Genomic DNA, 142,767 nt, shown 5'->3' on the forward strand with positions numbered 1-142,767 from the left:
GTGGTGGACAAAGCGGTAGATGATTGATGGACTGTGGGAGGAAGCCAGAGAACCCGGAGAAAAGCCCCACACACAAGCGGAGAACATGAAAAACGTCAGAAAGATCCTTGTTCCAAGTGGGTCTTGAACCCAAGTTCTCTTGCTGCAAAGTCAGGAGCACTAACCACTACGCCAACCATCTTGGCCATGATGAGGGACAGACGTTGTTAAATATTCCACCAGTCTGACGTTTTTTTTGAAGTCATGAGTTCTATTATTGAAAGACTTCCAAATTGGATGAAAAAGCAAACAAGGACAACTAGCTCACATGGTTCAGACAAGGACTGTCGTTCCTATGGTCAGGGGTTCGAATCTTACCTGAAGTGAACGTTTACCTCATTACTGTATTGCATGTTTTGAATGGACTGGCCAACAGTCCAGGGTGAACCCCGCCTACGACAGCTGAGCTTGGCACAGCAGCCCCCACGACCCTCCAGTGGTGGACAAAGCGGTAGATGATTGATGGACTGTGGGAGGAAGCCAGAGAACCCGGAGAAAAGCCCCACACACAAGCGGAGAACATGAAAAACGTCAGAAAGATCCTTGTTCCAAGTGGGTCTTGAACCCAAGTTCTCTTGCTGCAAAGTCAGGAGCACTAACCACTACGCCAACCATCTTGGCCATGATGAGGGACAGACGTTGTTAAATATTCCACCAGTCTGTCGTTTTTTTTGAAGTCATGAGTTCTATTATTGAAAGACTTCCAAATTGGATGAAAAAGCATACAAGGACAACTAGCTCACTTGGTTCAGACAAGGACTGTCGTTCCTATGGTCAGGGGTTCGAATCTTACCTGAAGTGAACGTTTACCTCATTACTGTATTGCATGTTTTGAATGGACTGGCCAACAGTCCAGGGTGAACCCCGCCTACGACAGCTGAGCTTGGCACAGCAGCCCCCACGACCCTCCAGTGGTGGACAAAGCGGTAGATGATTGATGGACTGTGGCAGGAAGCCGGAGAAAAGCCCCACACACAAGCGGAGAACATGAAAAACGTCAGAAAGATCCTTGTTCCAAGTGGGTCTTGAACCCAAGTTCTCTAGCTGCAAAGTCAGGAGCACTAACCACTACACCAACCATCTTGGCCATGATGAGGGACAGACGTTGTTAAATATTCCACCAGTCTGACGTTTTTTTTGAAGTCATGAGTTCTATTATTGAAAGACTTCCAAATTGGATGAAAAAGCAAACAAGGACAACTAGCTCACATGGTTCAGACAAGGACTGTCGTTCCTATGGTCAGGGGTTCGAATCTTACCTGAAGTGAACGTTTACCTCATTACTGTATTGCATGTTTTGAATGGACTGGCCAACAGTCCAGGGTGAACCCCGCCTACGACAGCTGAGCTTGGCACAGCAGCCCCCACGACCCTCCAGTGGTGGACAAAGCGGTAGATGATTGATGGACTGTGGGAGGAACCCGGAGAAAAGCCCCACACACAAGCGGAGAACATGAAAAACGTCAGAAAGATCCTTGTTCCAAGTGGGTCTTGAACCCAAGTTCTCTTGCTGCAAAGTCAGGAGCACTAACCACTACGCCAACCATCTTGTCCATGACGAGGGACAGACGTTGTTAAATATTTCACCAGTCTGACGTTTTTCTGAAGTCATGAGTTCTATTATTGAAAGACTTCCAAATTGGATGAAAAAGGAAACAAGGACAACTAGCTCACATGGTTCAGACAAGGACTGTCGTTCCTATGGTCAGGGGTTCGAATCTTAGATGAAGCAACTTTTTAAGCCCAATATTGTACTCAAAGAGTGAATAGATGTGAGAAAACCTGAGGAAGAGCGTGGACAGTTAGCTCAGCTGGTTAGAGAGCAGCCTTTCAGTCCTGATGTTGACGGTTCAATTCCTTTATAGGTCAAGGTTTAAGGTTCGACAGCCAAAGTGAAGACTCAAAAACGCCCGGAGCTCCTTCCCAAATCGCAGAAGGGTTCGTGGCGTGGTGAATTGGTTCGCAACCGCAAGGTTGTGCCAGTCCGGCTGTGGCTGGTTCAAATCCAGCATGCTGCGAACACTTGGCCCCGGCGCCGGGGCCAAACTGCGCACTCTCACTGCGAAAGTGGTGGGGGGCTGGGGCTGGGCTGTGCTCCCCCGGCCCCCCGCACAGATGACAGCAGGGGGTTATAGCATTTTATTTCCCATTTTTTGACAAAAAAAAAAGCCATAAAAAGACAAAAAAAATGATAGGGGTTCACCCCCTGGACTGTTGACCACACAGTTGGGTCCAGGTGTCCAGTAACTGCTGCTTAAAAATGATGAGCACATGAATGAGACTTCTGTGTGATTAACGTGTTCACTTCATTTTTACATTGTTAACAAGTGAAAACTGTGGACGAGTCAAAGTGGCAACATTCAATCAATAAATACACCATTAAATAATGACTCACATTCATTCATTCACATTGGAATTAAATACATAAATGTCTCATTATTAACTGCGTCATTCATTCATTCCTTCAAGTACCAAATTCATTTGATGTAAAAACAACATATAGAATGACTTGACTATATAATGAATGATGTCATGGTTGTGTGTTGCATGATGAATTGATTTTTTGTGTCAAAATCAGCATCAAATCAATTGATGATGCAACACAGGACCATGACATTATTCATTCAATAGTCAAGTCATTCTATATGTTGTTGTTTTCACATTAAATGAATTGAGTATTTGAATGAATGAATGAATGACACATTTAACAATGAGACATTTCTGTATTTAATTCCAATGTGAACGAATGAATGAATGTGAGACACATGTGAGACATGTTGTATTTATTGATTGAATGTTGCCACTTTGACTCGTCCACAGTTTTCACTTGTTAACAATGTAAAAATGATGTGAACACATTAAACAGAGGCTCTGTTGACAGGTGCTGTTAACGTCCGTGTGAGGGGATGAAATCACAGGTGAAAGAGTGATGGTTTGCTCCAGAAAATGTGCTTAACACACGTGTAAATGATGCGTCTCCAGTGTCTGACGTGAAACTGCGTCCGTACAATAGTGCGACTTTTCCAGCTAATGTTGTTGTGGTTGCTATGGTTACACACAGGATGTGACGCTGTTTGAGAGAATTATTAGTAGAAAAACTAATACAGTGAAATATGGCGTATTCTTTTTTTTAGTGTATATTTTTTTTAACTGACGTTACAAATAAGCGTAATTAACTAAATAAATGAACATTTCAGTCCACTAGATGGTGCCAAGTGCTCACTTTCACGAGCGCTGTTGCCTCAGTATATCGCAAATATCACCATAAATCGCATCATGGTGTCTCTGATGATTATTTAAAAAAAACATAAAACAAGTACAGATGCAACGATTACTGCATAATTAAACCATTACTAAATTAATTGTCAAATACTTGAATAATCGATGAATTGTTTTTTGTTTTATTACAAATGTTGAACATTTTCCGGTTTCTTTGTTCCTTTTAATAAAGAAAGAGAAATGAAAGGTGCGTGTGTTTACACACACACATGCTAATGTTTGCATTAGCATTAGCAGGTGTAATCTGAACACCTGTGATCAGATCCCTCAGGTCGGACGTTAACAGCAGGTGTGAACAGAGCGTCAACAGAACATCTAAGAAATGTGCGGATCATTTTTAAGCAGCAGTTACCACACACCTGTCCCCGCTGCTCCTGGTCCTGGTCCTGGCTCCTGGCTCCTGGCTCCTGGCTTCTGGTCCTGGTCCTGCTCCAAACAAAGTTGTAGATCAGTTACAAAGACTTTAAAAATCCTGAAAACATTTGTAAAATCTCAATATTTAACAGAGGATTCTGATGTATTTAGTGACGACTGAATGGAATCACTTGAAAACACATGAACCGTGCCTTTAACGGCAGCTGTTTGCAGGTCTGCAGTCAGAGGACATGATGAGACAAAGCAGTGTCCACTTTAAAGTGTTCAAATGTGCTCACTGCAGTAAATGAGTGAAGAAATGTGAGGACAACACAGGAAAACCTTTTCATTGTCAACTATATATTGATCCATATCAACACGGACACTTTTATTTTGAAATTCTACTAAACCACTGCTCCTCAACAGATTTTTTTACTTAATCTGCCCCCTACTGGCCAGACTAGATACTCATTCTAAACAGTTTTAATGGTATAGTGACACTTTTTGTTGATGTACTATATTTGGACATTTTTGACAATTTACTAATAATAAAGATATTTTTTTAGGACATACTATACTAGGACACTTTTAGACAGTTCATAGTTTAACTTTTTACGCCACTACAAATACTTGAGTAACTTTTGGGATCTTTTTGTAATTTTTTTTTTTTTGAGTAGTTTTATTGCAACGTACTTTTACTTTTTCTTGAGTATATATTTGAAGAAAGAACGTTACTTTTACGCCGTTCCATTTGGCGAAGTGACGGTCGTTACTTCATTTTTTAAAAATCTTTTTTTAATACACGCGCAATCTATTTCTCTTCCTATTTTAAAGGCCGTATTTATTGTTTTATTTGGAATATTATTATTTAACATTTGAACATTGTTGTTTTATATTATGTTGTGTCTATTTTGTACAATTTGTGTTGCTCTGAATATTTCCAAAATAAACCGGAGAAACTCAGTACTTGAGTGCTTGAGTCGTCTTTTCACACTTTTTTACTCTTAGAGTACTTTTATTTTCTTACAGTAACAGTACTTTTACTTGAGTCATTTTTTTGGCTTCTCTGCCCACCTCTGCATATTATACGAGGACATTTTGGACCGTTGTTGACAGTATGACGTCATACTACATAATGACATATTTGACACTAAGTCACTTTTTTGAAAACACGTAAGTGTGTTTACATGTGGAGCAGTGACGTCACATTAGCAGCAGCTAACCTGCTACTGGCCAGACTAGATACTCATTCTGAACAGTTTTAATGGTCTATTGACAGTTTGTGTTGAGGCCTTTCTTTGACATATGTGGACAATTTATATTTAAACGTTTTTGGGGACATACTACACTCGGAAAGTTCATATTTGGACAGTTTTGACGACATACTATCACATTGACAACACACGTGTGTTTGCTGCGGAGCAGTGACGTCACGTTAGCATTAGCAGGTGTAACGTGAACACCTGTGGTCGGATGTGAACAGCAGGTGTGAACAGAGCGTCAACAGAGAATCTAAGAAATGTGTCGATCATTTTAAACTGCAGTTACCACGTTTGTTCACATGTTTGTCCACAGGTTTCTTCCCGCTGCTCCTTGTCCTCTCGCTGTTTCTGTCTCTGCGCAGAAGAAGCTCCGCCTCCAACAAACGAAGTGGAACATTCCAAATAGATCGACAAAGAGGGGAGGAATGGAATGTACTAAGTCACGGAAACTACATAAAGGCTTTTAAATCAGTGTGTGTTTGTGCAGGAGCAGCTCCACCTGTAATTAATCAACGTTCATGTCCTCGCTGGACAAATTAAAGAAAAATGGCAGCTGAAATTGTGAGAAGGGTCCAGCTGCACACCCGCAGACCGCTCCACGACACACCCCCGACTACAGGTCACAAAAGGTAGTGCGACGTAAACGTGATGACGTTTACGTCGGAGGGAAGGGTAAGAATGGATAAAAAAACAACAACAAATGTTGATATTGAACACTGTATGAATAGTCATTATTTGTATACATTAAATCAATGAAGTGTGGTTTATTAACCAGTAATGTCTGCACGCTGTAATGATAGCGTTATTTATATGCACAGGTTATACCATTGAGACAGGGCGTCTCATTTTCAACCAAGAAACGTGTAAGATAAACTATATGCTCTTTATATATTAGTATTTATCTGTTTGTTTAATCTTTAAATGACTTTGAGAAGTTGCACACAGCTTTGCTAATTTGAAAACTCAGTTCTACCATTGTTAATATAAAAGATTTGATGATGAATAATATTTTTTCATGTTTAGAAATCACGGTCAACAGTGTTATTTGATTTGATTCATTTCAGTTAGCCTGCATATATTTTAGGACAGGGAAATGCAATCCAGGTCACTACTACTTGATTCTGGATTAAATATTTTTCCATATTAAAAATACGAAATACAATTTCAATTGTATGCTCCTATAGAGCAACACTACTGTTACAGATGGAGCCCTGAGCTGAGGAGATGCAACATTTGCCAAACAAAGGGGAGCTACGCAAAGCTTGTGTCTCATGTGCACGGACAGAGGACGGTGGTAAGTCCGTCTATATTATCTAATATTTGTTCATTTCAATGCTGAAAGGCCTTCATTTCCCCATGAGCCTTACATGTTATGAAACATGGTGTTATTTCTGTCCTGACCATGGATAAGTGTGACCATCACACTGTTCAATTGCCACCTTGACTGTGTGCAAAGCCATTATCACTGTGGCTTTGTGAAAAAAGGTTTGTCCCTCACTTTAAACCCCTGCTGCAAGACAGCAACCACATATATTACTGCATTACTCCACGGTGACTCCAGCGTCCTCTCAAGTGTCCACGGTGACTCCAGCGTCCACAGCAGACCATCAGAAACAAACATGTATGTTTACTATAGTACTGTGTCATTCTGAGTTCAACATGGATCTCTTTTGGAAGTTGTTGACATTTGCATTTGAGACATGCTGGAACAATTGTGATTGTGATGATGGTCTACAGGTGCAAGAGGACACTGAAGACCATCCCTACAGCAAAGACTTGGTGAGTCTCAGCATTTCTTTCACACATCATCAAGCACACAGATCCGTCCTCTCTCAGTCAGGCTTATGTGTGTGTCCATTTAGAGCAGTGATGTTACTGTGGTCAAACAAGAGGACACAGGAAGTGCTTCCTTCAAAGACAGGAAGTGCAAATGATCAGGGAAAGAAAATGTCATATTCAAAGTACTTCATCACAAACAGCGACCATGTAAGTCCAGTTGTCTGTTAGTTCATGTCATTACTCAGGATGAAGGTATGTTGTAAAACCTTAAGGTGAGTGACCATGGCATTGTGTGTGTGGTCTTTGTCTATTTATATAGGAATAACCAAAATCATCAGAGTGATTAGAGAGACACATTGTGTCTCCCTGGACCAAGAAGGACGACAGGGTCTTCATTCTTTTTGAAGTGGACCAGGTGATGTCTCCTTTTAACACACGCTCACTGTCCAACACAATCTGAAATCTATGTCCCTGCAGCTGTACTCTCATCTCCCTGGACAAAGACAAAGACATGGACACATGTGGAACTGAGGTGAACTGATCATTTAGGAAACTGTTCATCCACTTTTCACAACAGTTTACATCCCATAATATATGTGAGTGTCATTAATGACTTCATTATTTTGTCTCATGTCTCATGTCCAAGGAAGCGAGGCTCAAACTGGAAAGCCTTAGAGAGGGAGGACTTTTAGAAACATGTAAATAGTTAATTGTCTGCTATGCATACAAATAAAAACCATATATCATTCATTACTCGTATTCATGACATGGATTTGAAAGTTCTGCAACTTCCTGTGCAGTATCAGGGGTTTCAGTGCTTTTGTTGATGTCCAACTGGCTGAGTTTGATTCGGATACCAATGTTTCATATATCTTCCTGGAAAGAGGTCACATCTGCTTAATGACGCACTCAGCAGATCTCGTCTACTTAACATCTGTCTGTCATTCAGTGCCATGACAGCACTGAATTTTAGGTTAAAAACATGATCAAGTAGAACTTTATTATTAGTTCTAATCATTGTTCTGTCCAGTTGAATAACATGTCAAATAGATGTCATGTTCAATAAATGTAGGCCTATATTAAACACAACTTTTTATAACATATAAAAAGTTGTGTTTAAACATGCAATGTGGGGATTAGGTAAATTGGGCACTCTAAATTGACGCCTATCGCCCGATGTAGCTGAGATTGGCACAGCACCCCCCGTGACCCTCTGGTGGAGGATAAAGCGGTAGATGATGACTGACTGACTGACTGACTATACTATGATATTTTTGGCCAATCTTGGACGACATATTATACTATGACTTTTTTTGGTGATTTTGGACGACATACTAAACTATGACGTTTTTGTAAATTTTTGGACGACATATTAAACTATGACTTTTTTCCAATTTGTTAATTTTGTCTCTCTTTTGTTGTTGTTTGCACTTCAGGGCCACCATATCTTTCCTCAATGAATCCACACAGCAGCTTGTTAATACATCAATAATAATTTTGAAAATAAAAGCTAAATGAGCAACAAATAAATAACTAAAACCTGCTTTGTCATAATATCTGCCTTAATTTATTCACATTAAAGCTTTCATATCAGTAGCGCCATTCCCGAGAAGCCACATGACCACGGTTTGGTGTGCTCGTACACACCTGTGACGTCACTCTGGGAAATAAGATTTGTCTGGGCTTTTTATGACCTTTGGGAAGGTTTTACGAATATAAAACTTCATAAATTAAAAATATCAAGATATACAGTAGGAAAGTATATCTGATTTTCCTCCAAGTGCCACCAGACGAAGCTTGTATACCACAGTTTGAGAACCATGGCCCTAGGGGTACTGTCCAAGTGAGGCAATATGAGGACACATCAGGAAAAACCCCAAATTATTATTCCCAGCTCACAAGTGGGCCGTTCTTCTACTGTTGAAAAACCCATTGGACCCTGACAATCTTTTGCTGCATTTGTCGGGTGCTAACGTCAATCTCCAGGAAATATCCTGACCCAGTTTTCCAGAGAATTACTGAAAATAGCTTATGAACAACAAGACAATGGGACAAAAATCTTCCATCTATGAAACCTTTCAGTTCAGAGTTACCATGTCCCACCTACAGCAATGTGAGAAGTAAATGCAGTGCATTACTGGACGTTTAGGAGCAGCTGGATGATATTTCAACATCTATAGAGCATCATAAATCATAGTGGATGCTTTTTGTAGCATTTGGGGGTAAACAATGAACAAATACTGATACCATCCTACGGCACCTAATAATAAATGAAGTCAGCCATTGATCATTTAAAAAATAATTTATATACCATATTAGCCAACAGAAATGACATGTAACAAAGGGAAAGTATTGCAATAGCCACAATTGGTATTCAAATAGCTGCGACACACACACACATAAACAAAAAAACAAAGGGCTCTATCTAACATCAAGCATAAACTAGCGCAAAAGAACTACCGTTTTTGCTAGTTTCAAACAGATACAGCTGTCACTTTCATGCCCAGTGTAATTTCTTTTTTGCAAATTCAGATTTTGGCACATTCAGGAGAGCAGAAAACGATTGTGCTTTGACCTACAAAAACATCTGGTCTGAAGACTGTTGTGTAATATTATACTGTGATTTTAAAAAAGGTACAATATGCACAACAGTAGGCATTTCTCCATTTTCACAAACAAAAGTTCTCTTTCTCGTCTCCTTCTGGACTCATAAGTGAAGTGACGCATACATCATTTGTACACAGTCTGGCATGTTGCACGTTTACGAGACCGAAACTTGAAAGATTTGCACTCACTTTCTGCCGGTACACATTTGCCCACAGTTCCATTCATGCTAAAATGAAAGTCTGTGTTAGTCAGGATTGGCACACGTGTGTACCCGATACCACGTTCTATTCCACTCCAACATATGTGTCCTACTTGCATACTCAGACACATCTTAGTTAATGCTATCACACTTTTTGGGCTGCATGTGAACATACATGTAGGGTCCGCACACACACGAGTCGTATGTTGACGTTTAAGAACCTCAGCAGACTCAAACACGGCAAAACTATGAATCAGCTTTAGGTACAAACCTTTTGAATTACACAGTTTGACAAAGACAACCTTCTTTCTTTTATTTCCCCATGGGGAAACTAGCAAAGGCTGATTTGGACAAGATCAAAATGAGCCATGCACTTTAGTCCTTTAGATGGTTTAAAAAGTGCCCACAATTGAAGACAAAAACAAATTGGACATAAAAGCTGTAGTCAAAATAAAGTTAAAGCACAGGAACAGAAATACGACAACATTGAAAGCTGTCGCTCCTATTCTCATCCTTGCGAGTGTGGGTGGTGTAGTTTAGTCTGTTTCTTCCACGGAGTGAAAAAGTCAAGAAGACAGTCGATGAGCCTCTGACGATGAGTCTTCCATCCTCCATTATCATGCCAGATGCACTCAGTGGTGAAGAGATCAATAGCATTTGAAGTATTTATTACAGTGACCTTAGTAACTCCATCCTTTAGTAACAGACTGGTGGTGTGCGGCACTGATGAACCTTTGACAGGAAGCGCTGACCAGTGAAATTACAGAGAAGAGAAAGCAGTCTTTGCCTGCTGGTGGAGGGAATAATCTGAACATATAACTGTAGCTGCTGTAAATCAGCACAATGGGAGAGAGAGAGAGAGTGTGTGTGTGTGTGTGTGGCTTTAAAAAACCTGCTGAACTCAAACAGCCTTCTGTGGCTACAAAAAAAGTCACTGTTATACCATGGTGTTGCTCTCGCCCGCTTTGTCCACATACTGAAAGGAAAGGAAAGACAGAGCTGTTAAGTGGTTGTTTCTCCAGCCTTTCGCAATCATTGAGCACAATGTGACACAGGCTCACAGAGCTTTCAATGGCATGCAAAGTGTGAGTTTGCTTTCATAATTAAGCTGCAGTGTTAGTACTGACTGCAACATTTTTAATGGGAAGCATGCGTGACTTCAAGAGACACACCACAGGTAACACCACAGTAACAGAGTTACTTCCTCTACGTTCGGTCATGTTGTGATCGTTGAGAAATGTAATGACTTGCTACCAGTGTCGTCGGAGGAAAACAAGTAACATGGAAAATATGTGGCATCTTTGAGTCTGAAAAGATCTTGTATGCAAAGGTGAACAAGAAGACAAACAGAGCCACAGTATAGTGACAGATATCAGCTCTGATTCATACGCTGGCAATAATAAAATAATAAAAGCTCGCCTGTAACCATTTTTGTGGTATTCAATCTTTAACTTGGACACCATAGTTTAGAAAGGGCTGAAGAATTTAGGGAAAATATCTAATTGTAATTTTTCAGACAGATATTGCGATGTGTATTGTAAGGAACATTCAGTTAAACGTCCACAGTGTAAAAGATTTTAAACGTAACGGAGCATTAATTCATACAAAATGTACTAATGTACAAAATATGTCATCCTTGCAATGGAATATCAACATATGAATCAGCATTCCTGAAAACTTTGACAGAAAAGTATAAACCTAGGGTGAGACATGCTGCATAACATGTATCCTCAAGAGCAGCATTTGCAAACTGCAGTGATTCAAATTACCATTGTGATTATCAAACGATTAAATGTAGTAAACTCTGAATCAACAGAATCAAAACTATTTTCCATTTCCATACTCCATATTATCTGTGGTGTGTGCCTTTTAAAATCAAATTAATTAATGATGACTTTGAAACAAAAACAATACAATGATTTAGTTCACTAAACAAGACACTTGTCCTCTAAACATTAAGCAGCAAGCATGTTAAATATGTTAGCAAGCAAGGGAAAATCGGCAGTGACTGACCACGACTGCTGATTGTCCTCACAGCCTTACGAAGGCTTTAATAAAAAAAACAAAAAACAAAAAACACACACACATACACTCAGACAGAGACACATTAACCAAGTCTCTCACACAACAACATGGCAGGAGCATGTTCATCACCACTTAACTAACTACACATCACCTATCAAGTGCCTCTGAATAACAGCCGACATTTCACATATTTCTAAGTTTTTTTCACGTCGTCATGACACAAACATGTGTGTTCACTGGTTTCACCGGTTCACTGTGTTTCCGGGCAGCGTTAACCCTGCAGAGAAGCTCTGATGCGCAGCTCGTGCCGAGTTAATTCAGTTGTAGTGTTTGAACGTGGTGATTAATGAACAAGAAAAGGAGCCATGCTGCGTGATAACATAGCCAGAGCTGTAGCATTAGGTGATACTCACTGCTCTGATGAACGGCAGGTTTAAGATCGAGCCGAGGACAGGTATTCTTCTGATGAAGCCTATGACAACTGGGAAGAAACCCCTGGATGTGAATGAGAAAGAGAGAGAGAGAAGAGGAGAGGAGAGAGGAGACAGGGGCATCAGTTAAAAAGACATAATACTGAATCCACTGAACACAGTCTGTTAACTTTGACTAAAGCCACTTCAATGTGTGTTTAGTAGCTCTATATTCTGACAGTTGATCTAGAGTGTTTTGCTCTGTGGCATGAGCCTCTCAGGGCTTGTTTAGACCTGGTATTAACATCAGCAAGTACAACTGTTTACACCTACACACATACACACCTACACACACACCTACACCCACACACCCACACACACACACACAGATGTCATGTTTGCAGGAACAAAATTGTGTTTTAAACCACTCTGACTGTACAGATGTGTCAGATGTCAACATCTTTGTGTGCGTGTGAGAGAAAAAGAGAAAAAAGAGAAAAACAAAAGCATAACATTTAACCCCCTAGAAAAGAATTGCATACCAATCAGTGTTTTTACTTTGTCTACAAATAAATGAATGTGTGGGTGCTGATTAGTGTAAAATAAAAACTGCTGGGTGAGAGGAGATCAGCTGAGGAGGCGGTCTCTAATCTGTCCTGGGGATGGATTATATTCATGCATGATCCTATGACTCAAGATGGATGTTAATTCCAGGTCTGAATGGGTCTCAGTCCCAGGCTTTGACAGTAAATCTCGGGAAACACCTTCACAGAGTGCTACAAAACCTTATCCAATCAGGAGCCAGAAGTCCACAAACGGGTCTCTGCCCATTAAGTTGTTGGTGAATAAATACACCACATCAGCAAATGTTAATGTGAGCTTTAACAACACCTGGAAATGATGTTGTTGTGAAATGTCTTCTTTTGTCCAACAAGCCAAAATGATTCAGTTGTAAAGATTTCTTAGTTATATGGAGCAAAAAATCCAGAAAATATTCCCTTTCACTTTTCAGAAGCTAAAAAATCTTTAAATAAAACACTCAAAGCGAGTAACCGATTATCAAGTTGACGATTCATTTCGTAATTGATTAATAATCAATTATTCGAGTAATTGTTTCAGCCCTATATTCATCTCACCTGAACAACAGAAAAAAGCCATAAACCTCCAGGACTACTCCAATAATAGGCCAGCCGATCAGTACCACGAACACGCCTCCCAGGAAGAAACCGGTGGCCTTCATCTTGTGCTTCTGGAAGAAGAAACGGAAGGTCCTCTCCAGCCCGATGACAAATGCAAGTCCAGCAACAAACAGGATCTATAACAAGAACAAGGTTGGTAGAACATTAGAGTGAAGTAAAATTGTTAACCTTTGCAGCTGCAGGAAGACTGATGGTTGATCAATGTTTTCTTCTAACTACTCCACCTGTACAACTTCCAGATTGACTGCAAAACCCCACTTGTTTGTGCTAATATCATATAAGACAGGGGATGAAATTTGATGTAACTGCTTAATTGCAGTGTAAATAGATTCTGGAATACTCTACCTACCCAGACATAACAAATGCAAATAAGGCACTAACAAAGTCTGGTGCATATAGATTTAACTGTGTAATTTCCCTATAAAAATAAACAATAGCACCAGCAACCGGTACCAGGTAATACAGAGGATGCAGTGTAAACATTACATTTCACCAGTGGTTCTCAAACTACAATATTTTCTCAATACCACCTGAGAAAATATTGACCTCTCAAAATAACACCACTATCACCAATGTTAGAATACAGTGGTGAAAATAGGCCATGCAAAGTCACCAAATTCACAATAGATAATTTGCTCTCTCATCATCCTCAGCTTCCTCACATATACGTAGTTCAGACACTGGTATAGTGAAATTAGATTAAGATGGAGCGAGAGATAAGATAAGTCCAATTATTATTATTGTTCAATTTATTAATTTTTTTTTGCTGTGCGTTTCATTTTCTACACACTCAAAATTCCTCAGCTCCACTCCGATCGCATACACCAGTAGAACAGGATTTATCATTTTCCTTCAAGTACCACAGTTTGAGAACCATTGTATTACACAACATTGCACACATTACTTGTGTTCACTCACATTTCCAATAGCCAGCAGTGCTTTGTCAAAAAACAGGATCATCCCGAAGAAGAGGAAAAACACGCCGAAGCCTGTTAATCCCATTCCAATCTCTGCAAGATTCACACACAAAGGAATGTTAATCAACTCAATCTGAAACTGTCACGGAGATCCTATGATAAAAAAATGTACAGCTGGGTTCCCTTGGATAAAATTGGTCTGATCAACATATAGTACAGCCCTAATTTTACCTTTACTGTCAATCACATGCGCATGTCTACATAAATATGACCTGGTCAACCTATATTAGTTGACAGACAGAGCTGCTGAACACGAGGGATTTGATGTCAAGTCTCGGGCAACACGTGCTCTTCATGTATTTATTTAAATATTAAAAACACTCTTCTGATCAGATAAGGAGATGAAAAAAAAAACTTTTGGGCCAAATCAGGTAAAAAGTCTTACTTATATAAAAGCTAACCAGTGGTTAGCATGTAGTAGTAATACGTAGTCGTAGTAGTAGTTAAGTGCTTTCTATTTGGGCCACAGTGAATAGCAAAAATGATGAAAATGAAAGCTAACTTTCCTAGCATGGCAGGCTAATGGCCAATTAGCCAACAGCTGCTGTTCAAATGAAGCCGGTTGGCGATAGCAGCAACTGAGGTGCCCAAATAACACGGCTCTTACTTTGGGAGTCCGTTAGCGAAATCATCTTGTCGCCGAGTAAACGGGTGAAGACACAGCAGAAGTAGAGAAAGTGCTACAGCAGTAACTCGAGTGCTCCTCTTAGAACAATTTGGATGACAGCTGCCTGCCACTGCAGCAACAGCCACGTCTTCCGGAAACACACCTTCTCGCGATGTCATCTTCCGGAACAGGGCTTTGATGCGTTCACTGAACCAACGCCGTTTTTCTTTTAGTTCACTATTCTGTTTTTAACCGACTGTAAATCGTGTATACATGCACATTGCAGAAAATAATCCAAGCCACTCGATGTGTGGTTAATTAGATTCAAATGTTAATAATGTGTTCGCATAGCTGCACAATGCACAAATTGATCACCAAAATATAAATACATGTATTTATATTCACACACTCACACACAGCAATACACACTACAAACACGTTCAATTGACGCTTATAAAAGCGAAGATAATAGGACTCCAAGTCCAAGGATTATTGTTGTATAACAATAAAATATTGTATGTGTTGTAAATGTAAATAAGATAAGATAGACAAAAGAATGTCTATCTTATCTTATCCACTTGTCACTATTGAACGCATCAAGAATATTACAAAGGTGTCCTGAGTCTAGTCTTTCAGGAAAAACCAACAGTCCTTTCTTCAAGTTCTGTATAAATATCAGTTTGAATCATTTATATATCTATTAAAATGTTCAAATTGAATCACGGTTGATAAAGATGCATCATCTGTGGAACACGATGTTGAGCTTGCGGGCAGCCTGTCAGACTAGCCACAGGGCACATTATTTCCCACTTCACCCATTTGTCACAGTAATTCGTCTCCCAACGCGGTTTGTCCGTCTCTCTAGCAACCGAGAAATAAGTTCAGCAACAAGGAAGGAGCCAGCCCAGAGTGACCGAATGGTGAGTGAGTTATGTGTAAGTCTTTTACAGAGTTTTATCCTGTGCGTTCATCTGAACTTCTTTTCTGTGGAGCACGGAGCATCTAGTTAGCTTTAGGAGAAAACTGTAACGTGAGGCAAAAATTTGATTTCATCTCGACGTTTCAGTATCAATGTGAGTATGAAGTATTCTTTAACATGCTAACAGCTAACAGTAACCTGCTGCTCCCTTCCTCCATGAGTGAGGATGGAGCAGGTGGACACTGCTGAGCTACGTTAGCTTGCAATATGATGCGTTCAATGTCTCAACAAACAACTAAAACTTGCCAGAGAAACAATTGACAAATCTGCAGTTCAGATAATGTCTCATATATCAATGTGTTTTACACGGTGCATAAACGTTATATCAATCTTGTTGATCGATTTGTTGCAACAGTAGTTTCAAAACTAAACTTGTTGAACTTGTGTTTCTGTCTCACAGCGATGCAAGCAAAAACATCAACATCTCTGACAGTGTGAAGTGAGAAAATCTGTCTGAGAAAGATGGAGGGTAAGTCTGTTCTTTCACTGAGGAAGCTAAAACCAAAGTAGTCTGCAAACCATTTACTCTTGCAGATCTGTCACTATAATGCTACATCACGCAGATCATTGCTCTGATTGGATATAGGTCACTTCGACAAGCCTTGTAAATGCCCTTTAGATATCGAAAGTGAACCGAGCCATTAACTATTGGCTGTAGTAACATGAGGCTAAAACCAGACCTTTGAGATATTAGGTCACAGTTTTGCCTTTATTTTAATTTCTAAACCTGATAAACCTTCACATGGTCCTGCTCCTTTTTCGATCTATCAGAAGGTTGACAAACAGCAGTTATTCCACAGCCCCAAAGGAAACATACAAACAGAAAGACGTCATTAGCTGTGGAGGTGTGAGTCTCCGAGGATTAGCACCTGTGAATGTGCGAGACCTGACATTTTCTTCCATATTCACACAGTCATTGTGTGAACAGTGAGGAAAAAACCTGCTGTTCTACACTAAAATCACTATGTCCTAATTAAATAAATCATACTAGTAGTAGATATTGATTTTAATTCAGTTTTAATAATTACATATTAATACCTGTGTACCACCTGCCACCATATAAATGTTGCACTGACTGACGTTATTCTTAATTGTAGCTTCCAACGATTTGTACACCACCAAATGGCCTGTATTTATATAGCGCTTTTCTATGCACTACAGTTTTGTCATTCACCCATTCACTCACACTTTTATACAGCACAATTATGTGTGTCATCTTTCATATCCACTCAGTGTTCAAAGGATAGCACTGACATTTAAATAGTTTGACCTATTTACCGTTCAAAAATAAATAAATAGTCATTATCTCAGTGTTGACCAGCATTGTTGTTGTGGTTATGTTATGCTATAACTTAGAAGCCCTATGTTTTGTTACAAATAAGGCTGGGCAATATTGTCTAAAAATAATGAATTAATTTCATTTATATTTATAATAATATTTTAAATAATAAAAAAAATGTTTCAACCTATTCATTTATAATTTTGCATTGATTTTTTTTCTCCCCCCTCTAAAAAACACTTTATACGATTGACTGAAGTAATACTGTAAACACATTTACAGTTATTATACCCATAACAATTTAAACATGAAATTGACCTTGTTTCAAGTTCAACATATCACAAACTTGTCTGCTGCTTTTAGTTGTAGTGAGCGGTGGTTTGCTCGATTTCAAACTGTTCACTGTTGATTTGAGTAATTAATTAAATCAATTAATTGCCCATCCCTTGTCTGAAGCACACCTCCAATAGCCCCAAAGCTCACCACTTGGTGGCAGTCAAGCCTGGCTTAAATTATTGAAACACTTAAACCAGAGGTCTCAAACTTGCGGCCCCCCAATCAATTTTATGCGGCCTGCCACTTAATACCAAGTTTTAATGAGTTATTTCTGTATGGTTTTTACATTATTAATACATCTATCATCATAAATATCATTATTTATATGTCTTTTTCTCAAAAAGTAGGACTTTTTTCACAAACTAGACACTCTGTTTGGCCCCTAGGTCATATGAGTTTGAGACGCCTGACTTAAGCTTTTAAAGGTTGGACTTCACCTTGTAGTGGCTGTTTGTTGTAACGAACATAACTTAGCCTGCTGACCGTATTCCTGGTGTGACTGTTCCTCATCAGATGTGCAGGAGGAACTGGACTCAGTGGAGGCTGAGCTGGAGGTGGTGGAGCTGCAGATCGCAGAACTGCTGCAGAAGCAGACCGAGTTGACTTCTCGTAAGAATGCACTGCTGCAACAACTGGGAGAGGCCTGTGACACTGCGCCGTCTTCATCGTCGTCATCTTTGTCCTCTGCTTCTACCAAATCATCTGGAGCTAATTCAGTAATGAGCAAAAAGGAGATGCAGCTCTATGATGGCACAGGTAGTAAAAACACTGCTACACCATTTGGTTTAGTAGGTTTGTGTGTTAGCCTGCTAAAGCATGTGCATATTTTGTTACACTACTTATTATATTAGTGTTTTTGCATTATTTTCCCTCACTATTCAGACTTGATGTGACCTCTGTGAGAACATCACAAGATAGTTTGCTGTCTGTGTTAAATCATGTCAAGTACAGTCTAGCTTCCAAATAAACATAAGAATATTAGACATATGTAGTATTTACACACCGGAGTCAAAAGTGTATATATATAATCACTGCACACTTCAAACACTTCTTTGACCAGAAATGTGATTATTTAGTTGCAGTAAACATTTTAGTTTGACAAAGACAAACCGTCAGGATTATCAAAGACATAAAGTTAAATGTGTGAGCAGGTTGTGACTAAAATAGATGTGTATATAACTTGGACAATGCAATTAAAATCTTGTGTACCTGTACCAGATTTCCCATGGTCCAAAGCAGTGGAGCAGCACCTGAAGGACTCGTTCCGTCTGTCCACTTTTAGACCACTCCAGCTCAGAGCCATCAATCTGACCCTGTCAGGAAAAGATCTCTTTCTGGTTATGCCCACAGGAAGAGGCAAGAGCCTCTGCTACCAGCTACCTGCAGTCTGCTCCAATGGTACACTGAGACATACAGACAGAGACACACACACACACACAAAATGCTGTTTGTTCTGTGCATTCATTATTTTCTAATGTGTGTGCATGTGTCAGGTTTTACACTGGTCATCACTCCCTTGATTTCTCTAATGGAGGACCAGATCATGTACCTGAAGTCAATCGATGTGCCAGCGGTCATGCTGAACGCATCCAGTAGCAAGGTAACATCTAACTCACTTCCACTCGCCTGTCAGTGTGTCGAGTCAAACAAACTGCATCAGCTTCACCATCCACACAACAGACTGTCTCAGTAGAAATATGCCGTAATCAAACAAATCAGGGTTCCAACGTGTACTTAAAATCCTTGAAAGTTTGTGAATTTGAAAAAAAAAATACGAAGCCCTTGAAGGTTTTTGAAAATTGCCTTAAAAAGACATGGGTAATTGAAAGTGCTTGAGTTTTGTGCAAGAAAGAAGTTGGGTTAATATTTAGTTTCCCGCCACTGATGTGCCCTGTTTGTTTACAACGCCACCTACTGTTTCATGTGCCCTGCACTGCTTAATATATGTAGACTAGGTCTACACAGAACAAACGTCGAGTTGTAATTACTAGTGGGGTTGTGGGCACTGTACACAACATGTGTTGACGTGGGATTCCATGCAGAACAATTGACGATCAATTGATTGATATTCTAAGATATCTCTGGCTCACCAAAGAAAATGACAAAGACTGCTTTGTCAGATGCAGAGTGTGCTGCATGGGCGTCCACATTGTTGCCCTCCCATCTTAAGCTGAGTCGGCACATTTGGTCCTTGAACTTGAGGAAACTGGTCCTGGAAAGTCCCTGAAAAGTCCTTAAATGGTGGTGGAACCCTGACAAATACAAAAGTCTAAATTGTACAGATTACTGTGACATATTTTGTTGTTAAAGTATGGTGGTAAAAGCACATAGTATGTATTTTAAAATAACTATATATTAAATATAACATAAAATGTTTGAATGTACCTGCTAAATGGCCATTCTTTCATTTTAGGAGCATGCTAAGACGGTCTTGGCTGGAATGATGGATCCGAAGGCTCCTTTTAAGCTCCTGTACGTGACTCCAGAGAAGATCGCCAAAAGCAAGATGCTCATGTCTCGACTGGAGAAAGCCTACAATGCAGACCTGCTGAGTCGCATCACTGTGGACGAGGTGCACTGCTGCAGCCAGTGGGGACATGACTTCAGACCAGGTCACACACTTATCATTTTTGACATAAACCAGTAGTTTGATAAGTTGGGAGAACACCTCTCAATTGTGTTTAAGATTGGTGTGTGTATCTGTGTAGAATCTGCACTGTAGCACTCGCTAATCTTCACCCTTGAATCCACACTGTAGATTATAAACTGCTGGGCATCCTGAAGAGACAGTTCCCCAAAGTGCCGCTGATCGGCCTCACAGCCACGGCAACCAGCAGCGTCCTCAAGGACTGCGAGAAGATCCTGTGTGTGTCACAGCCAATCACGCTCACCGCCTCCTTCAACAGAACCAATCTTTACTATGAGGTGGTAACCACAGCAACTACACTCACTAACACACACATATTTGTCCGCTAACTCACCTGTCCTTTCCTAGTGTGCAGCAGGTGATTGCTGTGGATGTGATTCAATAGTTTTAAAATATAAAAGCCTTTTTAACTCGAGGCTTTTCCAGATTTCCAGCTGTGAACTCCTCTTAAATCAGAACATCTTTTGATACTCGGCCACTAGTGTCAAACATTGCAAATGTAACAAGTGTCTCACCTTTTATTCTCAGGTTCGTGTTAAAGAGTCTGACATCAGTGCATCAATAAACGACATCGCCTCTTTGATCACGGACAGATACAAGGACCAGTCAGGTACTGCAGCAAAAAAAACACAGGGTTATATATAATAGCATTTCTGAATAGTTTGTTTGCTTTTTGTTTTTTTGTTGTTTTTTTTTTGGGGTGGTGTGAGAAGCTCGAGACTAGCCAAACATCACAAGCAGAGAGGACTGCCTCTTTGTGCAGTTCTGGCTCCTGAGTGGATAAAGTGTTGCTGGATACTGAGGAAGTAACAACACCACTTTCTCCTATGTCAGAGCCTGAGACGAAGAGACTCTTGTCACTGAGCAAACACTGTAGATCAGTTTAATTAAAGAATTTCTCTGACATCAACTTTAAGGTTGACTCATAATGAATAAGTCCCCTCTTAACAATTTAATCTTAACTAAAAAACTGCAGATGCTTTGGAAAAAAGTTACCATGGCAACGGTTGATGAATGTGTGTCAGTCCTAATAAAAAGCAGCTATAAAAGGCTTTCTTTTCCCATGTGATTTTAGTACTGTAGTGAATTTACCGAGCTGTGTGTTGCCTGACACCGTGTGTGTCTGCCACAGGCATTGTGTATGTGTTCTCGCAGAAGGATGCCGAGACTGTGTCCTCTGAACTCCAGAAGAGGAACATCGTGGCTTCTCCCTACCACGCCAACATGGAGCCCAACGACAAGTCCCACGTTCACCGCAAATGGACCTCCAACAAAATTAAGGTAATGATAATAGTTATTGAAAATGTATGCGCTCCACAAATATATAATGTCCTACTGTTTTGTTTTTATGTAAAACATACAGTTAGAAGTATATACCCCTCTTATGACCATCATGATAATCAGGCTGCCTGGATTTATTTCGATTTTATCTCTGTAGAATGAGTGCTTCTGCCCCTTTGTCCAAGATAACTTTCACTTTCAATATCTGGCAGTTATTCAACCGTTTAGGAATTACGGTATGTCATAAACGTGTGACACGCTGGTGAATCTGGTCTGTGATTGGACAGTCTTTCCATGGAAGTCCTGAGGGCTACTGTAATGACAAGGATGTGGGCGCAAAGCTCTATTTCTCTGCTTTCCGGTATCTATCCATCCAGCCTTTTTAAAAGGATGACTCTAGCTCCATATTGCAAAATGCATCAAAATTGTCGCTACAGAAACAGAAACAGAACACTGATAAGCTACTGACTAACTTTCACAATTACTTGAATGTTACAGACATTTAGATCTTACACACTACAGCTTTAAGTTTCATAGGCAATGTAATTATTACAGCCATATTGGAACATGTCTCCATACTGTACGTGTTCATCCGTGTTGTCCTGCAGGTGATCGTAGCCACTGTGGCGTTTGGCATGGGCATCGACAAGCCTGACGTCAGGTTCGTCATCCACCACACCATCAGCAAGTCGGTTGAGAACTACTACCAAGAGAGTGGACGCGCAGGTAGACACAGTACCATGTACGTCTGAGTGTGTTCTGCTGTGGCATTTTTACAGACACATATGTGTGTGTGTGCGTGTGCAGGAAGAGATGGCCTCCCCGCAGACTGCATCGTCTACTTTGGCTTCTCTGATATATTCCGGATCAGCACCATGGTGGTGATGGAGAATGTTGGTCAAAAGAAGCTGCTCAAGATGGTTGAATACTGTCAGGCGGTTGACAGGTAGTTATTTGGTGGGGTTGAATGATATAATGATTCATTTCTATGAACTGTAGTAGGAAACTTGCATGTATTAACAGAAAAACAAAACCTAGGCCACATACTAGTTCCTCTCGAGGTGATCCCGAGTGTAAGGTGTGTCTCCTGATGCTGTGTGAAGGTGTCGTCGCTCCCTCATGGCCGTCCATTTTGATGAGGTGTGGGACGATGAAGGCTGCAATCAGACGTGCGATACTTGCCGCTACGCAAATGGTGTGTGATATGACAGAGTAACAAATATCTATCATGTTTACCATCATTTGTGACTCGTCTTATCTGTACTCTGCTAGACTGCACCTCCGTGGACATTTCCACACATGCCAGGCAGGTGGTGCAGATCATGGAGCTGGCAGAGTCCATGAATGAGAAGCTGACTCCTCTGAAGCTGATGGAGGCGTGGCTGGGGAAAGGCCCCGCCAAGTACAGGAAGAATCTTCAGACCTCCACGCTGTCTCGGCTGCAGTGTGAAGCTGTCATCGTGCGGCTGTTGCTGCAGGGATACCTCAGGTGAGGGGACACCATCTTCCATCGTCTCTTTTTTCTGTTAAGACATTGATCTTTGTTTTAATTTTACCACGAACATGACCGTCTTATAATTGGTTAGTTAATTAGGAAGAGGTGGAATGCAACTAATGAACCAATTTTTGTGGTTAAAATTTTGATTCGAATGTAATTTCAAGTTGTAAACAAACGTCTCACTGATGTTTGAGTGAGAAACAATTAGTGTCCTTTTCCTGTTCAAATCTAACAGGACATTAGTTGGTCCTTTTCCAGGTCATAATCAGATTAAAAATGTACAAAATTGACGTCATGTTCTGTTGAAGACTATCTGAAACTATTATTTGAGACCATTAACTGTTTAGGTTTGGCTGTCTATCAAAGTTCAAGGTCACATTGGCTTCACCAAAGGTGTTTTTCTCCTCTTGAACATCAAATTCTGATGACTTTATGTTCTTTTGAAGAAGTCCTGAGACTAGTAATTGAGATCATTAACTCTTCAGCAAAAAGTTTGCTTGCTTCCAAGGCTTTACTATTCAAACAGCTTTCATTTTTATATACAGTCTATGCTCCCAATCAAATACGGAAGATACATGTTCCTGTTGCTGTTTACTTAGTAAGCAGCTCACTACCACGATAGATGCATCATTAAAACAACCTTTGAATCTAGACCTCTTGGTTTCAGGGATGTGATACTAACTGTTCCAAACTAAAGCTGTCATTATTGTACATGTGCGTTGCTAGGGAATAGAAAGTCTGTAAAAACGTCCATACAGTATTAACTCCTCTCTTGTCTGCACTGCTGGTTCAGAGAGGACTTCAGCTTCACTCCATACACCACCTACTTCTACATGAAGCTGGGCCAAAAAGCTGCTCTGCTGAAGAACCATACTCACACACTCAGTATGAAGATGAGGACGACACAGAAGGAATCTGCCATGGTGAGTTAATGATGGCCACAGTGATGAATCTCAAAACACGCCTTGGCCAGTAGCCTCTTATCGTGTCAGCATCATATTTATTTGATTAAAATCAAAACAAGTTTATATTCTAATATAATCAAAGTTGTGTTAGAATATTATTGTTGCTTTTCCTCCAAAAACATGGTAGATGTCATTCTCTTCAGTGATCGACTAAACTTGTTGTTTCTACTCTTACTGTGTTTGTGCTTTGTGATTTTTTTTCCTCTTTGTGAAAGTTGTTTGTTTTAATCCGTTTCTTCTTCCAGTCTTTCCTCCTTTTTATGACTTTAAAACATTTTCTAACTGTCTCTAAGGTCCAGAGGTAAGTCAGCTGAATTTAACTGAAGTGTTGTCACCGTGTCTCTGTGAATCCTGGTCCTCACAGTTTGGTGTTTTTATTTGAAATCCTGTGAACCATCACACCACTGTTACACCGTAACTGATAAAGCTCATTATTAGTCTTCTAACTTTATTAATCGCAGATGAACCATCGTAGATCATAGATGATCACAGCTCCCTTTGAATTACTCTCCACATGTTCCTGAGCTTTGTGGCATCGGACGCTCCACCTTCATCAGCAGATGAGAATGAGTTATTTCACTTCTCATGTGTGTTTTGTGATGTGCACACAGTCGGCGGCTCCTCCTGGTTCAAAAATCCTACAACTCTGAAAGTCATGTCTTGTGAACTTTGCTAAGCTGTGCTCAGGAAGCTAAAGTTAGCTCACATAGTGAAAACGGTCCATCAAGATCTAGACCGATGGAATAAAAAAAACAATGGTAACAGGAATGTTTTCTCCTTGTTCTCAGTGGACCATCTGTGTCCAGACTTGAGTGTCCCATGTCCTCCCCTCTAGTTTTCCCTGGCTCTGCTCCATCGTGTAGTTGTGAACCCTCTGAGGTAAAGGCTGTTGTTAATGACCTGCAGGTAAAAGCTGCGAGTGTCCAGGGCAAAGCCAAAGAGGGGAAGAGATCAGTTGAAAGTGCTGGAGATGCCCCCGTGTCCAAGAAATCCAAGAAATCCAAGACAGGCCTCCCCTAGTCCCTGACAAAGTACAGTTCCTCATTCTTTACTCTGTTCACTGCTGCTTCTCTTGACATGCCACTGTCCACACTTCATTCTTCACATATGGGTCAGACTGACTGGGTGATGGAGGACTAATGATGATCCCTGAAAATCACTGTTTAAATGCTGCCTGATTTAAAATGGAGAACAAAAAAAGAAGTAAAACATAATAAGCATGATGGCATCTGATCTTGAGTTCAGGCTAAACGTTAAGTGAATTTTCACCTCATACCAGAACCAGCCAATGGAGCTGGTTGTTCTCCTGTCCTTTTCATATTTCTTTATAAAGGTCGAAAGTTACATCCACATTTCTATGTTTTTGTTTAAAAATAGGGTTGCATTTTAATCTGGACAGGCAAAAATGAAGACCCTTGAAAACAATTAAGCTAAGTTACCTGCATTTGCTTGAAAAGTACGGCTAACACTTATTTTCAATTTCAGTGTCACCTTGTCATTGGTCCAATAAAAAGTTTGCTCTTAATTTTCACCTTTTGTTTTCCGAAACTGAGTACGCAGAGTAGAGAATCAGCAGACACGCGTGTTTGCAGACCCATTACGTCTGATTTACGTCTGAATTGTCGTTTTCAAACAAAAAAACAGTAGTGTGGATGTGGCCTAGGTTTTGTCCTTCAGTCAGAGAAACACCAGCATCTACAGACAGCTCTTCACATATGCATTAAATTTGCACTCAGATGAAGTATGAAGAAAAATTCACTGCACGTTTTTTCTGAACACACTGTGATCACTCCTATTCAGCAGGCTTGGGCAAAGTCAGGTTACACAACCACACGATAACTGTCCCTTTATAAGTTTGAGTTTATATTGTTTTTTTCCACAACATTTATTCTGTAAACTGTGAAGGTGTCGGCCGCCAGTATAATCTATTGATAACAAGTCAGGTTCTCAACTGGCCTGTCATTTTAATGTATTTATTTATTTTCCTTATCATCTACAGTACTGTGCAAAAGTCTTAGTCCACCAATAGCTTAAATCATATTATTTAAACAACTTTCATATTTATTTATTTACTTTTGGTCATCTCCTTAAGATACAACCAGAAAATCCAACATATGGACACTAGAATATAAATAAATGAAAATGAATACAAAATTGATCTCAACAAAATGGCTTCTAAAGATACAAGTTGATATATAGTGTGACCTGTCTTCCTGAATTTGTCTTCAGCAATCTGAAGAGAATCTTTCCTAATACTCCGAACATATTCCCTGTATTTTATGGTTGTATTCTCATAAAGAGATTATGAAATAATAACATATGTAGTCATTGTAACGATGCTAAATTAGCAAATCCAATGGTGGCATAAGTGTTTTTGCACAGCAACATTGAAAATTGAAAGTATTGCCCAAGCCTGTTCATTGTGAGGAGCATGCTGCCGCTAACTGTACTAACATTTCATCATACTTATACTCACTGCACTTGAGATGTACATATTAAAAAAAGAAGTTGTTGAATTGTTTGTGGAAGCACATGCTGTGGAATATTCCACAGTGGTTGTGTTTTAATGCCTCACTCATCTACTGTCGTTCACTGACGCCTGTTTTCCTGGTTACAGGACACATCCGCTGTTAAAGCTGATGAGACAGAGGTTGATTTAACCTTTGAACCCGATGTCGTGGACAACAGGTGCCCCCCACAAATCAAACAGAAACAGTTTAAAGAACAGAGGAACTTGTCCAGGAAACGAGACCTGAAACCAGTGAGCCAGACTGAGAACACCGAACAACAGCTGCCACACGGACATGGAGAGGAAGAGGAGAAGACGAGATCCGTTGCAACCCAACACGTAGAGGTTGATGTTGAAATAAACATAATTGATAATGTAAGTGTCAGTGAGAGTCAGAAAACGCCATCACATCCAGCCAAAACCTGCTCCAAAAGGAAATCCACCACACCTCAGAGAGCGAGGAGGAGTCGGCGAGCAAACGCAGCCATGGCTGACGCCAGCGCAGCCGCGTCCTGCTCGCCGACCAGGGCCTCACTCATCTCCGAGACTGCGGCAGAGGAACTCTGCGAGCTGAGGAACTACTACAGCAAGCAGCTGCGGAGGATCAACTACATTTCCCATGAGCGCCTAGCGCAGCCTGCCGAGCCGGGTGTGCTGGCGTGTATCAGGGAGCCTCTGAGGAGCCTCCGCCTGCCCCGCAGTGTGACCATCGCTCAGACAGCCCGTAGCCTGTGGACACGAGTCAGCGGGAGGCGCAAACTGCTGCAACGCTGACATCACTCTTCACCGCTGTCATTAACACTGTGTTTTTTTAACTACAACAAAATGTTTTCTTCAATAAAAAAAATGAAGATAGGGCTGGGTGAAAGGGCCAGAAAGGAGTTTTGAGTTCAGTCTATTAAAATAATTCTCATGATAAAATGTGACAATTGAATGTTGATTTTTTTTTTGTATTATTATCATTATTGTTGTTATTTTTTGTGGAGACCTGTTAAACTGAAGAAGTTTTCAGACGTGTGACATTGTACTGAAGCATTTCTGTAGGTGTGATGTAGATGCAAATGTAAATAACTCCTGTCTACTAGCAAATGATGTATTCTTTAGTTTTCTTGCTGTTGTGCACGTGTCAAACAATCTCCCACTGCATTTGTTATGCGAACAGCAAACTCCATCACCAGTTTTTTTTAGACATTTTTGGGTCTTGTTTGTAAAGAAAGCATTTTACAAATTTGAGTTATAAATTCAGAGGAAAGCGTTATATTTTTAAATGTGTTAACACAATGCATAAACACACGGAATTGTTATATTGCTATCGAATAACATTGTATTGCACTAATTGTTGAAATGAATGCCCTAAGCCCAGCCCTATGGTTAAGTTTATAATTTCACAATAAAAAAAATCTATTTCACTGGTTCAGTAAAATGTGTTTCATCCTCGACCCTCTTTTTCAGACAAATACAAGTGGTTACACAGGATATTTCACAATCAGTTTTCACCTACATGAATGTGGTTATTTAAGAGTAGCAATAGAACAATCACAACCAGTGGCTAATGTGCTGGACTTTCATGGCACAGGGGTTCAACTTGGACCACTGGGTTCAATGCAAACTCTTGATCAGGACAATAATTACAGTGGTGACCAGTTTGTTTCTGACTATAAACTGATTTTAGAACTTTGTCATATTATTATACATAAGTGTGAATACACAGGGTATTTATTTCAAGTTGAATCAAAAATGAGTGGTACTGACTAGTACAGCTTTGATGTTCTGGTTAAAAATCCAAGAAGTGACATTTTCTTCAGTGTTCTCAGTCAGGATGGCCGAGCGGTCTAAGGCGCTGCGTTCAGGTCGCAGTCTCCCCTGGAGGCGTGGGTTCGAATCCCACTTCTGACAGACATAGTTTTGAGGGCTCTTTGTACACATCACATAAAGTCAAGGTCTTTCTCATGGCCAGGTGCCTCACATTGGTAACTGATGGCAAATGGAAAAAAACGGCCTCACATTGTCCCAATATTGGTATACACCAACTTTGCAAATTCTATAGCACTCACTAACAAATTCAGGAGTTAGCTGTAGACAACTGGGCTTAACTGAAGACAATTTACCACTCATCCACAAGGCTTCTTCACTTCTGACTTGTGGATAAGTACATAAGAAGTCCAGGTATTTTGCCTCTGTAGGTTGGATTCATGTTGAGAGAGTCATTATGTCGAACAATGCAGGTCGTTCACACTCTGACCCACTTTCAGGTTGTTAGTTTCACCTGAGTCAAGTTATGAATGAGGGTCACCTGAGAGACACATCATAGAATAAGTGTAAAATCTATCTAGTTTCTGACCAGAGTGATATGATGTTTGTGCCCAGAGCACAATCCAGATGTAAAGTGTTATAGAGTAGAATTCTCACCCACAACTTCAGGGAAACACTGTCACCAGAATGCAGGGCCTTACTGACTGTATACACTGTAAAAAATCGAAACTATTTTAAACAAACTACAATGGTTCCATGGTGTAATGGTTAGCACTCTGGACTCTGAATCCAGCGATCCGAGTTCAAATCTCGGTGGAACCTAATTTTGAAGAATGACACAACACCCTGAAATCAGCGGATTGTTCACAGTAAGAAAGTCAATCATCACCACTGTAGTTCTTCTGTCTCACTGACAAGTGCTTAGAAATGTAGATGAGACACAGCAAGTCATTCCTGACGTGTGCATTAGTTACATTCATTACTTTCACATGTGTCATTGTCAAAACGTCATTGCCCCATATACCCCATAACCTTTATTCAAATCTCAACCTAACTTATTTTATTTTAATGTTGATGCCCATCTAACTAATTAATAACCTGGATGACAAAAATGGACTTTAATGGCACAGGGGTTCAACTTGGACCACTGGGTTCAATGCAAACTCTTGATCACAACAGTGATTACAGTGGTGACCAGTTTGTTTCTGACTATGAACTGATTTTAGAACTTCGTCATATTATTATACATAAGTGTAAATACATGGGATATTTCAAATTGGATCAAAAATTTGCAGTACTGACTAGTACAGCTTTGATGTTCTGGTTAAAAATCCAAGAAGTGACATTTTCTTCAGTGTTCTCAGTCAGGATGGCCGAGCGGTCTAAGGCGCTGCGTTCAGGTCGCAGTCTCCCCTGGAGGCGTGGGTTCAAATCCCACTTCTGACAGACACAGTTTTGAGGGCTCTTTGTACTCATCACATAAAGCAAAGGTATTTCTCATGTCCAGGTATGGAAACCTGCCTTACGTATAAATAAGAGCTGAAACAATTAATCGATCGATCAATTATTAAATTAATCGACAACTGTTTTGATTCATCGTTTTGAAGCTTTTGTCATGATTAAAACAAGATTTCTATTGTTTAAGCTTCTTAAATATGAATATTTAATTTCTTTGCTCTGGATAACAAATTAATCATTAAAAGTCAATCATTTTGGTTTGTGGACAAAACAAGATATTTGAGAACATAATTTCCAGGTTTGACGAACACCGATCAACATTTTTTATGGCTTTCTGATCATTCATGGACCAAACGATTCATCGATTCATCGAGAAAATAATCGACAGATTAACCTACATTTATTTATTTCTGTGTCCATATGTTAATGAGGTAGGAGGTACTTACCTGGTCAAATTGGAGACCCAGACAAACGCAAATGATTCCCAATCCCAAGCCTTCCTCTCTGTAACGTAACATTGCAAAGCAGCTCCAGTTATGAATAAGCAATAAATAAATAAATGTATAAATAAATACAGGAATATAAAAATAAATGCATAAATTAATGAATGAATGAATAAATAAAATAATTATTTACTTTTCAAAACGAATAAGTAAATAAATATTATTTATTTATTTACTTATTCGTACATAAGTCAGGTTTCGTCCTCCATACAAATCAGCTGCTTCTAAATGTGAAGTGAGCCTATATTCTCTCCTTTACGTTAATTCTACTTAAACGGCCCAAACCAAACAGTCCTATTGTGAACTTTACTCAAACTATCCATAAAAATGTTCTTAGGCCCACCTCTTCTTTTCACTCAGAAAAGACAATCTACTTACTGTTAAGCCAAGCGGGAAACAGCGCCTCCAAAAACCTACTTGTGGTCAAAAAAATATTACATCTGTAGTGGTTCAGCACTACCGTCTAGAATGAATGGGAAATGTTTTAGGGCTGTTCAGCCAAATAACTCTGGGGCCCAGGCCTAAAGCAGCAGCAGAGAAACAGAAGACAGTCTTTTTTCACGTTCCTCAATGAACGTTTTGAACTTTTCAAAGTAAGTGGAAGCTTTTTTGTTCAAATAGTGAATTAATGCTTTTAATTCACGTGTATCAAGATTGTTTTATATCAACTGGTTCCAGGTTTGTTGGGTGATATTGTTGACAGTATCCAGAAACATGAACGTTGAAATTGTTTCTGATAATTTATTATTTACTATTATTTAAATATTATTAATAGGTTTTACAGTGATATTTTGATTTCAATATATTTAGTATCTGAACATCATTAGTAATAGGTGTTACAGTGGTAGCTATCTATCTATTATTCTATATGTATATATTGCAAAATCAAATGCCAGATACATAACGAAAAATAAAACATGTTGCATTGGCCGGGAATCGAACCCGGGCCTCCCGCGTGGCAGGCGAGAATTCTACCACTGAACCACCAATGCTTGTTATTAAAACCTCGCGACTGATCACTTTTGACCAATGGACAAATAACAGTATCCTAAGGTCTGGCTCCCACAGTTATTTGGCCAAACGGCCCTAAAAAATTTCCCATACATTCTCTATGGTAGTGTTAAACCACTACGGATGTAATATATTTTTGCCCACAAGTAGGTTTTTGGGGGCACTGTTTCCCACTTGGCTTAACAGTAAGTAGACGGTCTTTTCTGAGTGAAAAGAAGAAGTGGCACAGCAGCAGCAGAGAAACAGAAGACAGCGTATTTACAAACATTTTGAACTTTCCAAAATAAGTGGAAGCTTTTTTGTTCAAGTAGTGAATTAATGCTTTTTATTCACATGTATGAAGACTGCTTTATATCAACCGGTTCCAGGTTTGTTAGGTGATATTGTTGACAGTATCCAGAAATGAGCGTTGAAATCGTTTCTGATTATTTACTATTATTTGAATATTATTAATAGGTTTTACAGTGATATTTTGATTTCAATATATCTAGTATCTGAATAGTATTAGTAATAAGTGTGTCAGAGATATCTACCTACCTATCTATCTATAATTCTATATGTATATTACAAAATCAAATGCCAGTTAAATAAGGAAAAAGTGTTAAAGTAGAATTCTCACCCACAACTCCAGGGAAATACTGTCACTTGAATGGTCTCATCACTGAATACACTGTAAAAAATCTCAACTGTTTTAATCATGTTAAGATGGTTCCATGGTGTAATGGTTAGCACTCTGGACTCTGAATCCAGCGATCCGAGTTCAAATCTCGGTGGAACCTGATTTTGAAAAATCCTCAGTCTTTACATTTGATTACTGATGAAGAATGACACAACACCCTGAAACCCAGTTAATTTAATTACTTTCACATGTGTAATTGTTACAAAATAATTGCCCAATGGTTAAGTTTATAATTTCACTGGTTCAGTAAAATGTGTTTCACACCTGCTGCTTTGTAGTGAGTCACTTTAACCTTTATTTAAATCTCGGCCTATTTTATTTTAGTGTTGATGCTCATCTAACTAATTACATTACATTACATATCATTTAGCAGACACTTTTATCCAAAGTTACTTACAAGGGAATTGAGTACAATCAGCCAGGGGCAGAGTTGCACTTACGACCATGATGTCTTTTCCACCCCTGCTAATTAATAAACTGGATGACAAAAATTGGACTTTAATAGCACAGGGGTTCAGCTTCAACCACTAGGTTCAATGCAAACTCTTGATCAGAACAGTGATTACAGTGGTGACCAGTTTGTTTGGTGACTATAAACTGATTTTAGAACATTGTCATATTATTATACATAAGTGTGAATACACAGGATATTTCAAATTGAATCAAAAATTAAGTACTGACTAGTATAGTTTGACATTCTGATTAAAAAAAGAAATAGGATGGCCGAGTGGTCTAAGGCGCTATGTTCAGGTCGTAGTCTCCCCTGGAGGCAGGAGTTCAACCCTCACTTCTGACAGGCACGGTTTTTGAGTGCTCTTTGTACTCATCATATAAAGTAAAGGTCTTTCTCATGTCCAGGTGCCTAACATTTGTAATTGAGGGGGAATTAAAAAAACAGCCTCACATCTTCTTAGCCCAATATTGGAATATATCAACTTTGCAAAGTCTATATAACACTAACAAATTCAGGAGTTAGCTGGAGTTTCATACTTGAGCTTTGTAGTGAGTTTCTTTAACCTTTATTTAAATCTCGACCATTTCATTTAGTTGTTTATTTTATTTTATTTTGTTTTAGTGTTGATACCATCTAACTAATTAATTAACTGGATGAAACTTGTATTTGTCAAGTATCATGTATAAAAGTCATTAACGTAAGTGTGGTGCTATGATGCTATGGTATAATGATCAGCAGGCTGGATTTTGAATGCAGTAATGTGGAAAAACTCAAAGTGACCATGTTTGTCCTCAACCACATGGTTAATTAACCACATCACAGTATACAGACACCAAACTAACCTGCTGACTTTTAAGGGTATGTTATCTTCTATCTATCTTTTTGTTGGTTTATAAATGTGTTTTTGTACATTTTTGTTTATTGTTCCCCCATCAAACCTCCTCAAATAAGACATGACTTCCTGTTAAGGTGGCTTTAGAAGAAGCACTGGTGTAAATAAATAATGAAATCAATGATGAACTTTCAGCTATTCACTGTTCTTTGCTTCCCTCTAGTGGACGTCGATTATCCAAAACCCTGTTGTATATGGGTGCAGTTTGTAAAGCGGTGCACACTGAAAATAACAGCAACATTTTGTCACATTTAGCTTCAAACAATGTTTAAAAAAACTGGTATGAATTTTTGAGGGTCACTTTTCTGCAATTTGTCAACTTAGAGATATTTTAAACAGCAAAATTCAATGTTACACCTAAATGTTAAATTTAAATCTAAATAATAAATCTAAATGTTAAATGTTGAATCTAAATGTTTTGGTTGAAACTAAATATTTAACTAATATGCAAATTCAAAATGCCGGTGACCGGAATTACCTAAATAAGAGGTCTAGGAGGTCAGTGTGTGTTTAAAGTGTCAAATAACGAATGAAAACCATCTCATCTGGGGGAATGGACTCTTGGACATTGATTATCGTGATAATAACTACCTAAAATAATAAACATGTTTGGAGAAACTGTATTTGAAGAGTACTTTGAGTTTTTAGTGTCACTTTTATGAAGGGTGCGGGACGAATGAGCTGCAGCCACTATAGCAGCCACGAGGGGGCTCACTTTGACTGATCTGTCATGTTCGCTTGCATACAGGCCAGCAAGAGCCTATCCCCGCCCGCCCCCGACCAACTTCACTTAACTAAACTAGCTAACGGTAGCCAGTAGAGATTTGCTACTAGTACCTATGCACTTTACCTATGCACGTCACCTTTGCACATTTGTTTTTATAAACAGTAAAACTCACACCGGTAAGTGACGCAAACGAAACTAGCTAAGTGGCTACCGTTAGCTTGTTTAGTTACGTTAGCCTTGACAAGAAACGAATGCTACGTGATTTGGAAAACATAAAGTCACTTACCGATGTGGCCTGTGGTGGCCCTGAGGCGGTTGCTGTCGCTGTCACTGTTGAAAAATGTTGTATAGCCGCCAGGACGGCTCTGCCGATGTTCTCGGCTGACGTCGATTCGTTGGACATTTTCGCAGAGCGACCATGGCCGACAGTACCGTACCTGGTCGGGGGCGGGCGGGGATAGGCTCTTGCTGGCCTTTATGGAAGCGAACGTGACAGATCACAGAAGTGAGCCCCCTCGTGGCTGGCTATAGTGGCTACAGCTCCCAAGTCCCGCACCTTTCATAAAAGACACACTAAAAACTCATAATCATTTAGTTTCGATTTAACATTTAACATTTAGATTTAGATTTAGTATTTAGATTTAACATTTAGATCTAGATTTAAATTTAACATTTAGATCTAGATTTAAATTTTACATTTAGACTTAGCATATAGATTTAACATTAAACATTTCGGTGTAACATTTAATATTTGGATTTAGCTATTTAAAATATCTCTAATTTGACAAATATTGTTGTAAATGTGCAAAAAAGTGACCCTCAAAAATTCATACCAGTTTTTTAAACATTGTTTGAAGCGAAACGTGACAAAATGCTTCTGTTATTTTCAGTGTGAGCCGGTGCCCCATAGCTGTAATGTTTACTGTGTGGCTCATGCATGTTTTGCCAGGAGTGTACTCACATAGTGGTTATTATATCATTTTCAATTGACCAATTATTTGATCTAATATCATCATATATCATTTTATTATCAATTGCGAATATACAGGATATTTTTTTAAATCAGTCACAACCATGAATACGGGTTATAGTTAAAATAGTAACATTTTTTACAGTGTGCTAAGTCAGGATGGCCGAGCGGTCTAAGGCGCTACGTTCAGGTCGTAGTCTCCCCTGGAGGCGTGGGTTCGAATCCCACTTCTGACAAAGTAGTTTTCGAATGTTGTACAGTGTTAAACACTAGTGGAGTGGCGAAAGATTGCACCACATTTCCAGGTTACCACAAGTGTTCAGATATGGATTATGGAGGACGAGACCTGACTTGTATATATATATCTATATATAAAAAAAATAATAAATACAGAAATAAATGTATAAATGCATGAATAAATACAGCAATAAAGGAAAACAGGAATAAATAAATGCTTTACATTTATTTGTACATTTCTGTTCACTTATATTTATTTATTTCTAATAATAATATTAACAATAATAATATTTGCTTATGTAATTAATGAGGTTTATTAATGAAGTAGATGCCATTCTAGTTGTGAATGAGGGTGGTTTGGGTCGCCTGAGAGACACATCATAGAATAAGTGTAAAATCTATCTATTTTCTGACCAGAGTGATGTGATGTTTTGTGAAACAGCCCAGAACACAATCATCCAGATGTAAGTAGGAGTCTCACCCACAACTCCAGGGAAACACTGTCACCTGAACAATCCTTAGCCTTTGCACTCATTCAACCCCTGACCCACTTCTATTCTGTAGGTTGCATCTCCACAACAATAAAAAGTACCTACTCACCATAGGCAAAGTCATCGCTGCACGGCTACGCGACATACACAAATGAGTGACTAGTGACTTTACACCAGACTCCTGGTAATTGCTGGAGATTAACCCATGTTTTTAGGATTGTTAATTAGTTTTAACTTATCTACAGTTTAGCACTGTTCGGCTTGATTTCTGTCCACACCTCTCCGGAGTACAGCCTCCTACTCCACAGACTACAGTGGCAGGGTCTGTGATGCCACCCACGATCGGCGGTGCTGTCCCTAAATACACCAGACTCCTCTGTTAAATATAGAGATTTCCCTGGTAGTTGTTGGAGATTAACCCACATTTTTAGGATTGTTAAGTAGTTTGAAGTGATCTACAAGACTTCTTGCACCCAAACCGAGACCCATATCCATAGGCCAACAAAACTTGGTAATTTCCACAGGTTAACTTGTCAGCTAAGACACAAGATTACCAGAAGAAATTGACCACACTGTGTTGGATTAATTTTCTTTTTATCTTAAGAACTTAGCTGTCTGCAACTGGACTTGCTCGAGGTAAGTTGAAGACATTTCACCTAAGGCCCTCCCATGGAGGAGTGGGTTTGAATCCCACTTCTCACATGGTCGTTTATCGGGGATGAAAAGTGTTACTGAAAGAGGTAGGATTCTAACCCACAACTTCAGGGAAAGATTGTCTCCTGAATGCAGGGCCTTCCTGACTGTAAACGCTGAAAAAATCTCAACTGTACTGGTGAGCTCACAGTGGTTCCATGGTGTAATGGTTAGCACTCTGGACTTTGAATCCAGTGATCCGAGTTCAAATCTCGGTGGAACCTGTCTTTGAGCAATCCTGAGTATGGCTCAGGTCAAAGGGAGTAGCAAAAAAACCTCATTGTGTTTAGCCTCTGTGGGCTGGGTACATGTCAAGAGGGTCATTCTGTTGAACGATGCAGGTCGTTCACACTCTGACCCACTTTCGTGTTGTTATTTTCACCTGTGTCAAGTTGTGAATGAGGATCGTTAGGGTCACCTGAGAGACACATCTAAAATCTATCTAGATTCTCACCAGAAATAAATAAATAAATGCATAAATAAATACAGGAATAAATAAAACAGCAGTTGTACAACATGACAGGACCAAGCGCGCACACACACACACACACACACACACAAAAACTGGGCTGCGCTCAGCTGTGTTTTCACTCTAATTATAGTCTCAACTTAAGTTCACTACATTTCGCTGCTTTTTCCCCTCAAGGACACTGATATGTGTCATCATTCCCACTCCCAAAAAATATAAGTTGTGTATATATATATTAGTTTCACCTGAGTCAAGTTATGAAGTGAATGAGGGCACGTCATACAATAACCTCACTTTTGTGTTGTTTTCTGGTGTTTTAAGGTTAAGTAGAGGGAAATGCTTTCACAGAGAAATGAGAAGTATCAACCAGTGGCTAATGTGCTGGACTTTAAAGGCATTCAACTTGTTTAACCACTTGTTAAATGCTGTCTCTTAATTAGAACAGTGGTGACTAATTAGTTTGTGACTATCAACATGGTTTATTTTGTGTTTTTTTTTAATTATTATTCATTCATCATTAACAAATGTGAATTCACTGAATGTGTCTGGACATTATGAAGAAAAATACCATATTTTTTACAGTGTACTCAGTCAGGATGGCCGAGCGGTCTAAGGCGCTACGTTCAGGTCGTAGTCTCCCCTGGAGGCGTGGGTTCGAATCCCACTTCTGACAGTAGATGTTTTCATCCACAAATTTCTGAAGTACCATAAATAATAGTCGCGTGAAATGATTCTCCCATTGTGGAATGTGTTCTTGAAAAGACTCAAGTTATTTCTCAACTCAGGGGAAACTGAGGTTGGGAAGCACCATTTTTCTAAAATAATACCAATATTCTAGTAAGACAAAGCTAAATGCAAATCGGTGAAGTATTCCTTAGGCACTTAGTTGTGATGGCTAAGGTACTAAGGAATTCATATATGATGTGTCCCCATAAGATATAAAATACATGTGCGTGTGAATACTTGTATTTACACGTTTTTGAGGTCCAAAAAAAGGTACAAACCTATCTTTGTGGGGACAATATATGTGGGGCCCACAACTAAGACCTGATTTTAGGGTTAGGGTTAAGGTTTGAGTACATTATGAATATGTGTCCTCACTAAGGTTTAAAAACAAGTTTGTGTGTGTGTGAGTGAGCGAGCGAGAGAGAGAGAGAAGGGGTGTGTGTGTGTGTGTGTGGGGGGGTGAGTGCAGCAGCAGCTTGTCAGACAGACAGTCAGCCCACACCTCCAGTCCCATCTACCGTCTCCTTTATTCCTCCACATCTCCACTTCATTTCCACTCGCTTCTCCCTGGTTTGCTTCCTCCTCCTCTCGCCTTCGCTGCGGAGCCTCTCAGAGAGAAATGTCCGCCAGACCGGGATTTTACCGGCAGGAGCTGAACAAGACTGTGTGGGAGGTTCCGGAGAGATACCAGAACCTGACGCCGGTGGGCTCCGGAGCCTATGGATCAGTGTGGTGAGTACGTGTGTGTGTGTGTGTGTGTGTGTGTGTGGGGAGAGAGGGGCGAGGCTGCTCAGCCACAACATTTACCGATCGCTGGTGACGATGCATCAACACACGGGTGTCTGCTGTGTCCGGATGAATCAGACTGTATTAACTGATCACGGGCGTTTTAATCTCGTCATTGTTGTCACTCGCAGGTCTATTGTCAGACTGTTGACTCAGTGGCTCTGCATCGACTGGTTTGGGTTTGGAAATATAAATACATTAAATGTGATTGTGTGTATGTGTGGCTGATGTCAGACAGGCAGACAGACAGGCAGACAGACACAGCTTTCACCCACTGAACTATATGTGTTGCAGGAAATTGCAGAATGCACGTACAGGAATTTCCACGCACACATACACACAGAGACGGGCTTCTGACATTACATTGACTTACATTCATTTCCTGGAGAGTGGAGACATACCCTAACCTTAACCACACCTTATCCTGGTCTAACCTTAACCTTAACTCTAACCTCATCCTAACCATACAGCAGGTCTTTACCTTAAAATGTAATCATTTACATTATGGGGGCTTGCTTCCCCACAAACAGATCTAGGTCCCTTCAACATGAGTAATATCTGAGACACACACACACACACAAAGCAATATAAGATCTGGAGTTGCCAGATATTGAATTACTTCAACGTTAATTTTCAATTTTCCCCACATTATTCACAGCTGTTGTCATTGTTTACCATAATGCACGTCTACAGTCGGTGGATGCATCACGATGGAGCAGGCTCACTGCATACACACCTGCACAGTGGGCGTGTCACGCTCCCTCCTCTCTGTACGCCCCTCTGTGAGGACGACGCTACACACACACACACATGCACATCCACCTCGCAACAGGCACTTCTTGCTTTGATTTTAGACAGATCAGTGTGGACAGATGGTGGGATGCCTGTTGTCATGGCGATAGTAACCTCCACCACCAAATGTCAGTATTCATTACATTGTTATTACCAGGGTGATGGTTACCTTCAGGAGACCTGGAGTGTTTGGTTAACACAGGTAATTAAAGCTGCAGTGCGTAACTGTATGCTGGCAATACTATCAGACCTGTGTGTATACACCGGCAGTGGTGGGTTTTTCTACAAATCAATGTTGCTAGGTAACATGACATCTAGACTTGGATCATAATGGTGTAAATTCATCTGACAATGAATGTAACAGACATTTGTTTATAATAACAGTTATGCACTACAGCTTTAAGAGCGAATACGCTTTCTGCCATGATGTTATCATCCAGGTGGAATGGTGCCTTCCTAAGAGCCACTTACTGTAGATGGTGATCCATTCCCCTGCACATTAGACTCAGTCTCAAGCTGATGGCTGAGCATTTAGCATTTCCACTGGGTTGTACAATTTGGACAAGATGCAACATCCAACCCCCAAAAACATTTTAACAGAGGAAAATGTGGACAGATTTACAATATGGATGACACATGATTTTGTATTACAGTATATGTAGGATAATAGTAGTACTGCTGTACAATCATTATTGTGGTACTAAGTATGGACAAGTATAGACTCCTTAACCACTGACAAACCACTATGCTTGTTTGTCTTCATCAGTATGCACTCATATTATGGCAAGACAGTGAAGTGGAGCTCATACATTGGCCTGTTTATCTACATCAGTCACTGCCATGTCCTGCGTCCTCAGAGAGGAGGGTTCCTCCCCAACAGCTGACTTACTGTCAATATGTTAATTCAGGTAATTTATGAGTTTACTGGAGGGGATGTTCAGCTCCACTTGAGTCAAGCTCTTACACAAGTGCATAATAAAGTGCTGCTTATATTGCAGCTTTAATGTGTCACTCAGACCAACACAAGAGTTAAAAACTCTGTATACAGAGCAGAATCTGGATCGCGACTTTGCCCTCAGCTGAGACGCACATGGACATTTTTGGAGCACGGTACTATTTTCAGAGTACCACACAAAACTCGCCTTTACCAAGACAAACAGTTATGCTCCAAGCAACATGGCGTTAACAATCATGGCACATAATCAACAATTTTACTATTGCATCTGAGTAACTGTTTGATTCATAAGTTTAATCTGCAGCTTGCAGCTTCTCTTTTTGCTTACAGTCAAACCATTACATGGTGACACCCCAGCACTGCAAACAGGAAGTTATTGCACTAATAATGTTTGGAGAATTAGTAAAATACCCCAAAAGTTTCAAAAGTGACTTCCATTGCTCAAAAACCTGGTCCTTCTGCAGTTTGAAGGTGTAAGTGCCACTTGCTCCCTCCCACCCGCCGCTGTGCTGTTGCTGTATACACACATGCGCTCCCTCACAGAGCCCATTTCAGATGGAGGACACAGCACACATACTGTATACTGTTCATTGTTTCTAGTCACAGCAGAATAATATGTCAACAACAACAACAACAAAAAGAGAATCACTTTAAGATAGGTCATTTGCAGCTGATGATAATTTTGGCATTTGCAGGCATTTCCTCCTGATTGTGCATCATCATATGTGTGACCATCATATAATGGTGAATGCTGGCACTGGTGAAATCCCTCTATGGTGAAAACTCCATCTGAAATGATCCACACAGACAAAAGACATTCCTCCACACACCACCCAGCTCCTGCCCTGCATTGTTAACCCTGATCCCAAGCCATTGTCGCTGACTTTCTCATGGTCAGTAAATGGCTGGGGGATGGGGGGCCAAAGAGTATGACATCTGTATGTGTGCGTTTTCATGATGTGGGGGGTTCTAGTCAGTCTCACAGGCTACTTCTTGAGATGTTCCCTAAATCGGTTCTCATCGTTTTTCTCAAAATGCTGCTTCATTTCTTGGCAAAACCCTCTTGAGACCGTGAGCCCGAGGTCAAGCATCTGACCAGCCTCATATAATCCGTTACTGGAAGAGCTGAAGAACTTATATCCTCCCATCAGTCATAGCAGATGTGAAACAGACAGGAAAAAAACCCCACAAGGTTTTGAAAATAAAGATAGAACAGTCGGTGTACGAGAGGATATTAGTGAGGAATGACTGTGGAGAGACTAAGCACAGATCAAAGAGAGACGCAACATAACAAATAAAGCTTGTTTCATAATTTAACACACAGCGCCACTTGAATTTTGATAAGTCATGAGACAAAAGAGGTTGGCAGAATAAACACAGCTCACTTCTCTGGTCCAACCTGGACTCACTGTTCTGTCATTCACCACTGGAAACTCTCTCTCTCCTGCTTCTTTTTTGGAGCTGTTTTTAAAACCGGGCCAATTTTGGACAAGTTGAGACTGAACATTGGCTCAAAATCTGCACGACACTGTTCACAGATCAATCACACAGATGTTTGGCACACATTCTGTTGTCTAATGCTGACAAAAGTGTGATGTTCCTGCTTGTCAGGTTTTTAACGGGAGATTTGATCAACTGGCATGTGATGCGTCATAGAAATTGTGGCGTAATAGACGAGCAGTGCATCTTAAAAATCGTCTTGGAGCTTGTAGGTATAGGCCGAAGTTTGTGTGGCACTGAAACTATTTATTGTTTAAATTAAAACATCTTCTATTTAAAGCTGTAGTGCGTAACTTACTTATTCAAACCATCGTCCAATGGGTTCACACAATGCTGATAATCTGTGTTTTGTTCAGTAGATCTGAGTTTAGATGTGTCGCACACAGGGAGTGATGTCAAGATAAACAGGCAACACAAGTATGACAGAAAACCCAAAGAAGCGCCCCGGAAAGGTTTCCGAAGTAAATTCTGCCGTGGAAAAGCAGTTTGACACGATAAACACTTTCTGTCCCCGCCCAGCCCTGCACTGCCAGTGTATAGACACAAACGCTCCCTCAGTCAGGTCTGATAGTACTGCTTGACAGAGCCTGTTTTTAGATGAAGGATGTAGCGTACACACCACACACCATTGGTGTCTAAATTGATCTTTCAAAACACAAAGGTTGTAAAAATCATCTAGAACACACAAGGTTTTATACTATTAATCACACAAAACAAGTGATTTTAAGTAGATAATTAGACCAAAATATAAATAAATGTAACTGCAGATTAATAATGATGAAAAATAATACGCACATGCTAATTACAGATATGGATTCATGTGGTAATTGCCTTCTGATTTGAGTTAATAATAGCTACAAACTGGGATTAAAAAGTCACTTCCCTCTTTCCACCGTGTATAAATAAAGCATCAAGTAAGAAAAATGAATCATCTCACATTTTATATTAGTACTGGCTTGAAACTGGATCCATCCAAAAAATACTGAGGCAAAAACTGTAGAGAGAAATCAATGCCTGGGCCGAGCTGTGCGTGTGCAGAGAGCTGCACAGTCAGACCCATGTATGGAAGATGGCAGGGAGGAAGGTATGTGTGAGGCAGTGATGCCTGTTGGATGTCAGATGGAGGAGATGGCGGAAACTGGCTGAAGATCAGAGGGGACATCCGGACTATCAGCAGGGCGATGAGCCACATGGATGCGCCAAAGCATGCAGGAGTGCAGTTTACTCGAGTATGTAATATAGGCAACGTGATATGTCACAGGGAAATTTACTGTGAATTTACCAAAACAGGAGATATATTGCACAAACAGCCGGAAACTGCAGGTCAAATCTTCTGCTGACACAAGGTGTTGAACAGTGGGAAGTGATGGACATTACAGATATTTGTCAGACCTGATGAGGGAGGTTATTGCGTCACTTATGGCAGTGATTGACAAACGTTTTATACCACATGAGAAAGTATGGAGCAAAGTCAGCTATGGACGTTTCACAGGAGACAGACTTATTCCCAATAAGATCATGTGCTCTCTCATCATCCTCTTCCTCACGTACTTCAGACACTGGCAATGTCAGTTATTAAGATAAGTGTGTAATGGTCAAAATTCCTCAACTCCATTCTGATCACATACCCCTATACAGTAGAACAGTATTACTGATTTTCCTCCAAGTACCACAGGAGGAAGTTTGCGTACCACTGGTGGAACACACACCACAGTTTGAGAACCTTGGACGTATGGTATCCTGTCACCGAGAAACTCCTGTCATAAACAGCACCTTCATAAGAATTCCAAGCGTAAACAAGAGAGGATTTACCCTTAAGTGGTTAGAATTCACTCAGATGTCACAAACTTAGCCTATGTCAGAAGAAATCTGTCTTCACTGTTCACTTCTACTCTACATCTAAATTTCCGCTCTTCTTCAGTCACTATTTCACTTCTTCTTCTTGCTCTACGAAATGTCTCAATTCGCACCCATGGATGTTTCCTTCCCGTTTCGTCTGTTCCGCTCTCTGATGACCGTGTGTTGTTGTAGCTACTGCACGTGTTGAAAAGCCCGAAAAGACACTGGCAGCATCGGGGGCCACGGGGCGGTTGTAGGCACCGCGTTGGATCTGTGGCGTGACATTTACATGTCAAAAAGGAGGCAGATGAAATGAAGTGTGGCACTTTAACAATATCTGACGTCCTCACTTGTCATCTTCCACCACATCCTCTTTCACTCTTTCCATCCTCTCTGTACACTTCCTCCTCTGTCAGTTTGTCATGTCCCTCTAGTTCTTACCCTCAGACATTTATCACGAGCTGGCGCGATGTGCAAATGAATATGACATGAATAAATTGGAGCTGTGCTTCACTTTGTGACTGAGTGTTTGGTGAAATCATTAAGGAGCCTAATTTAGCAACCAGCTAGCTTGAACTAGCATAAAGACTTGACATTTGCGGAAGTAACTGTGACTATTAATAAGGCATGTGATGTTACGTATAAAAATAAATGTATTTTGACAACTTTTTGAGTGAGTGTGAAAAGCGATAGCATTTGGTTTTTTTTGTTTTTTTTAACACAGATCCACAGTCGCTGTTTTCACCTGTTTTCAGTCTGCTAAGCTAATTGTCTTTGGACTAATTGTCTTGTTACTAGCATGTATGCTGTGATTAGGTGCTCTACTCGACATTGTATGCGATCAGTTTTCTCTTTACTGTGTTCTTATTGTATTGAGCAGTTGCTTTATGTTTACTTCAAAAAGAAACTTTATTATTTTTGATCATATTTTACTCCACCCATCCGTAAATGATCAACAGCTTTGTGCCATCTTTCATGTCGACGTATCACAATAATGTGTCTCTGGATAATGTAAACAATAATGATGGTATGCTGATGAGCGTATTTCTTTTTGCTTTCTCTCTCTCTCTAGTTCAGCGTACGATGTGGTGTCAAGGCAGAAGGTTGCGGTGAAGAAACTGTCCAGGCCGTTTCAGTCTCTGATCCACAGCCGCCGCTCATACCGGGAACTCAGGCTGCTCAAGCACATGAAACACGAGAATGTTAGTGCTCCAAATAAAAATACCCTGAGACTGACGCAGCCCTCTATATGGTTCCGCTCTGGTATTGATCAGCTCTGCTTGTCTCCGTCTCTGTAGGTAATTGGGCTGCTGGACGTCTTCACACCTGCTGCAACATTAGAGGACTTCAATGAACTGTAGGATTTTTTTTTCTTTAATCCCTTGGATGTTTACTACAGCCTACACACATGTCAACTTTTCACCAGAACTGCTAAAATTATGTTATTAAAGGGCATGGTTGTTTGGTTGAAGCGATCCAGGGGATTTGAGGCTTTCGGAGACGTCTAACAGTTGTCATGGCAACGTCACCATTTACACCCCCCATCCCTCTATCCCACTTCCCCACTTATGCATACGCTCTCCCTTCTTCCAGCTACCTGGTGACTAACCTGATGGGTGCAGACCTCAACAACATCGTCAAATTTCAGAGGTTGTCAGACGAGCACGTACAGTTCTTAATATACCAGCTCCTTCGCGGACTCAAGGTAATTTACTGCATTGTGAGTCGTGCACTGCATGTCATACTAAATGCTGCACAGTGCACATTTAGTATGCAAACAGTATACCCTAACGTACCAAACTGCATGTTGTTTGACTCTACCTATTGCATATTGATTAATATTTTATAACATTTTATACACTTAAACTGCTGATTCGGTGCAGTTGGTAGGATATTTATTTTGGCATTATTTGTCAAAAACAAATCCATAATAACCTTTCAGCATAATATGGATCAAGTGATCTGAGCAATAAATACTTTTCTGCACCTCATTGAGAAATCTTTTTTCTTACTAAACACACTTAAATACTTAAACACTTAAACACACCCTTGGGGTGCCTCAACTCCCCGTGGTGAATCACTGCAGTACTCCACGCTTGGTGTGGACATAGCCTGTCTGCAATCTACTTGTCAGAATTTGGAAACCACAAATCTATATTGCATGAATCCACGTCAACACACTCTCCCCGGAGGCTAATAGAGTGAACTGCATTTATGATGCCTGTCTTTCTTTGTGTCTGCTCTCTCATGTTTCCTACCATTGTCCTCCCCCCGCTCCACCCTTGTGCCCTTCAAACAGTACATCCATTCAGCGGGATTGATCCACAGAGTGAGTGCCTCCTCTTTTCTCTTCTTGTCATTTTCACCATTAAGTTCAAGAGATTGTTGTCCTGATTCAAAGTAAAAAAAAAAAAGGCAATCTTTGTTGACCCTTGAACACACAACCAGTATTTCCTCTGGTTGCTGGCGCTGTTTATTACAGGAGTTTCACAGTGATAGGATATATCATACGTCCATGGTCCTCAAACTGTGGTGTACCACTAGTGTTAGCTTCCTCTGGTGGTACTTAGAGAAAAATCTTCGAAAATGGAACAAATAACAAATAACAAAAATGTAAATGTATATATGTATATGTATATATATTTACGGTACTTGGTATAAAAGGTTTGATGCTTCTCCAGGACCTCAAGCCAAGCAATGTTGCAGTGAATGAGGACTGCGAGCTAAGGGTAAGACTGACCTTTAAAGATAAATGTGCAAACCTACAGCGCGAGCCCCATCTCTTACAAACACTATACCTGTTGTGCAGATTCTTGACTTTGGCTTGGCCAGACAGACGGACGATGAGATGACGGGGTACGTAGCAACTCGCTGGTATCGAGCGCCGGAGATCATGCTGAACTGGATGCACTACAATCAGAATGGTAAGGGTTATTCCATCCAGACAGAAATATGTCCTTTTCCAGCTTCATTTTTACACATTAAAAGGCACTGATTAAATGTCAGCTGAATGATTCAACCTCTGATGTCTGTTCCAGTTGATATTTGGTCCGTGGGGTGCATCATGGGAGAGCTACTGAAGGGGAAAGTCCTTTTTCCTGGCACTGACTGTATCCTCTATCAGCATGGCATAGCGTCAACCTTCCATTACTGCTTTAAAATGCCCTGTGGCTGCAGATTCCTTTTAGATTTGCATCACAATTCGAGGCCTTTCTGAAAGGGAGGTGCATCAACAGGGAAAACTGGGGGGTGAAAGAGGGGGGATGAAAAGGGCTGACTTATCCCAGATGTTGCCTGTCTGTCTTTGAGTGTCGTGCTCTGTCAAGAGACCAGTGGAATCTCGACTGTGTTCAGAACGTACATTTTCCGTCTGGGCTGATGGATGAGCCTAACCCTGCAGGTTGACGACTTTTTCACAAATCTTGATTGGCCCCTTGACTCCTCAACCCTCTGAGATATTGACCAGCTGAAGCGAATCATGGAGGTGGTTGGGACTCCGACACCTGAGCTGTTAAAGAAGATCTGCTCTGAACATGTAAGGAAGGGGAGCGTGAATAGAGGCAGCACTGGGGAAACGACGGTTGAAACGAGAACGCGGTTAAGTCTATTCTTAATTGTAGTTTGGGAAGAGGATAACAAAATACTTTAAAGGGAATGAGGGTCATGGAAACCATTTTCTAATTCGGTATGTAGTTATATTTAGGCATAAGAAACAGTTTCTCAAGATTCTCGCCATTAATTACACACTGATGCGGTGTTAAGGTCAAAAACCTTGGGTGTCTTCATATCACCATTAAATCCATGAAAACACACCTTTAAAATACATTAATAATCTAGTCTAGACCCTAGTTCTGCTGCTTGACCTATCACCATTTCCATCAAAAATGGTTAGGATTATATGTAAAAAATAACAAAACAAATGGAATTTTAGAGGAAATATGCTCTTCATCCAACATAATTCAAGAAGGAAGTTCATTTTTGATCCATCACTGATGGTTAGACGTCACGTGATGCACTACCGTCACATACCACGGGTTGAAAGCTGATTTCTGTTTCCAGGCACAGAAGTACATCCAGTCTCTGCCCTTCATGCCCCAGCAGGACCTGGAGAAGATCTTCAGAGGAGCAAATCCACTAGGTGGGTGCGGCTTTTCAGATTGGATTATCAGACTCTTAAATTCAATCTTTGGGCTTATTAACAGAGGCTGTTCAACCTCAAGTTGCTCTCTCTGTGTGTTGTAAGTTCGGAATCCACGCTGTACTTGATCCTTTTGGTTTATGCTTGTTTCCGCTCATGTCCCGGCCCTCTTACACCAGTCTCCCTGTTTCTGTTCTCGCTGACAGCCGTCGATCTTTTGAAGCGTATGCTGGTTCTAGACTGTGACGGGAGGATTTCGGCCTGCGAGGCTCTGTCCCACCCCTATTTCGCACAGTACCACGATCCAGACGACGAGCCAGAGGCACCGCTGTACGACCAGACACTGGAGAGCAAAGACCGAACTCTAGAAGAATGGAAAGGTAAAGCTTTAATTTGAAAGTAACACAATAAGTAGATGGTTTAAAAAACAGCTAATGTTATATCGTATCACCGAGTCCTTGAATATTTCCTTTATCAACATTTTTAGTGCCGCACTTCTTGAGTTTTAACTTACATTAGTGTTGCAAGAATGCTGACTTCACCGCCAAAGGAACATGAGATATTCATAGATGACCCTTTGCAACATCACAAATATGATGACTTTTTATTCCAGCAGCAGGGACTTTAGTGGTTTGTGAAAAGCCCCGGATATTATGTGTCATGGTGGATAATTCTGCATCGTTTGCATCTTAGCTGTGACAGTTTCAGAGTAAGTATAATAGCGCTGTTTAAACTGAAACCAGAAACACGTTTAGTATTCACAACCAAGGCTACCCTCATATACGTTTGAATAAGGGAACTTGAACTTGTATTTTCACTATTCCGATACACTATCTCAACGCCTAACATTGCTGATTTCCCACTTGATCCTTCACATGTCTCCGTATAGAGTTGGTATTTGAAGAAGTGAACAGCTTCAAAGCACCCGGCAGTAAAACCGATAGCCTTCAGGTGGAGCAGTGAGCCTCGTCCTGTTCTGCCTCAACCTCACCCCTCCCGAGAAGGACCACGTACACAGTGAGTGGGAGAAAGACTGTGGCACCTGCTCAGTGTGACTATGTTTGACTGCCTTGTCTTGAGTTCGTCTGAGCAGCAGGGAAGGACGGCCTCCACAGGATCCCATGCACACATCACAATTACAAGAAGTCTTACATCTCCAGTGCAAATTCACCCCCCCACCCCCACCCCCCAGCCATGTTTCTACTTCGCAAGGGCAAAATGAGGAACTGTTCGGCTCTTTCAGGGATCGCAGACGATGCGGGGATTCATATGAGGCAGCAGCTTTAAGGAAGTGGACTGTGTTTATGCGGTGTCGGGAGCAAAGAAGAAGACGACGACGACGAAAAAAATGCACACTAGAGTTTCCAAAGCACTTCAGTCCACATTATAACAAATGCCACAAGGAGTCACATATGGAATCCACGTTTTAAAGGCTTGCTGCAATGTCATGTCATGCCACAGAACACTTTACAGCCTGCATTGTCCTGCATGATGTCTGTGCAATTTATTACTACAGAATATTACTGGTACTGTCCTATAACCACATAAACTGCTTACTGCATCTGCTGCACTGGTATTAAAGCACTATGAGGGTCAGAGACAGACGCATCACCAGGAATGTGTGCCACTTTTAACGTGTCTACCTATCATTTCTGCACAGGAACCATTGTTATATGAAACAGAAACTGTTATTCCTTCACACCCTCTCTTGCCTGCAGAATAATAAAACACCAACTGTGCTATTTATTAGCAAGGTAGCTGATTTAAGCCAAAGCTGGGACAGAGTGACTGTGCTGCAGGTCTGTGTTTACACTTGTAATGCACACGTTGAGCTGATGGCTTTGGCGCCGCACCATCAGGTTTACATAGTTCTCTGTCGTGTCTTTTTCACCGCCATGAATTGAGTTTACAATATATCTGTGGGAAACAGTTTACAGAATCTCTCATACACAGGTCGTAGCTCTGTCCAAGCAATGACTGGACACATGCTTTGACTGAGGTTTTCACATAGGGCAGCCACGTATGATTTCCTCACCTTCTTCTCAGTGTTCATACTGTAATGCCTGAGCATCGTAAAGGAAACTAACCACATTGTCATTACTGACCGCAGTATGAAAGGATCAATGGTTTCATTTACCTCATTTAAAAGTATTTCAGTGCTGCTGCAGTGCAGTTTCCTGTTTATTGCAGCAGTGACGTTTGTATAAGCAGCTTGATCTTAATGCATAGACAGATTATTACCCACTGTAACTGAGGTATTCATCTTGCAGCAGACTGGAGTTGTTGTTGGGGTTTTTTTTCTTTTGGCAAACCTTTTGCTGAGGTGGAAATAATCAGGTTATGTTGAAACACAGAGTCAGTCAGAGTGAAGGTCAGTTATAATGTCAAGAGCACAACTTATGTGTCAAAGTTAAATCTAGGGTTAAATGCATTCTACTACATGCAGCACTTAAACTGTCAGCTCCTATTTGGACCAGCGCTATAACAACGAAAGGCACTAAATGTCATCTACAGGGTTTAGGCAGAAACAGATATGCAATAAACAACAGAACAAGAGGTTTTTAAGGAGATAAACAGGTTATAAATCTGGGGCAGACATGAATCTGGTTCACCACCAGGCAGCTGCAGACATCATATTGGATGTTTTCTCAGCCTATCTGAAACAAACAGTGTCAAGTATGAACACGTGGCAATCGAGCTTCATTTTTTACAGCTGAGCTAACGACATGCCAATGAGCAACAGTCCTATTTAATGTTCGGTATAAGTGTCCCCTGACTTGCGTATACTTTCTCTATTGGTTTAACGGCCTTAAGGCATGCGGGAGCAGCTCATTTAGCGATACATCTCTCGCATCCATCCATCTTCTACAGCTTTATCATCCACATGAGGGTCGCGGGAGGGCTGTGCTAATCTCAGCTGACATAGGGGTACAGGTCGCTTATATATATTAATTATATGTAATTTCTTATGCAAATAACATCACCGTTGCCACTGCACACACTGGTGCCCTTAGTAAGTCACCTGCCAAGTTTAAAGCCTACCAAATGACACTTTTATGTGAAGAACAGAACTCCTACATCCTCCAGCACCTGTTCAAAGTTCCCTTGCATTTCTTACCCAACACACTGGTGCCCTTAGTAAGTCACCTGCCAAGTTTGAAGCCCGTCAAACAACGACCCATCTCTTGCGTTTCTTATCCAGACACTGTCTTATCTATCTCCATTCATAGCGCTTAATATCTGTCGCATTTATACAGACACTTTACGCATTTCTGGTCCAAACGCTACCAAAGTCAGCAATGCATACACCGGGACCCTAAGTACAGTAAGTCAACAGACAGATTGACAGGCAGACGCACCTTGAATCAAAAGAGAGATGTAGTTGCTGTCAGTGAAATATAAGCCAGAAAGCTTTTTTACCCACCTAAACATCAATTTTAACGGTGTGGAACAACGGATCTGATTATTTCTACCTCAGAAAAGCAGGAAACATCTGAAACATAATTAGTTTTGTACCATTTTAGAGAGACACGAGTGAGGAGTAAGTATTTTTTGCAGTAAACGTTCACACTGAAGTGGTCCGTGTCGCCTCCTGTGCTCGTCGCCTGCCATCACTGGATGCAAAATGTTCAATTTGCAGTCCAAAGGAGTTGAACCCGTCTTAGTCAGTGCGTGTTAGAGCTCTGAATGTAAAAGTGTTCCGTGCTTATGTGGATGTTGTACATGTGATGGATCTGAATAACCAACCGCAAGCTGAATGTATATGTATACTGTGTGTAAGTATGTGACAAACGTGTCTTTTGAGTACATGGTGGCATGTGATTCCGCTGTAGCCACAGGTTCCAAATAACTAACGTGAGTGTCAGCGCTTGGTTTTTTCAGACATGTCAGATTGTTTCCTTTTTCATTATCAGTGGGTAAGATGACTTGGCAAATCATGGCTTCAACAGAATAAACACCATCATTTCTGTTTTTTTGTTTGTGTCTTTTTTTGTTGTACATACGCAAGTATAGGTACACTGACTAAAGTTTTAGCAGAAAGACATAACGCAAAGGTAATGTATTATATATATAATGAACAAATAAGTTGATGAAGTGCTTAGAGGTGGCTCTAGATTGAGGTAAATCACTTTTTTTTTTATCTACAGGGGACACCCAGTCTTATTCTCAAGAACAAGTTGCTGACAAATAAACGTAGTGCAGCCAAATCTACAGAATGAAATTTAATACTTCATGCTCTTGGCTTCCACCACTTCAGTTCCATTATTGGACAAAGGGTGCCCTTTTCCTGGTTTAAAAGAATCATTCCTCTTTACACAAAATGAGGCCCATTACGAACCACTTGTTCCTGTTTTGAGTCTTGACTGTAAAAGAGGCCTAATCACTTAAATCTCCCTATCGTCTGCCACACAGTGAAGCCTATGCATTTGAACGAGATGTTAAGTCATCTCTCATCATAAGCCCCGTTGCCCTTGTGCTTTTGAGACACATTGGTTAACACGTTTTACCTGTAGTGTAGTGTAGGACAGTATAGTATATAGTGTAGTATAAAATAGTATAATATGGTATAGCAGGGGTGTCAACGAGGGCCATATTTAATAATGTGAAGATTTCAATGGTCTTGGTTCAGTAACATTTACATACAAATGCACTGTTTTATAAAAATGACATTTTCAATGTCACAATTATCCTTTGCACATGGTAACGTAACCAAATCTAAGCGGCGCAGGAGTGAAAAAATGAAAAGAAAAAAGTGCCTTTCTTTCCACATCTGGAGTCAAATAACATAATATGAGCTGACTGCATATAGCTGTCTGCCACAGCTGGGTTTAAAACACAGGACTATGGCTTCAAAGCTTAACTCGCTAATGGGGGTGACATGTGACTAATAAAACCGAAGCTGCCAAAGGGCCGTACAACGTCTCACCAGGAAGCCGCGAATAGCCTGCAGGCAGTAGTTTGGACACACCTGTAGTAAAGTATAGAAAGTGCATGGTCAAATTGCCAAAGAAATATTATACTTTACCTTACCATAGCCAGGAAATCATTGTATGGTCTACAAACTATAGTAAGTGCATGCCACAGAAATACTATACTATACTACACTAAATAAAATAGTATAGTAGAGTATAGTTTAGTATAAAGTGTATTGAAGTACAGTATAGTATATTAAGCGCATGCCACAGATATACTATACTATACTTAATAAAATAGTATAGTACAGAATAAAGTGTAGTGTAGTACAGTATAGTAAGTGCATGGCCAAATTGCCACAGAAATACTATCCTATAGTATGGCACAATCTAGAAGTCTAGTAAATCATTACATGGTCTCCAAAATGATATAGTATAGTATAAAGTGTAGTGTAGTGTAGTTTACTGTAGTATAGGGTAGTATGTGCATGGTCAAATTGCGAAAGAGTCTGGTAAATCAGTGCATCATGGTCTACAAAATGAAATAGTATAAAATAGTATACAGTATGTCACAATCTAGAGGCCAAGTAAATGATTGCATCATGGTCTACAAAATAAGATAGTAACTATATTTACTAGTGTAGTATAGTGCTAACATACTAACGAGAGTATACTAACACAATACAAAAAAATCTACAATAAAAACTATTCTTTACCTTGCAGTTGACATATGTATGGTGCTATGTTTATGACAGCACTGAGATGGCATTATATGTCATTTTAAGCCAATTCAATCCGCGATGGTTCGTGTAAAATGAACTCTGCAGGAGTTTTAGCATCAGACAAATTATTGAGCGGTAGATTCCAGAGGTTGGCCATTACACGGGTGTGACTGAAGAGTGGGCAGATGTGTGGTTTGTTTGGTGTTTTTCTTTTTCTTTCTCCTCCACATTGTGGACACACCCACAAATAACCCCGGACAACCACAACCACTGTGTGTGTGTGTGTGTGTGTGTGTGTGTGGCGGGGGCAAGTCTCACAGGCTGTCGGCAGTTTCATCTGGAGGAATTTTACGCACGAAGCAGACTCTTCGCTACGGGACGGAGTGAAGTTCTAGAGCGTTAAGAATCGATAAGTTAAACCATATTTTCTTCACATGAGCGGCCCAGACCTGAAAGTCGAGCGGACCTTCATCCTGACCTCAGCCTCTGTGAGCCGGTAAGGTATTATGGCTGTGCGCTCCAGGACGGGATTCTACCGGCAGGAGGTGAACAGGACTGTGTGGGAGGTTCCGGAGAGGTACCGGGACTTAAAGCAGATCGGGACCGGAGCTTATGGAACAGTGTGGTAAGTCTGGAAGACAGAGTGAAACTTAACAGTGACTGAATTGTGCTTTAATCCGCTGTTATTTTGCGCCTTGCTTTAGGCACCAACTGTGCTTTCTCACCCAACACAGTCTCAAGCTGCTCTCCCTGAGAGCGAGGAACTGTGAAAATACGATCTCCTCTCTTTGCAGCGTTAAACTATGAGAAACCAACAGTTCCTCTACTCAAAAACCTAAACTATACAAAAGTAAGCATCGTATCTTTACATGATTTTACCCAGGTGAAATCTAAAAGTGAGGGTCACGCAGCTGCACTACTTGGTCACTAGTCTCTGCACAGCTGGCTCTGCAGGGCCTCTCTTTGCTTTGTGTGGCGTGGACGAGGGCAAACAAAAGAAAACCACCCCCAGTCTCATTGTTAGAAGTCAAAGCCCCCCCTGAGATAAGTGCATTGAACGCACCACTATTTTGTCTTCAATCACAAACGGGGTCCTGTTTCTCTCCACAGAACTCATTGTGAGCGGTCATAGCAGAGAAGGCACGGTTCTAATTAACAACATGATCCATTTAAAGTGTCCCAGGTGTTATTAACTACATGTGAATTTCCTTATAGACTCCTCCAGTTATGTAAAGCTGCAGTGCGTAACTTTTAGGGGCCGTCCTAGGAGACCCATACTTTTTTTATCCACATGGAGACACGGTTTTGGGGGGACCAGAAACCTTCAAAAGTATTTTTTGAATGATGTCATAGTCCCACCTTATTCTTGCGCCGGCAGTCACTGTCTTGTGTTTGGAGATTGTTTGACAGTGTTACCAACTACTGTCAATGAGAAGTAACTAGAGTCAATTTAAAACACGTCCTGCCTTTAGCGATTACACGCGAGTTGAAGGGGAAGAAAAGGGTTGAAGATTAAGAGTGAAACTGAATCGTATAACACAAAGGGAGCGAACACAAAAGCTATTTTCACAGCGAGATGAAGTTCACTCGTGCGACAGAACTGGACATTTACTCCTCCAGAAGTAGTTAAGGTTTTGTCAGAAAGTCGCTAGATATGTGTCACTCGTCGCTTTTTTGAAGAAAAAAAGTTGCAGACTCAACACTGTTGTTTAGTCTGTTTTCTTTATAATAACTTTAATTTTCTTTCTTTGCCCTAGCTCGGTTCGTTCTGTCTCTGATCATGTTTATCACTTCGTCTTCTTCCTCTGTTACAAGCCTGGCATGTGTATTACAGTATTTAAGGGAAACTTGTTTTTAAAATAGTAAAGATTGTTTACGTTTTGTGCTCTGTCAAGCAATACTATCAGACCTGACTGAGGTAGTGCTTGTGTGTTTACAGCAGCAGCGCAGGGGCGGGCGGGGACAAGACGGGTTTATCCAATCAAACAGGTTATTTTTTAACAACAATCTTTTTGTGGGCACTTTTTTTTTTGTCGCACTTTACTGTCACCACCGCCTGTCTGATGTCCGACAAACAACTTCCTGTGTGCAGGGACATGAGATCTAAAGACAGCGATACTGAGAAACAAAGAGTTAGTCATGTGGAGTTGATTGGATTAATCAGCATTGTGTGAACAATGGTTGGGACAATTGTATTTATCTAAAGGTCATGCAGTTCAGTTTTCAGTTTTGCCTTGGAATTTGTCTTCCTCCTTTTCTTTTTCTTTTTTTGCGTCATTCTCTGAAAACGCACAAACCTAATAAGGATGTGTACATTTCAGTTCTGCGTGGGACCGGCGCTCGGCGACACAGGTGGCCATCAAGAAATTGCACCGGCCCTTCCAGTCCAAACTCTTTGCGAAAAGAGCGTACAGAGAGCTGCGACTCCTCAAACACATGAAGCATGAAAATGTAAGAGCACTCTTCTCGCGACGACGACGATGAATATAGAGCGGCATAGTTGGACTTTTATCGGGTTTAATTTCTGATTTAATTCGTCCTCGTTGGGTGCGAGCAGGTGATCGGACTGCTGGACGTGTTCACCGCTGAGATCTCGCTGGACCGGCTTCGTGATTTGTAAGTTCCTCGTCTCATCACTCGGTGTGAAAGCAGAGCAGATGGACATGGAGAAGACTTTTCTTTGACTTCTTCGCGTTCTGTTCCCTCCTCCTCAGTTACCTGGTGATGCCGTTCATGGGCACCGACCTCGGCAAGCTGATGAAGCTGGATCGATTATCAGAGGACAGGGTTCAGTTCCTCGTCTATCAGATGATGAGAGGACTCAAGGTGAACATCCTGACCTAAATACAAGCACAGTTATGTCTAATCTTATCCCGATGTCTCTTTGAGTTCTAACATTTCGCTTATCTTCTCTCTCCTCAGTATATCCACTCTGCAGGGATCATCCACAGGGTCTGTGAACTTTGACTTTTTAGACTATGAGCTTTGGGGGGGGACAGGGGGTTCTTGTTCTTTTTCACATGCAAACCCATTCATGTGGATTCCCACAAAAAGAGACCTTTACTCTCTCTCTCTGCCTCACTCTGTCTCTTTGTTATTGCATGTTTTAGTACTGATGACTCTCTCACTAACGCTTTAACGCTGGGAGTTAAATTTGGGCAACTTCCCTTAATTTCACCCCTCAGTTTGCAGTTTGAGTATTGAAAAAAATATATATTTTGGAAGTCCAAATTTGATGCGTTGACTCTGAAATGAACAAGTGAATTAAATGTGCAGTATGCAATTTCTGCCACTAGGCGTCCCTCATTTTAAACAATGTCTTGTTTGATGGTGTCGGGCAAGTGGTCTGGGATTATGGGAATTGTTGGGAGAGCTTAAGTTACAGAAGTGTCAAAAACAACAGTTCCTTCCTCACTACAATGTTTCATTGTGGGTTTGCCCCAGATTTTATAGCAGAAAGGGTGAAGAGGATGACGTCATTAAAGGGCAACAAAAATCAAATGAAACAGTCTTGCTGTTGATAAAGTCATTTACAGATTTGCATATGTCAGGATTATTTTTTCAGTATTTGTGAATGTGTGACCATTTATCCTTACAAGTTGCACCTCCATGTTGAAATCAAACTGTTGTTTCCTTTGTCTCAAACAGGATCTTAAACCTGGAAATTTAGCCATTAACCCAGACTGTGAATTAAAGGTACTGCAACTCACAATATGAGCATCTTTAGACGTGCGTAGGTACCATTGGTTTGTAGGTATTTTCATGTTATTTTGTGTTTAGATTCTTGACTTTGGCCTGGCGAGGCAGGCGGATGCAGAGATGACCGGCTACGTCGTGACGCGCTGGTACAGAGCGCCCGAGGTCATCCTCAACTGGATGCACTACACGCAGTCTGGTAAACGCTTTCGTTGTCAACAATAAACCGGCGAATATAACCAGCGGGATTTTGGTGGCGACAATGACGTTTGCGCTCTTTCTTGCAGTCGATATCTGGTCTGCGGGCTGCATCATGGCGGAGATGCTGCTGGGAAAACCGCTCTTCAAGGGAAGCGATCGTATCCTTCACTTTGATTTTCAACCTTCACAAACTGTGACAAAAACTACTGATTTAGTTTTATGATTTCTTTGTTATTTGGAGCAAAGGAACCAGAAAATAATCACATTTAAGAAGCTGAAAATCTGTTTGTTTTCATTACTGAAAACAGACTTGATGATAAAATTACGAATGGAATAATTGTTGCCCTAGAATTCACCGTTGGAGTGCACTGACAGTGTTTTGTCTAGTTTCACTGTTATTCTCTTTGTTTTTTTTTGTGTTATTCTGTATTGAAAACACAGCGGGGAATATTGTTTACCCAGTAACTACCATGTGTGCTTAAGATTGTATTTATTTGTTTGGTGTTCAAACCCTCATGGGTTTACGAGACACCAAAAGTGAGATTGCAGCAGTCTATCAACAAACCATCACATTATTACATTGCATCCCATCATTATTATTATTATCCCAAATAATAATAACAATAATAATAATAATAATTACACAGATAAATCAAAATATCTCCTTCCACATTTTACTTAAAAGAAGATTCCTTATATCCTCAAAGACAGTCATTTTGTTTGCTTGTTTCTACTTTCTCCTTGTGTTCGTCACACCATAGATAAGCTAATATTTGACTTAACTGTAGCCACTGTCAGATCTGGACCAGCTGAGAGAAATCATGAAGATCACAGGAACGCCGACTGCTGACTTTGTGCTGAAGCTACAAAGCCAAGATGTAAGACGATGCGCGAATGTTACGCTTAGTGTTTATCGCACAGAAGCTTTTAAGGAACGCACTCTTCCTACTTCTTTTATATTTACCATTTAAATGTAAAGAAGTTTAAGTTCAAGTGTGTAACATTGTCCACTGGCAGACACAGAATATACTTCCCATAAATACATCTATAGAGTGTATAATTGCTTTTAAATAAGAACGTTTGAATGTTTGAAGTGAAAGCTTACTATGCAAATGATAGAGTTTTTGACCACATTCAGATTACCGATCATATAATTTTTCTAAATGGTTAAACTATTATTTCATGTCACAGCAGAGCAAGTACGGCCACTGTAGTTCCCCGACACACTTGGGAAAGTCAGCAAAGCCGCCCTCTGTCTGTTGTTGTTGTTGTTCACTAATTCTTACTCACTGGACTTTCCCTCCACCCTCTTTCTTACCAGGCCAAAAACTACATGAGAAGTTTACCAAAAGTGGCAAAAAAAGACTTACACTCCATCTTCTCCAAGGCCAGTTCAAACGGTATGTGACGCTCTCTTTATTCAGCCGCGGGTCAGTTCCGCTCACTTCCTCCGCGCTAACTCTCGGTGTGTGTCGACGTGCTCTGCAGCCGTGTGTGTCCTGGAGAAGATGCTGCTTCTGGACCCTGAGCAGAGGGTCAGCGCCTCGGAGGCACTGGACCTGCCTTTCTTCAGCGAGTTCAGAGACATGGAGGAGGAGACCGAGGCGCTGCCGTACGATCAGACCATGGACAACACAGACCTGCCGCTGGACCAGTGGAAACGTAAGAGGGGGCGGGATTTAAAGCTATAACATCTCTGTTTTGGTCACAAAACTTTACTGTTTTGCTTCAGTCTCTCGGCTCTCGTTAGTTTATCTGTGATGATAGGCATGAATGATGTTAGTGACTATAGCTGCAGATCTAATGTGAAGCAATAGAGCCAGATATTACTCTCAGTAATTATGGTGCCATCTTGTCACAGGCTTGTTAGACTGTAGTGGAACAGGAGCAGATCAATATTTGTTGTTGCAGTGCTTAATGTTGGCCAGAGGAGGTCACTGTTGCTTTATGATTGTATGTGAAGTTTAAAAGTGATGCAAGCCTTTTTTTTAATCAAATATCGCAAAGAGGAAATCTGAACGTTATGATCAGCTAATTGACATTGATCTTCTTTGTGTCTGCACAGGTCACACTTTCACAGAGATACTGACCTTCAGGCCGCCCAGGGACTCAAAGGAGACGTCACTTTAAGAGCTCACACACGCACACGCTCACAAACCTGCACCCAAATATGTTCTCGTTTTTATTGTGTGTTTTTTAAAGAAGTAATGGATGTAATAGTTTTCTTTTTGTTTTGAATAAATGACATTTGCTCCATTTTTAACAAGCTCATTTGAGTCATTCATTATTAATGAGTATTAAGACTGATAATGGACATATTGTAGGGTAAGGTCACAAAAAAATTCAATATGGTGAATTCTGGGAGCCCAAGTACACATCAGCATGTAGACTAGTAGAGCTGGGAATGGAACCCACAACACTCGCTCATAATAACCATTTATTATGGATAATTATTGACTCCCACACTGGCAGCAGTTCTAGTTTGTAGGCGGTGATGTGGAAAATAACACAAATATGCACTGATAGTTAGAATAAGACTCTTTCTTCTTCAGTTATCAGATACTTTTGATATAAAGTCTTAAACCTGATCCTACAAGTTTCCCTTCTTACTTACGGTTACTGAAAACAGTGGCAGAAGTGAGTGAACACAATGTGCACACGACATTAGTCTGGTTCAGCTTTGGCGCCATCTGCAGGTTATATGACGATGGTACACCACAGAAATGTAAATCAAAAAATCCGTTTTACTTACATTTTAAGAGAGAAGTCCAGTTGAGATGTCTAAGAGTGCATATTTTCTGAATCATCCTACTTTCTGCAAGAAGTTTAAGCTTTTTCATTCACTGAAAAAAGAAAAAGAAAATAGTAAGATGACAATTATTAACACCACTAGATATTTCATTCAAATTCATTCTCTGGCTCTGCAAATGCTCTGATCACTGTGACGCACCAAGGTTCACAGTGTTGCCTCTTTATGAGTGAGACTTATTGGAAGTGCCAGTCTATATTTGTTTAAGCATTACACATTCCTACTGCGTGTGTGGCACAATGCATGCTGGGTAAAGGAAAAGGAAAAGACAAAATTAAATGGGTGTAGATGTAGTAGACAAGTGTCTGCTTGGGTCAGAAATCTCATTCTCTCAGTCTTACTTCACTAAATGCCCAGCGTTGATTCATAATTGATAATGTTAATTAAATTAATAAACAAAATATGCAATTTTTGGGTGTCACTGGGGGTCTGTCTCTCTTTTTTGCTCAATCAAAATCATACCAAAAGTCATAATTCTCACCGACTCAGTAAAAACCCATACACAAAATTACAAAACATACCTTTATTTGTTCATCAGTTTCCCAAACTCTATATTAGCAGAAGAGAGGTTCCTTTAGTCAAAGCAGGCTCTGCCTTTTTTTTCACGTCGCTTTCACAATGAGACAAACATGCTGTGTCGGTAAAGTTCTCAGAGATCAGTTCAACAGACCATAATATTGTCCAACACACAAGTGACCTCATGCCATTGCACCAACATAGCTGTAACACAAGAGCTCACAGATCACTCCTGAGCATCGCTTCAACACAGCATCTTTCACACGGAGCGTCTGCTTCTACTAAATCCACTGTTTCATAAATACGACTGAGTATTAGGGCCAGAATGAAGATGAAATGTAGTCGTAATATTACGAGAATAAAGTAGTAATTTTTGGAAAATAAAGTCGAAATATTAGGAGAATTAAGTTCTAATATTGCGATAATGAAGTTGCAATATTATGAAAATAAAGTTCCAATATTGCGAGAATGAAGTCACAATATTACGAAAATAAAGTCGTAATTTTAGGAGAATAAAGTCATAATCTTAGGAGAATAAAGTCGTAAGTAATTTTAGGAGAATATAGTCATAATTTTAGGAGAATAAAGTCGTAATTTTAGGAGAATAAAGTCATAATTTCAGGAGAATAAAGTTGTAATTTTAGGAGAATAAAGTCTTCATATTACGAGACAAAAGTTGTAAAATTGCAAGAATAAAATCGGAAAATAAAGTCAAAATATTAGGAGAATAATGTCTTATAATTAGGAGAATAAAGTCGCAATTTCAGGAGAATAAAGTCGTAATATTAGGAGAATAAAGTCGTAATTTTAGGAGAATAAAGTTGTAATATTATGTAGTCCTAAAGTAATATTGTCATAATGACCGTGATTTGTTATTGGAGATTATGGAAAGTAATTGCTGCACTGATAACAGTGGAGCAGCCACGATTTAAATTTTCATTTCTGGCCCACAATGTCTGTCCTCTGTTTTGGTCTGTTGTGTTGTGTCACCTACCACCCAATCACACGACTCGTGGCATAGAAGAGTTAGTCGACACACTGAACGGAACATTACTGCACCCACTGCTCCGTTTACGCGTGTAGCCTAAAGCGTCAAACGCCGTACTTCTTCTGTAACGCTGTGACAGATGATTCTTCCAGCTCTGCTTGGTGAAGGAAGTCGAACAATTCTTTAAGCACTGAGGAAAAGAAACACACATGAATTACAAACATGACGACGTGTGTAAGTGACGAAGATACAGTGTGTTTGAAGTATTCAAAGAGACCCGTTACCTTTCTTCTCTGCGGACGACATGAACATGACGGCCATGTCGAAGCGCTTCACATTTACTAGACTGCTGAGGATCTCCAGTGTCACGGCTGCTGCCTCATTTCTGCACAAAAGATGATCTCGTTATAGAATGAAAACCATGGACATTTCAACAAAACCAGCTCAGCTCCATTTGGTTTTCCTTTTTTAAACCACTTACTTTATGTAGAATTCTTGCAGCGTCTTCAGGATCTGATTGAGGATGTCAGGTTCAAGGGAGTTTTGGAAAATCTTAGCGTACGCCGCTGGATTGATTTGCTACAAAAGTGAAAACAAAACAAATAAACCAAAATATTTAATCAGAAATGTTATGAATTTTTATTTTATAATGACATTTAGATTAATATTCAGGTCATATTTCTGAAACATGGTGATTAACAGCCATTTTATTGGACAGGAAGAAATATTTAACTTTTTACCTATTAAAAGGTCCAGTGTGTCCAATTAGTTTTATTTGGCATACACTGAACATAAAATAATGGTTCTACTTTCTTTTTAATAAACCTAATAAATATTGGTAAATTTAACACAGTGCGCCTTTAAAACATCCACCATTTGAGCACCTCTAACATTTGATGCTCTACTGAGTCTACGTTTTCGTCTTTTGGCCAACTTCCTGTCCTTTACTACTGTTATCATACCACCCTTCACCTCATGAATATGTTTAAATAAAACTAATCTAGTGTAACGTCATAAGCAGAGAGCTCCGCCCTCTTTGTAGAGTTCTGGCTCCTTATTGGATAAAGAGTGGTGAAATAGTGGAAATGTTTCTCCTAGATCTAACGTTGGAGCCCGAGACTCATGTCAAACACTCTACATCAGTAAGAACTGCCAGACTATAGAGCAATTAAACACTGCATAGCAACTTTAACTGTTATTCTCTAACACACAGCTTTACCTTCAGATATCTGTAAATCATTTCAGGCTGCTGTCTGATCTTGCGGAGGTCGGTCTCCAGCTGGAAGCTGCTGGCTGGCGGAGGAGGCAGGTCTGTTGGTGTTGAGGAGGGGTTGGTTTTTGTGTCAGGCGGATGCGCAGTTTCCATCTGCACAGGTGGTTCTGTGGGTCTGCTGGCAGGAAGTCTGGGGAAACCAGAGGCAAGGAAATGTGTTTACTGGGGAGCAAACAAACAAACAAACACACTAATTGACATTATTTCACTCAGAAACATTTAAAACGTGGGTTTCCACCACTGGGGGTCAGGTAAAATATGTAAATTACATAATATTCGCATAACATACAGTATGTTAGCTATGTAGATAGCATAGTGTCATACCAGTGCGATACAGTGTAGCTCACCAATAGATTCCTCTAGGAAGGAGAACATGACACAGTTAACAATGAAGGACATCCAGCATGTCATGATGTTTCTCAAGCCGTTTATCATAAGAAATCAAGCTTTGTTTGAGAAAAGGCTTCAGGCTGCAGAGAAAAATACTGCCTTTTTTCTTCTGTTGCACTAAAGTGATGATTCCTCAAAAGGATGCTTTGTGGAAACAGGGTTTTAGATTGTGATCTAGAAAGGTGGAGGCAGCACAGCTTTGCCAGATGCTGGTGCAGTAAGAAACGAGTGAGGGAGGAGCGTTACTAATCTGGACTTCCTTGGTGAGGGAGCGGCTGCGAGTGGAGTGACTGATAGTTGGCGGTCAGCTGATTACAGCTGTGGCGCGTGACCACTATGTCGTGCACGAACTAACGCAAAGCATCATGAAAATGAAGAAAGTAACCACCAACATGTGTGAAATGGTTTTAACAAATGACAAAAGAGTGTTACTGACTGGTCTGATGTGAGCGAGGGAGTGTCCGATATCTCCTCGATTTTCATCATCTTGGCGCTGGGTGACGTGGACAGTGGCGATGACTCTTCGTCCTCGGGCTCCTTCATCACGTTCCGGACTACTGACTTGGACCCAGCTGACTCCTCCTCCTCGGGCACTGTTGCTTCACCGCTGACTTCTTCGATGTCAATCCTCCTCAGAGGTTTCTGGGGAGCACAATTGGACGCCATGATGTCAGAGTGATCTGGTTAATCATGCTAAAATAATGAGCGTGTGAGCACTGACTTATTTTAAAGCTGTCGTGCCAGCTTTTGGCCGTTTTTTGCTAACTTCCTGTTTGGTGCTGCTGTTAACATTCCCTCCCTGCTCCCAACATCACCTCAGAAACATCTTAATTCTGTATTTTATTGCTTTTAATACCACTATTATTTACTTGAATTATAATTTTTATGTGACTTTTTTTCCTTATTCGCTCTTACTTGCTCTTGTGTGACACTGACTTCTCTTTTGCTTTAATTGACATTTAACAGCTGATTCAAGATGATCAAACATGCAATTTTTTATTTTTGTCTAAAATTAGTTGATATGGTGTACAAGTTGTACGATGACTTATTTCTAGCTTTTATAGGTAGATCAATTAATACCAATACAATCTTTAACATTTATTACAGCGTCCTAAAGCTCTAATGCAGGGGTGTCAAACATACGGCCCGGGGGCCAGAACCGGCCCGCCAGAGGGTCCAATCCGGCCCACAGGATGAATTTGTTAAAATCTAAATCTCTTCCAGATACCTGTGACTAAATGTTTGTGCCTTTATAGAGCCAGTGTGCTGTGTAAATAGCACATTTAGGCACAATATTGTTGAAATTGCACTTATATTTCTCAAGAAACTTCATGTTTTGTAAAAATATCCTTCATTAAATGTAAAACAAAGGAGAAAAAAGCAAGGAGTTCTTGTTGTTCATAGGTTATTATGTTATTATTTTACTATTTTTACTGGTCCGGCCCACTTGAGATCAAATTGTGCTGTATGTGGCCCCTGAACAAAAATGAGTTTGACACCCCTACTCTAATGAGTACTATCTACATGTTTTCTCACACATACAGTCCATAAAACCTACAGTACACTAGATTTAATGACATACTTTGAACCAAGTATGTCAAAACAAAACAGAACAAAAAACAGTTTCTTTCATTAATCAAAAATAAATCAAATAACACCTCATCTTGCTTCAATACACAATACTTTACTGGGAAAAGACTCACATCCATGCTCTTACCATCATTCTCATCTACAGATTTATTGATTTTGTTGTTGCAAAAAGCTGTTTTTAAAGCCAATACCAGTAGAGAATTAAATTAAAGACTTAAAAACATTAGTGGAAAAAAGGGGAAACTCACGGTTGAGCGCAGATGTGTTGGTTTGTCAATCGGCTCGACTGTTCTCCTCGGACTGTTGTCCTCAGTTTGAAGGAGGCCGCTGGGACACATCTGACAAAACAAGAGGAAAGACGAGTAAAGACTGATGCGTCCACTCTGGTCGACCTCGTAACCGGAGACACTTAACACGCAGTGGAGGGATAAACTATATTATAAGTATAATTGTTTGATGAGGCATTGAAACACATTAAATTAGAAGCAAAATACTGTCGATGCAATCGGGCAACCAACTGACTATTTTCAAAAAAACAGTTTGTCACTGTCCTGTTTTAAAGACAAAACAACTAGATCTTAAACACTTACAATTTGCAGTTTCTGGAGTTCATTCGAGGCCTGTTTGTTTCCCGGCTCCAGCTTCAACACCTCCTGAAAATCTGAGAAAGACACACACACACGGTCTATGTTAAAAACCATGACTTAAACTCTCAATATTTATGTGCAAATCTAAACAGAAATGAATGTCAGTTAAATATGACGTCCAAAACAGGAATAACTGGCTTGACAGATGTGAAATCAACAGTAGAAAGACAAATATAGCTGAAAGATATTAAACAAAAACACAGAATGATGCTATTTCCCCTGAAGAAATCATTGAATACCACACCTTGTTTGGCCTCCTCCAGTTTCCCTAATGCTACTCTGGCTGTGCCTCGGCGAGCAAAAGCCTTGGAGTAAGTGTTGTCCAGATAAATAGCCTTAGTGCAGTCCTCCTCTGCCTCCTTATGCCTGCAACAAACCAGAAAGACAAAGGGAGGTTCGTCGGCCTGGTGCTGTTTTTCAAATTTAGACAATACTATTTTGGGTTTAATAAAAATAATAAAAAATGATGATGAAAGAAAATGTTGCTGTTGTGTTTACTTCTCCAGCTTGAGAAAGGCCATGGCTCTGTTGGCGGGAAGGAGGACGTTCATGTTGTCTGCCTCCATGCCTTGGCTGTAGCACTCGATGGCTGCTTCATACTTGCCCTCTTTGAAATAAGCGTTCCCCTGTGTGGGACATTTGAAAAAAAAAACATGAACCAAAATTGCTTAAAGAATGTAAAAGTAAAAAAGAGTTCCCTCTGACACGCACACACAGTGCTACATTTAATCTCAGGTAGATCTTAAAACATGAATTACCAAATTAGATTAGGATTTCCACAGAAACACTGAATCTAAAGAGTAAAAGCCACAGAAAAGCTTACCCTGTCTTTTTGTAAGACTGCCTCCTGTCTCTTTTGCTGCTCCTCCATCCGTCTCTGCTGTTCCTCCATCACTCTCTGCTGCTCAGAGTCGACTGTCGGAGCCTCCTGTGGCTGCGGCGCTTCACTCTGTACCGTCACTGTCTGTTGCCCAAGGACCTGAGAACCAGCCACAGAAAAGGACCTGACTAAAGAGAAGGTTTGAGAAGGTACAATGACAAAAGAAGAGCTTGTTTTGAAACTCACTTCTTTGATTTTCTCCACTTCACTCTTTGCCTCTGTGTTTCCAGGGTCGAGCTTGAGAACCATCTCATAGTCTATTTAGAAACAGATTTGTGTTAGTGTATTGGTACGCTCGAGATTGAGTGACATTCTAAATTCTTTTTTTAATCAGTTTGTCACCTTCTAACGCTAATTCATATTTTTTCAGGGCAAAGCGTGCAGCTCCTCTCCGTGCGAACGCTTTGAAGTAGTTGCTGTCCAGAATGATCGCTAAATTGCAGTCCGACTCCGCCACAGCGTACCTGCAAAAAGCCAAGCGTCGCGTTTAAATACAGGAAAAAATCAAAGCACAATAGAGCAAAATATGAGATCCATGCTTTACTTTTTGAGTCTGAAGAAGGATGTGGCTCGGTTTGTGGGAAGCACAGGGTTGTGAGGATCTGCGTTCATCCCTCTGGTGTAACATTCAATGGCATCATCGTACTTGCCGTCTTTGAAGAACTCATTACCCTAAAAATAAAAGTTAAAATTGGTATTTGTATGTGACCATTTCACAGGCAATACCACTTTTACCTCTCTCCATATGGTCTTAAAATCACAAACAGCATATCTAACATTATTCAGAGTGTCATCGCTCACACAAATTACACTTGTGCCAACTATCTGTGATAAAAAACCTCCTATGAGTCACAGCTGCTAAAAGGATGATACTGTTGCCTGTTGATTGAAACCACCTCATTCATGGTCACTTTTTCTTAATTTTTTCCCCCAGGTGCTTGTACTGTTGGTCTTCTTGACTCATGTGAGTTTTAGGGGGAAGGAAACCACAAATAGCTCTGTATTGTCATTTCTCATCCTTTATATGTCACTATATATGTTGCTATAATGATGTCCTTTATACGAACAATTAAGAAAAATCTCAGGAAAGGAATCACTTATTTTTGTATTTTTACCTTTTCTTTCTCTGACAGAGCTTTTTCCGCATCATGTGCAGCTTCCTCTGAGTCTGACTCATTTGATTCCGCTGGACTTTCCTCTTTATCCATCTCTGACAGAGCCTTGTCCTGCAAAACAAAGCAGCATAAATTTGAAATCACCTCTTCCTGGATTTCTGCACATGTGAAAAATACTTTATAAGAACTCATTAATTACCACGTCAAACTTGTCCCATGATCGATAGTCAAATGCTTTTATTCTTGATGCTTGTTTGTCTTCTTCTGCTTTCGTATCGCCATTACTAGCAGGCTCTGTCATCTTCTTCTTTTTCTTCTTCTTCTTTTCCCTCATCTTTGTTTTGTAGTCTTGGTTGCGCACAGGCGGGAGTTTCCTCTACAACACATGACAGAGAGACGCTGATGTTGACATCAGAGGAACATCCAGAACATTGCCTGCTCCAGAAGAGGACAAACACGTACAGCAGGAACAGACCTCATCCTCCTGGCATCCTTCAGTCCGCAGCTCCTCGTCCCTCCTCTTCATGTCCGACTCCCAGCCCCCCAGCTCCTTCACGTAGCTTTGCAGATCCTCCATGTTTTGCCGCATCTCGAGCTGTAACTCAACGACTTTGCTTCCCCCTGACATGTTGCTACCCTGTGAAACAGGCATTTGTTTTGTGGGAAAATTCATTACTCTTGCTGCTGTATTTGCGTCTATGTCTATGTTCTCACAAGTAAAATGAAAGTATTTGATTGAATAAAATTAGCTCAGGTAAACAGGTAAACTCTTCAGAACATCTATGAATGAACAAAATAATATATTGGTGCAATACTGGTCATAATCATTGGATCTGATATCACACACCGACTGTAAAAATGTGTATATTTCTTCTTTATAGGAGCAGATTAATTGTTGTTATTTGGTTTTTAAAATGGCTGTTTATGACAAGATGCAGTAACAGTACTTTTTTCTTTGTTCTTGGCTTCCACTCTTTATTCTCCCTCTCTTTTACTTCCTTCCTGTCGTCTCTCATGTGTACATGTTCCTGTCTATTTGTTGTAATGTTTGAATTACTGGCTTTCCTCTGTCCTTTGCCTCTTCTAATTTAAGGCAGGCTGAGAAGGGTGCACACTGCCCTCCCTCCACAATCTGAAGTTCTAAAGCACAACTCGAAGTTTTATCTGCAGTTCTTTCTCTTCTGTTCCTCCTGACTTCTAATTGAATATCCACGCCATTAACTTTAACCAATATATCAATTTGCCTTGCGCAGATTAAAGGCAGATGAAATTCCCTACCACAGGTGCTGCTGCAGCCCATCCCAGATCAAAGGCAAGACAAGCGTGGCATAAACACTAAACAAGCAGGAGGAATTGTTCTACTTGAAGCTCTTACTTACTTCTAGCTCTTATTTGTACCCAAATGTTTAAATGCACTTTTGTAAGTCGCTTTGGATAAAAGCGTCTGCTAAATGACATGTAATGTAATGTAATTGAGAAAGATAAATGGAACGCCACCATTATTCAATTGATATTTTACCTATTATTTTCCGAATGTCAGCTGTCAAAATGTTGGCTGTCCAAAGGGCCCATTGTGTTACTTGTAATACATCGTTGTGTGTCTAATGTGGTTAACTGTATTTATGTAGTCAACATAGCTAACCACAGTGTATTTCTGTGACATTGCAAATGGAGCTACATTGCAAAAGTGACTCAATATCTATCTATCTAGCAAAAGTGACTCAATATCTATCTATCTATCTATCTATCTATCTATCTATCTATCTATCACGTGTTTACGGCTAGCACATAGCTAGCAAACAGACACGCCACATTTTACAGGAGAATAATGAATAATGTTGTTCATGGGAACTTATAACGTACCTGTCGTATCTCTCCGAAATTAATTAATTAACAGAGTTAAAGTGTAACTTTAAAGACTGTGGCAAACTGCTACAACAAAACGTGTCGCTTTTCAGTGACTCTTGTTTATGTTCGAAGCCATGACAGCGGTGAGCCAGCAGCTCTGGTGACGTACTTCCTGCCGGACGACTCGTCCAAAGATCGTCTATGTTACAATCATAGACAACCAGCCTACTCGGAAAAACAATGCTCCGCATTTGGAAAGGGAAGACATAAATTAAATTAAATAAATTTAATTTAAATGAACACGAACGAGCGTTATTTGAGCATTCTTATAACGATATCGTTGTAGTCCATGGGCTTCAAACGAAGTAGACTATAGCCCGGCATGGGGCGACATTGTCCAGTCATGCACTGCGGTCAAACGAATGCATTTCAACACCCTCCTTACAAAGGCTTTTACGGTTAAAAAAACACACACACAAAAAAAGATATCAACTTCAACTGGGAAAAGTAATGGAAATCCTCACTTGCATTATTTAAGCCAACGATTTTTCTCAAATTTGAGACTGTTTTTGAAAAGTGCGAATGTGGTACATTTAATTTGAAAGTTCTCTAAAACTGTACAGTAAAAGCCTGTAATCTGATTTCCAGTAAGCTAGTAGTCATAGAAGTCCTTCAAAACAACCAAGTCACTCTTGTCCAGAATTTATGGTACATTCTGTTTTTATTACATCAAGTTGGGAAATGTTTTACTAATACGAATACTAATACTATATTAAAAAGTGTCAATGTGGGACTTTTACTTGATATTTCTTTAAAACTGTAAATGTCTGATTTCCAGTACACAAGCACAGGGTTTCTCAATCCTGGTCCTGGGGATCTGCACTAGTAGATACCATTGTGCTGCTTTCAGTGTTGTTCAGAACTTACTTACTGTTCAGAACTTACTGAAAAATGTCTTTATACAGTTCCAGTTATTAGGTCTCTGAAACGTATTGCACTGAAGATTGTTATTATTTTCCCCATTCAAAGATGTGCTTTCAACCGTGCACTCAGATACAACGTTCTCGATGTTCTATTTTGAAAACCGGATGTCGATATCATTACAATTTATTTATTTTTTACCGTAAAATCCTTTGTAAGGAGGGCGTTAACATTCAGCATCAGATCATTTGACTACAGTGTCGATGCTATTGGAACGATTTAGTGTGGCTTTTGGGCTCCTCTGATTTTGTTACACAGCGTAAAGTTGACATCTTATTTGGACGTTCTGCATAGACGATCTATGCCGGTATGGCTAAGAGTACGTCATTGATATAACTTATATTCTATTATTACTAATTTAATTTAAAAAGAGAAATATAATGCACATCGTACGTGCATGTTTCAGAGCGAAAATAATCAAATAACAATAATAATAAAAAACGGTTGACCTACCTGTGACCTACAGTGACCACGTGATCTACAAAACAACAGTGGCGACCTCTGTTGCTAGCTGCAGGAAGCTAGCGGGGGACTTTGGTGCTCGTATTTCCAAATTGTAGGCAGCATTTGTCACCATGGACCAGACGAAACAAGAAGAGGACTATGGATACGACTTATTCCCGGAGCGGAAGAACGGGAATAACAAGAAGCAGACCTTCATGTCGGGTCTGCTTACTTTCAACTGCAAGTGTCGTGTCATGCTACAGTTCGCAATGGAAACTAGTGAGTACTCGAGCTGGCTAATTAGCTCTTCAGAGACAATGACATAGCTGTAACAGTAAGGAGCGCAAACGCTGTACAACACACGGGCCTCTTTCCGTTGTGATTATAAATACATACCAGTGCAAAGGTAATGTTTGCTGTCGATGTTCGCTTAGCATTAGCCAGTGCTTTCTGTCAGTGAGTGCTTGGTGACAACATGAAGCTCTAACCGGCCTCTGTCTCCTTCAGGTCCATATGCCAAACTCCTCCTCAGTGCCATGAAAAGTTCAGGATGGTCAGTATGTGTTGTGTTATGTCACTGTTTTGCTATAATATTTTTGAATAATAATTAGATATATAAATATTTTGCTTTTATTTAAACAAATAGTCAATTCAACATACTCCAGCTAACAAAGTCGGGTTGTGTTTCTGAGTATTAATCTATTGCTAAAGTGATTATTATTAACTATTTGTAACTACAAAACAGATGGATATAAAACACAGCTTGGTTTTAAAACGATTAAACTTTGATTCGGTACTAGAATCTTAGAAATTGAAACAATTATTGCAGCAACACCCAAACATTTGAATGACACCAGGGTGATTTTAACTTTGTCCTCTTAACACAGCAAAGTATTGAAAGATCGCCATTTTTCCTGTGAAGATTGTGACGGGTCAGTCAGCGGTGGCTTTGACGCCACTTCTTCTCAAGTAAGAAAGACAATATGCAGTAATACTACACACACATTGTAGGTTGAGCTGCTTAAAAGTACACGTCTTCCTGGCAGTGATGTCATGTCCTCTGGTTTGCAGATTGTTTTATGTCAGAACAACATCCACCAGCAGTCCCACATGAACCGAGTGGTCACACATGAGCTCATCCATGCCTTTGATCACTGCCGGGCTCATGTGGACTGGTTCAACAACTTTAGACACTTGGCTTGTTCTGAGGTGAGTCAAACTGTCTTTCAACACATTAGCTGCATTTACAGCGTGATCAACTTGTTACAGACGGTTGCCATCTTCGTTTTGACCCAGTTAGGAGTGGATGTAGGTGTCATACAGTCACCACAAGGACTGTCTGCTCTTGGACGACAGATTGTACCAATTCCATGTTACAGTTCATAACCTACTATGGCTATAATTTAAAATACATATTATTACCTTTAATGAACAGGGCAGTTGTGATTCCTATGCCTACTTTGCACTGTCCCTTTCTAAATAAATACAATTGCAGCTTGTCAAGAATAAATTCTGCATATGCTGTGGGACTATTTTCGGCAGTGGATTAACACGCTGAATTAGGTGTTTGGCCGGGTGGTCCCATTCATTCACAGACAAATTTCTCTTTTATTTGCATTTTAATATTTGGTTGTCACTAAAAAAGCATTGTTATCATGTATTGTAGTTCATATAAGTAAAAAATATCACCCTAAAATTGTGTAAACAGATTTTTGCGTGTGTCATTATTTCAGATTCGGGCAGCTAACCTCAGTGGAGACTGCTCCTTTAGCACCGAAGTCGCTAGATTCAACTTTGGCTTGAAGAAGCATCATCAGGTACCTGCTCTGAGACAAAAATCTAGCAATCTCTTGCAATCTCTTTGTGTTGCTCAGTCCAACTCCTAACTCGCGTTATTTCTTCGGACAGGAATGCGTCAGAGACCGCGCCCTCCGCTCCATCCTGGCCGTGAGGAAAATCAACAGAGAGGAGGCGGAGAAAATAGTCGACGATGTCTTCGACACGTGTTTCAACGACCACGCGCCCTTCGGGAGAATCCCGCACAGCAAGAGGGACGCCAAGTTTGCCCAAAGTGATTACGAGAGCAGAGATCGGTATTATGCAAACCTATAATGTCGTTACGGTCTCATTGATCTCCCAAAGGGGCCTGTGACTGGCAGTGATGCTGACAAGAGCTTGGCACGGCCTGGGTCAGCAAAAAAAAAAAAACAGAAGCCTCAACAGACTGACTTTGAAAACGATCATGTCTTTTCAGAAAGGATTTCGTGGGAAGGATTCGTCCTTGGAATTTTGGAGTCAGGGTACATTTCATTTTGTAGCCAAAACATGCTAATTCTTTAAAAAAGAGAGATACTGCAAGGACCGATGTTTCTCTGCAGGTCAAGTATATGTTGAGGCAAAAGTGATTTTTTTTTTTGTAATTTTATTTTAGATCTGTGGGTGCTTTTAAGGAAATCCAATGATTCTCCTCCATTGATGTTTTCTGTAAAAATCCTTTGATGACAAAGGATTTACAGGGTTTCTCTGACATTTCATGTTGTTGCCAACTTGCCACGTTGTCACTCGTCTGTTTATTGTAAATAGAGGCGATTATTATGATTAAGTTAAACAGAATCAAAATGTTTTTTGAAATAAAGTTTGATTATACTGAAAAAGTACGAGCTTCATGTTTGTGTCTTTACCTTTTGTTCGACTTTAAAGCTTGATTGAGTGTTTAGTCGCACCATATTCTACAGTAGCTATCAGTGACATAGGCCAGGTTCACGTTGGATGTGTGTGCGGTGCATCTGCAGTGTGGACCGTCTATATCAGGACCGTTATATCAAAACAAGCAATTTTACTTCAGTTTACTTTAATTCTGTCTAATATCATAATGAATATCTTATATTGCCCACCGGCCACTAAATAGTTGTTTTTTCCTCTATGTCGGCCCCCGCTTGACTAGACTAGATGCTCATTGGCCCCCAGGTCATTTGAGTCTGACACCCCTGGCCTAAGTCATCAGACAAGATTTCATCACATCACTGACGGCAGCTTAAAAGTAATATCTCCAAGAGAGGGACATTTGACCTTGATAAAGAATATTGCAAGTTGAAGTATATTTATAATTCCATCACATTCATGTTAAATCTTGTGAGAGGATTTTTCTTTTTTTCAAAAATTAACCTCTGAGAGTCGATGAGTGACTTAATGGAAAGTTCTCCCACAACAACACGGTCAAGTTTGTTCACATCTGCTGTAAAATGTCATTGCTGACATCTTTATTGGACATTAGCATAAAGAATCTCATATCCCTTCACAGAGATTTATGAGGGAGAGCGCTATAGAGGGACTTTGCCACATAATCCACGCTCCTCAATCTCCTCCACGTCAGCTTATCTGAAAGACAACACCCTGTGCATCACAATCACGAAGTCACTTGATGTTACGCTAATAGCGTTTACTTGAATAACTCAACGAAAACCACAACAAGGCAAGTAGGCGGGATGTAATGAGAAAAGAAGATTAGATTTCTCTTCGAGGATTAACAGAGAAAGCGGCGGAGACCACTTCAAGGCTGTGGGACAAAACCCAGAAATGATGTATGCGATGTCATGTGAGGAAATCATACAAGACAACAGAATTAGTGCTGGAAATGTGCACATATCAAATAGTGTGGCACTAAATACATTTGATACAATTAGAATGAGTGAATTTGTTTATTTATTGTTTATCTTGGACTCAGTAAATCCTTAGGGATTATGGAATGGAGTGAATGGTTGTGGCCCTGTGATGGACTGTCGTTATGCACATGCATGAGCGACGTGTAATGTCAGGTGTGAGTGCAGCTCCCTCCATGTTTCAGAACATTCACACTCTTCCAGGTTTTATGCAGCAAGTATGAACACTTCTTAATTTATATTTAAATTAAGATAAAATATTAAGATATTTTCTTAAGCAGCACTTTATTGTTCTCCACACTTCAGCAGCTTCACAACAACAACACTTCCTGTTTACTTCCTTGTTAAGCATCACACTTGTCTGAAGCAACAACTCAGAAGCTAGGTAAATGTGAGTCAGAACCACAAAGGCAGATTCAGCTAATTATTTAAAGTTTTTAACATGCTGCTGTAAATATTTCAACATGTAAATATGCGAATAATAATTACACATAAATGTCTAAATAGCCAACTGTATAAACAATTTCTTTTTAGCAAATTAAAATACTAAATACTAAAATATATGAACAAACAACTTGTAAACCTTACACAAGTGTGGTCGCATTTTATTTTTGGCTTTTTCTTCTCTTTTTTTTACGACAACACGGTGAACATCCATCCTTCCATCCACTGTCTACCCCTCTCCTGGTCATGTGCATTTGTTTTCAATGAAGCCCTCGAACACAAGCTGTGGAGCCACGTCCATGTCGGTCGGTTTTCTCTCTATCTACCTGCAGCAAGACGTTTAACCATCACAATGAGTCCGAAGCTGTTAAATTAGGGTAAAAAATATATTTAAAGAAAGCAAGCAAGCAGAAATACCGTCCTCTTCATTAAATGGCTGCAGTTTTGTGTCTGTCCACTAGATGGAGGTTTTGAGCTGCTAACCCTCTCTCCTAATCAGGACCAGATGAGTCCAATCCAAACTTGTGGAGAAGGTGCTGTTACTGTTTTATTAATACTGATAAGTTCACAGTTCTATTCCAGGTGAACGTTGGGCCTTTAATGAGCAGAGAAAAAAGGTGCACTTATCAAGTCGCCGCTGAGGAAAGTGACGACTTCCATTATGAAGCAGGTGGCACCGACTGAGATCTAATTAGGATGCAGGAGCCACACTGAAATCCCTTCAGTAATCTGCCGTAGGACAACACGCTAACCCCCGAGAGTGCTAATGAACTCGTCTCATTAATTAGAATAATGCCAGATTTAGTTGTACCACGGAGAGCTAATGAAGACGGAGGACACCCACTTGTCTTTGTGAAGTGTGTCTGCTCCTCATGGTGGGTGCAGTTGATAATGAGAGGCGGCTGAATTATTTATCTGTATTTAAAAGGTATTGAGATACTGGCGCCGCTGGCTCTGAAGAAAGACATTGTTTCCCTACAATACATCTTTTCAAAGAAAAGTTTTAATGGGTTTTTATATGAGGGGGATGAGGCAAAAAAAAAAAAAAGGTGTTTCACATACCGTGAGCTTGCTTCACAATTTCTGTGACTTTGAAGTGAACATGTGACTGAAGGAAAGACACAGAGGAGAGACCGCGGGTAAAAGCTGGACGATACGATCCTTTGGCCAACTTTGGTCATCTCACTGTCCTATCTGCAGCACTCAAGGGAGACACTTGAACAAAGAAAGTATATTGAGTCCAGTCACCTGTTCTGTAGCCTGAGGAGAACAATCACATGCACCTGATTGAGGACAAGAGTGCATATATCTCAAGATGGCCACCACGAACCTTGTTTTATCGGCTCGTGTCACATCTTAAGCATAACTGCTGGAGGTCAAATATCCACAGTGTGCAAAAATATAATATAACCACTGCAAAATGAACCAAGAGAACAGCATTGTTTTAGAAAGCCACCATCAGAGGTGACTATATGTCCTCCTGGTTTTCAATAAGCCAGTCGGACTATTTCTCGTTAGAAAACGATGCGCAGGCGTTCTTCATTCAAGTGGGTAAACACTTAAATGTAATGCCTTGTTTTTTATTTTAGGCCATGTTGATTCCCACAGGGCTAACAACTAAAACAACTACTGAAAGTAAATGTAAACATTTTCAATCCATATCGGACATTTTAATCGCTAATGTTACCTTAAAAAAAACCCCCATGTTTCCTCTTAACGACAACTGCCCGGAAGTGAAGGAGCTGGGTTTTATTTTAGCGGATGTCGTGAGTGACGTTCAGTGAATATAGTTCATTACCAACAAGCAAACTACAGCTTTAGCCTATAACCATGGTTCTCAACCTGTGGTACCCGTACCACCACCAGTGGTACACACGAGCTTCCTCTGGTGGTGCCGGTGGAAAATCGGAAATACTGTTCTACTGTATAGACCAGGGTATGTGATCGGAGTCGTAGAAAATGAAACAAATGACAAAAAAATGAATAAATAACAATAATTAGCGTCACATTATCTCTTGCTCCATCTTAATGTGAAAAGTCTGCAGGCCTATTTACACCACTGTATTGTAACGTTGGTGTGACTTCAAGAGCACAGTAGTTTCTCAGTTGGTACTTGGTTTAAAAAAAGTTTGAGAACCACTGGCCTAGAAGTTTTATCCACTCCATCAAGCGCTCAACAAACAGTGATTCACAGCATTTTGTGGTTTGAAATCTATGCCAAGCTAAGCTACCTGGCTTTTGTTGTCAAACTGTGTTGTAGTAGTAAAACAAGTGGTAATACGACATTTTTAACCTATCTTGACAAACACGGCCATAATGAAGTTGTTCATCTCCTTAACTTAAATACTTTCATGCATTTATATCTGTCCTGTGAGTGTCCACAAAGCATGGGTTCAACTTTTTAGAAATACTTTAGGAAAGTGGCCTAATTTACTCGCGCTAACAGGCAGCACTGACAGTGGAGAGAGGAAAAAAAAAGTTTCACGTGTGATTCACAGCACAAGTCCTCTGGAGGCTAACAGTATAACCTGACAATTAACTGCCCCAGTGGGGAGGCACAGTTTGAGATGACTGTGGGGGTGGGGGCATGTAAATCAATTAATTATGTGAGCAAGTTGAGAATTAATTAAGGAGGTGTTCAAAGTTAGCAGGGATCAGCTTTGTATACTATTATAATAGAATATAATTCCATTCTTTAGAATGACTCTCTCAAGGTCAGGCCTCCCACCAACATCACTGTAAATACATACTTTACGTCTGAATATTAATTTTCCCTAGTTCCAGTGGAAATGCAACAATGTGTTTTGTTGTTGAGAATTAAGAATACTAAAATCCTACTGATAATATGCTCTTAATTCTTTGTTTTTGCAAAAACAGACCATAGGGTGAGGGATAAGTGCACGCGATCCTGACTGCTGATGTGTTTTAAAATCAAATAGAGAAGGAAGGGGGGCGGGTGACGAGTTTAAGTGCCCTTTTCCCTTTCCCACATTGTCTCGATAACAACGATAAGTCCAAGGATTTGTGGCACAATGAGGGAGGTTTATTAGGTATGAAAGGACTGGAGATTAGATCAGGAAGTCCCCTTCAAATTCTCACACACATAAGCACAGCAGATAAGTCCGTTACCGCGGGACTTCCTGTGAGAGAATAAGGTACAGGTTTTTTACTGGACAGTCACGCAGCAGAAAATGACATAAGGTACATGAAATCTCTGCAAAACGTGTGCACCAATTAGCTAATGTGTAAATGTGGGTATTTTGTTATGAGGGGGATGTCATTAGATTGCCCTTCAAAACTCCCCCTGCTCATTTACATCACTTTTAAGAAAGTACACAACATGCCATTTACTAAATCTCTTGCACACACAAGAAAAGCTCGAGCACGTCGCCACCGGCGGACAGATAACATTCACTGAAGGAAAGGAGATGACTTCTACAGCAGTAATTAAGACACTGGCATTTCAATCTTCACTGTGCTAATGATATGCATGATATTAATTAGGCCTAAATGATTAACATAACAACCGATGGACAATGTCTTGGGGAAGAACGGGGCTGTCTCCCCCCCAAATTAATCACTCTCCCTGAAGCCACAGGCTCATTAATAAATCCTAACAGACAGCTCGACTAACCTTGACAATAATTGTGAGTCGTGTATTTGTTGGAGGTAATTTGATGAACTCTCTGAAAGCACAGGGCGATGTCATGTGGAGAAGGACACGACCAAAGAGGATTTGCCAGAAACTGAAACACGAGTGAGATGGGAAGATGGTGGCTGCAGAATTGTAGGTGATGACACTTTTGGACAATCTAAGACCACCACAGGTGTGGTTCTCAAACTGTGGTACGTGAGCTTCCTCTGGTAGTACTTGAAGGAAAATCAGAAATATTGTTCTATTGTAAATACCAGGGTATGTGATCGAAGTGGAGCTGAGGAATTCTGATAGGAGTGAGTAAAGAAAATGAAACAAATAACTCCCCCAAAAGAGTCACCTTATCTCTCGCTCCATCTTAATCTAATTTCACTAGACCAGTGTCTGAAGTATATGCGAGGAAGAGGATGATGATGATGAGAGAGCAAATTATCCTAATGGGAATAAATCTGCCTCCTGTGAAAAGTCGGGAGATGACTTTGCTCGACCTTTTTACGCCACGGTATTTTAACTTTGGCATTAATGCTGTTACTTCAAGAGCGCAATATATTCTCAGGTGGTAAAAAAAAGTTTGAGAACGACAGCTGTTAATGCTATTCCACTAACAGACTGTATTTAATTTGTACCCAAATGTTTAAATGCACTTTTGTAAGTCGGAAATAATCTCTGGGTATTCTCTTGAATGACCATCACTGAAGGCTCATTCCCATTTTCAATGATGAATACAAACTACCGCCACCTGCTGGTAAGAAAAGTAATTTCCTCTCGCTCAGGCGCAGACAGTATATGCTGGTTCATTGTCGGCTGTAGTCGATGTGGTTGGTGCAAGTTCAAAAGTCTTTCCGTGAAACACGCCAATTCATTTGTTCAATTGTTGTTCCATTTAGAGTCAAAGGGCCTGGACACCGTGGTTGACAACTAGTGCCATCCAGTAGGTGTGTCACACCGCGGTGAGACCTGCCCTGTTTTTATATTGACTTCCTGTCTTTTATTTTGAAAGTAACTCTTCTCTCATGGCAGACCACTTGCCCTTCCTGTCACCAGCCTGATCACCTCCCTTGATTGCCCCGATTGTTTCCACCTGTTGCCCCACCCTCATCATGAGGGTTCATTTGAGCCGGATCCTGCCCGAACGAGATCCGCCACCTCTTAATTTTGGCCTCCCTGTGATCCGGTACTTATTTGGGCAGCTCCGGTACCTCTCAAAAATTAAATTTAATTAAAAGTACTGGCCCGAGGACGCACGTGCGCTGTATGGAGAGACTGAGGTTGAGTCACTGTGTCAGCGCGTGCCTTTTTGCTCACATTCACCATATCAACTTTAATCTTCCTAAATCTTGTTGGACCCCCCCCCCGGCTAAATTCAATCCAGTCCCGTCCGTGAGGTCGTGGGTGGCCAAAGGACACAGAACTGCCACAGACACATGCAGTAAAACCCAAAAAAAAGAGGAGGAGAATCCGAACATGCTCGTGATGTGGGGTGTTCTGGACAACTAAATATGGTGAGCATACTGTCTATTAATAGGCCGCCGTGCCAATATTTGAATAATAATAATGGAAGAGATGTGTGATTTATTGTATTTGTTACACATTAGACCTGACTGTATACTGTAAGTCCCACCTGTGTGATGTGGGCATTTGCCTGTGGTGTGCAGAGTATAGGCTAAAATAATTGTAAATTATCGTCATAACATTTATACCATGGATATTATTTGAAATCGAGGCTTGTAAGTCCCACAGTGTGGCAAGTGGGCATTTTCATGTTGTTTTCTGTGTACGTTCCGGGATTTGTGCATCCCTGAGCTGTCATATGTACTGTGCATTCCGGCACCTTATGATTTACAAATGAATGTATTTAGTTTCTGCATCTCCCTTTGCTCAGTGCCAGAGTGTCATCGTCCAGGCCACATCTGGCCTTGTTCACGCCATTGCTCTATTTTCACGTGCCTTGCCTTGATTTTGATTTTATGACCTCGTTTTCAAGAGAGATTTTTGTTGATAAGTTTTGTAACTTAGAACCTGTTACTTTTAGCCTCTTTGAGAGTGATTTTTTTTTTGTTCTTTTGAGTTTTCATAGTCTCCATGGTGCATGTTTAGATGGACGGGCTCACTGGGAGGCCCACCCCTGATTTTCCTAATACATTTGGTTACATGAGAGCGAAAGTACACTATATGGACCAAAGTATTGGGACACCTGACCATTACACCAACAGAGACTGTAATGACGTATTCAGAAACATGTGCAGTACTTTAATATGGAGTTGTAGTTGTAACTGCTTCTTGGAAGACTTTCTTCATGATGTTTTTTCTATGGTAGTTTATGTCCATTCGTTCTGTAGAGCATTTATGAGGTCAGGTTTGGTGAACGGGGCTTAATACTCAATACAGTATACAAAACTCTAGGATTCAAAATGGGGATTCACAAGCAAAGCATTAGATAAGATTTGTGTGTTTTCGTGAAATGTCACTTATTTCTGTAGAAAACAAAACATCAGTAAACTTTACTTTTGGTTGGTACAATTTTGAGGATTGTTTTTTTTTTTTTAATCCATGGATTAAATCCAAGTGTAAAGAATCACACACACACACACTCAGTTTGATGAAGCTAAATCCAAAACAGTTGTTGCAATAATGATAAAAGTTTCTTCAAGATCAATAGAAATGTGTTTTTTTTTCCAAAAGTAATTTCGACAACAAACCCTTTAGCATCCACACAAATTAGATTTAGTCCGAACATTGACTGCTTGAATTTTCTGTTGGTGAAATCCTTGATTTCACTGCCTGGGCCAAATAAACATTGCACAACATAACACAATTAACCTGTTATTATTGTAGATCAGAGACGTGCTTTGAGGGACGGACTTGAGTCTGGTGGCCCAAGCAAAATTTGAATCCAAATTCTCTCCTTCTGGCCTCTCAATTGTCTGTCATTCAAAACTCCAAGGACAATGTAGGATCACCTCGTTCTCCTCTTTGCTCCACTTCAGAGATGTGACCTGGTCTTCTAGGCGAGAGTCCAGCGGGACTTCCGACGCAGTGTAGGGAGGAGTGGGAGAATGCCTGTAGGTTGGACTCTCCCTCTCTGGTGAGCCAATTTAGTTTGACCTCTCATCTCGTCTCTGGTGTTGCAAGTCCAGATAACTGTCCTCCAATCTGACGGCTTTGTCACGGATGTGTGGTCGAGCTTCGGCGGTGGCAGCAGCTGAACCTGAACATCCCACAACCAGAGGGATTACTGTCCATGCTGAGGACCCGTGTGGGGGGAAGGACGGACAGACAGACATCTTTTTTTTTTTTTTGCTGGCATTTGAATGTCTCTGACACGGTCAGATATGAATTGGGGCAGAGAAAGTTGCTGGCAGCTACAGATAGGCCTGCTTACCCGTGACTGGAGGGGCAAGGGTTCGGTCACTCAAACTGTATTCTTGTGCGACATGGATGCAAAGACTTTGCCAACACTGAATTACAATTTAGGACAAGACAAGTTCACCTCTTGCAGCGTTCTGTCTGATGAGTTGTTGCATTTATGCACAATGAGTCTATTACACACAGGAGACAGCGTTCAGTGAGCTGCCTGTTTGTAGAGGGAGACTGGAGAACTGGAACATTATTTTTATGTGAACAGGGACAGCAGAGAAGCCATGTTCCGGCTCTCTTTTCTTCCTCGTCTTCTACTGTATCTAACCAAGTAGCAACCAGGGAGAATCTGGCTCCAACTGGACTATACCAGCTGTAAATCAATGTATCCATGTTCTTTATCGGCTCTTTGCCTTTTTTATTTTATTTCCCCTTTCATTTACAAAATCCTCACCGTGTTCTTTTGAAAAAAGACCTGAAACTATCGTTAGATTGTCAGGAAAATGTTGTACTGATGCTATTAATCAATGTCGCCCTCTAGTGGCTTTTCATTATATTCTCATTTCCTGGTCGGCTTTAAATAGAACCAAGAAGAATACGTCCATTTTTTTTTATATATGGTCTGTAGGTCAATGCTAACTAAATTATACAATGCAAAAAAAAAACCCTAAACAGTCCCTTTAACATTAGAACACAGTGTGTGTGTGTGTGATACAGGATCAGCCGTCATCCAGCTTTTAACATGCAGGCAATTAAAGAAAAGATAAACACATTTGGAGAATGTCACTTCAAGTCGCTTATTTTTCTTTAGTGCACATTAATGAATTAATTAAATACAACTCCACATAAAAAAAACAAGCATAAGCACAAACAGGACTCGTATAAGCATGATAATTAAGACGATGACATTAAAGCACATAAACGCAGACCAAAAGACATAAACAGTGTCTGAGTTAACAGTGACATAATAAGCAAAAAAAAAAACCCAGATAAATAACAGAATTGTCAAGGGCAGTAAACATTTATTAAAATGGATCAAAGGATCATGAGGAGTAAATTGCATATTGCATTACAGCCATTTGTAAGTGTCGAAGTCAAAAGATGATGTTGTTCAATGACAAAGACCTGAGAGAGAAAAGATAACTTCTTCCTGTGTGAAACCTTAACGAGGTGAGTGGCAGGAGACAGGTGTGCAGGTGGCGCAGGTGAGTTGATTAGCACAGCTGACTTCACTTAACTCATCACATCCTGGCTCTTGCATGCAGGCGAGTTCTGTCGCTGTGCAACAGACTTCAGCTGATGTAAGACTCAAGGGAACACTTAAGAATCACCGTCTTTGGTTTGGTTGCGTGTGCGTGTTGCGTTATATTGTTGTCAGAGTTATACAATTCACATCAGTGGTTACGTCACTGTGTGGTTTATAGGGGTATCCTTAATTTTCAGAGCAAATGTCGAAGCCAGCACGGAGAGTTTGTGTTAATTTATAGACATTCCATGTGATGAAGAGCAGCTGTGTGCTGGTTTGTGCTCGACAACTGTCAGTGGCAGGAGAGGAAACGAAATCTGGGCACACAAAGGGTTTCGTTGAGGTGCTGGCAGTGGCGTGCCCAGACATTTGGAAGGGCAAAAGTGGGGCACTAGCATGAAGCCAACGACCTCCACAAAATTAAGCAAGTTCAAGTTGGGTTTTGTAGCAATGTGTGTGACCTTTTTAAAGTGCTGTCTTTCAAGATGATCAATATCCCAATTAGCTGGGGGTTTTTTATGGTCTAATATGTCACTGAAAATACAATTCCAACTCTATTGCAGCAGGAAGTAGCTGGCCCCCACATATTTTTACACAACCTAATTGAAAAAAACCCAAAACAACCCTTGTTTGTGACTCAAGAGGACTCTTCCGTGCAGAGTGTTTTTGTCCATTACGGCCCCTAATGGATGCCGCTCAGCGCTGATATGTGCCTTGTTTAGAGGCAAGGAGAGCTGCTATAAGGCTGAATACCTATTGAAATCACAACAGGGGGAAAAAACAAAATTATTATTATTTTGACTGATATGCTGATTCAAAATTTGACGGAGAAAACAATCAACAGCAGTGCCAATCTTTGAGTCGTCACCATGTGTTCATGCTTCACCATGTTTCTTTTTTAAGCAGTGATTAACACTCGACTTGTATCGAAAATGTATCGCGAGTCAAAAGTAAAGCGAATTGCCGGCGGAAAACAATGTACAATTCGACGTGACTTGTTGATACTGAGGCGTCTGTGCTTGAGCAAGACGAACATGATGCACTTGTGCACAGAGAGGATGAACGTGGGCTAATGGAAAACTGTTAACTGTCATTGCTCAAGGGCAGTTTATCTGTGTCTCACAAGAGAGGTAAAAAACAAATGGATTTCCCCCAAAGTACAAGGCACGTTGCAGGATGTGGTTAGAATGTGAAATGCCCTAATATCCAAAAACCAACTCCACTTGGCATTTCAGCCACTAGAGGTCACTCTGACTCTGCTCCCTGTTTCTCACAAGAAACCTTCTGGGCAACATTTCACTGTACAATCATCTCCATCCAATTTGCTTTCCTGCAAATTAACCAACAGTAAATTGTATTTACAAAGGCAGGTGTGTGTGTGTGTGTGTGTTGTGGAGAGGAAGGAAGGCCTCAGTCCTTGTAAATGATTTATGGTCAAACCTCTGTTTGCATATTTAAATATGAACTTGAAGTCAGAACAAGACAAAACATTCCTAATAAAACAAGTCACTCCTTTTAATTTGAGTTTGTGTGAATCACTTCGTAAGAAAATAACCTCTCGTCCCACCGGACGTGATAATCTTGTTCAAGGTGCCTCCACCAGCAGTAAATCTTTGTCTGCATGATTCAAAACTGTTGCTCATAAACACTGCGTATTCAGTCCGTACCACTGAGCATGAGGCACATCTCACTTTTATCTGCAGCCCAGCCTCCCAATAATCCCCCCACCCCCATCCTGTCACTCCCCTCTCCTCACTCAAAAACCCCCCCACACATCTCCAGAAACCACTTCTGATGGAAAACGCAGCTGTTTGCAAGTTTGCTCGCTGAGAGAGCATGGAAACGGCTTGTAAGGCACGCTCCGGCAGTCCTACAGGCCTCCTGGCAGACTAACACAAGGGCACAGAGCTGCGGTTTCACATGGTTCAACGTGCTGCATGAGTCACTGACCAGAAACATGTCTCTGCCATACAGGCATGGTGAGACTCGGTGACTTACACTGTGGTGGGTGAGGACCAAAGACAATAAGCTGTGGGGAGCAGCATGTGGACATAAGAGAATGATGCCCATGCAATTCTCTTATGCCTTTTTTTTATATATATATAAATAAATATATAAATAAAAGGCTAATCAAGACCATGTGAGTGCCAAGAAAATACCCTTTAATGATGTGAACTCACATAGTGAAAGTGGAAAATGTGGCACAAAGGGCTTTCAAAACTATGAAACTTTTTTTTTTCCATTAATGATTATGTGTTGGCAGCAGACTGTGTATAAAAAGGGACATAATCTTAAAAGACTTGAGATTCATAATATGACAGGTGCCACCATGTCAATTTGTGAAACCAGGGATTCAGACGTCACCTACAAGGCTCCTGTTAGACGATACTGTCAATCACATGTTTCCACTGACAGTATATGGCGTGATTTATCATCTTTCTCTCTCTGACATGGGAACATCATTTATAAAACGAACACATGCTATTGGATATAGGTGTGTCACGATCTCGGTTGGTAATCGAATAATTGATCGAATCAACATCACCATCTCGCCCTTCGAAAGCAAAGACTTGACCACGTCCCCAGTGAGACGTCCTGCAGCCGTGCAGAGGGGGAAAAAACAATAAACTACGAAAACAACAACTGGTTTTTGCTACATTCATATTGTTAGTGCATTATTTAAACAGTGTCTTACATTGCAAATAAATGATGTAGAGAATCGAAATGGGAATAAAAAAATGAGTAAAACAAATGAGCCTATAGGCTAAATTGGACGAGCCCAAAAATGGACAAAAATTGAAAACTGAATCGCGGATTTGAAGAATCATGACACCCCTACTGTTGGAAAACGATTTGAAACTAGTGATTGACACAATTAACACTACAGGAAAATGTTTACTGATGTTTTAAATCGAGTGAGACATTGGCAAATTCTCATGGAGACGTCCATTCAGAGTTCTTTCTGCAACCAGTGGACTTGCCCTTTATGTCCCACTTTTATATACAGTCTGTGGTTGGCAGAGTTCAGGCTCTTAGCTGAATTAAAATAGAATACGTTGGAAGGGATGAAATGAAATGGACCTCGCAGGTGGACACGAAAAGTGTGACCTGAGTCTTAAAGAGAGAAAAAATCATAAAAATCTGATGCTGCATTCTGTGCAATGAGTGTTGGTATATGAACACGTCAAAAATGAAACGCCGTTCACAAATGCAGTGTGCGAAGCATGCAACCTTTCTGTGAAACAAAACTCGTTTTTCACCAAGTCTTTCACTTCCCCCGTGAAAGACTGGCATCTTGGCCACTCTTCCTGCCCAATGTCAGGCCATGGATGAGCTCCAGTTCCTCCTCCCGTGTGACCGTTCAAAGATGAGTCGCCCAACTCTTGGAGTGGAATAAATCAAAGCTAGGTGCCAGATGCACTCTCATGACCTTCAACAAGTCAGCAGAATATGATTCACGAATCATGGAACATGCACAAACAAAACGACATCACATGTGTAAACTCATACCTCATCAGCAAAACTGCCCTCGTTGGAAAGTTAATGGTAAATGGTCTGTTTATTTATGACAATTTTCTAGTTTTGATGAGCACTCAAAGCTGCTTAACATGGATTAGTAACGGGGCCGGGAATCGAACACCTAACCTTCAAGTTGAAAAACGACCTGCTCTACCACTGAGCTTAACGCTTGTCGGAAACCGTTTAATTTAAAGTCCTCTTTATCATATGAAAATGTACTTCCAAGTTATTCCTGGACAGGAGCTTTGAAATGAGATGAGATTTTTTATGACGCTTTAGGGCATTTTTAAATTCACCACAGGCATGAACTGAAGCTGTGTTCATTTGAATATTGCTCACGTCAAAAACAATGAAAGCTGCTTTTCCCCTTTTGAAAAGACTTGCTTTTTAATATGCTGTTTTGTAGGTGTCAAAACGATCACTGCAGCCATGGCACGGTGCTAAAACGCTGCAGCGTTGCTGTATGATTGATGCCGTGTGCGGCACATATGTGCGGCGTTCACGCTGGTAATTACAACACTTTCAGAAGATGTGGGATTGGCCTTTTGATGTATGTTTGCCTGCAAGGACTTTAAAGATCTTAGCAAAGAACCATCTGGGACTGAAAAGAAAGTCGCTGATGGGATAAAAGAAAGAGGGGTGAGGGGTGGAACGTCTGTCAGACTAATATCTGGAACTGGAATGCAACATATTCTTCAAAGATGTTTCTTTGAATCAAGAATTTAGATAAGGCTGTTACGTGTCCTTTGCATGTACTCCTATAGGACTGCAATAAAGTTTCCACAATGCCTAGACCGTCAGCCTTAATACGTTTTATAATGATTTCATAATTGTGCTCTATTGTGTTCTTTGTATTCTCAGACTATATCCTATGGTGCTGAGGTTCTCAAATATTTTTCAGCCGAGGATGAGATGGAGGATCCTGATGTATTCTCCTGGGGATAATTGTTTGATTAGAAATATTTATTCTTTCAAAATGAAAATTAATCTACTATTCATTGTACTCTGACATCGTAAAAATACACAGGCCGACATGAATATTTGAATAAAAGCATCAATAATGTGGTGTTGTGCTTTTGTCACATCAACATCATGTTTTTTGTGTCAGTATCAGGCTCCGTCCACATTACTCCATTTTCATTTAAAAAAATGCATAAATTCTTCTCTGGATACGCCTACCGCCCCCAAATTCCCTTAGAGCCCACAAAAATGTACAAGTTTGAAAATATTGCAGTGTCTGTTTTAGTTTTAAAACTCCAGGGGCAGCATTTGAGTCTAGACAGGCAGAAATGGAGACCTTTTGGAACCCATGACACAGTTACCTGCCATGATTCAACTATGTTGACGGTTCATTCAAGCACCGCCGAACTGCATTGTGGGTCTGACGCTTCACTTTGCTCATGTTACATGCAGCTGCAGTTTTAGCCAATCAGATCATGTTAATGCACTTTGCTTCAACACTACACGGCTCCAATGGAGCTTGAGGACAATATTCTCCGTGGCGGACATGGTGTTTGGGTCACGTACAGGAGAGAAATCTCAACACGAAACAAATGACACAAAGAATGATTTACAATGTCCATGCCTGGCAAAATCAAAACGCATTAAACAAACACCAAACAAACAGACCGAATGATATGAAAATAGGGTAAATATACGTTAAAAAAAGTTGTAAATTCAACCAAAACCCCCAACTTATAATTAACCTACAAATTTGTATACACACATACATATAAAAATAATTTAAAAAAAATTAAAAGATCGATCTAAACAGACACTCATATACAGAACTTTGAATAAGAGTGGACAAGACCAACCCAGCCAGAGATTTCTCTATTAGAGCAATCTCCCTGAAATGGTTCAACCATTCTTTTGTTGTTGGAGGATCAGGAGAGAACCATGCATGTATTGTGCATGTATATGTATTTTAGGCAGCTGTTAAACCTGCAAATATGATCTTCCTAGATCATGTATCCTCCAATACATCCAGTATCATCAGTAAACACAATTAGCGAGAGTTGTCTCGGGATTGGAAATTCCAGGATTTTCTCTTGACACTTTGCCACCGTGCTCCAGAGACCGGAGACATTTGGGCATTCCTAAAAGAATGATCGCATTTCTTATAGATTACTTATGATATGAAGCTGAAATGCATGCAATACTTTGATCTGAATTAAAAATGAGTCCCTTCGGAAAAGTCCAGTCGATATTTTTGAAGCCGCAATTTGCACTGATGTTCAGCAGTCATCTTGAGAAATGCAGTAAAGCCATGTATAGATCTGTGTACATGCCAGCGATGGCAGAAAGTATACAGTATATACTAAAAGGCGAAGGTATGTGCTTGGTGGAGTGCATGAGGTGCAGTGTCATGTTTTGTGACTTATGGCTCCTGGTCTACCGATGTCTCTGGTGTGAGAGCCTGTGATTATTTTCTCCTCCTACTCCTAAAACTGCTGAAAGCAACAAGTCCAGTCATGTTCCCTTGAGGGCAGTAGAAAAGCACTCTGGGAAATGTAGGAAGACGAGATGAAAAGGCATGTTGAGGACAATAAAACGATATAACTTTATTAGAAACATGAGTATTTTCCAATGCTGACTCCTGCGCTTTCCCTGACAAGTCACTGAACTGTTTTTTCCTCTCATTATCTTACTAATTATGTCAGTTTAATGAGATATAATTGCTTCATAATTTAAAAAGAAGAAGAAAGAAATATACATCCTACGTGTCTTCTAACAAAAACAATCCTCTTATATCCGTAAAGCAATTTGCTTCAATTTTGCCAGTCCTCGTCATGAAACCACGTCGGAATCTATGGGCTAAAAGCAACATCTGGCTGGTTTTAAGAGTCATGGGCAGTTTACTGCAGGTGGCTGTGGGCGGGATTCATCTGGGTTATATGGACCATGGCAGTTTAAAAGGGTCAGTACATAGAAATACAACACAACCCAGGGTCATGTGGAGCACTGGAAATAAGGAAAATGGCAGAATGTCAGGAAAACTGTGTATCTGCCATTTTCCAACAAAAGATCTTTATTAATTCTATGATGGATTTTTTTTTCAGTAATTGGGCTTAGGAACTATTTTAAGACTTTTGCTGTGTTTTGTGCATAAAACGTGCATTTTCGTATTTTGCTGCTGGAATGGTTTCAGCTGCCTTTGGTGAGACTGAGAGGAGGTGAAATCTTGTTTAAGTCCTGGACGGCGGAAATCATTATGTTACCCTTACTATCATGGAAAGTAATGTTCGGCAGTAATTTGTCCACCTGCACCTCTGCACAGCAGGCTTGGTAACAATTACTGGCCCAGGAAAGAAAACATTACAAAGTCATTACAATAATGATAGTAATTCAGACCAGGATAGACTCTGCAGGCTTTCTCCTCTTTCAGTCAGTCTCAGGCTCTACCTCTGCCTTCACTTTCAATTTTTAAGCAATGGTAACTTTTTTGCCCTCCTTTTAAAAGAATTAATTTCACTTTGAGAGTTTCTTCTTATATACACTGTAATCATGTACACCTTTCAGGTGACCCTTTTAGTTAAAGTTTCAAGAATGTGGGGATTTGAGTTTATAACCCCATAAATCACACACATTACGTCTGGAATATGAATACGGTGGTGAGCAAGGCTTGGAAAATGAGTCAGTTTAAAATGGTGCGAGACCTACACATACACATGTACATCCATATATATATGTGTGTGTGTGTGTATGTATGTATGTATGTATGTATGTATATATATATATATATATATATATATATATATATATATATATATATATATATACATATACATACATACTGTGTATATATATATATATAATGTCATTTGAACTTGATAAATGTGGCCGAAATGATGTCAAATTGAGGGAAGATGTTCAGAACTGATGCAGTGGAACTACTTGTCCCACAAGCAAATGGAAACCATGATGAGGCCGCAACCACAACCAAATACCTACATCAAGTAGGACAGGTCCTCAAGAGTCAGCTGAATGGTCAGAACGAGATCCAAGCCGTCAATATACCCTGCTGGCATAATTGCCAAGGGAGAGACGCTCCTCACCATGCATAGAGGGTTTCACCCTTAGTCCAGCACACTGAGTCAAGGACTAGTGAGTGTCAAAGCCACTATCCAGGATGAAACAACTAACCTCCAGAATACATCAGGAAGATGGCCCCAGCTGTAATGATGAAGTGAATGCCTCGGGCAGCTGAAACCCAGCAGCAGAGAGGAGGGACCAGAGGGGCGAAACATGGAAGGACAAGCCCCGACGTGGCATGTCCCACCGTCAAATTGGAGAGTGGCTGATATTGGAAACAGCAGATTGCAGGACAACATCTGAGATCCCAGAAAAGAGCAGTCCTAAGAACAGCTAAGATGTTGCGCAGAACCCTCAGGCTCCCAAGTCTCCTGTACAGGACCAGAGCTTGGAGGAGACACAAGACCGCCCAAGTGGGGCATACATACATATGCAGCTGGATAACTCAGTGGTTAACACTACTGACTTTGGAATAGGATGATTCCCATTAGGCTGTGGTCATCGAGTTGGATGGGAACCAGTGCAACCTGATGAGCAGTAGGCTACTGGAACACATCATAGATGGACTAATGCAGAGAATAGGCATCAGAGAAGGGATATATGCAGAGGTTGTGGGACCTTTGGGTGCTTCGAAAGGCAGAGTATGGACTGAAGATCCCAGGGACAAGAGAGAAGACTCCTACAAAGGGGGTTGAGAACGACAGGTCTAAGATCCTATAGGACTTCCAGATCCAGACAAACGGGAGAAGCTTGAGGAATACCAAAGGCTGGGAGAGGAGCTAGATGTGGAGAGTAAAGGCAACTGTGGTCCCAGTGGTGATAGGAGCACTAGGAGCTGTAACCCCCCCAAACTGGGAGAGTGGCTCCACCAGATTCAAGGAACAACATCTGAGATCTCAGTCCAGAAAAGCGCAGTCCTAGGAAGATACTGTGCAGACCTCCCAGAACTCACTTCTGGAACTTTTCTTCAGCAGTTGCTTCCATTTGTCTTAACATTAAACAAATCACTTCCTACATGCAACACAGAAATGTGGCCTGGTGACACGACATAAAAATGCTGTAATACTGAGACACAGAGAGTCAGGTGGAGCTGATCGATTTCACTGATTTGACCATGTTACACACTACAGTTTTAACCAACTTTCTCATATTTAATATTGTACATCAATCGCTGGTAGTTCATTTTTGTAAAAGTATGTATACCAGTATTTGTTTTGCAAATAAAACTTCTCGAAAAAATTATACAGTAGGCAGAAAAAAATGCATCTGCTTGTAGCAAACAAAGGCATATTAACGTCATATGTCTCCTCAAAGGGAGGGGGAGTACTAGACTTTCAGGGAGGAGGCCTGCTGGAGCCCCCGTCTGCCAGCCCAGCACTTATTTATGTTTGAGAAAGTGAACTGACAGTGCCAAGACATTATCCAAGACGCTGATGGAGTCGGCACACAGCGGCTGCTGCTGATGCTGCTGCTGCTGCCATCCAGTCTGGAAAACATTTGAAAATCTTTGTTATGAAAAGAGCACAAAAATGCCCATCACACGAGGAAAGACGGCTCCACTTTCCATCTGGAACACACCAAGTCAGTGTGGGAGGAACGTGTGTACGTTTTCAGCACAACAGAGCGGGTGATAAAATAGCTTATGAAAAAAAGAAAAATGGCTGCAGTCACTCTTCTGGGTGGGCCTGCAAGCATATGACATATTAGGCTTGTAAGGGATTTTTTTTTTTTATTCCTCAGCAGTTTTTTTTTTTTTTTTGTCGAGTTAGACTGATATATGAGGCCATTAAATATGCTCCGCTTTGATATGAGGTTTTTCAACATCTGAATCTTTTATTACCGTATTACATTTATTGAAACTGTTTTCAATTGAGTAAACTTCAGAAGGGCAGTAAATCCCAGAGATAAACAAGTAGAAAGGTGTTTTGTTGGTGTTTCGAAAGGTGTTCGTTACGTCTTTAGGACTCTTTGTGGCATAAACACTAACCTTGTCAGGACCAGTAGTCCTCATGGAGACCAAAACCTGGTCCTAATGAGGCAGAACCTCATTTCTGAGGAACATATCTCTATGCCCTTGTACAGCACTTTGAGTTGCTGGTTACATATAAGACTAATATTTAAATTGTGGTTAGGTTAAGGCTAGGACTTGGTAACTGGTTATGGTTTTAAGGTTAGGGGTAATACTTAACTTAGGTTGTCCAAATGAATAGAAGTCAATAAAAGGACAGCTGTTGTGTGACTCAGTTTTTGTATTTTCTCATTGGAGCACTTATTTTTAAGCATGCAACAACATAAATGCAGTGTTTTGTGGATTGAATAGAAGTTCTTCATAACTGTTTATGATCTCATCAGAAAGTATGTCCTTAAAAAAATGAATGACTAGATGTGAGTATAAAAATATGGGTACTTATTTGCCCTTGTCTACTGTCTCTGCCCATTATCTGACAACATTTGAGTGGCAGTCTGAGGTCTTTGTAGGTTTTACAGCAAAAAGTAAGAGAACAAAACAAACAAAATGTTTTTGTGTATTGGAGCCTGAATGACTTTTTAGCTTGTGACCTTTTGGACTGACATTACACTCAAACACACAAACAGAGTTGTCTGTGTCAATGCACCCAAAAAAAAGATGATTTCTTGTTAGTACTGGGTTACTCCCAGCACACAAAGCAACAAAAAAAAAATCTGTATCCTGTTGAAAAAGACTGTATCCCGGCAAGATAAAGCAGTAAACATATTCTGAAAACAGCATACACATTAGGTGACTTAAACCTATTTAGGTGAGCCTTTTGTAACATGGGTTGATGTCCTTTTATATAAGAAACCTCCCTTCCCTTCTGACGCTAACCAGAAAATGAGAATTTATTAAATAGCCACAAGGGGGCAACTCCGCAGGCTGGAAAAAGAACTCCATTTATTAACCCTAAGTCCATAGGAAACTTGCCGAATTTCAACTTAGCTTTTTAAACAGATTTTTCTGAGGAGTTAATAGTCTCAATCACTACTTTCGGGTCTCAGTTTCATTTTATTCCGGAGGCTTTATCACGGATGGTCAGATTCGTATGGGTCATATTTACTTGGTTGGATGCTCTCAGTCCTGCCTCAAACAACTACATTTCAAAACACCTGAACCTTCCCTTAGCGTTGGCGTCTTGCCGACAACAAGAGAAAAAGTTGATGTTGAAAAACGTCGTGTTCTGTCATGGTCTTCATGATATTTCAGACAGTCTGACAAGAATAAAACTCTGGTAATGCACAGAATCTGCTATGAGTTGCTTCAAACTCAAAGATAGCCTATAGCAGGCCTGTAGCCTGTAAAAGTCAACCAACGTCTGTCTGCTGAGATTCAAAGAGAATCAGCCAAATGCCAAACTATCCATCATCACAGTGAGCAGTCTCCCTGGACAGACCTGTGTGATGATCAGGCTCAGACAGAGCTGGTCTGAAGGGAAAATCCCCCCCCCCCTTCCCACCCCTCTCCAGGCTGCTTTCTATGCCTTTGACTTATGTCGTAATTTCTCACTGAAACCTTAACCAAACAATAAATAATCGACAGCTCAGTAGTTCTAAAAAGCCATGGTGTTTGCTCAACACTGCCTGCCAGGACATGCTTTTGCAGAGCGAACACTTGTGACAGTGTTGGGTTTTTTCCTTTGTCAGGCACCAGGTTTGAAATGTAGAAGCCTGCAACAATCATGTAGCTATTGGCTCGGTGGCCTCTAAACACAAACTTTGGTACGTGACCATTTTCATTTCTCCGTCTGCTCCGTCTGAGTTTAAAATCCCCTCAATCCAGGAACTGTCTCCGGAAAAAAGCATAAGCCTTTGAGCCGAGACTGACTCCAATGCATGTGCGGGGATTGGCCATATTGTTCTCATTTATGACTGGCACACACGAAGAAAGTCGAGTTAACTGCGTTGACATTCCAGCCAACGTATAAACTGTGGCAATTCGAATGTGTGTGTCTCTCCAGGAAAGCTATTGAAAATTCGATTGGGATTTTTTTTCCAGTAATCGGTACAAGATCAGAACTTTTCCTTGGAAGTGTTAGCGACACACAGTTTGGCACAGCAAGGTTTCACAAACATCGTTTGGCGGCTCTTGGTCTCAGCACACAGTGGAGAGGTTGACTTGTGAAAACACTCACACCCTGTTATCAGATTAAGTCTCTACAAAGAGCTCTCAGCATCAACAAAGGGGCAGAGATATTTCTTCCTTTGAAAAGAAAGCGACTCGATTGGCGCTGTGTCATGTTGGTCTTTCTCTTCTGTGTGTCGTCCCCCCCCCCGTCCTCATTCCTTCCTGTGCTTTCATTTGTTCGGGCTGTCGACAGTGGGCTTGCCCTGAAATTAAAAACCTTTAGTGTTTGTTTGCTCATTGTCAACACATGGCTTTTCCCATCATTCCCAGGGACAACATGTGTCATGCCTTTAGAATACTGCTTTTGATGCAGTGGTTGGTGGGTACGGGGCAGCCCCGCTCATATTTAATAGAGTTAATAGCAATTTCCATCCGTTTAAATGTGGCAATCTGTGTTTCTTTTGAATAAAGAGCTAAAAGTACTTGATTTCCCCCCGTCATTGTGTTAGTAATTGGTTATATGTAGCACACATTGATGGAAGAGTGTTTTAAAATGACCAGCTTGTGTGCATTTGTGGGTGTGTGTCTCTTGGCTCATAGTCCGGGGTCAAGCACACACTCAATGCCAGTGTGTTTGACCCAGGAGTGTTCTAAGTGTTGATTCTCTAAAAGGTCAAAAGTCAGGTACAGGCTGATGATTGAGGGATCTAATCGTTTAATTCAGACTGGTGTTAAAACTCATTTTACGTGTTTGGTAGTTTTCAAATATCAAGTGTGACATTTTCTTATTATAATACTTTACATAGTTGTATCTGGTGTTAGTCACGTGTCCCCAAAAGGAACCACGATCTGGCAGAAATAGGTTGTGATCATTCAGTCTTTGGGTCGACACAAAGGAAGACATTTTCCTTTCACTATAAATTGAATTTAAAGTGGTCGACAGGCGTCAATGTTCAGCCAGAAAAGGCTGCACAACGGCAGGAAAATGACAGCAGTGTTGATAATGTCGTCTCTACCTCATACATCAACACAGAAAGCTAAACTACACTTTTAGTCTTATGATACTTTAAGTATTTATACCTACTATTATTACTATTCAGGCACCTGGGTCCAGCATGCATTTGTCTGGAGGAGAATTCTGCAATGGTTGTGGAAAATGACCTCTGTGCATGTGTGAAAGCAACGAGTGAGTGTTTTTCATAGGAAACAGATACAGTAGATGGGTGGATGTAGAGTATGAGCCCACATGTAAATAGTAAGATGTAGATTTGAGTCCCAATACATGCTTAAGACGTGTTGAGACACAACACTGCTTCTGTGAAAGTGAATGAGCGCATGTGAGACGAGTTTGTTTGTTGTTCACAGACGCGCGCGATCACATCACCTCATTTACTTCCGTCCACCGATGTTTCTATTTCCATCCCGTACATTTTCACCTATTTAATCTGTGGACATCATCATCATCATCATCGTCTGCTTTGCAGGGCTTTTTCCAGACACTCTGTCAGGAGGATCAAAAAGGGCTTGAACAAATTGAAAAAAAAATGATTGCAGGCTGCCAGGAACAGCAGCCGGCAGCCACCGTGTCACAGCTCTGTTCGCACACAGTGAAGGAATGCAATGAGGCTGCAGCGTCAGTTCGTGTTGACAGGATAAACGGAAACCACCTGGAGTTTTAACCGAACTTGCAAGGTCACCTTTCCTAATTTTTCCTCGTAAAAAAAAAAAAATCCCTGTGGGTCAAAGCTTCACCAGCTTGGACTCATCCACGCCGCGTGTTTGACTTTCGCTAAGCTGGCAACAATATCCTCATTGCTCATTTATTTGGGACTAAACCTATGATGTTTGACACAGGAACCACAGGCAGCTTTTGCTACGTTTAACTTTGTCCTCATGTGCCCAGCTTTGCTATCAAAATACATCATTTTAAAGGTTTCACATTGAGTGATAATGCCGTTAGACATATTAGTTAAAGCTGTAAAAATTTAAACAAAGATTGTTTCAGTGTCCCAGGTGCAGGGAAACAGCTCAGCCTCCAGCAGTGTGTTGTCAGTGTCTCGCTCATAAATCTCCACTCTCATCATCTGCAAGCCCTCACGCCTCACTATAACCCTTCAAAATACACACTACTAATTACCCCAAGGCTACATCCACACTAATATATTTTCGTTTAAAGCCTTACATGCCTGGCGTCTACACTACTCCAGAGTTTTCAGGCCATCTAAAACAAACTTTTGGACATGCTGCTGGCCTGCTTTTAGTTGGAAAACTTTGTGAGTGCATTGTAATCAGGAACAGACCCCAGTGCCTACATTTGTTTCCTGGGTCTTATCAGTCAAGATGTATAATTTTCTGATTTGTCCCTCTCTTATCATTTGACCCTTTACTGAAAGACAACAAATGGTGAACAGTGAACGCAACGTGGATAATGTATTAAAGGCGTTGCTGATCTAGTTACTCACAGGCAGTTAGGTCATCTTAAAGCGATTCACAGTATTTCCCATGGGCAGTGTATGGGAATGGTTATATGATATGTGTTTTAAGACATGTTGGTATTTGCAGACATGATTTGTGACACAGAGCTGAAAGATGTACCGAGATGGCTATCAATATAAATGAAAATGTCTATGTCAGGGTCAATGTCCTTGCTCCCGTATCCCAACTCTGGTTTTTGGGACTAATTTAGTGCTGGTTCAGTCACACGGGCCTGGCAACCCTGGAGCGGCTACATGGTTTTAGCTAAGAAACATGTGAGGGTCAAACAGCGCTGGAATTTATTACAGACTAAACAAACAGTTTCAGTTCATAATAATCTACAGGAAAAAGGCAAAATTGACATCAGCTGTTTTTTGTAGCCATAAATTAAGCCTTTTACATGTACTTCAGGCAAAGGCATTGCTTTACAGAGGCCACCGTCTTGTACCATGTTTCTACAGCAGCCTGAATGGACAAAGCTGACAGCATGTACATTTCTCAATTTGAAGTGTAAACTTATTAGCCATCTAAGAGTCGCATAATTTCTAGTATAAAGTACCTTTACTTTGGTGGGTGTGGGCTGTGTCCGATGGCCACGTCAACGAGATACGCAGCGTGACTTTATACCAGTGCAACAACGACGGACAACGGCATCAAACAGCCAATATTTACACCAATCACAAGGGAGTGCCGTTTTTCTTGGGTGGAGAAGGTTTAGCTCCACCTGGACCGAATGGTACCATAGCCAAAGGGAAGGGTGCCAAAAATGGAATGGTTGGGGCCAGTTATTTTGGTACTACTGTATTCCTTATGGAAATGCAAAAAAAGTGCACCAAATTGAACCGTTCTAGTCAGAAACACCAAACTACAACTGTAGTTCGCTGCTGCACCCGGGAAAGGAAGAGGTTAGCAGTCGAACTGGATCTTTAACTGGACTCCCCGTATCAGACTTAAACTTCCAAATAGCAGAACGGGGCTGAATATTTGAGCTCTGAATGTTGCCTACAGAAAGCATCCTCCTCCAGCGGCTCAAAGACTGTGATTCACAGCCTGCTCTCCCTCTCAGCCACTATGGTTGCCTCTTTTACGGGCGTGGGGGTGTCGGTTACTACCGTCCACAGACACACAGGCAGACCAACTGATTTAGCTCCTTAAGATTTGTGTGGAATTAGTCACAGTGGAGGGCTGGCCCGGGACAGCAGGGAGTTTAAGACATTGTTGGGAAAGAGAAAGCCTGGAGTAGGAGGTCTTTTTTTTTTCCCCCTTTTCTGCTTTAACGACCCCTCAGGTTTCCACCTGTGCTGACATGGCTGAGAGTTTACAATAGTCCTGAAAGAGTTACAAGCAGCCGGGTAGAAATTCCAGACCCTTTTTTTTCCCCCTCTTTCTCTTCTACCCTTTCTCTTTTTTTTCTTTTACTGGAAGGGTGGGGTGGGGGCTGCAGTTATTGTGGAACATTTGTCAGGCTGCCAGTTGCAGAGGCAAGGCCAACCGGTGATTTATGGCAACATCTGCAAGATGCAAAGGCCTTGTATACGCTTTTAATCATACAAAGGCCCATGGCTGCATTAAAGATTGAAAAGAGATGGTCTGATGGGGTCTGATGGGGTGTCATGGAGTCCATGTTGTGATTCACACTAATGGCAACTCGTGTGAACATGATCTATGACCGTGGGATCTCTACAGCTTTGGCATTTTCAAGTCAAACTTGGCCTCGATTCGGCGTTTGCAACAAGCCAGTGCTGTTCCTGTGATCCCGTGATCTGATGGTCAAAAGATTCTCACTGAGCGAGAAGATAATCCGTGAATTATTTAGAGTAATTGATAGGTAATTCCACACAAATCTCACTGGATTTGTCAGTCGGCAGTTGGGAAGTTGAGAGTCACAGTGAGTGGAAACTCCCATACAGAAGGCTGGAGTCACTTCATTTTTCTTAAATCTGCATTTTAGCACTGACAAAGCCTAACTAATGTTGAAATAAGCTCAGTGGTCATAAAACTCAGACAACAATCCCCCGGCAGTTTTCCCCAGTTTCATGACAGAGGAATAATCTTTTCTGCAAGCCGCCTGTAGCTATTCGATATAATAAACATCTGTCTGCATGTCACCACATCTGGTAATAATGACGGCAAATTAGCTGCAGAATTCAGATTGTCTGGCAGTGAGATAAGGCCGTGGCATGCTAAATTCATTTTCTTGGCTCAGTCTCTGGGGCGTTGAGAGCAGAGATGTCCTGATGAGCTGACCTTGGATCAGCATGTGATTGTTAATGTGAACAAAGCGCGGGTCAGAGCATTGGGTTCCAGCACTGATCTGAGACCAGGGGGGTAGTGGACTCACTCACGTCACTAGTCTGCCAGTCACTGGTGGTCTGGAGAAATAGTCAACTTCCTGTCTCATTTCACTGGACACAGAATCAAAGAGGGGGAAATTATCCTGCAATCTGGCTGGTGTTTTCGTTTTCCCCCTGGCTGGAAATGTGGAGGCTGACACTGGCTGCAGACTCGGCAGAGACAGAGCATCTTTTTAAAAAGTGGAAACCCTCTGTGTCTCAGTTGATTGTTGGGCCACAAATAGTTTTTTTTGGTGGCGGCATTTTCAGAGACTTTTCAAAAGGAGTTATTCATTCTGTGGGAAATTACACCCCCCTCATAAATGTAACAGTTGCGTAATTGCGTAGTTTAGTGTAGTGTAAAACTTTGAGGGAATCACATTTTTTTTGACTAGAAGGTTGAATCCACCAGACCTGATGGTAGACTTTTTCCCACAATGGCCAATAAAGGAACTTGAGCAAAGCAGTTGAAGGAAACAATCCCTCAGATACTTTTATGGCATTCTTTAGTTCTCTAAGAGTAATTTAGTAATGAAGCAATTTAGCCCTGCAACTATTTTCCCTTTTAAATGTCAGAAGTACACTAGTGAGGCGTGAGATTTCCTCTATGTTGACTACTTGCAGTGCACGGGTTACCCTTACCTTACCTTACATGCTACCGCCTGACGTGGAAATGAAGAACTTAGCACATTTTTATTTGTTATTTCATTTTAACCTTCCTACTTTTTCCCAGTCATCTTCGCCTTCCCGGACTCTTTCTAAATCTGTGTGTTTGTGTCATGGACGAGTGACAAGATAAACAAATGCATCAGCTTTTCAGCTGCTCAGGTTTTCCTTTTTAAATCATGAACACAAACAACGGCCAGGCAGTGAACATACGTGCTGGTTGCTTGTTAGTTGTAATCAATGTGCAACCCCCCCCGTAACTCATGTTAATATGTGGCAGCATTGTGGTTAGTCATTGTTTTTTGCCATTGGCCAGCAATAGCGTCAATATGCCATAGATCTTTGACATCAGTGGCTGATTTGAAATCCTGCCCACAGTGGCTCATAGGCTGCAGCTTTGCCTGTTTTTAATTTGGTAATCTGCGGGATTACGGACCCTACATCAAGATAAATGCATGCTGAATTTTTTGTAGCCAAAACTTTGTAGCCAGTGAGTGTTTCAGTGTTCCAAATCTACGGCCATGGCTCCATGAAATGGACTCCTCTGTTCTGGTTGACATCTGTTTACGTTGCCTGCGTCTCACCAGCTCATGATACATAATTTTACCGACACAAAGGTTTTGCCAATCTTCTCTCAAGCAATACAGCATGTCAGTGCTATAAATATCAGCACTGACAAAAAAGTGCAATCAGACCTCACTGAGTTTATCATTTATCACTCCAGTACCCCATTTAGCCATGATCCAGAGGGGGTCCTTTGTTAGACATGGTATCTGCTCCAGCCTGACACAACACCACAGAGATAAGGTCATTAGGGAAGAAGTGGACTGGTACTTGAATGTTGCCTCAGTGGCGGCATGGGGCAGCTGTTTCCCAGGTGTTTGGATGTGTGTGGCTCCACCATCTTGTCTTAATCGCAGCCTCCTCAAAGAACTGGCAAGACTTCCAACAAACTCCCCTCATTCCTTTACAGTGGGGTAAAGACATACAAACCAGTGCAGCGAAGCCAATAGCCAGGTGTACTTAAACATTAGTCAGCCAGAAGGATAGGAGAGAAATAGCACTTCTTTGGAGAGTAGATCTCATCATCAGCATTTCCATACACAAACTGAGACGAGACAAATCCAAACATAGACCTTTTATGGTGCACATGCATCGAACAAAGCAAAGTCTACCTTTCACACTCCAGCTTGTTTCACGTTGTGAGATCAAATGCGACACTGAAACTATTGGCCTGGAATAGGGGAACTGACTAAATCTCCCTCCGATGTGCTGGCACCACCATCGCAAGTCTGCCATTTCATAAACACAGCTCCACTGTGGCAGACAGTGGAGCCGCATGACTCCTTCCAAGTGCAAGTTTCAACAACTTGCCTGGTGCACAAGCACACCTTTTTCCCCTCATGCTGAAGAGGAGAGGCCTGAAACAACAAACCACCAGGCGAGAAGAGCTGGGGGATCAGGGAGGAGGGTGGGGGTGAGTCACCCAGTAAACTCAGAGACTCTCGTTTTGGCTGAGATGTATTGTACCATACTGTTCAGAACAGTTTGTTAATGGTTTGTTTAACATAATTGAATACAATTATAATAAGTACCATTTAATTATTAGCATCTTTATTATTATTATTATTATATGAGTCACAATAATGTCTGCAGGATTATTACGAGATATCATGTGGGAGTGTACATTTGTGTGTACTGGCGACAGTTAAAGGGCTTCTTTTCCACTTTGTCTTAATGCTTTATTAACATGTCTGTGAGTACACTGAGTAAATGACTGCTGTAATAAGAATCAATTGAAGGAGAAAGGGGCAAAGATGCATTTTTAAGTTGATGTTTTACATTGCCATCTGAGTAAGCACAGAGAGAACTTGGCTCTAAAATAAAACTACCTTTCGGAAATGTGCATTTAACTAATGGAGTTTGCCCTTATCATGAAATTATAACTTGAAGGCTGGATGCTATCGCACATCTAGTTTTGTCTTAGGACTTGAAGTGAATACTTATTGGTTGGAATGACTGATGCAATACTAGGTAGAGACTGATTAGTTATTGTAGAGGTATTGGTCATACTATAAATCTTAATAACAGTAGACCAAGAGGAGTTAAGAGAAAATGTGTCCTAACACTTGTACAATTGTATTAAAAATTCTATTATCAGCATGCAGTGATTTGAGAGAAAATCACACTTCTGCACATAATTTGCGCTCAGTTTACTGGCCCCACTGGTGTGATCAAATGGCTTTGAACAATTATAGAGCTGTTGGCTGTTCTATCTCACCTACTCTATGCACACGTAATGAGCAGCAGCAAAATCTATACCTACACTGCTTAAAGAGTCTAAAGGGGGTCTGACAATGAAGAGATTGTGTGGCTGACAGCATTTGTCCATTGATTCTGCAGACCACAGCTTTAATGCGCATAGCTGCCATACAAACACCACAGAGTTTGTATTATTTAGCAGGTTTAAGTTGATTTTTGTGGATAGAATTCTAGTTTTGGTTGTGTTTTTTTGCATCACTGTTTGTTTGCTGATTATCTGTGAGAAAGCTAGAAAGCTGATGTAGCTTGTGCTAGAAGCTTCTCTGTCAGGAAGGTTAGAACTTACAATAGTGAACAACAATAATCCAGCAACAATCTATAGTATATTTTACAGCAGAATTACTAATAGTTCCACTATTAGTTCACATATTCAGTAGAAAAACATTAGTCTTATTTAGGTTTTATGCTAAAATTAGCATCACTGTTGCGCTAACAGCTCCCATCTGGATTTTTAGCTAAGGTTCCTCCCAGTGTTGCCTATAAGAGACGAAAATACATTAAAACTGGGGTTGAGCCATATGGCGGACTGATGACAGCCCTGAACTGTCCTTGACAGTCTGTGGTTCCTCTCCAACGGCCGGTGTTTAACCCCTACCACCAGCCGTGTGATACAGGCAGTAACGTCAATGAAGACTCACAGCACATTCACTGAATGCAGCAGCACACATTTAGGTGTCTTTTTTTTTTATTTTTTACATATATGTGCAAAATAATGCTTCATTCAAAGCTGGAATAACTGAAAGAGTAGGGCGCAAAATAACCCTACACAACATGTAGGCAAAAATAATGGAATCTGTTTATATACAATTTACAAAATATAATAAAATTTATATAAAAACGTATGTATTCATCTATATTATTAAACAGAGGCTGTGTCCTTAAACAACAGCCGTTAATATGCTCCTTGTTGCTTCCTCGAGGAACATCAAAATTGTCCATTACATTCACTCTTTGCACATTTCTGGAGTCCTTTATTGCAAAACTGTCCATTTACTGAGGTAGAAGTGTCTTTTTTTTTTTGGTCATCCTCTTCATGAAAACCAAGAGCAAATTCGAGCTAAGTCACTCAGCTAAGTGCTCGTTCTGCACTCTGGCAAAGGATCAGTTCTGCTGCTGTCAAATGACTGTTCGTAAACACTGCAGCTTTGCTCCAACGTAGGTTCCTTGGTGAGAAAGTTCTCCTTGTGGTCTGAATCAATGTCCGAGGCAATGTAAGGATTCTCATATGGAGCTATTGGATTATGCGTCCCTGACGGGGGCCCAAAGCCTGCGTAGTGCTCCTGCTGAGGCCTCCAGGGAGCTTTCCCAAAAGTACCTGAACAAGAAAGGGGCAAGGAGAATTCAGACACGAGCACGGACAAAATGTGGAACAGTTTGCAAAACGGATTAATCGAAAGCCTACCCATGAAGTTGTTGCAGGGAGAAAGGCACTCGTGAAGTCGACCATAGTCCTTCGCATCTCCCTCCTCCACAGATGGTCGGCGCTCGCTCTGCTGGTGGGAGGGGCCGGAGTGGAGACTGGCATTGGGGAGCTGCATCAAGACCGTGGAGGAGCAGAGGTCAAAATGCTCTGTGAGCAAATAGTCCCTTCTTTTAGAGCCGGTCAAGCTGCCGCTGTAGGAGTCGACACACACAGGCTTTTGGTCGATGGGACAGCCTGGAAAAAAACCACCCATTAAATTATTTACAGAATTGAACTGAAATTTGGGAACAATGGGAAGGCACTGTTACTTTGTTACTCCACACAATAGAAATGCCAAAAACTGAATTAACTTCACCACTTGGTGTAGTTAATATTCTTTATTGATGATAATAATAATAATAATGATAATGATCAGGGAACATTTGACTAAACCAGCGGTACAGACCTGTGAAGACCTCTGACGGGTCGGTGGAGTACACGTTGTCCCGGCAAAGCAGCGAGCCTATTGGACCTTGATAATGACAGAGCAGAGGGTCGATGGCTGCCTCCATGTCTGCTTCACTTCCCGTATCCAGGTTACAAAGTCCTGTGTGGGCAAGTGAACAGTACAATGTTTAAAAATCTGAAAGTGCAGAGGGATTCAATGTTCGGCCAATGAAACAAGGACAGTTGTTTTACCGTTCATGTCTTTCGGTTGCAGGTAGAAGCCACCGACTGATGGCAGCATGTACTGATGACTGCCACTCTCTGACGGGATGTAGCCATCTTGCCGGTCGGCCAACGTGCCCTGGGATGAGAGGTAGCTGGGAATGTCGGCGGGAAGGTTGGTCTCATCTGAAGCACATGGATGGCACATTAAACCACATACATCATGCTTAGTTAGCAGAACTTCAAAACACAAGACGGGCATCACAAGCTCACCTGTGTTGGTGACGCTGCAGTCCTCGTTCCGTCGCCTGGTGTGGTAGATGATGACCACCCAAACTAGAGAAGTGCCCACCACGCAGCACACCACTGCAATGATGACAATTCCCACCGTGGTCCACCCATCGTCGTCTGATCCTGCAACACCGACCCCTCCGACTCCCACTGCGCCCTGCACACCGGGGTCACAGTTGGGGTTTGATATGACCAACAATCGAACGTTGCCCCTCTCTGTGCCCAGCGCATTGGACATCTCGCAGGTGTATTTCCCTGCGTCTGCCTCTGCGGCGTCAACGATGATGAGGAGCTGGTTAGCGGCTGCGAAAAAGTGGCGCTCGGTCACCACCAAGGGGCTGTCGTCTTTGGTCCAGTTGAGCCTTGGGGGAGGGCTGCCACCAGCGATGCACTGGAGGACGGCGGTCTCTCCTTTGGCCACAGTGCGATCCATGAGGGGTCGCAGGAAGGAGGGTGTTTCTGTTAGAGGGACGGAAGTCACAGAAAATTAAGTAATGCTATTTTTAAGTTGTTTTATGGAATCTTGACTTTCTTTTACAATGGTGACTTTTCTCACCTAAAACTGTCAGCGTGGCATTTGCAGAGATTGCTCCGGCAGTGTTTTGAGCTGTGCAGCTGTAGACGCCGATGTCCTCCGTCTTGACATCCACTATGAAAAAGACGTCGTCCTCCGGCATGACGTGCATGCGGCGTTCCCGGGCAGCGGGAAAATCGGTACCGCCATCTTTCTGCCAGGCAATCTGAGGAGAAGGGTGACCCACAGCGGCACATTCCAATCTGGCTGTTGCCCCGGCCCGGATGCTCAGGTCCATGGGCATCTTGGTAAAGGAAGGCATCACTGGAAATTGGAAAGATAGTTTAAGAATCATTCAAGACTTTTACAAGCACTTAAAGGTTGACAAATGCCACACACAGTTGGTTTCTTGTGTCCCAAACTTACTGTTGACAGTGAGCCTGGCCTTAGTGGAATAGGATGATCCAAAATGGTTGGAGATGACACACTGGTATTTTCCCTCGCTGGAGAACTCCACAGTACGGAGCTGCAGGGTGGTCGTGTACTCCGTCACTTCCGTCTCCCCTCCTGCTCCTCCTTGCACTCGCAGGTGGGCCTGATTGTGGATCTCCACGTCGTTCAAGACCTCGTTGTCCTTCTTCCAAGCGAAAGTCATGGGTGAGTCGCTTGAGCTGGCTGCTGAGCAGACAAACGTCACGTTGGTGCCTTTGAGGGCCGACTGGGTCTCTGGCTGGACGGTGATCTGAGGCTTTGGGAAATCGTCTGTTTCGAAGAAGACAGAGGACATAAACAAACTGCCACGTACACTAAAATATTGTGTAAGAAAATTCTCCCTGCTCGTGTCTACGTCTGCTTTGTTGACACATGAGTTTGATTAATTAGAAAAAGCCTGAATTATTTTCTACTTAGTTAAGTTTTCAGCTTTTCTGATCAGTCATAAAGAACTAAGTAAATTTCCATAACGCTCCCTTCGTGAGGCTCATTGGTTCCTGCAGGAGTCAGGAAGGAAAATACTGAACAATCTGGGTCAGTTTGTTAATGGAAAAAAGGTCTTGGATAAATGTCTGTTTTTGAGGCTTTACAGTGTGTGTGTGTGTGAGCGTGTAAAGGTGTTACACCAAGTGAATGCATCACTCACCGCACACAAACTCATCCTGGCCGACGGCAAACACACTCCTGCCCTTGAGCATCTGTGGGTGGGCGCAGCTGGCATTGATGCAGGGCAGGAAGGTTTGTTCTGCCACCCAGACTGGAAGCCACTTCAGCTGGCAGTCGCACAGCAGGCTGGAGGTGTTCAGGCGCCTGCCAGGAGAGAAGATACCAGAAACGTTTCATTCACACTGCAGTAACATCATCTCAGACAGTTGGTCGGGATTCCTAGCACAGTCCATGTTGATTAGTGTAGCTCCAACGTGGAGAATGAATTAGAGCAAAGGTAAATCGCAACTAGACCAAATATTTTTTTCCTTTTTTGTCAGGCATTAAAATTGCTGCCGGTGAAATCCTTCAGCAAAAATGTATATCTAAGTTTTTTTTAAAGGTTTTACCTATAGAAGCAGGTGACATTGAACAAACTACTCTTGGTGAATTGAATGTATTTTTACTTGCATGCAAATGATTAGATCATTTTGTAGTGAAAAATACATAAAATACAAATGAGAAACACACATTTGCACCAAGAACAGTGATTACTGTGTAAAATTGCAATTTTCATTAAGCAGAAATTGAAACTAAAAAGTATTATACTAAATTATTCTAAGTATACCATCACCTGATTATAGGAATTGTTGTTTTTCATTACCCTAGCCTTTTATATTTATATTAAAATTGCCACTATTTTTTACCATTACACTTTTACAATAGCCCACAATGGACAAAATTCTAACGGCGGGGCTACATAGGTTCTCCAACACATCTTAAAGGGAAAAGAGAGGGGAAAGTAAACCAAAGACTAACTAAAATCCCTGATACTTCCTTGCACATTTGTACAGACACTACATAGTATGTATACATTTTCCCGGGATAATCAGTCAGAATTTTTCAAACAAAGTAAGTTTGTTACTGTAAACTGTCCTTCAGACAATGGAAACTGAACCCATTAACAATGACGTTTGGCGCTGGCTTTCCCAACTACTTTCTTCTATAATGAGTTTCATCTGTGTTCTGTCCCACATCATGAGCACTAAAACACCAAGTTAACCTTGTCCATGAATCGTGATCACACTTACAGCTCCTGCAGGCTCTTCATCTGCGAGAAGGCGTTCGCTTGGACGGACATGATCGCGTTATTACTCAGATCTCTGCGGAGCAAAGAGAAAAAGACGTTCAGGGACTGGGTTAAGATTCTGGTAGAAGTAGACAAGGCTTTTTTCTGCCAACATCAGCCGTACAGAGTGAAGGCTACAAAAAAAACTTCAATGGAGAGAAGAAAAAGAAGGTCTGGGCTCCAGAACAATAAAAGTCTGGGCAGCAGTGTGCTGCGTTAATCAAGAGAGGTTTGCTTTGAGTTCTGGCAACGGCTGGGAAAAAACTCTAATTAGAATCAAATGCAGCTGTTGGACACACACACACACACACACACACACACACACACACACACACACACACACACACACACACGATCCACTCCACTTGCCTTGGTGATCGATATAGTCTGGCACACATGTAAAGATTCTAATGGCAGGAGTTTTTTGTCATGATTCCACATCAAAGCGAAAGGACGGGAGAAGACGGTGTGAGAGCACGGCTCCGACAAACAGCCTCTGTGTCTCGCCGTGATTCACTCTGCTTCGTTTACAGCTCAGACGTTTGGAAACAATCAGTGAAACAAGAGGTTGACTCACAGGTGCTGCAGAGCGTCCAGGCCAGAGAAAGACTTCTTGGTCACTGAGCGGATCTGGTTTCCCTGCAGAAATCTGGGGGATGGGGAAGGAAAAAAAAAACAACAAAAGATCTAATCGTATTCAAACGTCACGTGAGGTCGCAGACCTGATTTGTTAAGTCAAACGCGATAGTGGACGTGAACTCACAGTTTTTGCAGATGGTCCAAAGCAGAGAAAGGCCCGTTCATGTCCTCGATGGTCCAGGAGATTTCATTTTTTTGAAGGTCCCTTTCAGAGAAAACACACACAAAAAATCACACCCGGGAAACAACTACACCTGCAATGATAATAAAAGCTGATGCAGCTTTACGTTTTTTACACAGGGGGAGGGGGGACTTTTAAGACTTTAAAATGATATTATATAAGGCCATGCCTAACAGGAAGTTCCTTCCCAGCCTTTGTGGCACTTTTAAAAGTCTGCAATGGCTAAAATAAAAGGAAAAAAAGCAAAAAGTTTTACAAGAATGTGCTGCCATATAACATGTGTGCTGCACTTTAAATTCTGTGTGTGTGTCTGTGTACGTGTAGCTCAAACTAAGAGCGTCGGCCTTCAGAAGTGATCAATTTTATCGTCAAACTCGTCGACCGTAGCTGCTACAACACAATTTATCCTTCTCTCTGTAGAATCACAAAAAAAAATGCAGTGTCAGATTTAAAAAAGGGCCTTCTTTGATTTTTAGCGTCTCTAATGCCTTAAAAGACTTCATTCCCTACTCTTGCTGTGCCTGGTAATGTCTGACTGTGATTGAGGAAGGGTGTGTGTGTGTGGGGGAGCAGGAGATTTGAAGCCCTGAAGCACTCGGTGTCCACCAAGCTGCACACCTGCCCTACGGTGACCTCAGCGGTGGAGCTCACATGTGCATCCAGTTAAAACAATTCCAACCAGGGGAAAAGTGATGAAGCCTTTCTGTGGGTAAGGGAAGGGGGGTGAATGTGGGTGTATGTGCGAGTGAGTGGGATGGGGGTAGTAGAGGTTCTGTCACAGAGGGTTTTATTTTATTTTTTTATGTATGTGTGGAGAGACCTCAACACATGAATCTATTTTCACATTCCCAAAACAAATTAGGCAGGATATTTCCACTCAGGCGGAGGATTTGTTGGTGAAGGTGGGATTTAAGAGTCGGGGAGAGGACACGCGGGTTTGTAGTCACATTTGATGAAATCTTCAAACAGGCAGTTTTGGGGTCGGCTTTTTAAAGTTATTATTAGGTCATGTAGGCTACATCCATACATCCATCCACACTACTAACTCATTTAAAAAAGGCATACTGTAGATTCTGCTGTGGAAACTTTCAATTTCAGCTTGTTTGAATTACTTAGCTTCTGGTTTAGCATGTGGCTAGTTGTTAGCATGTCATGCGCTATTCGAAGTCTTCCTAGCATCCATGAACTTAAAAATATCCAGTTATTTAAGCTGACAGAGCATTAACAATTGTCCAAAACTACTGCTTCTACTATTATACTCAATAATTCTTTTATTATTTATGGTTATTAGCTTGGGGTGGGAACTGTGGCACGTAACCAGGCCGGCTTTAGTTCCGCTCTGGTCTGATATATGAAGTAGTACATTATCTAGCTGCGTTAGTCCAACTTTGAAAAATTTTAGTCATACATGTTTACGTGTATTTTTTAAGTCCGGATTGAGGTGAACTAACACAATAATTCCTGATTTTTTCCTGATGTCAAGTAAATGTAGAGCTATTTTCATAATCGATTAATCTGTTGATTATTTTCTTGATTAATCAATGAATCGTTTGGTCCATAAAATATCAGAAAACCTTAAAAAATGTTGATTGGTGTTCGTCAAACCTGGAAATTACGTTCTCAAATGTCTTGTTTTGTCCACAAACCAAAATGATTAACTTTGAATGATTTCTTCCTCATCCAGAGCAAAGAAATTAAGAAAATATTCACATTTAAAAATCGTAAATCTTGTTTTAATCATGAAAAAAGCTTAAAACCGATCAAAATAGTTTAAGTAGATTAATTTAGTAATCGATTATTAATCAATTAATCTATGAATTATTTTAGCTCTATGTAAATGTACTGAATGGCACAGTTATCTCATTTCCTAATTAACTGAATAAAGTATCCTCAAGTATGTTTTGTATACATGTATCATCACTTGGCTTTCTATGCTTTTAACATGTACTTAAGGCAGCTGGGGTTTGCTTTATGGCGGCAGCCAAATAGAGTCAGAAAAGTCAGCCGCAGTGCATGTTTCGTGTAAGAAAATGAAAGATTTCTTCTGATATATTGTCAAATAAATAGTATATTTCTGTAAAAAAAAATCCTTCAATCCCCCGATAAAGAGCATTTACCAGGCAAAGTTTGAATATTTCGTATTTCACACAGTGAAGAAGAAACGCTTAGACGTGATTTGTCATCACAAATGAAACGACATCTCTTCAATTAAAGGCATCAACTTACAGCATCTGCAGGTTGGAGAGTCCCCGGAACGCTCCATCTGCGATGAAGCTCACGCGGTTGTTGCCGATGTGGAGCTCATCCAGCAGACTGAGGCCTACAAAGCTGGATTCCTCCAGTCTGGACAGATGGTTGGAGGAGAGGTTGCTGTAGGACAAATACAGACAAAAACAACACCATGAGCTTTGTGGCCAGGAGGCCTGGAGAGCAGCACAGTGGTAAATGAACTACAGAGTTGGACAAGCAGATTCACATTTTTAAATTTATGAATTCAGCAAACCAAAATGTCTGCAAACAAATCCGTCTTTTACTATTTCAAGACGTGAATTGTCCACAATCTGCTTCTCTGATTTAATTCTATGACAACCTTTCTATTTTTAAGTTCGAGGAGCTCACATTTTTGCAACAAAACAGAAATTGTGAAAACTCCTGTGAACAGATGGCTTTTAAAGTAAACTCAGATGAGAGCACATCTGATAGCAGGGCACGTTTCGCAGCCCGACGGGCGGCTTGTTTACGCTCAGGTTCACGTGATAAGAACGAAAGAAACAGGAGGGAAGGAAAAAAGGAACAACAAGCTATCTGCGAAAAACGCTCCAGACAGTGCACACACCGAGCCGACCGCTGCAGTAAACAACAGCCACAACAAAGGGAATTCAATCTGCTTCCAGGATTGTGTGTGTGGGTTTTGATGGGAGGGGAAATCAAGATCGCAGTGTGACGGTTACATAGCTTTGATGGAATTGAAAGAAAATGCAACTAAAAATGGATTTTTTTCCAATCGAAAAAAAAATAAATCAAAAACAATTGTTCCCGGGGTCGTTGTTTTGGCTCAAGCGTCAGCAGAGCAGAAAAGAGGCAAACGGGTGTGTAATAGTTTGGCAGGGCTTTAATGTTGGCACTGACTGGCAGAGCGGAGGAGACACTTTTATGTCTGTGTGTGTGTGTGTGTGTGTGGACGTGGGGCTTGGTGACAGGAGGAAGTAGAGTGTGAGAAAGGGCAGGCGACAGTGCCAGAGAGGAGGTGAGGGTGACACAGAGAAGTGTCGGGAGTTCAGAGTGTGAATAGAAAGTGAGGTGGGAATAACAAGAAGGAAAAATAGAAAGAGGGTGCCGAGGACGGGGGAGGGGAAAAAAAAAAAAGGTGGACTCACAGCTCGCTGAGTTTCTGGCAGAACTCCCAGGCTTCAGGTCGGATCCTGCTGATGGCGTTGTGGCCGAGGTGGAGCTGCTGCAGAGTCAGCAGGCCGTACAGCCAACCCTTACTCACCTCTGTGAGGTTGTTGTAGTCCAGTTGCCTGCAGGCCCACACACACAGAAATGAGACACACTATCCTACATTTAGAGGAGCGGACCTTTGTGCACATAGCTTGTATGTGTCCTTACAGGACTTCCATGTTGCTGAGGCCCCAGAAGGCTCCATCCATCAGGCGAGTGAGGCCGTTTCTCTGCATCTTGAGCGAGCGAAGAGCGTGCAGGCCGTGGAACGTGAGGCCCTCTACCCTGCGAACACGGTTCCTGCTCAGCTCACTGAAACACACACACACACACACACAGCACAGTCAGCGTCGGAGCATGAGCAAGAACAACTCCAATGGAAGAAAGGTGTAGTGAAGTGCAGGAGATGAATAAATTACCCAGATTCCCAGCTTTAGATTGAAGCAGCAAATATGTCGGATTGTATGCAGATGTTTTGGCCGTATTTTAAAGGTTTAAAGGACGAGTGTGTAGGATTTAGTGACATCTGGAGATAGAGTTGCTCCCCATCCAATTCTAAATTAAAACTATGAAACTATGAGAAAGTAAATACACTTTACAACACCCTCATTACAACCAGTGTTTGACTGTACTAACACGGCTAACATATGTTGTATTATAGCTTTATTTTGTAACTTTTGAATTTTATAAAAAAACAAAAATGTCTATTACAACCAAACCACTGACACATTTCTCAGGTAATGCGGAAGAAGCACACAGTAAAGCTTTCTACTTTCTAAACTCAATTGTGTAACCTCTATCGCCCCATTGATGGATTACTCTAAATTCTACATACTGAGCCTTTAAATAGGCACATAAATGTAGTCAGCCAAACCCTGTTGAACGTGATATCGCATTACTGGCTATTAATCGTTTTTGTGCCAAGATGCTGCTGTTATACCATATTAACATAATGTCTTTTCAAGTTGAAAATGTTTCCTAACACAATTAAAATAAACTTACAGATGCTGGAGGTTGGGTAGCTGGAAGATCTTGGCTGGGATGGTGGAGAGGCGGTTGCGGTTGAGTCGGAGGACCTGCAGGCTGCTGGACAGGTTAGTGAAACAGCCCGTCTCCATGGACGAGATCTTATTGTTGTTGAGGAACCTGGGGAAAGGGAAAGGTTTTGATGGAAAGGTGGGTTTTAATTAGGATTAGAATGGTTTTAACAGTTCTCTCACGCTGAAAAGGTGGCTGTTTAATTGCCAATAGGTGGCTCATCTTGTTGATCTAAGAGTCCGATAACATTAGTGAAGCACTAGTGTCACTAATCGCTGACTCAAGTCTTGCATCTGCTCTTTAATGGGATGAAAACAATCGCAAAACATAGCCTTTTGGTGTACGTTGACTAGCATGCTGAAAACATTGGGGTAAATGATTTGGTGAGCCAAATTACACTTCAGTTATTAAGTCATTCATTAAACAGGTAATGACGCAGACAGGTATAAACGGTGGCTAATGAAAACAACATCATTTGTCAATTAATTGCCTAATTACAAACCATTTATTACACCTTACAATGGTAGTCTCATTGAAACATATTGGTGCATCATTTTGCCATCGAAGTATCATTTTTATAAAAGCGTGTTGATGTGTCCTGCACAAATTTAAAGCCACTAAGCGCAGAATATTCCGCGTTCAATCAAACTCTTTCAGATATATCATTAAGCAATTAAAAAGGTGCAAAGGGGTCATGTGCAAACAGAGACATGGACACTCACAGGTTCTTGAGGGGCAGAGCGGGGAAGGAGCTCGCCTTTATGTCCACAATGTTGTTGTAGCTGAGGTCGAGCGTTTCCAGAGCGCGGAAGGGCAGGAGCTGCTCCACAGAGATCCTGGTGATCCTGTTGTTTGCTCTGAAAACACAGACAGCATCGCTCCAATAAATGACAAAAATACTGTGTATTTGACTAGTGGCGCGCTCCGGCTTCGCGTTTCCAGATATGCAAACAGTCGAGTCCCTCAATTAGCCTGTGGTATTAAAAAAAATGACAAACTCTCACGCGCTCCGAAGGCCAAAACTTACCACCCAGCGTGAAGCAGTGTCATAATTTTTATTTATTTTTTCACTGAGGCAGCATGACGATTTCACAGATTGTTAGGCATGATCAATGCTGCTGCTGCTCCTCACACCAAGTCCAAACAATCTTTGGTTTAGAAATGTGTTATTTTGTTTATAAGGTAATTACTAACAAGGTATTTAAAAAAGCAACCTGCCAATTACTTGGCTGATGAATACCATTCCCTCAGTGAAAGCATGCCTCGGCAGAGGCCAGCAATTTCCTGAACTGCACGCCTCCTAAATTGCAGTGCAGGGACTGCTTGGTTATAAACAGAGTTTGTACAGTGCCCTCTTTGTGTATGAGACTCAGCAGTAGAGGGAGAGTGAGAGAAAGAAAGAGGGAGAGAGTGAGAGAGGAGGGGGGGGCAGGAATTCCCTCCAATGCACCAGACTACAGAGCTCGTTTTCAGTATTCAAGCTGATGGTCACCGTCCCCCTCCAGCTACACCTCACTGACCAGAGAGATGTTAGATTTTCTGTTTCATTTTCCTACGAAGCTGAGAAAAAAAAAAGAAGAAAAAGAACCATGGACACTAGTTTTATAAATGGATTAATTTGGGGGGTGATGTTGTGTCATTAATATTTAACTGTTGGACAAGTCAATAGATAAGGTCACCAGCTGTCACTGACACAAGCTGAAACAACAAAAATCCATCATCATGACCTGTCCCAGGATTTGAACCACAAACCTTCGGGTTACAAGCCAAATTCCATTCTTCTTGAATGCAATTTCGTTTAACCTGATACTTCTGGGTTGAATAAACTTCATTAATTTGAGAGTTACTAACAGAAGAATTTTTCCTTATTTCAGTGCATGATTATTCAATGATATTTGGGCTCAGCGCTAAGCAATAATTCAATGACAATAATTATTGTGATGTCATTTTCTTTCATCGCAAATAATAGCAAAGACACTTTGAGCTATAACACACACAGCTGTTTTGCATGAAAGATGTTTTTTTTCCCTGTCCATGAAGAATATTAAATTCACAATGAATTGGTTTCTTTTCAAATTTAACTCAGGAGGAAAACTGTCTTTCATTATCTGGCATTTACTGTGATAATTATCAATATTGACTGATTTAAAAAACATTTTATCACGATAAACCTACTGAATTTTTAAAGCCATAATAGTCGAGTTATTTGAAGTAAGAGTTTGGATTTTAAAGTTATTACGTGACTGTTTTGGACACAAAAACAATGAAAATGCCCCAAACACATTGTCTCAAATGAGGTAATGATTGTGCAACCTTCTGATTCAGGTATAAATTATTGACTCAACGAATAAATTGTCTCTGTAAAAGAGCCTCTTCATCTTCTAACTGTGTTGTAAGCGGATAAAAATGCACATCACATAGGGGAGAAAAAAAACTGTTTTTGAACGCTCTGGATACAGATCAGATAAAATGACCTGTCTATTCACAGCCAGCAACACCTCTGCTCTTAACCACTCTGCGGTTTAGTCTCATCTTGATCTCACATTTGATATTCCCTTCGTCCACCTGAGGCAGATAGACAGCGTGGCACCACACTGCTGTGAAATCAAGATGTCTCACCTATTCAAAAACACTGTGCGGTAACACCCAGAGTCCATTTTCCACATGTACCGACTGTATTTGTTGTACTTGGAGACGGGGCCGTCTATCTATGGAAAGTACGGAGAGTGTTTGGGTAATCTTTGTGACTCACACACACTCGAGACAAGATTCAAAATGATACACAGATCTAAAATGGAAGCCAGCCCTCGGAGTTCTGTGGGATTGTGGGGCAACACTGGAGTAAAACCCGCCAGAGCATGTCTCTGTGCTTGGAGCTTGAGTCAAACTTGGTGCTGTGCCAGGAGCAGACAGTAGGCAGTGGGAGAGGAGGCAGAAGCTACAATATGTGTCAAAGCTCACAATAAAAGCAAGTTAAATTCTGACTTGCTTCCACTTAGCAAACATATTTCCACTTAAAAAGGCTAAAAGTCCTCATGTTTCCACAACTATGTTCATTTTTTTCACCGTCCTGAAAACACGCCACAGTGCCACACTTGTCTCTGGCAACTTAAAACGCCACAAACAGAAAGAAATGACACCGGCCTGTCGTCTTTAATAAAAAGAACGGCACAGACAGTTCTTTTGTTTGGAGATTTGCAGCGGGCTTTCCACACACCACAGCCTCCAGGTCCTGAACAAAAGCACTGCACACCACCTGTATCTCAGTTTTCATGTTCCCCCTGACTGTTCGCTGAGAGAGAGAGAGGGAGAGGGCCGCCCGCTGAGAGAGAGAACCAGTCTTTCCAGTTTCTCTCAGGGAGAAAATTGCAGCAATGGGGAGGGGTGGGTAGTGTGCACTAAGAATGAGGAGCTTGACCCTTAAATTTGTCCAGTGGAGAGGAATTATCAGCCCTCTCAAATATGTTCTAATCATTTTGCAAACTGCTATTTATATATATGTATATGTATATATGTATATATATATATATATATATGTGTTCTGTAGTTCAGCTTCAACTTAATATTGCATTCCCCCTGGTCAGAAAAAAATCCATTTAATCCTGGGGTTTAAATGGATTTATGTATAGTGGCAGTGTTTTAATGGGCAACCACAGACTGTATATTCTTCCAGTTTTTAAAAAAAGAACTGTGTTTTTGAACCGCTAACATTTACCATTTGTCATTGCCATATTAGATTTTGCAACCGGAAAATTCGCCTGCATCACATGCAACCAGGCTCCTATTATATCATCTCTCTTACTCGAAATGTTCACATAATTTACAAATTCATGTCATGTTCTATTGAAGAAGGGCTGTAACTAGCGACGTAGACCATTAGCGCCTCAGGGGTATGTTGATTGATGTTGTAAATCCAGTGAGAATGGTAAGCTAATTTTCCCCACAGACTTCCATTCAAACCTGGTCGCTAACAACCGTAGACATTAGCCTTTAATCTTTTTTTTAGCAAACCTTACTTACCTTACCTTAATTTTTACAACTTGGGACAGTGCTCAATCCAAAAGTGAGCCTTATCCGTAGTCTCAAAACACACAAAAAAACAACAAAAAAAGAGGAGGGAAATTTTGGTGAACGCACAGAACGCCAAGCGTATATATGCATAGTCGGACTATGGATTGAAATATCCAGGTATGTTAGTCCGACTAAGACTAACTTGACCTTAGTCGAACTAACGGGTTTACATGATATTAAGAAAAACAAATTCTTGTCGTAGTCTGACTGAAATTGGACTTTCAACATGCATATAAACACACTGAGTAACTGTAGGTGTCCAAATAGCTAGAAAGTTCCAGAAACCTGGCCTTCATACAGTATAGCCAACTGTTTTCCTTTTCCCTCATTCACTGCAACAGACTACATGTCCACTCATCGGGTATTCCTCTGTCTTTTCACTGCACACAAACAAACCCACCATTGTACACTTTAATTGCATACACTTCAAATTTGTTCATCCAGTTTGCTATCAGATAACATGATTATGGACCCATTACAACTATGGGTGCAGGGCTTTCCTGTTGTTAGTGGAAGTAATAGAGAGGCCAAGCATGTGTCAATAGCAGCCCGAGGCAGTGATAAAATATGCAGTCCTTATTAAACTGAGGCAAGTGGCGGCGAGACGGCGAAGAAAGGCTGCTGAGCCAAAGTGAAAGAAATGGAAACTGCTTTCTTTGCACAGAGAGTCGGTATCGAATAAAAATCAAATAAAGAGAAGTTTCCAACCTCTTCATCTGCATGAGTTTTCAGACATGTTGAAACATCCATGAGCTTGAGAGCATAAAATGTGAGTGTAATAAATGCTGATTGAGCCGTTTTTTTTTTATTACAGGCCTATTACACCAACATGATGAGGGTTTCACACAAGCACGTACATACCAGCTGTTCTCGACCACCATCAAACGGACCACATTTACACGCCGAAAAGTTATGCACTTATGTAAAAAATCCTGGCATCCACTTTTGTTTTGTTTGTTGTTGTTGTTCTCCGCCGAGCAGCGACTTATCCTTTTAATGGGGAAGTTCTTTAAATGGTAAGATGCTTTTTTTAAAAACGGCCATACACATAGTGTGTGTTCGTGCACGCACATGTGTGGTGGTGTGTCCGTGTGTGTGTGTGGTATTTCCTATTGGAAAAAGAAAAGAGTTTTGAGAAGCCATCTGATGACTCCCCCTCTATGCAGTGGCGCCTGTAATAAAAGCCAGGGCTGCGTTTGCAGTTGAGACGCCATATTAAACTGCACATATCTCCCTCAAATGGATGATCATCTTAGCACGTTGATTCCCCAGAGGAGGCATGGATCGTATGCACAACTGAGCTCAGCTTTAAGTGCAATGAACCAATAAAAGTCTCCATAAATTAAGAGTTTTGTGTTCGCCTAAACTACTAAAAGTGTCAAATGCTGGTGTGTCATTTCAGCTTAAAAATGCATTTGCATTCTCTAAACTTTCTTCAAATTTAACTGTAGGGAAGCCAAAGTGTTGTTATGTCACTGCAGCAAGATGAGAGTGTGGCGCTATTTTCCTGTCTAATCACATATTAAGTGGTGGTGGTGGGCTTCCTTCCACATTTCTTTATTCCCACTATTAAAAAAGGGACTGAAGAAGGAAAACAACCGAAAAACAAAGTAGAAAATAACTGTCCAATTAATTAATCAAATGAAAATTGGGGCAAGTTGTAATCAAAACGTGTCATCAACATTGTTAAGCAAAAAAAAGTTAGTATTTGGTCAAAAAAAGTGACATAAACAAATGATCTTGGATTTCCAGGATTTGTGAAAATGATTCTTAAATAAATAAAATCGAAATAAGCGATTAAGCAAAACGAACCTGCAGATAACATCTGCATTTGTTGTTTGCAACTCTAGTTCAATCCCTACTGAACACGTATTTCTTATAAAGATGTCATGAATAATTACTATTACCACTACTGTTTTGGTTTGTGACTCTCATCTCCAGCAAGGTTCCCATTTCCGTAGACATACCAAGAGGTTTACGTCCTTATAAAACCCAATCAGACCTGGAATCTCCAGGTCATTTGTTGAGCCCCTGAACACTGGCAGAGGGATTTAGCAGCGGTGGGCTTTACCCCCTCTATAAATTCCAGGGAAATTGTTCAATTAATTAGGATGATCACGACTTAATTACTACCAGCTGCAGGGTTATTGCCGTTTGTTTTTACTTGGAGCTGCAAGGTCAAAGAAGTCGTCGAGAGCTGCCGCTATGTCTGACTGACTGTTTGAATAAGTGGTATTCGATACCCTGAGGTCTTTTTTTCTCTTTTACTACCCTCCCAGCTCGGAGAAACTGAGGGAGGGAGAGAAATTCTGGAAAAATGTTCCACTGGGGGGAAAAGAAAAAAATCTCACTACGCCGCCTAATATGAAGACAGCAGCCAACACCAGCAGTGTGAGTGAGAACAAGTGTGAAATTCAGTTTCCTCTCCTTCTTTTAGAAATTGCTTTTAGCATATTTATAATTCACTGTGTTCCTAACTTCATCTGCTGACCAATTAATTCTTTTAAGGACAAAAAATATTAAAACTCATAGAATGTTCCCTTCTTTACAAAAATCAATCCCACAATTAGGGATGCATTGTAGAATTAACGTAATATTATACCTACAAGTTTCTTCATTGAAGTCAATAAATTAATATTACATAGTTGTAGAGGGTGCTAGCATAGAAATCAAGGAGGTAACAGCCTCTCTAGCCTAATGTTGTAGTCATTAGTCATATTGGCAGAGCCTGGTGTGTTTGCCAATATACAATAAAACATTTTAAAGCCAATATCTATCGATAATATCTTGCATCCCTGCACACAATCCAGTCCGACGCACGTCATTTTTTTGGATTTGAAAAGTATCATTGTGAATAAAGTTAATGAGTTAGTTAGTTAGTTGAGGATACGGGGAAAAATGAATATGCAAACATGAGTTTGGGCTTCAGGAAGGTTAGTCAACAGCAAATGTGAATTAGCACTAGCTATGAGCAGAAACACTTTTACTCTTGCTAATGCAAACAAATCTTACACATCTGTAAACCCCCTAAAGAATATATGATTTATCTTTAATGAAGATATTTTTCAGGGGCAACAACTATGTCACAACAGTTTAAAGCACAGGTGTAAACAATCTAACTAATGATGGTTGAGGTCCATTAAGTTTCCTGAGTTTGCGTATACATCCTAGTACACCACCCTCCTTACTTGCATGGCTAATGTTTTCAGAAACACCCGTGCGCCTATGTCACCACACCACCTTTAATAGCATAATTCTTCATCAAAAAGAACAGAGAAATGAGCCGAAAACATTCAGTATAAACTCAGGTGTAAAAACTGCCACTGCTATTAGCAGCCAATGTTTGCTAATGCTAGCAACTGTCTGTGTGACGTGACTGAACCACTTTTCTTTTGAATTCGCCTGCTCGAAACAACACCAACAATACCACAGCTATCACAATGGCTGTGGTTCACCATTGCATTTGAATTGTAGTCATTTGCTCTTGATTTATATACACATAATGCCACAGTTAGGACTCCACGCTAACTGTGACTCAGGGATAAATGGTAGCTAATGTTAATTAGCATTGCGATGGGACAAACGATATACCACCTGGTTTGTTTTAACATAACAATAACATAGCTTGGTTCACTAACGTATGACTGTATCAATGCAACCCACTTGCGCCATGTTTAAACTTATTCTGTGACTTCATTCTCTGCTTACTAAAAATTCAACCTGGAGTGCATTAAGGCACAGCTTTTGGCAAACTAAAGTAAACACCATCCTAAAATCAAATAAAGAAATCATGGTTCAGAAAAACACTGGAACTCTTCATTTTATTGCTGCGATTTACTTGGACGGGACACTTAGCAGATGTGAAAGATGAGCATGCGACCTCTTACATGAACAAGGCAGCCATTCACACCAGGTGTTTTTTTTATATATATATACATGGAACAAATAATCCGCAGTGGGATAACTTGCAAGGACAATCCATCCAGTAATGCCGTATCAAGCTGAGGTGTTGACTTGAATAAAGAGGCCACCCTGTCTGTCTGTCCCTGTGATGACACTTGTAGCTGGAGGTGACAGTCGAGCACGAAAAGTGCAAACAAATTGTCAATCAGTGATGGCTGCAGGCCCTGTGGCTGCCTCAGAATGTCGTGTCGGGGCTTGATAGGAGGAATACACCTCATCTCGCCAGGAGAAAGACGCATTCTTCCACAATAACTTCGCGTTGCTTGGTTTTGGAGAGCGCCACAGAAAACAAACAACATTTTTGAGGTTTCACACACTAATATCTGGTGTTGTTCTTGAGGTGCATGTTGCACAACGATATTCCCGGCGAAAGATTTGGGATTAAATATCACAAGTCACATGGAATTCATCAAACCCATAGAACATCTGGCTTCTTTGAAGTTATGGCTTTCGGCGTCTTCAAACGTCTAGGTTTAGCGACAAACAGCCTTGTGTCCAGAATGACCACCATTCCTTTCTTGGTCCCATAAATGACCACACTGGACTATGCAATCCTTCCATTACAGCGACAAGCATACAAACATCAACAAATATGGACTTTTGTCACTTTACATGACATGATTTTTTTTTTTCTTTGCAGCATCACGTCACTGCTTTTAGTTTAAAAATACACCAACGGCAGCAAAAGCCAAAAAAAAAAATAAAATCCCTAACTTTTTCCATTTCTGTGGATGGCATTTGTCTTCTACACATGACCCGTCTGGGGCTTGCTGCCATGTCTCTGACTGCCCCGTCTGGGAACCAGCTCAGCTAAAAGAGTCGCTCTCTAGAGGGAATGACGGGGGAGGAACCACTTCCCAGCTCACTACTTAAACCAGCAATGACAGCCCAGGCAGAGGATTACCATCCAGAGCAGGCACAGACTCTCTCAGGAGAGTCCAGAGAGGTGTTAATCGAAATTAAATAAAGGTTTTACTCACAGAATGAGCGTTGTGATGTTTGAAGCATACGGGCCCAAGTCAGGAATTGCCTCCAGTTCATTGTGGTTCAGCTTTCTGTAAACAATTAGAAAAAGAAATTATAAAAAAAAAGGACAGGACAGTGATGGAATGAGTTTGTTTTTTTTTTTTTTTTTTTTTTGGAAAATCCTGTCATTGCTCTAGAAAGTGCTGAGAACACAGAGCACACTTACACTTCAGTTAAATGTTGTAGTTTGGAAAACAAGCTGCTGTCAAGCACCTGCAATTTGTTATGGCTCAGGTCCCTGTGAAAGGGGAAAAAAAACAAAACAAGCAAAAATAAGGGAAAAGTATACACTATGCACTGTATTTTTTTTTGCAGTCGCTGGAGCCTTCCATTTAGGTTTGCACAGCAAACATAATTACACACAAATTCTCAGTGTTACTTTGCCTTCACACTGTGGATCAAGGAAGTGGATCAAAGAAACACTGCTGTAATTAAACTGCAAGGTTTGGAGAAATGTTGCAAGGCGGATGGTGATGAAATGAAATGGCCTGTTAAATAAAATAAACAGAGATAAGATTTATTAGCTACATGAAAGACAATTTGAGAATAATACTAAATCCAATCTGAGTATTTTTTTGTACTAACTTGAAAAAGTAATGGTTCTAAACATGGTTGATTGTCCTGCTTCTCCTACAGGGTGTGAACTGGGTTTTTTAAACTACATATAACTCCATTATCTACCTCTGAAATAGTATTGCCAGAATATTATTCTTCAATGCCTTCCTGAGAAGCACCAGAGCCGCTCTTTCGGAACTGACTGCATGCAAGTATAATGGGGAAGCAACAGAATAAGTTCCAAAACAAACTGCTTTCACATTCAAGACCAAAAAAGGCTATTTTAGGGTTTGAAGTTAAAGGTCTGGTGTTGGTTTTTCATGACACAACTGTGCCAAAACAGCTCGCTTCATATCCAGGCCTGTGCTGAGAAGCGAGGCCAAAACAGACAAGCTGATAAGTTATTGAGGGCTGGAATTCGTTTGTGTGGAAAGGAGGCTGGAACCTGGCGAGGGAACTCGATAAAAGTGCTGCGGTGGAGATTTCAACTGGCCAAGGCTCCGTCCAGACCTCAAATCTAAAAGTATTAAAGTATGCAAATTTATTATTTTTTTTTTTTACATAGTTGAACGGATCATCTTAGCTCTACTTGTCAGTATTTCACAGCTCAATTAAAGGGACAGTTCAGGTTTGTGAAGAGGTATTGGACACATTATCAACACTGACGTTGAACCAGCGTGGGGCCCGCACAGGAACTGAACAATATAAACTGGTTTTGGCCACTTCATAAAAGCTTCACCTAATAACATCTATGCCTGCTTAAGTCTACAATAACTTGTGAACACTTGCTGCTTTATCTCCCCATTAGAGAGCATATGTTTCGCCGAGAAACTGACATTTGTAAACGGCTCACTCTCTTGCACCAAAGTCCATGAAGAAAATCAACATTTTTAGCTCACAGGGACACGCTGGCCTACTGTTGCTTCACTTTATGAACTTGTATCACTTATTAGGCAACCCTGAACAAAGCATTTCAGAAATGGAAGTGACAAGACAACACATTTGAACTTAATAACAGAGGCAGCAGTGGATTAAACAACTCCTCTGTGCTATCTCTATGGACTCTGGCGCAGGACGAGAGCAGTTTACCAATGTCCAGCCAAAAAAGGCCCGTCTAACAGCAGCAAACTCTCACTTTAAAGGGTTTAAAACAACATTTTTTTTTAAAAAAATCAACGTTATTTTGTACATGAAGATTTGTTTGTTTTGTTTTGCATAGCGTCTGATTAGCTTTGGTCTCTGGCTTCATTTCCATGCCATGTCTGACTCTGGCTCGACCGAACCTGGTTTCGACTTGACTGACGCAGTCCTGACTGCAGCTCACTGGGGGTGAGCCTCTCATTTTTGCTGCCTGTTTTTGAAAATGAGCCCGAAAACTAGCTCAAGGAGTCTGGCGAGCAGAGCCTTGTGCGCCATAAAGTGGTGGAGTTATTGACGCTGCTGTGCACGATCAACGCTGTGGTGCCAGACACTTTTTTTTTTCTTTCTTTACACCCCCCCACCCCCTCCTCCTTACCTCCCTCATCTGGAATCCATCAAGGAGCTCTGGGAAGAGGGGAAGAACCTAACAACTGGTAATGTATTCACAATGCCAGGAAAAGCGAGAGGGACGCCTTTCATATATCTGAAACACCCCTGTCAAAATTTTCTGGGGCCTGTTTTTGTTCTTTGGCGGACGTTTCATGAAACACTCAACCAGAGTTTTACTAACCCTGCTAAAGCTAACCAGCCACTTTATCCTCCTTTTCTTCCCAAGCTTTCTGTGATATTGCTGTTGTTGTTGTTGTTGTAGTTCCAGCACTAGGGGCCATAGGGGAAAGGTATCCTATCATACGCGCTAGATAAACCCTGAGTAGCCCCCGACACTTCCACTTCCCTCACAAAGCGGCGCAAGATAACGCACTGTGCTGCCGCACAGACTTCAGGCTGTGGTGAGAATGTACTCTGCGCCACATTGTTATCAGAGGGTGAAAAGTGAATGAATGACCTTCCTCTTGAGGTTATGAGAGCTGTCAGCAACGCTTTAGATTACGATAACAACGGGACGCGGCAGATTCACAACTGAACTGCACCATTTCTTCCATACATTTCCATTAAAGCGATGGATTCACGTGACCAAAGTGTCGCTTTTGAAAGGAAGAATGTAAAACGGTTGCTTCCTACTCAGAACTCTTAGCTAAAACATACATTTCGGATCGCGAATGAGCCGGGCTCAGATATCAGACAGATGAAAATGTAAACTCCGATGCAATCCAAAAATCAGCATTTTACTCATGTTGTTGGCTCTTTATTTCCTCGTTATGGCTCACACGTGAGTGAAAATGACGGTATCGGACTAATATCGTGCCAACCCTGGTCAAATGGTTTTAAAAAGTCAGAGCAGCTGTCATTAAATTGTATAGTATGTTGCCAATAATGCACATATCGTGTTTAAGTTGAAAGGAGAAGTGGGAGAGCATTTAATCTTGATCCTGTTTCTCCCCCAAACAACTTCCTTGATATTCACGTCTTAATCCGTCTCCTTTGTGTTCTCTCTTCTCTCCCTCCTACTTTCTCCTCCACCCCCACCTTTTTTTTCCCTGCGAGTTTGTTTCAAACTAATCCTACACGCTCCTCCTTAATCAGTACCATCTCTGGCTCCGCAGTTGCTAATTCAGCAGAAATAATGGGGTGCTGGAAAACAAAGAGTCGGGTGGTTTGAGGGGTTTAAGATGTGCTGGAGAGCAACTCGTAAAAATTACCATGCCAGAGTGAAAAGAATTTTTCCCCCATGTGGAACTATTTCTTCTTTCTTTTCCCTTTTTTTTTTTTTTTTTTGAGGGGGGAAGGCTGGCGTTGGATATGAGGGCTGAGGCTGCGACTATTTTCTCTGGCAACGGCAAGTTTCCAGAGCAGCACATTTTAGACAGAGAATGACTAAACTCAACAGTGAAGCAATGGCTTAAACCAGACGCCGAGTGTCAAGCACCACTAGATCCTAACACAAGACAATAAAAATCAAGTGCTCCTGCTTAACGCAGGGCCATAAAACTCCAGTAACAATAATTATCTCGAAAGTAGAACACACCGAAGAACATGCCACTAAAAGTGGTGTTCGGTATGTCGGCTTCTGCTGCCTTTTGGCCAAACTTCAGCTTTAGATGTCGCAACTTGTGGAGTCAACAGACAAGAGTTGTCGAGATTAGGGCTGCACAGTTAATTGCAAAGGAAAGGAAATCACAATTTGACCAAGTGGAACGTCCAAATTCAAAGACACTGCAATTATTTGATTACAATAAAAAGTAAGAAAAAAAGCTGCATTATTGTTAAATATTAGTTTTCTTCTCCATCGACAGATGCAAAAACCCTGCAGCTCGAATTTAAGTGTTCAACGAGGAAACATTCCAGTGTCGCACACAGGCTACTTCTGATTTACACCTTAATGGCTGTGAAGGCCTCCAGGTTGTTGATGTTTAAATCTGGAAACTGAAGCAACACCACAAACACACCACGTCCAACCGGTGCAAATGAAAAGACTGTTAGGACCACACCGTCAAACAAACCATTATGTTAACACCATGGCCGACCCCTTGTTTAACAAAACCACTAACGGTGTTGTAATAACTACTAGAAATACTTGCAGTTTAACTGAATTTCAGCGGATTACCTGCAGAGGGCGTAGGACTGAAACGATGTATGGTTGAAACGCCATTTTAAAATGCAATACATAAATGTTAGAAAGATGCCTTCAAGTGTCGTAGTTAATATTTTGAGGGGTTTTGTTTTGAATCTATAACACATCGATTAGACACTTTGCCTAAATTGTTCAGCCCTCACAGTGGTTCTCAAACGTTTTAAACCAAATATCACCTGAGCAAACATTGAGCTCTCAAAGTAACACAATTAAAATACAGTGGTGTAAAATAGGCCCAGCAAAGTCAACTATGGACTTTTCACAGGAGGCAGATTCATCCTCACATATACTTCAGACACTGAAGTGAAATTAGAGATGGAGAGAGATTATTTTCCACCAGAAGAACCTTGCGGACCACTGGTGGCACACATACCACTGTTTGAGAACCCTGGTTGCAGCACAATGGTCAGTAATTAAAAAAGAAAAGTGGCATTTTTTGGTCTTGGTTAAGTTTAGGTGAAGCAGAGACGCTGCGCAGAGTTTCCTGGCTCATCCAGATGTGCCAAATTCCCCCATTAAATCAAAGCAAAGGCGACCAAGTGTTGTTTTTACTTGAGTAATAATAACACAGGCGTCGCTCTCTGTGTGTGGTTTACAAGCCATTCCCGTTTTCACTACGACAGGAATGTGGATCATCCCATCCGCGCAGAGCGAGGTCAGATCCACTAAAACCCAAGTCTAGTGGATCTGATCCACTGGCAGATGTGTGAGCGCGCGTTCACTTCAATAAATAACAACATTATGCGTGACAGTGATGAACCAGGACTCACAGCTGAACTGTCCACTCCGGGATCGCGTCTGGAATTTGGCCCCTTCTAATCCGGCTGCAGTCCACGAGCTCCCCAAAACACGAGCAGGGAGCGGGACACGTCCGAGTATCAGTGGCACCACATCCACGCTGTGGAGTCCACACAAGCAGGAAAAACACGCAGAACTTTGCAACAACACCGCGGGGCTTCGTGGAGGGACACATTTTCCTCTCCTCTGCCGCACAACAGAGAGAGGGAGAGATCAGCCTGCTTCTAAAGTTGATCCTTCAATCCAAAGAGAGAGAAATCCCAATTCTGTTGCGTCTGGGGGGGAAAAAAAATCACCACAGAAGATCCTTAAATCCGAGTGTTTGTGATGATGGTGGGTGTGAGGTGTGAAAGAAAAGCGTCCTTCTGGAACTCGCCCATTCCCGTGGAGAAACTTTTGTGCCGTGCTCCGCGCGGCTGCTGCTGCTGCTGCTGCTGCTTCTCTTCTTCTTCTTCTTGGGGAAACTTGTGCTGTAGAGGTTCCCCCACAGCAGCGTGAGCACACAGCAGAGGTATGTGGGGGGAGGAGACACTTGCACAGGGGGCGCATGGGAAATGGAGTTCATATTTGTGAACACGCTGTTAGTTCACAGAGTGTTGAATATCACAATTAAGAAATGAATGTGTTGGGTTTGTTAGGGCCAAACAACAAAGAAAAAATAAAATCTTTCGAGAATAACAAGACTTTACAAGAATAAAGTTGCAACATTACGAGAATAAAGTCGTAATATTATGAGAATAAAGTCAGAATATTACGAGAATAAAGTCGTAATATTACGAGAATAAAGTCGTAATATTACGAGAATAAAGTCGTAATATTACAAGAATAAAGTTGCATCATTACGAGAATAAAGTCGTAATATTATGAGAATAATGTCGTAATATTGCAAGAATAAAGTCATAATATTACAAGAATAAAGTCACAATGTTACATGAATAAAGTCGTAATATTACGAGAATATAGTCGTAATATTACGAGAATAAAGTTGCAACATTACGAGAATAAAGTTGTAATATTATAAAAATAAAGCGTAACATTACAAGACTAAAGTCGCAACATTACGAGAATAAAATCGCAACCTTACGAGAATAAAGTCACAACATTACGAGACTAAAGTCGCAACATTGCGAGACTAAAGTCGCAACATTACGAGACTAAAGTCACAACATTACGAGAATAAAGTCACAACATTACGAGAATAAAGTCGCAACATTACGAGAATGTCTGGTCGTCTTTGCTTCATTAATTGTAACTTTATTCTCATAATATTAAGACTTTTTTCTCGTAATATTACGACTTTATTCTCGCAATATTATTATTTCAGTAACTTTTAAACTTTAAACTTTTAAACATAAACAAAGTATTGTGGTGTGGTGTTCAGATTTTGTGTTGCCTGTCTGACAGATGGAGGCAACAGCAACAGTGAGTAGGTAGGAGCATGACTGAAAACAACACGTTTCAGAAGTGAATTGCTCTGAAAAACCTCAGCAGTTTAGATTCAGCAGTTTAGCTTAACTTTAACTTGATGAATACTTGATAAATGGGTCCTGTTCCCACCCACTTGTCCCTGCGCTGCTGCTGTATATACACAAACGCTCCCTCCGTCGGGTCTGATAGTTTGGCCGGACAGAGCCGGTTTTCAACAAACAAATATTTTTACATTGTGTTACTTTTTGTTCAAGAACACTACACACAGGCAGAGTGATGACATCAGCAAGAATCAATAAGTTACAAACCGCAGCTTTAAATAAGACACGTTTGTGTGGTTGCACTCAAGAGACCACTTTTATTTGTGGCAATGAGAAGCTGCTTCATGAGAATAAAACTGCTGCTTCACCCACCAGGATTCATAAATCACTTTCGTATAAAGCCAAAGATATTCACTCTGTTATAATCTTATATAGACAATTAGAGCTGGATTCAGCATATATTTGGTATTTTGGCTGATACTAGTTGTTCTCATTAATAGCCAGTAAACCATTTTGTGTGCTTTTTTATTATCGTTCTGTTAGTAAGCGGCTCCGCTCTGCTTTTACATCACAACTTTTATTTATTTAAACCCAATTTTCATTAAACCCATCTGTAACCGACATCAGTAATTGAGCCACAAATGTGACAGGTTTCGACATGTGTGCAGAGGCTGGTTTCGTTCATGTAGTCTCCCAATTTATTTATTTATTTATTTTTTATTTATTTAACACAAGAATCAATTGCAACATGGTAAATGATTATATAACACATTAGACAAAAGTTTCACTTTGTGGTAAAGGACACTTAACAACATCATTCACCTTTCATGTAAAATCCATTATAGAGGTTTTAATTAACATTCTGCACTTGAAAGCCAACAGATATTTTCCGCATTTGCAATTTAAAAGGCACATGCTCCTTCCTCATTTGCACACTAAAGAGCTTCTTCATGGGTTTTGCATGTTGTGGCAGATGTGTCAGATGTGTCAGCCTCCCCTCAGGCAAAATGTTCAACCGTTTCCTGTTGACCAAGGTCATACTTTCACTGTCCACCGGCACTTCCGCTTCTCAATGAGGACACAAGCGCATTCATCTGATGAGAGGCACGCTGTTGATTTAAATGAATAAATGAATAAATAAATGGTAAAGACTCGCGCTGTAGCTTCAGTTTGAAAGCTGCAAAAACACTGAGACATGGTGTAGGTTTCAAGACACAAGAACATTCTTACTGTTTTGTGACAATACACATTGCAGAGCATGTAAAGCTCCAGCCACCCTGACCAGATGTCAATTTGAGCAAATATGCATCAGGAGAATGCTGGCGTGAGGCCGCTTATCTCCTTGATCTTACGACGCGAGTGATTGACGATCAGCGATTCCATTGTTTTGTGAAAGGAATCTAGTGAATGATTTATTGCCCCTGTAGCAGCTGCCCCACAGGTCTGCAGCCACAGGTGTGAGACCTGTCCTTTGGTCACGCGACAACTCATTTGTGTGCAAAAAGAGGCAAATGGGGCAGCTCGTATAACAAAGAAGAACTCCCCATAATGCTTCAGACTATTGTTTTTTATTGGTACATTTATTAACAGCTTACTTAAGCCTCTTTCAAACTAAAATTAGTGGGTATAATCTGGGCGAACTGGCAAAAATGAAGCTCATTGACAATGTTACGGCACAGGTTACTTTGTATCGTGTACTTTGGTCCGTCTCTCAATCGATTGCTCCATTGATCCAATTGATGAAATGAAAAATAACAAACATTGAGTGGTGTCCAAAGCTGTGAAAAGTAGGCTTCGCCGCAAACATTTGCGGGCTATGCTAATAGCTGGAACATTCATGCCTGACATATACTGTACTGGAAATGCCACAGGAATTCGCACCGCTTTGCCAGAAATGAACCAGACAAACAAGAAATGAGCATGTTCACCTGGGTCTCCTGTTCCCACTGATGCAAACTGGAACAGAAGCCAATGAAAGCCTGTCAAAGACCCATTTAAACTTAGGTTAAGAATGCTTTTTTTTTTGTTTGTTTTTTTAAACCAGTGGGAATGAATTACTTTCATTGGACACACACAAATTAGTGAGTGAATTCGACCCCTGCATTTAACCCATCCTTTTTACACACAAACAATGGGAGCAATGATGGTTGGGTACCTTGCTTCAGGGGCACCGCAGCCCTTGACCTGTCCTGGGAGTGGAAACAGCAGCTCTCCATTTACAAGCACATTTCCCTTCCAGATGGTCATGGGCCACCCCAAAAGAATGGCGTATTAGGCCACACTACTCTGTTTTTATTTAAAAGTGTGAACGGTTAAAAACATAAGCCACAACTTACCAAAGCTCTTCACAATTTTAGCTTGTGTTCGTAAGGATAAAGATTATTTCGGACAGGGCTGAAACCTCGTCTGGATGCAGATCGCTTTTACCTGAAATCCCACTTTTCAAAACAAAATGTATGGAGCATTTCACACATTGTTCTGTTTCATCATGACATGTGGCAAAACACATGTCATATTTCCCCGTCGCTCCATTTGCTCCCGCATTAGGTCATCTGTAAGTAAAAGTTGTCAATAAAACAACTGAATTGTGCCAGAAATAAAATGGCCCACCGAACAGTGCAATGATTCTAAACGTCTGGGACAGAACGCAGAGAAAGGTGATTCAATTTGGTTTCCTCCCCAAAATCAAAACACACTTTATTTCCACTTATAGCTTATGACATCATCCATCAAAAAGACTTTGTGCGAGGAGCAGCTTGATTGAATTTGACCCAAGAGTCATGTGATGTCATTCCAGTTGGCTCATCAACGATAGAACGGCTCAAACATTATAAAATTAAATCCTCACCGTGGAGGAACATGTCCCACTTGACTCAGCTGATCAACATCACAGATAATAACTTGCTTTTCTTCGGGGAGTTTTTTTGCTCCTCTGTGTGCTGACTTCTCCGTGGGGAAGAACAAACACAAAACACAAACTCAGCAGCAGAGATGTGGGGCAGGAGTTGCACGCCCCGGGTGTTTCTGCCTGCTTGTGGTGATTGATTAGCTCCCTGAAGACTTGGGCAGGATTTGGGGAGAGGGAAGATGTGGGGGATCGCACCGTTCCCCACAGGCCCACTCATCGATGGGTTGATTGCTTCCTCATGGCCTCCCTCCTCTCTCTCTCTCTCTCTGCCGAGGCCTCACGCTGGAAAACATTTACCTCCACCGAGAGAAGTCATTTCATCTGGAGCCCTAACAGAAAACTATACGCCTTGATGTAAAAAAAAGTGTTACTTTTTGTTTCATTCCTTGAAACAACCAAAAACAGCACTGAAAAGGGACTTTTACATAAGCTGTCTGTCACAAGCTGTGGCGACTCGACTGATCCCATCGCATCTTCCCTGCGCAGCCTCGCGTCGCGCCTCGACGCTCGCATTCCTCTACTGCTGAAATCAGCGTTTCTGGCCGCAGCCGATTTGTTTGGTCACAGCGGCGCCTGAATGATAGATGTTTTTTTTTTCTGGCTGTGAAATACCTCCCGTACCCCTCACTGCACCCCACCCCCCCCTCAGTTTGGAAGATAGCGTGGAGGTATGCGGCGCTACGCGTCGGCCTGTCAGCTGAGTAACCAGCACCAGAGAGCTCTGCTGTCTCTATGAAGCACAGATGTTGGCAGCGAACTCACTGAGCGGCTAATGCCGCACATGGCAGGCCGCCAATCATTATACTCAGAATAGTAACGGTGCTGTAAAAAGGCTACCCAGCATGCTCAGCTCAAGGTGCTACTCCCTGCCAATGACAACAGCACAGAGGAGGGGTGAAGTGGCCTGGTATGTCTTAATGTACTGTATGTTTTCAGCCGAGGCAACTTATATACTGTAAAGGGATGAACGACGCACAATAGTGCATCTGATTAAAAGAACATGTTCTACTGCAGTGCTTCCCTCCTACACTCACTACTTTATGGTTTTTCTTTTATGGCAGTAACGGTAAAGCCCTGGGTCAGGCACCGGTCCAGCTCTATACGTGGACCATACCTTACCATTTTACTCCGGTAGCCCAAAGGACGTGTGCCAAAAATGGAACGGATGGGGTCGCTTGGTTTGGTACTATCCCTAAAGGAAACAACAAAAAATACACACCGTAGCGTGCCATACGAACAGAACTGTTCCACTCAGTGGAAACACGGCTTAAATTGCTTGTAGAGCAAGAGTGTAAGAACGTGAGGTGCCGTTCGTCTCTATATGTTGTGCCTGTGATGGACTGGTGGTACCTCGCCTCTTTCGCTCTGTGTCAGCTGAGATCGACTCCAGCTCCGTACGACCCTCAGGTGGAGGATAAAGTGGGAGTGAGTGAGCTTATGTGACACACCGCAGTTGCACTGCAGCAGGGGTTTTATGCCGTATCATGGTGTTGAATTTCTTCCTGCGTCTTCATGTTTTCCCCCACTTAAAGGCCACATGGACCGGAAGCTCCAATTAACGCTGCGTTTGTGTGTGTCATTACCTCGTTTATGAAACCCTAAAGTTTCAGAACAAACAGTTCAGACACTGCTGAGAAAATAGGGTTGTATTGTTTTCCTGGGCTCTGCGAAGCGGATCGGCACTTCCCTATGCTGATGATGTCATCAGAAATCCTCACCACCGTAGCGCCTCCTGGTGCGGGCACTAGTCCGGGCACATCCGGTTGCGTACATTCAACCGCAGAAGAAGAAGAACTACTCTCGTTGTAGCTGCTGAGATGCAGAGCATCCACCGTGCCAGAGGGGGAGCTGTGTATCTGAGAGCGGCCCACCAATTACGTCACTTCCAGGTACAGTGGGAAAGCTCTCGTTGGCTGGCCAATCACAACACAGTCCACGTCCTGGGGGTGTGATTTTGGTCTGAAACAGCTCGGCTGACGAGAGCGTCAGTGAGGAGATATTTTGATCGGCTCGTTTGCAGCGACTAGGAGGTTTATAACCATGAAAACAAGTTAATATATGTAAGTAGACCTCCATAACTAACATATATGTGCTATACCAGCATTCGATGTCACCTTTAATTCAACCAACCAGAACCAGAAATCTCAAAAAAGGGAGTTAGCAATGGCCTCTTTCCTCACAGAAATGTTGAAATGCTATTTGTAGACCTAATCCTGTCTTGATCCTAATGAGGTTGAGTTTGCATGTTCTCACCAGAGTCGTCTGCCCACATCTATGTGCAGAGATTGCTGTTGAGCCCCAAGTGGCCCAAAAAACAAACAAACAACCAATTTGTTTTGCTGCCCATTTCTAATGATTCTTAGTATACAGACTGCTTCTCTATCACTATCTGATAGAAGGGTGGTTTGAGTGTGGATCACAAACAAACCCGAACACGCTGTGGTTTTCCGAGACAAACATGGCAGAGAAAGATTGAGTGTCAGTGTCACATTTGCAGCACGGAGTCATTTATTCGCATCAACTCATTTCTTGCCCGACGCACACGTGCATCACGTTTACGGAGTGGATCTTTGGAGCGTGTTGCATTACGGCTCATTCCAGGTGTCGAGCCACATTCAGGCCCTCGCTGGAGCAACACAGGAGCATTTAGACGTCGGAACAGTGCACGTGTTGTCAAGGCCGCGCCTGTGTGAGGTTGATGTTGACGGGCGGCTGAGGGGCTCCAAAGTGGCCAGTGTTAGGGTCTGTGTTGTGTGGCCGCTGCCAATTACAAGTCGCAGGGCTCGAAACAAAATGTCTGCTGTGTGAACTGGTCAGTGGGGATAAATGAGGCAGTGTGTGCAGCCCAGTTAGGATTCCTGCCTCTCGTAATTAATGGGACGACTGACTTTGGCATGGAGTGTGGTGGCTCAGACTGATGGCCATATGATTTGTCAACACGCGTCTTTTCAGCCCGTAACACCCCCGCACTCTCAAGAAAACACACACACACACACACACACACAGATTCAGCTGTTCTTCTTAGGACACTGCACTGACTTCCATTCATTTGAAACATCTAACCATAACTAGTTCTTGCTTCACGCTAACCTTAACCCAACCAACTTTAGCCCTAAACTGGATCAGTTCCCTCAGAAATTAGTTTATGCTTCATTAGGACCAGGTTTTGGTTTTTATGTCAGAAAAGGTCCTAAAGAGGTAACATATACACACTCACGCAGCCTTAAAGACCCCCATTCAGACCTGGTATCAACATCCCTCCTCACTGATCTGATTCGATAGCTTTAGACACCCAAGCCGTTTTGAATGCGTCGTCAGATCTGATCACAAAAACCACATTCAGAGGTGGTTTGTTGATGCATGTGGCCACATTCCTGAGCCGCGCGAAATCAAATCTGTCCTCACGGCAGATTAGAGACACAATATTAACAGTAATCGTCATATAAATGGAAACTAGTCCAGGGCACATTTTCTTACACAAACAACGTCTGCACTGCACACGCTAGTGCCCTTACTAAGTCACCTCAAAAAAGACTTATTTTAAAGCCGCAAAGCAGATGATTTTCATTTTAAAGTAATAAAGTAACAAACATACTTAAGGGTAGTACAGTCAATGTATGCCTACAAACTCTCTTGCTCTCTTCATCACCGTTGTCTTCCCCTTTTTCTTTGAGCTGGCTGCTTATTCAGAATAATCTTGCTCTGGACGCCAGCGTGAAGGCAAATTCCACTCCTAATTTGGAAATCATTACTGATATCAATGTCAGTTATCTGAAAGTAAAATAAAATAAATAGATACAACCCCAACTGCCAAAGCACAAGCATTCAACTTCAGTGTCAAGGTCAGAGTATATAGAACTTTAGCCGGAGGTTTGAGTATCGATTGTAATTATCTCTCACCCTGAGGTGAAATTGCTCCTCATTTGAGAACCCAATTGTCCTGTTTTTCTTTGCTCCAATTAGACCGGCGTGCTTTCTATGCAATGATTACCCTGCTGCACGCCAACCCACCGAGGAGCAAAATGCAGACGAAATCAGTTCAATACCTCATTTGGCTTCTTAATCAACTCTTTTGCACTTTACCACTCTGACATTTACACACCTACGTCGAACTGGACTCGTGTGAACATTGCACACACACATACACACACAGGTATGTGTGGAAAATACGCAGAGGGAAATAAAGATGGCACATACGGTTTCTTGTTGACAAGATAAATGGTGGTTCACATGGGGCTGTTTCGTATGAATGAAACTGATGACAGAAGCATATGTGACGTGTTTCCATCATGCTAGGGTTCGGTTTGGCACGCTTCCTAATGGAAATGCAAAAAAACCCCAAAAAAAACGTACTATACTATACTGTACCAAACCGTCTGATTCCTGAACACCGAAACCTACGTTACATTTGTCAACGTAACAGCATCATTTTTACTATTAATTGTTATCATTAAGACAAGGTCTCGTGAGATATGGGCTAAAATGTCTTGGCAGTACAGTTATAAATCGGTGTGTCTCTTTCATGACTGTGGCTGCAGCTCTGGCAAACGTGTCTGCAGTCGGAGCAGAACTCCTTCCTGCTGGGAGCCTCCGACTCTTGGACCCCCCACCTTCACACAGATTCACCTCACTTACCCCTCCCACCAGGAAGAATCAGTGGTGGGTCTACAGCAGTGATAAAGAAAAGCCCAGCTGTTCAAACAGTTGGGAGGAACACCGTGGGGGTGGATGCGAGGGGGAGGGGGAGGAGGGGGGGGCATCAGCATATTCAACCTCCATGCACTTCAACAGATCGCTGAAGCACCAGAACAAAAGAAAAGCTGATTAATAATGAAAGAGTTTCTTTCGCCTCACTACTTCAAGGACTGATGATTTTTAAAGGCACATATTGGAATTCATAAATATTGACGTGAGTGCAATTTACACAAGGTAAGTGACGCATACCTGCTGCGAAGAAGAAACCCGAAGAAAGCAGAGGTCCACTGTGTAAGACTGAGTCACATCTACTGTTGGGACTGCAGATGGAACTATGGTGGCCTTTACATACCAAAAAGGTGTTATATTATACCCCATTCTGACTGGGCTCAAAGTTTTAATACCAAGTACCGCCTGAGAAAATGTTGAGCTCTTGAAGTGACTTTCATTATTGCCAACTGTTAAAATACTGTAAATAAATCTTTTTTTTTTCTCATCATCCTCCTCTTCCTTAAATACAGACTAAAGACAATTTTTCCAATATCAAATATGTTTCTTTGTGTGCTTCATTTTACTTTTGTCCATTTTTGCAGCTATGGGGAAATACAGTATGACCACTAAATACTGTATATTTGTATGAAGTGAAAACAAAACCAATACAGAATTATAAAGACTTATTCTAACAGAAATGTGACCCCCAGTGATGTTGTGATGTTATGCGTCCTAACTGGGTCACGTTTGCATGTTCTCACCATGGCGCTCTGCCACATCCATGTACAGATTGCTGTGTTGACCCAAGTGTCAAAAACCCCCAACCTCTTTCTCCTTTTGTTCATTTCTAATGAGACTGCGTCGCTGTCGCTGGTTAATGAGAGGGAGGACCTGAGGTTTGCTACTTCCTACATGGACATGTCTACATGTTTAAACGCAGCTCTTGCTTCAAAATATGCGAGCGTGATGGAAACAGCCTAACCTTTTCTCCTTTATCCTCCTCCTCCTCCTCCTCCTCCTCACTTTGCGTGGTCCAGCTGACCAAAATCATTACTTCACGGTCAGACAGGTTAATGGCAACGGCATCACAGGCTTTATTGACGCCTGTGACGACAGAAACAGTTAAAAGCAGCAGAGACGTGTTTTCTTAACTTAGCTGCCACACAAAGATTCTTACTCTGTGTGGTGTCGGGCCTGTTACACCACTGCTCACTGCTCTGTGGTCACGTATGCTGTGTTTTCAATGAAAACGTGCCATAGGGCTGTTGTCGTTTGTTGTTTCGGTGGTCACAAAGCCTTGAAAACAACAATTTGACGTCAGGCCTTAAATGATTCTTCATCTGTTCCAACCTGCTGATCAGATATTTGTTCATTAACCACAAACGTAATCCAGGTCAGCGACAGTAGCTGACCCTCAGGGACCAGGCTTATGTCATCACTGTACTAAATTCACTGCTAATTATACTGAAGACCGCTCCATTCTTTGTGCGTTGTTTTTCTGCAGAGAAATCAGAACCAGAATCATCTTTATTGGCCAAGTATGACACATACAAGGAGTTTGACTCATATTTTTTCAATAAGTTTTTTCTTAAGTTAAACAACTTTAATCCCACATTTCATTCCATTCCAACATATTGTCCTAACCAGGAGCATGTCTAGTTGATGCATATATGGTCCACACAGGCTGCATATGGTCAAAAGTGCAGTGTCTATACCAGGGGTGTCAAACATACGGCCCGGGGGCCAGAACCGGCCCGCCAGAGGGTCCAATCCGGCCCACAGGATGAATTTGTTAAAATTTCACACTACGATTACAATCTAAATCTCTCCCAGATACCTGTGACTAAATGTTTGTGCCTTTATAGAGCCAGTGTGATGTGTAAATAGTACATTTAGGCATGATATTGTTGAAATTGCGCTTATATTTCTCAAGAAACTTCATGTTTGGTAAAAATATCCTTCATTAAATGTAAAGCAAAAAAGAAAAAAAAAGGAGTTCTTGTTGTTCATTTCATATTCATATTTTTACAGGTCCGGCCCACTGGAGATCAAATTGTGCTGTATGTGGCCCCTGAACAAAAATGAGTTTGACACCCCTGGTCTATACCATCGCAGACATGGGTAGATGACGTCGCACAGATCCACAGCGCCTGCGAAAAGTAACAATCAGCCTTTAAATGCAGCCTGGAGCTCCGTTCTATTCCACTCCATTGCAGTAGGTGGCGGTGGCACAACACGGCTGTATGTCAACCACCATGGGTTTTACTAATGGGGTTTCTTTAAGAACTCTTCACAGAACCTCTCCATAAAAAAAAAACCCAGGTGTGTTTATCATTCAATATATTAAGCCGAGCTACGATTGTAGCTCGACTAATCCATTCGATTGAACTATGACCTAACAGCTTTAGCTGGTGGTGAGTAGATACAAGATTTGATGTCTTCCTCGCATGCATTAACTTCCACATATTTCTTTCTTTAAGCTGACAGAGCGTAATTGAATTTTCCTAATACAAAAAACACACCGGTCTGGACCGGTCTCCATGTTTTTGTTTTCTTCTTCTGTGTGCTGGGGGTTCCACAATTATTTCCGGGTCACAGCCTGGGGGTGGGAACCGTGGAAAATTGTTGTTTTGGGATGAGCAGTTTTGGGTGACTTTGAAAAATTTGATTTAGTCCAATTTCCGCTGCGCCGACATGTGTGTTTTAAAAGTCCAGTTTTTACGTCAGACTCACGCGAGCAACACGTCGGTTTTGTATTTAAACGCAATCATCCTCCAATTGTACGACTGCAAGCAAATTGAGAGCACAGGTCCTAACAACTGGAGTGGAAATATGTAATGGTCGGCACACAGTCAAGCAGCCGCAGACATTTGGCTGCACTAGCGCTGCCTGTGTGCACCCCAGTGCCTAAGGAGTGGATGATGACATTTACATCATGCATACACTGTGGCTAGTATGGACTGGGCTGAACACACAGGCCTCTTTCATACAGAGATCCCACTATGTTGTGGCAAAGAGGACCTCTCACTCTCACTTGTTTTTTGTTTTTTTTACACCAAGCCAAGTAAGACAGCACTTTGCCAGATAGACCAGATCCTCTTCATCAAACCCATCCTCCTCTCTGCTGGGTGAACAGTAAAACCAGTGATAGTGTGCAAGAGACAAAACTGCTCCCTTTTGGACATGGATTACCATTTTACTTTCCGTTTTAGTGCACGTAGAGGCTGATCCGCACACGTATGGAACAAAGTGGAGAATGTATTGTTGTACATTGTTGTGCGTGGTGTGGGTATCCCCAGCAGATGCCCCAGCTTCAGTGCGTTTGCTGTAATTGTGCTGTGTCTGTTTGCGCAAGTGTGTGTGGATCATTAAATTTGCATTTTAAAGGAACCTTAAAGGGGTAATTGCTGAAAACAATGTCTTGTTAATAGGTTACTCATTTTGAATAGAGTGGAGGAAGTGCACATATCTGATGGGAGATAACTGTTTAAAGAGCCTGGCTGTTGTTTGTCTCATGCACAGAAACAGGAAGTTTGGCCGTAAACTAATGTTAATATTAACTTTGATTTTCAAACTTTTAAAAACAACACAAGCAAGGGTTAGGTGAGATTATCTGCTGGGATTGATTATGATCAGGGTCATGTGATTATTTGCATTTTGTGGCTAACAGGAGGGGGCAGAGCACTTTCAGCACCCCAGGAACACTCAGCACTCATTCCATCCCCCACACAACTCCCACTGTCTCTCCATCTTGGCCTTTTCTTTGGTGACTGACGATGCATAGCATTCAGGCCCAGCTTGAGTTTTTTGTTTCTGGGTAGGGAGGAGATACCTGGCCAGTCATCTGGAAAAAAAAAAAACTTCAACAAAGTCATTTTCTTTTAAAGTTTCTTCCATTATGGTATCAACAAGCCAGCACATCACCGTATCCTCATATGCATTTACATTATTACATAGCCCTAACATATTTAACCTGGCAGGATACACCAGATTACTTTTAAATACCAACCTTTTGCTCAAACCTGTGGACAAGAAATGTCCACACAGTAAATTCGATGGTGAGTGTCTGCAGCCACCACGAGGTTGCCATGTTCCTAACGGACTCACCACATAATCAGTGACTCTGCACTTTTGCAAATTATTATAGCTCATTTATAAATTAGTGAGTGGCAGAGTGGCTGGAAGGGCGATTTTGTTGCCTTTGGAGAAAGATGCTCTTTTCAAATATTTTCCAGTCTTTGTGCCAGCTGCTAAGCTAAGCTAAGCAGCTGCTGGGGCCTAAAATCTGGATTTAAGCAGTTTTATGACATAGGAATGGGTTCAAAGTGTGACTGAAGTGACAGCCTTGTAATTAAAGTTCATTATATAATTAAAGATCGACAAAAAAAGAAGAATGACATATTCACTCTTAATTATTCTCTATTAGGGGTCGGGTCATACTTTCCGCATCCACGTGTGCGCAGACGTCGGCTAGGGTCACCGCGACACAAATTTGCAATGCACGCTGACCTGGACTGATCGTGCACGCTTGGTTTGCGCGCTCTTAATTTACACCGCAACAAAAAGAAAAAGAAGACAGTAGCCATGGAAACGCGCTTGAGGTTACATGAAGAAGTCCGCTTTTAACCAACTCAGTGCTCAGAAAACACAAGTGAGGGTGATTTGTGTTTTTTGTGAAGATGAAGACTAGACTGCAGACATGCGCACGCACACACACGTGTGGCTCTCTGCAGACACGGACACACTTTTAAGTGTGACAATCGTGGTCTATGGATCCAGCTGTTCGATGTCTTGTTACCCCCTACCTCCCAATGCCCAAAACCCTGGAGGGAGGTGTTGAGGTGAAAATGTAGCCCGCCCTCCCTCCGTCCAGCTGCAGTCTCTCTCTGACCCAAACACCCGAGCTCATCGCTGCCTTTGTAGAAACAACCTGACAGGAGAGGTAAACATCGAGGTGTGGACAGATCGCCTCTCCCTCCGGTGGCCTCATCACTCACACGGCAGCACAAGCTTAACACACAGCTTTAAATCAGGAGGGTCGGCCAGTAAAGGCACACATCGCCCAGCAGAGAGGAGGAATGACGGCGTGAGAGGTGATGAGTTGGTGAGAGTTGAGAACACGGCTCTGCTCGTCTTCCTTTGTGTGAAGGAGATTTCTGGTATACAGTGACCTCTAGGGGTCAAGGTAGTGTAGGGGGAATACATTTTATTCCCCAACCCCCCCCTTTTTTTCCACATGCATATTATATCAGTGTATGCTCAGCAGCAGAGTGGAAAACTCAACTCCAGTTCTTCCCCTTTAATCGCTTCATTGCTATAAATTAGAATTTACTGATGCCACACCAGGAGAATTAACCTCTTACAGCGTCTCAAACAAGGGACAAGTACAAAATAGGCATCAAATGAGATATATGTTAAAAACATAAAAATACAAATGCAAACTGGAAGCATAATAAGAAGTAGACAAAAAAACAACCCGAAAACCTGTCATTTCCGCATTGCCTCAAACCTGTGAATTAAATATATGCAATGTTGATGCTTTTATTGCGTATATTTACATTAGTTTAAAGGTTTAGTGCATTAAAACAGGCAAATGAGTTAATGCAGCTTTAAATGGATAGTTCAGTTTTTTTCTTAAGTGTAGTTATATGAGGTTTTGAAATAATATAAACAGACAAACTGATTTTACCCACTTAAAGCTGTAGTGTGTAACTTTTAAATCTAAATAAATATAATGTGGCTCTCATACTCTGGTTGTTCTTAGATTATTTGAACATTATGCAATTTACATATATATCTTTTTTTAAACTGTGATTTTTAGAATGCTGCATTTAATTGTTTCTTAAACCGACATCAGTTTATTCTGTGAGATAACCTGCCATTTGCATTCAGTCTTGTATATATAGACAAATGTCTTTGTGTTCTGTGTGGCATTTATTGTGTTTATTGTGTCATGCCCCTGGAGGCCGACATGATTGTTGCACATTCTTACTTAGCACACCTGTGGTAATTGCAGTTTTAACCCTTTTTTGTTTTCATGTCTGTGGAGACACAGGGGAGTGAGTTTTACATCAGGGAAGGAAGATGTCCGCTATGCCAGCAAAGAGACTACAGTGAGCTTGAGATTAAGGAATATTCCCAATGATCTGAAACAAGAATGAGGTGAAACAAATGTTGACAGAGTCCTTTAGGTTAAGGAATGAACCGTGGTTCTCTGAAACCAAAACAACATTTGAAAGGTTGGAATATGGAGCTAGCCACCCTTTTGCAACTGAAAACGAAAGTTTGTAAATTGCTCACTCTCCCACACCAAAGTCCAACAACGAGCATTTTCAGCTTGTAGAGACACAGGAACTCCTTGTCCATTGATAACTAAATCCAAATGAAGGAATTTAAACACCAAGGTCACAACACATTTAAACCCACCGATAAAAACAGCATTGGATTAACAACTCTTATGAGACATGATGTTACATCACTCATTTTCTCTAGGAGTGGGATTTAAAGCCTCAACCTCATCCACACAACATTTTGTAAATATATATTTATATAAAAAAATGGCCCATCTCTGTATTTATATAAGCCAAAGCTCTTAATGTTATGTGAATTCAACTGAGGGTTTTATATATTCATCCGTTGCCAGGGCCAGTGCCGTTGAGTTTGTCTACAATTTCCTTGCCCGTGAAACCCTTTGGAGCGCAACCCGAATCTGATATTCATGTTTTATCTTGAGGGAAGGACTTCATACTGCTGGCTGGAATTAATCTCTCACACAAACCACTGGATGAAGCTAAAAATACCCAGTGGCCCAGCTGAAAAAACACCACAGGAGAAGCAGAGACATGACGAATTGAAAAAGAGAAAAGAAAAAGATTGAAGTGGTCCATCTATCCAAGCAGGGTGGAAGATAAAAAGTGATGAGACTGAAATAATAATCATCATAATAATAATAATGATGAGAGTGAGGGCAGTAAATCATCCATACATCAGGACACAAACACGGCTTTGCACCCGCGTGACCTTGTGGAGTGATTTGAGACACCGCCCTCTGCTGGTGGGATATATACATGTC

General features: G+C 41.1%; 7 protein-coding genes, 1 long non-coding RNA gene and 8 other non-coding genes across 26 annotated transcripts; 12 read left to right on the plus strand and 4 right to left on the minus strand.

Annotated features, from left to right (window-relative positions):
- The first annotated feature begins 5,444 nt into the window (after nt 1-5,444).
- LOC122766877 lies at nt 5,445-7,461 on the plus strand. Of its 4 annotated transcripts, XR_006360120.1 has the most exons (6): nt 5,445-5,606; nt 5,753-5,797; nt 6,119-6,228; nt 6,672-6,713; nt 6,797-6,920; nt 7,033-7,461. It is a non-coding gene; the product is annotated as an uncharacterized LOC122766877 (long non-coding RNA). The 4 variants fall into 4 exon arrangements; XR_006360122.1 differs by lacking the exon at nt 5,753-5,797; XR_006360121.1 differs by lacking the exon at nt 5,753-5,797 and having other exon boundaries at nt 6,138-6,228.
- Nucleotides 7,462-8,997: 1,536 nt separating this feature from the next.
- Nucleotides 8,998-14,903, minus strand: golt1ba (golgi transport 1Ba). Of its 2 annotated transcripts, XM_044022774.1 has the most exons (6): nt 14,738-14,903; nt 14,072-14,163; nt 13,091-13,269; nt 11,958-12,039; nt 11,533-11,567; nt 8,998-10,495 (listed from the first exon to the last, which is right to left on the minus strand). In XM_044022774.1, the coding sequence occupies exons 1-5, from the start codon at nt 14,760-14,762 to the stop codon at nt 11,559-11,561; spliced, it is 387 nt and encodes a 128-aa protein (XP_043878709.1). In that variant the 5' UTR covers nt 14,763-14,903; the 3' UTR covers nt 8,998-10,495; nt 11,533-11,558. The 2 variants fall into 2 exon arrangements, with proteins under 2 accessions (XP_043878709.1, XP_043878706.1); XM_044022771.1 differs by lacking the exon at nt 11,533-11,567 and having other exon boundaries at nt 8,999-10,495.
- A 639-nt stretch (nt 14,904-15,542) lies between these two features.
- Nucleotides 15,543-27,640, plus strand: recql (RecQ helicase-like). Of its 3 annotated transcripts, XM_044021994.1 has the most exons (16): nt 15,543-15,657; nt 16,117-16,185; nt 17,845-18,087; nt 18,550-18,729; nt 18,825-18,931; nt 19,745-19,943; nt 20,090-20,256; nt 20,507-20,588; nt 21,111-21,259; nt 21,868-21,985; nt 22,067-22,205; nt 22,363-22,454; nt 22,532-22,748; nt 23,551-23,680; nt 24,629-24,753; nt 26,340-26,420. In XM_044021994.1, the coding sequence occupies exons 2-15, from the start codon at nt 16,179-16,181 to the stop codon at nt 24,740-24,742; spliced, it is 1,944 nt and encodes a 647-aa protein (XP_043877929.1). In that variant the 5' UTR covers nt 15,543-15,657; nt 16,117-16,178; the 3' UTR covers nt 24,743-24,753; nt 26,340-26,420. The 3 variants fall into 3 exon arrangements, with proteins under 3 accessions (XP_043877929.1, XP_043877928.1, XP_043877927.1); XM_044021993.1 differs by lacking the exon at nt 24,629-24,753 and having other exon boundaries at nt 15,546-15,810; nt 26,340-27,640; XM_044021992.1 differs by lacking the exon at nt 24,629-24,753 and having other exon boundaries at nt 15,546-15,657; nt 26,340-27,640.
- Nucleotides 27,641-28,044: 404 nt separating this feature from the next.
- trnal-cag lies at nt 28,045-28,127 on the plus strand. Its single transcript has one exon. It is a non-coding gene; the product is annotated as a tRNA-Leu (tRNA).
- Nucleotides 28,128-28,733: 606 nt separating this feature from the next.
- trnaq-cug lies at nt 28,734-28,805 on the plus strand. The gene has a single exon. It is a non-coding gene; the product is annotated as a tRNA-Gln (tRNA).
- Nucleotides 28,806-29,346: 541 nt separating this feature from the next.
- trnal-cag lies at nt 29,347-29,429 on the plus strand. Its single transcript has one exon. It is a non-coding gene; the product is annotated as a tRNA-Leu (tRNA).
- A 1,436-nt stretch (nt 29,430-30,865) lies between these two features.
- Nucleotides 30,866-30,936, minus strand: trnag-gcc. Its single transcript has one exon. It is a non-coding gene; the product is annotated as a tRNA-Gly (tRNA).
- Nucleotides 30,937-31,662: 726 nt separating this feature from the next.
- trnaq-cug lies at nt 31,663-31,734 on the plus strand. Its single transcript has one exon. It is a non-coding gene; the product is annotated as a tRNA-Gln (tRNA).
- Nucleotides 31,735-34,830: 3,096 nt separating this feature from the next.
- trnal-cag lies at nt 34,831-34,913 on the plus strand. Its single transcript has one exon. It is a non-coding gene; the product is annotated as a tRNA-Leu (tRNA).
- A 1,337-nt stretch (nt 34,914-36,250) lies between these two features.
- On the plus strand, nt 36,251-36,322 carry trnaq-uug. The gene has a single exon. It is a non-coding gene; the product is annotated as a tRNA-Gln (tRNA).
- An 835-nt stretch (nt 36,323-37,157) lies between these two features.
- On the plus strand, nt 37,158-37,240 carry trnal-cag. Its single transcript has one exon. It is a non-coding gene; the product is annotated as a tRNA-Leu (tRNA).
- Nucleotides 37,241-37,757: 517 nt separating this feature from the next.
- mapk11 (mitogen-activated protein kinase 11) lies at nt 37,758-48,293 on the plus strand. Its single transcript, XM_044022240.1, has 12 exons — nt 37,758-38,025; nt 44,238-44,367; nt 44,464-44,522; nt 44,759-44,870; nt 45,465-45,494; nt 45,847-45,894; nt 45,975-46,089; nt 46,204-46,275; nt 46,621-46,700; nt 47,225-47,303; nt 47,510-47,683; nt 48,193-48,293. Exons 1-12 carry the CDS (start codon nt 37,913-37,915, stop codon nt 48,264-48,266), a joined length of 1,086 nt encoding a protein of 361 aa, XP_043878175.1. The 5' UTR covers nt 37,758-37,912; the 3' UTR covers nt 48,267-48,293.
- rpap3 (RNA polymerase II associated protein 3) lies at nt 46,839-70,390 on the minus strand. Of its 4 annotated transcripts, XR_006360144.1 has the most exons (20): nt 68,907-69,069; nt 67,519-67,680; nt 67,243-67,419; nt 67,044-67,154; nt 66,473-66,600; nt 66,271-66,392; nt 66,115-66,185; nt 65,872-66,027; nt 65,547-65,674; nt 65,293-65,414; nt 64,992-65,062; nt 64,650-64,739; nt 63,248-63,453; nt 62,368-62,551; nt 61,630-61,727; nt 61,433-61,533; nt 60,166-61,338; nt 59,588-59,678; nt 58,206-58,481; nt 46,839-47,667 (listed from the first exon to the last, which is right to left on the minus strand). XR_006360144.1 is itself a non-coding variant. In XM_044022236.1 (17 exons), the coding sequence occupies exons 2-17, from the start codon at nt 67,669-67,671 to the stop codon at nt 61,253-61,255; spliced, it is 2,004 nt and encodes a 667-aa protein (XP_043878171.1). In that variant the 5' UTR covers nt 67,672-67,680; nt 70,326-70,390; the 3' UTR covers nt 60,153-61,252. The 4 variants fall into 4 exon arrangements, 3 of the variants coding, with proteins under 3 accessions (XP_043878171.1, XP_043878169.1, XP_043878172.1); XM_044022236.1 differs by lacking the exons at nt 46,839-47,667; nt 58,206-58,481; nt 59,588-59,678; nt 68,907-69,069 and adding an exon at nt 70,326-70,390 and having other exon boundaries at nt 60,153-61,338; XM_044022234.1 differs by lacking the exons at nt 46,839-47,667; nt 58,206-58,481; nt 59,588-59,678 and having other exon boundaries at nt 60,153-61,338.
- Nucleotides 53,214-59,098, plus strand: mapk12b (mitogen-activated protein kinase 12b). The gene is made up of 12 exons (XM_044022238.1): nt 53,214-53,563; nt 55,260-55,389; nt 55,496-55,554; nt 55,653-55,764; nt 55,861-55,890; nt 56,587-56,634; nt 56,719-56,833; nt 56,922-56,993; nt 57,634-57,713; nt 58,157-58,235; nt 58,324-58,497; nt 58,901-59,098. The coding sequence occupies exons 1-12, from the start codon at nt 53,445-53,447 to the stop codon at nt 58,963-58,965; spliced, it is 1,083 nt and encodes a 360-aa protein (XP_043878173.1). The 5' UTR covers nt 53,214-53,444; the 3' UTR covers nt 58,966-59,098.
- A 57-nt stretch (nt 70,391-70,447) lies between the features above and the next one.
- Nucleotides 70,448-72,973, plus strand: atp23 (ATP23 metallopeptidase and ATP synthase assembly factor homolog). The gene is made up of 6 exons (XM_044022239.1): nt 70,448-70,595; nt 70,824-70,869; nt 71,204-71,285; nt 71,388-71,525; nt 72,050-72,133; nt 72,225-72,973. Exons 1-6 carry the CDS (start codon nt 70,448-70,450, stop codon nt 72,426-72,428), a joined length of 702 nt encoding a protein of 233 aa, XP_043878174.1. The 3' UTR covers nt 72,429-72,973.
- A 29,774-nt stretch (nt 72,974-102,747) lies between these two features.
- Nucleotides 102,748-127,084, minus strand: lrig3 (leucine-rich repeats and immunoglobulin-like domains 3). Of its 2 annotated transcripts, XM_044022075.1 has the most exons (19): nt 126,605-127,084; nt 121,773-121,844; nt 121,561-121,635; nt 113,269-113,403; nt 112,511-112,654; nt 111,677-111,820; nt 111,445-111,588; nt 110,294-110,437; nt 108,011-108,091; nt 107,825-107,896; nt 107,210-107,281; nt 106,120-106,283; nt 105,408-105,743; nt 105,024-105,305; nt 104,450-104,926; nt 104,207-104,362; nt 103,974-104,114; nt 103,508-103,762; nt 102,748-103,420 (listed from the first exon to the last, which is right to left on the minus strand). In XM_044022075.1, the coding sequence occupies exons 1-19, from the start codon at nt 126,805-126,807 to the stop codon at nt 103,176-103,178; spliced, it is 3,342 nt and encodes a 1,113-aa protein (XP_043878010.1). In that variant the 5' UTR covers nt 126,808-127,084; the 3' UTR covers nt 102,748-103,175. The 2 variants fall into 2 exon arrangements, with proteins under 2 accessions (XP_043878010.1, XP_043878011.1); XM_044022076.1 differs by lacking the exon at nt 121,773-121,844.
- Between the last annotated feature and the right edge of the window lie 15,683 nt (nt 127,085-142,767).

Source organism: Solea senegalensis, linkage group LG3, assembly GCF_019176455.1.
Source record: "Solea senegalensis isolate Sse05_10M linkage group LG3, IFAPA_SoseM_1, whole genome shotgun sequence".
In the NCBI taxonomy this organism is placed as follows: Eukaryota; Metazoa; Chordata; class Actinopteri; order Pleuronectiformes; family Soleidae; genus Solea; species Solea senegalensis.

Coding starts and splice junctions, on each gene's coding strand:
- lrig3 (XM_044022075.1), bottom strand. CDS start 126,807: ATGTGTCCCTCCACGAAGCCCCGCGGTGTTGTTGCAAAGTTCTGCGTG. Junction 111,821..112,510: donor CTACCCAACCTCCAGCATCT/GTAAGTTTATTT, acceptor TGTGTGTTTCAG/TGAGCTGAGCAGGAACCGTG. Junction 105,306..105,407: donor GGCCAGGCTCACTGTCAACA/GTAAGTTTGGGA, acceptor TCCAATTTCCAG/TGATGCCTTCCTTTACCAAG.
- recql (XM_044021993.1), top strand. Junction 18,088..18,549: donor GCAGCTCTATGATGGCACAG/GTAGTAAAAACA, acceptor TACCTGTACCAG/ATTTCCCATGGTCCAAAGCA. Junction 19,944..20,089: donor GGGACATGACTTCAGACCAG/GTCACACACTTA, acceptor TCCACACTGTAG/ATTATAAACTGCTGGGCATC.
- mapk11 (XM_044022240.1), top strand. CDS start 37,913: ATGTCCGCCAGACCGGGATTTTACCGGCAGGAGCTGAACAAGACTGTG. Junction 38,026..44,237: donor GGAGCCTATGGATCAGTGTG/GTGAGTACGTGT, acceptor CTCTCTCTCTAG/TTCAGCGTACGATGTGGTGT. Junction 47,304..47,509: donor CAGAGGAGCAAATCCACTAG/GTGGGTGCGGCT, acceptor TCTCGCTGACAG/CCGTCGATCTTTTGAAGCGT.
- golt1ba (XM_044022771.1), bottom strand. CDS start 14,762: ATGATTTCGCTAACGGACTCCCAAA. Junction 12,040..13,090: donor GGCTTTTTTCTGTTGTTCAG/GTGAGATGAATA, acceptor ATTCACATCCAG/GGGTTTCTTCCCAGTTGTCA. Junction 10,496..11,957: donor ACCTGCCGTTCATCAGAGCA/GTGAGTATCACC, acceptor CTTTCCTTTCAG/TATGTGGACAAAGCGGGCGA.
- rpap3 (XM_044022236.1), bottom strand. CDS start 67,671: ATGTCAGGGGGAAGCAAAGTCGTTGAGTTACAGCTCGAGATGCGGCAA. Junction 63,454..64,649: donor CAACACATCTGCGCTCAACC/GTGAGTTTCCCC, acceptor TGTGCTCCCCAG/AAACCTCTGAGGAGGATTGA. Junction 61,728..62,367: donor TGATTTACAGATATCTGAAG/GTAAAGCTGTGT, acceptor TCACTTTTGTAG/CAAATCAATCCAGCGGCGTA.
- atp23 (XM_044022239.1), top strand. CDS start 70,448: ATGGACCAGACGAAACAAGAAGAGGACTATGGATACGACTTATTCCCG. Junction 70,870..71,203: donor GCCATGAAAAGTTCAGGATG/GTCAGTATGTGT, acceptor CTCTTAACACAG/CAAAGTATTGAAAGATCGCC. Junction 72,134..72,224: donor GCTTGAAGAAGCATCATCAG/GTACCTGCTCTG, acceptor TTCTTCGGACAG/GAATGCGTCAGAGACCGCGC.
- mapk12b (XM_044022238.1), top strand. CDS start 53,445: ATGGCTGTGCGCTCCAGGACGGGATTCTACCGGCAGGAGGTGAACAGG. Junction 55,390..55,495: donor AACACATGAAGCATGAAAAT/GTAAGAGCACTC, acceptor GGGTGCGAGCAG/GTGATCGGACTGCTGGACGT. Junction 55,765..55,860: donor AGATGATGAGAGGACTCAAG/GTGAACATCCTG, acceptor CTCTCTCCTCAG/TATATCCACTCTGCAGGGAT.